Here is a 121896-nt window from a genome sequence, read left to right on the forward strand (position 1 = left end):
TGCGCAGAGGTGTGATGTCAACCCCATCCAGCACCTTTGGGATCAATAGGAAAGCCAACTGCAAGCCAGGGCTAAACACCCAATCAGTGCCCGACCTGACTGCTCTTCTGGCTGAATTTAAGTAAATCCCTGCAGCAATGCGCCAACATCTAGTATAAAGCCTTCCCAGAAGAGTGGAGGTTGTTATAGCAGCAAAGGTTGGAGCAACACCGTATTAATGTCTATAATTTTGAGATGTTGGATGTCAGGTGTCATACTTTCTACATACATACATCTCTCCACCTTGGCTGGGATGGGAATTGCCGGGACTGCCCTGTCTTGGTTCGCTTCCTATCTTGCAGATAGGACCTACCAGGTCACCTGGAAGGGGTCTGCCTCTGATTCTCATCCACTTGTTACGGGAGTGCCGCAGGGATCTGTACTGGGTCCTCTGCTGTTCTCCTTATACACCAGATCTCTTGGTTCAGTCATTAATTCACATGGTTTTTCCTATCATTGTTATGCAGATGACACACAACTCTTCTTTTCTTTCCCCCCCTCGGCCACACTGGTCAATGATAAGATCTCTTCCTGCCTGGCTGACATCTCCACCTGGATGGCCAGCCACCATCTGAAGCTCAACCTCAACAAAACTGAGCTGCTCTTCTTCCCGCACAAGACCTCCTTGCTTCGTGAACTCTCAATCACGGTTGATGGCACCACAGTGACTGCCTCTCACTCTGCCAAGAGCTTGGGGGTGGTCCTGGATGACCAACTGGACCTCAAGGAGCACATCAAGGCAACATCAAGGTCCTGCAGATTCCTCCTATACAACATCAGGAGGATTCGACCATACCTGACGACCCACTCCACCCAGCTGCTCGTCCAGGCTACGGTGACCTCTCGCCTTGATTACTGCAACTCTCTCCTTGCAAACCTGCCAGCTTGTGCCATACAGCCACTACAGATGATTCAGAATGCCGCTGCCCGGCTCATCTACAACCTTCCCAAATTCTCCCACGTCACTCCTCTGCTGCGATCGCTTCACTGGCTACCGGTCGCTGCCAGGATCCGATTCAAAGCCCTGACCCTTGCCTACACTGCCGCCAACAGGACAGCCCCCATCTACTTGCAGGACATGACTCAATTCTATGTGCCTGCTCGACCACTCCGCTCTGCAGCAGCAGGGCGTCTTGTAACCCCTCCCACCCGCCCAAAGGGATCACAGAGCTTCTCCACCCTAGCTCCCCAGTGGTGGAACGAACTCCCCGTCCCTCTCCGAACCTCCCCCTCACTATCCATCTTCCGCCGTGGCCTGAAGACTCATCTCTTCAGACTATACCTAGAATAACCACCACCATGCTGTGTGTATATATATATATATATATATATATATATACATATTAAAAAAAAAAAAAAAAAAAAAAAAACCCTTTTTTCCTTGTCACTTGTTACATGTTGCCCCATCCCTGCACTTCTTGGTAAATTGTATTTGTCCTAATACTCTAGCTTAATCTTCTGCCTAGTTTGGCTTTGCAGATGTTAGACCAGGATAGTGTTCATTGTTCTCAGCTAGAAATAGCTGTACAAAATAAGTAATTGTACCTTACTGAACCCGTGTTCAGCAGTTGTCTACGATCATGAAAATGCACTTCTTGTACGTCGCTTTGGATAAAAGCGTCTGCCAAATGAATGTAATGTAATGTAATGTACTTTTGGCCATGTAGTGTATCACTGTACTACTGGCGATAGTAGTGTTACTGCTGCCACCATTCCTACTATAACCAGTACAGCTCTGCATTTATCTACATACTGTAGCTCCAGACTACTGCTAAAGCAAATGTCCTCTTTAGTTCCCTCAATGTCTTCCATTTTTATGTGATTTGGTCAGTTACTGTATTTTACTGAGCCAAATAATATTTTTAAACCTTAAACTACTGTGAATCCAGTGCTGTCTGAGGCTATCTTGCCTGGTCTTTGTTCATTTAGCACTGTAACAATTGCATCTTATTTCATCACCAGAAGTGGGAATAGAGAGCAGGAGGAAGGTTCACCTCTACAGGCTGAAATGCAAACCTCAGTACAAAATACTACATTAATAAACTGAGCATGTCAAGCTTCACAGAGAAGAAGTAGTTCTATTGTCTGTAGTTTTCCTACCTATGCCACAAATTAAAGCAATTTTCAACACTTTTAACGTGACATATAATCCCAAATACAAGGACCCATAAAAATGTGACAATAGCCAATCAAAGGTTTCAAACACTTTAAAGTATCTCAAAAATGTATTTTCATGGATTATCAAGTCTTAATCGTTTTCTGAATCCCAGGACTTTCAAGGATCTTCAAGTGTTGGAACATTACATTCTGTTGAAGGGAAACCTAATCATACTTGGTAATAGGGGTGGGGGGAGATTATTTGCATTTGTATTTTGTTCAACCAAAAATTATTTGTATCTGCATTTTGATAAAAACTATAAGTGGGCGTGATTTTTACCATAATAATCACTGGCACTGTTATTGTTAAGATATTAAAGTAATAAAGTCATGGTTTTTATTACAATTTACAATTTCATCAATGATAATCCAGTTTAACAACAGGTAATTTTCTTGTTTAAGAAACAATGACCAACATGTTATGTAGCCATAACAGGCTTTTATAACACTGAGATTAACAAACAGTCAAATAAAGTCAAACATTGGCAAATATTTTTTAAAATAAATTTAAACATAGTCACTGTACACATAGTTATTCTGAACTGCATATATTATGAACTGCATGAACCCCAAAAACCTACCTGAGGGACACTGAAGGGACAACAGTTTATGATTGCCAGCTATATAACATATAGGTTATTGCTTTTTAAATAAAGTTTTTTAAAAAGCTAATTACCAATTGTTGCTAACTGTTAAAGTGGATTATTATTTATGTCATTATAAAACCCTGACTTTAATGCTTTACTATCTCAACAATAGCAGTGTCAGTGATTAACTGTAAAAATCAATTTATCGAGTTCACCGTAGGCCTATATTTGCATTTCCACGTCTTCGCTGTTTTGAGCCGTCATTAATTTAATTTTAACGGAAGTGAAAAGCCCATGGCAAGACCTATGGGATGCATCATATGTGTGATGGACTGTTCTAGGATATAATGGGTTATTATTATCTAGTGAAAAACGTGTTTTCAGCACACAAAAATGCCAGGTTACTCACACATACAAAGCACTGTCTATAAGCCATTACTTCAAATCTAGGCCTGCCATTAAAAGTATTGATATCAAAATTGTGCCAAGTTACATGAAACAATGCTCAGTTTTTGCTCAGCACACACCCTACACACATGTACCAGATCTACCCCCAAGATAAACACATAGATCTTTGACAAACATGCAAAAAGGCTTAGTTCATGAAAGATTAAAATTGCAGTAGCAGTGCAGTAGCAGACAGATCCTTAGCTATTGTCTGTACAATTGATTCAATATTACTTTAAAGAACTAGCCAATTATAAATAATTGGTCAGGTGTGGCATACTGTTTAGAGAACTAGGCTACAATCCAACAGTTGAAAACTCCTTTTGCACTTAACCTGAACTGCTACAGGAAAGAAAATATATGTAATCTGTTCTTGTAGGATGAGTAATTGATGGTCCAACCACTACAGGTGGCCTTTCATCCTTCCCAGATAGATAGAAAATAGGTCTCTGGGTTCATGTGATAAAAATGATTCCATCCTTTGTTTTATTAGAGAGACAAACTTATTATGTTATGAAACCTCCACTGTTTTGATTTGTTTTTTTTACCAAGCAAAAAATGATTGAGACTGTTGTGTGATCACTGATAATTATACTGTGAACAGCTGTAACAATAACACAACCAATGAACTTTAAAGAGGGAAATAATCAATTCTGGAATAGGAATTATGCACCTTGGCATAGAACAAATATGTTGAATTAGGAATAATTCCACTGGATGGTCACTCCACTGGATACTGGTCGCTGCCAGGATCAGGTTCAAAGTCCTGACTCTCACCTACACTACAGCCAACAGGATGGCCCCCTGCCTTGCACCCCCCCTGCCATCCGGGTAAAGGGTTCTCGCTTGTCCCTACCACCGAGCTTCTCCACCCTAGCTCCCCAGTGGTGGAACAAACTCCCTGTCCCCCTACAAACCACTCCCTCATTGCCCATCTTCCACCATGATCTGAAGACGCATCTCTTCAGACTATACCTGGACTAACTAACTATCACCACTGTGCAGATCGGTTCTATCAGTCAAATTCCCCTCTTTCATGCTGAACATGTACCTCTTGTGCCATTAATGTTACATGTACCTTCATCCAGCACGTATCGTGCCTTGTATCATTCTCTTGATGTTGTAGCTTGTAATGCCTCCTAGTTTGACTAAGCATAGGGTAGGTCAGAGTAATGTTCACTGTATGAACTAGGCTTAATGTGTTCATGGCTATGAATAACTGTACAAAATGAGTATTGTACCTTATCAAACCTGTGTTTTGTAGTTGTTCCAATGGCGTTCGGTATGCACTTATTGTACGTCACTTTGGATAAAAGCATCTGCCATATAATTGTAATGTAAATCAATGTAATGTTTGGTGCATATATATTGGCTAAAACTCAACTCTCCTTGTCTGTGACCACATCGAATATGGTAAATAATTTTTTCTTTGGGATTAAAATAGACTCCTGTGCCTGGAGAGAAGAATATTTGATGCACCCATTGTTGCTTTAATTTTAATGATTCTTTCTTCATAAGATGTATTTCTTGTAGCATTTCAATTTCATGGCCAACTGACTGCAGGTGAGCTAAGATTTCAAAGCTTTTTACAAGATGTTGGATTACATTTATGTTCCATGAAATTACCTTAATTACAGTTGATGTCATTTATGGCACATAATTGAACAAAAAATAAAAAACAATTCCAAACATTTCCATATTACTTATTGTTAAACACCTGTACTAAAATAAGGAAAAATACAGCAGGGAGAAACAAACAATACAAATTAAAATGCCACAAAATTGCAGGAGATTAATGATTACCAATCCCAAAATGAGAATCTGGTTTATCTCCAGTTCGTCATAGTCGGGTGTAAGCACCAAGGGGTAACTATGTGACATGAATGTCCTAACATTTCTGTTGTAATTGTAATATGCATTACATAAATTATTTTACCATACATTAATTACACAATGGTGTATAATAAAAATACAAATACTGTTGAATTATATTATAATTAATGTATCCTACCCTTACTTTTACCACAAAGTAATTATTTAAATGTTGTTCACAATATTTATATGTTTTTAATGTGAAATTCAGGAGCTGCTTCTGTTTTGCCTAGTGAATTTAGCATTAGTGCATTTGTTTAGCACAGAAGTGGATAGTCACCCCAGATCTCACAAGGGATGAAGGTTAAACTAATGTGATATGTGCTTGCCCTTTGAGTTACAGGAAAGGTATCCAAATATTTGCAAGTGCTTATTTTCTCCAGGTTTACAGTATGCAGTCAATATTTACCTGGCTTTCAGAGGTGCCAACATTCTCTCTTCAAAAAACAAACATTTCTACTTTAAAAACATAAAATCAATTGGATTCAATTTGTATTTTTAAAAGTGAGTACAATTTCACTGTCTTTTACCTCTGCAAGTTAAATAAAATTCTCTGTACACAGGAATAACTGTACGAATACCTAACAGGTGGGGAGGGGTGTGGGAGTGTCTCTGTCATGAGGTGGGTGAGGTAGCCATTTCCCTTTGGGTATAAATCATGCTCTTTCACAGTTATTTCTCTATGTCCTGTCTGACAGAGAGGCCCGTATGAGACACACTAAGTGTGCGCATATTGGTTGATTTTTTCTGATCTTCTCCCCTCAGTATGCTGGGGCTGCTGCTAATTGCCTGTGTGCTGCTGCATGCTGCAAAATCCAGACAGCCAGATGAACCGTAAGTGTAGCAGTGTGGTTTCTTTTGGCTGGTTCTGCTGGTGCACATTTCTCATTAACTTAAATTAAGGGATATTACATTATCACTTAATTAAGTTCACTGTTAATCAGAGTATGAATTGAATTTGTCTTTCTTTTATGTTTATGTTTAAGAGGACGGCGTGTAGCACAGTCAGTAAGGAACTGGGCTAATATCCGAAAGGTCGTAGTTTCAATTCCCGGGTAAGGACACTGCCGTTGTACCCTTGAGCAAGGTACTTAACCTGCACTGCTTCAGTATATATCCAGCTGTATAAATGGATACAATGTAAAATGCTATGTAAAAGTTGTGTAAGTCGCTCTGGATAAGAGCGTCTGCTAAATGCCTGTAATGTAATGTAATGTATTAGAGCATTATTCTTGATTGAAACCCAAGTTATACATAAGTGTTGCAGAAGAGGTAAGATTATTTGGATCAATATATCAGATATGTGTAAATCAGACGAGGAGCCAAAGCAAAATATTTTACTGCAGTTTTTTATTTTTTGAGAGAAAATGTGTTTTCTTCTTCCACTAATGCTCAGGATTTGACTTCTCAAATGTGTCTCTTTTATGGGTAAATATGTAATTCCATGAACTCCATCTTCATTACCATTTTTCTTTCCTTTAAAGAATGTATCTTGTGACAGTGACCTCCCAAACAACAGGGGGGAGCACAGAGACAATCTGTGCCCACATTGTCCTCCGGAAGGGACCACTCTCTTTTATGCTTACCCTGGAAATAGGTGCCAGTAGCACCACTCTCTTGGAGGAATTAGTCACGGCAGAGTTCCATCGCTGTGTGAAGTTCCAGGTTAGCTGATTTTACATTTTTCATTTCTATGGTTACCACCTCTTTGTTTAAACTTTTTTTGTAAGCTGCAGAAGAGATATGTAAAACTACAGAATATACCAGAACCTACAGAATATAATGTTCTAAAATGAATGCACACAGAATATAAAGTTCTAAAATAAATGTGTAGATATGGATCTCAAGTTTCTCTTGTGTGGTCTTGAGGGCTGTAGCAGAACATATGCTATTATTGCAGTACAGCACCACATGCCTGTCTCTAGGCACTCTGGTCAGCGCGATAGAAATTAACCTCATGGTTACAATTGTGGCACCGCACTGGGCATGACAGTGCAGGCCGGACGGCACAGAAATACACAGACCGCAGGTTTGGGGAAAAATAGCCCAACAGGGCCTTTTATTTAACAAAAATTAAGCACAAAAACAAAACCATACTCAACAACTAAAGTTTCTTGTCTAAATTAAATTAAAGTAAAGTAACTGAAATTAGGGGTAACGACGACTGGGAGACAGCTGAGGGGATCCCTCTTCAAAGCAGGAAGAGGGATGTGATCCTGCATCTCCACCGGATTCTGAAAGATAGGAAAAAGTTACAAACAGGTATTAACAGCTCTGCTGCAGCCCAAAAACTCCTCTCCTCAAGGGAAACAAAGGCCTCCTTTTAAACTCCCAGCCAATTTCCCTGGAGTGGCGGCAGCTGTGTCGCCTCATTGATTTCAGGTGCGTTGAGTGCAAAGGAGGGAGTTGGGGAATTTCCAGGTTGCCGCTCTCCAGGGTCCTGTGGCTGGGCTTCATAGAGTGGCGCTGTCCTGGGTCCTGAACAGCTGGCCTGGTGGCAGGTTTGAGCTGATGCATATAAGGCTGGGAGGGGCACTGCGGGGTCATGCCCCGATCCACGCCACACAATGTGCACCTTGATTCGCTGACTGTAGACTTCAAACTCTACAGTATAAATCCTGACTATGGTAGTTCCAACTGTGAATGCACCCCTCTGGAATGCTACATACATGGCAGAGTATCACCTAAGGGGAGGATTTCAGTCATTAGAACTGTGTAAGAGAAACTCCTCTGATTTAATAACAACACAGAGTTGGAACTGACTTCATGCTCTTGTGGGAGAGTGAATGGGTAACTGTGCTTTTCTGAACCGACAGGGGATATTGTAGTGATAACATGGTCTTGCACATTTCAATATAGGGCATTACAAAAAGTAAATGAATCAAAATAACGCGAAGGTTGTTGTTTTTAGCACTGTTATTTCACCTGTGAGTGAGTTCTTTTTTATTTAGTTAAAGGGGACACCTACAAAGAACATTGACAGCTTCTGGGGCAGCACCCAATGCATTGTACTCATGTTTATAGCTAAAGTTCATTTACAACAATAGCCCCTTGATTCTAAATTTGGAGTGCTTCAAAGATTAATCAGGGAAAATATATAGCCAGGATATAAGCAGGAAAAGTGTGGTCCAGGAATCTGGGGTAAATGGGTTAGGGAATGACCCTTTCATTACATTCCTCCTCTGTCAATTCCAGGTTCCTCCTGTTAACACTGAAACCGTGGCAACCATTCAAGCCTCTATCAAGGGGGAAGAAACATCTCTGTGCAAAAAGACCAAAATCCTGATCAAACCAAGCTCCTCCCTCACCATCATACAGACAGACAAGCCCATCTACAAACCAGGGCAAACCGGTAATTTTCAACCATCCACTTCCTGGATCATAGTTCATAAATGACTATTGAGAATGTAACAGCCATTAGCAGCCATACAAGTGGTCACCAGCAAATGAGTTAATTGATGCCTCTCTGCAGGAGTATGATTCATATGCGAAACAAAAAATATAACGATAGGATTTCAAGTTATATGATTCACAAAATACAGTATGATTGCTTTGTAGAGAGCTTGAGACAAGCAATATACTTTCGTATTTTGACTCCCAACTGCTGACCTTTTATTATTTTTATTGATCTTTTTTTTTTTTTTTTGCTGCAGTCAAGTTCCGTATTGTCTCTCTGGATTCCAGCTTCTTGCTTCATGAGGAAATGGTAAGAGATCATTATGTGTGTCAACAGAAAACACAGGGAGACACTGATGTTAATGTGTAAACAGTAAGTTCAGAATTTCTTGTATTTGTGATAACGTAAATGAATGTGTTATAAGCCTATTTAACCATATTGTATGAGAATGCCACAAGGGACATACCTGGCAGAAAGGATGAGCTCCTTTGTAGAGGTGAAACAAAGAGAGAAGCAAGCATTTGTGTCCAGTCTGTGACTGCTGTGACTGACTTTTCTTCTGTTTTCCTTTTCAGTACCAGACTGTTGAGTTGCAGGTATGGAACCCTGAATACAGGAACAATTTGCATGGGTTGCTCACTCCACATGGGAAATTATATATAAATTAGTTTGACTGTTCATCCATCACTATCTCTCCTTGAAAGTCTGTACCTTAATACTGTACCTCTGTCCTTCTTTTACAGGACCCTAATTCAAATCGCATTGCCCAGTGGTTGAACCAGTCAATCACCACTGGAATTCTGGACCTGTCCCACCCCACAACACTTGAGGCCAAGCAAGGCATCTACACCATCTCAGCCTGGACAAAGAGGGGCATTAAGACCACCCAGACATTTGAAATCATTGAATATGGTAACGATGTGTTTATGTTGTCACAGAGATGTTTTATGTTGAATCAGATGTAATGAGGATACTATCAGAATCTGTGTGTCTGATTCAGCAAAAAACCTTGTGCCTTTAAGGCCATGGTCCTTCTTATGAGAATTTTGTGTAAAATGCAAAACATGCAGAAATACTTGGACACCACTGAGGCATATGTTTGTTTGTTTTTGATTTTAGTTCTGCCAAAGTTTGAGGTTACAGTCCACCTCCCTCTTGTCATATTTGACAGAAAAACACCAGTAAATATTTGTGGGAAGTAAGTAAGAGAAGCTGTATCTGCTTAGACTAAGATGAAATTTTCTCTCATCTGTTGCAGTAGGAATGTGATCTTAGTCAATGGCTGTGTGTTTTTGACCAGGTACACCTATGGGAAGCCTGTCCTGGGTTCAGTGAAGGCAAAGGTGTGCCGCAAGATTCTGACTCGCTGGTCGCATTATGACCGTGCTGTTTGCATGGAATACACTATGAGGGTGAGGAAACAGTGATGGAGGTGCAGCACCACTGATTTCACCAAACAACCTGGTGGTCGGGGGTTCAAATGGTGCAATATCAGAGTGAAAACCCCTGTCAAAGCTGTTAACTGGCTCCAATAAAACATTCCAAACAGTAATGAAAACAAAAAAGTACATTAAGGCAACAGTGCATATATAATGCAGTCCATAAGTATTCGGACAGTGAAACTATTTTTTGTTGAATTTGAAGTGAAACAATGAATATGATGTTAAAATGCAAACTATTAGCTTTAATGAAGCAATCCTGTAACAAAGTTATTTATTTATTTTATTTTTTTGGAGGACTACACAACGTGCAGATGCCTGATTGACCAGAACAGTTGCTATTGTTCAGTAAGAGGGGAAATAATTATATCAACTGAAATCATCCATAGTACAGCTAGTTATCATTTGTTCAGATTACATGCCATGTGGCTACCTATTTAGCCAGTACTAGCATGGATAACCAACTAGTAACTTTTAACCTGGCTCTTACGATTATGCTTTGGATATTGCTGACCCCTACCATTGTTTAACCTAGACTGACAAGACTGGATGTGCAACAAACATCATCAATGCAACAAGCATTTTATCTGCCGATAGAATTTATCAAAGCCTTACTGTGGAGTGTGAAATGGAGGAAGATGGAACAGGTGGGAATGTTTGTGATTTTTTCTTTTACTATTCATTTTTATTTTGATCTAAAAGCATTCTCTCAGAGAAAAATCATCTTTCATCAAAATGAATCCCTAGCAACTGTCTGGATGAACAATCAATCAATTTCACAAAAGGAAATGAAACCTGTACTGGAATAACTATGAGAAGTACATTCTGTTTGAGTTGTTACTTGCAGTGAACAGAAATACTTTCAAGGAAGGAATTTGCTTCCCTTGATTTTTTGACATTTCAGCTTCTGTGTTTTTGTTTGTTTGTTTGTTTGTTTTTGTTTTTGTTCATTGGCCCAGGTGGTATTTGTATGTGATGAAGGATTTTTTAGACAAAAATGTAATAATATATATTTTTTAAAAACCAAAAGTAAACTTTTCCTTATTAATAAAATTGCAGAATAATTGCATCCTGCATACAAATGTATTGGCAGTGTTTTTAATAAATTATTTTAAAATAATGGCAGTGAAGGGCTGAGTTTTTGCGCAATAATTCAGGATTTTCTGTGCAATGATATTTTGGTGTCAGACAGCAACTGGACAATAACCATCTGGTTTTATTAGGTGTTGTTTTGAAAGGCTCTGGCAGTACAAAGTTCATCCCAGATGAAATTGAAATAGATTTTCAAGACACTCCTTCAACTTTCAAGCCTGGAATAAACTATGACGGAAAGGTAACCACCCTCTTTTTCCCAAGGTTCATTTTCGGAGGTGCGGTGATACCAAACAATGCCATAATAAGCTACGTTTTCTCTTATAAATTAAAAACTAATGATTTTTCCTTTGTTCCACTTTCAATTAGTCAATGCTTATGGCATTGAATTGGTGCAAAATATTCAGCTTGCATAATGGAACGATGACTACAAAATTTAGTTTCTTATTTTACTAGAAGTGTGCACAAACTGGCTTTCATAGTCATGATGTTGTTGTGACAGTGTATTGGTGTACATTTAGTGCAGTAATCTTTTGTAAGTAAACAATTAATATATTTTGTACCTGATAAGAAATTACAGCTTTAACTCGGCATGCCTTTATGGAGAATGTCTGGAAGGTTCCAATGTTTGCAGTGTAACAGGTTTAAACTATTCACTGAATAAATTGTATTTGTGTAGAATCCACAATGCGACTCTGAGAGTCACATTACTGATTTCACAGTAGAAATTACTGGCAGGAAAGCAATGAGTGGTACATGCCCACATGTGCAAGAGAAGTGTCATTACTGGGCTTTTGAGTTTGTTTCAGTTTGATGGCTGTTGCAGTAAAGCACTTGCTGAAATTCATTTGTCATACTTTTCAGATCATTGTGAAAGGTGCCCCCTCCTCTATTGCCAACAAGACCATCCTCCTCCATGGACCCGGGGCTGCTAATTGGACATTGACTTCTGACGATGAGGGTGTGGCCCACTTTTCACTAGATACCAGCTCTTGGTTGGATACAAGTGTCCGCCTACATGTAAGACCCCCTTCCCCTCCCTTTATTTTTGCCTTATATGTTTTTCCTGCTGTGTGATTGATGCCAGCTCAGTCACCCTCACACATTTCAGGGCTGAAGACAAGGTTGTGTGAGTGGGCCCACACAGTGACATAAATAAATTCCTATTCATAAACTGTAAAACACAAATGGACAAAATGACTGTGATATTTCCCATTGACTTTCCATGAACAGTGGTCTGAAGCCACGGAAGCACAGTTTTTGTACTGCCTTGTTGTAGGTGTTTTTTGTACTGTCACCTATCAAGCAATCACTGTGGGCATAATAAGTAAGCTCATTCATGAGACACAAAATCATACATAGCAACAAGGTTGCTCTTTCTCTTAGCTTAAGCGTTCTTAAAAATTTTGTGAATAGATTTTAAGAAGCTGTTTGCTGGGAGCTTTTAGTGCCCCTGAGGAGAAGTCTTAGTGGTAAGATAAAATGTTTTGTGAATACACCCTAGGAACCGAGCTTAAAGAACTAAGCCTGATCTTGGCCCGTGGCTCCAATTGCATATAAATCAGCCATATAATTATGAACTCTTTTAACTTGTTTTCAAAGTTGTTATATATTTCCTGGTGTCTGATGAGAGTATCAAATCATTTCTTTCTCTTTTATTGATGAAAGGACTGTTAAAATTTTTATGAACATGATACCTAAGTCAAATGTGCCCACCACACATTCAGTTAATGATCTTGTGTAACATTTTAATTGTTGAGCTAAAAACTGTATTGATGAGATTGCACCTCTTAAGGCCAAGTTATCTCTGGAAAGTAAAAAGCTCCTTGGAAAAAAAAAGTATAGTTGTACAACATCAAAAGCACAAAATGCGCTTGTTGTTACGTCCCCTCCTCTTTTCAATGTCCAATTTTGCAATGGATGGCAATGTTGAATCACGGTTCTAGTTACTGGCTTCATTTAGGCCAACCATTCCGCAAATACGGAATGTCCCTTATTTGGACAATAGAATAGGTGTTCCATATTTAGCTCATGGCTATGGGACACATTTTCATCCATATCTTTGAACGATTGCGGTTGTAGTAACCGCTGTTTTGAATGCAATTCAATAGTTAGCTAACTAGCTAGTTGGGATAATAAGCATGCTGTGAAACCATTCTGACCTAAAACCCAGACAAGTGACGGCAAACCGATCATGAAGCTAGCTGGCATTCAAATCCGGTTTCAGAGTCTTAGAAAGACGCCATGTCCATGTCACTGTGCGACCAAACTATTTTAAAAAGACGGGTGCCAGGGAGATGAATTTGATTGAGTTAAGATTTCATACAGTTTTCTTAAATAATGTAGTGACAAAATTGACCAAAACTGGTGCTAATTGAGAAGGAACTATTTTTTCTCGATAGAATCATTGTTTTCATAGAAATAATGACGAGAGGTTTTTGCTTCACAACGGTCAAATAGAACTACCAACCAGTTTTTTAATAACAACGGTCCAAATAGAACTACCAACAAGAGTTTTGCTTGACAACAGTAAAATAATATGCCCAAATGGCCATGGAAGAATATTTCAATTTCAGGTGATTAAGTCGATAAAAATCAATAAATATTAAAGTAACCATATATAGTCATTGTTGGTAACCTGTTGTGTAAGTGGAATAAACCCCTCCGGGCTGACCCGTTATTGAAAAATAATGTACTTCGGGGGTGGTTAAGCGACCTTGGTTTAGCTTTGGCCGCATCACCACCCTGTCCTACATTATTTTCCAATAACGGGACAGCCCATTGTGGTTTGTCTCTCGTCAGTCTGGTGTTTTCCCAAGTGCACAAAAAACGCTGTTATTAAACCTTTGTTGAAAAAGAGTTATCTACATTCTTCAGATATCAGCAATAAACTAATTACAAATGGCTAATTTGACAAGGCGCAGCATGGTGCAGTGGGTAGCACTGTTGCCTCACAAGGTGCAAGATGGAGGTTGGTTTGAATCCTAGCCATTTTTGTGTGGAGTTTGCTAAAATCATAAATAATCTTAGGATGTACACAGACTCAAATAAGCTTTCTATTCTTGTACTTCTTGATCTTAGTGCTGCATTTGCCACTGTTGATCACTTAATATTGTTGAATATTTTAGAAAAGTGGGTCTCAACTGGTTCATGTTCTCAACTGGTTCAGGACCTACCTACAGGACAGGAATTATTTTATTTCTATTGACATCTGTTTCTGAAAAAGTCAATATTCCATGCGGACTTCCGCAGGGTTCAATCCTAGGCCCTCTCCTATTTAACTATAACATGAATGATATATAAATTATTGAATGTCCCATAATTTTTTACAACTAAACAAAGATAAAACTGAGGTGATTATTTTTGGTAGTACAGCTAAAAAGGTTCATTTTGATCCTTTGTCTCTAAAGTATAAGGATCAAGCCAGAAATCTTTGTGTCATTGTGGATGCCAACCTTAATTTTAACAGTTATATCAATAGTGTCACAGGATCAACTTTTTATCACCCAAAAAAATCTGGTGCAACTTTTGTTACCAGTAGGTTGTACTACTCCAAAGGCCTCTTCTCTAGTCTTCCCCAGAAAACTATAGGATGACTCCAGCTCATCCAGAATGCTGCAGTGAGAATTATGACGGGATACTAGGGAAATTTATCACTTTACATCTGTGCTAAGATCGCTGCATTGGCTTCCTGTATCCAAAATAATTGATTTTAAGATTTTATTCCTTGTTTATACAGCATTGAATGGCCTGGCTCCACAGTATATTTCTGACCTGCTTGTGGGTTATGAACCAACCAGGTCTCTGAGGTCATCTGGCACTGCTCTTTTAGTAGTCCCTAGGGCAAAATCTAGATCAGCTGAAGCTGTTTTCTGCTATTATGTGCCCAGATGCTGGAACAGCCTTCCTGATTACTTAAGATGGTCTCCAACTCTTGCTGTTTTTAAGAGTGGGCTCAAATTATTCATTTTTTTCCATGAGCTTTCACTTGTGTGCTTCCTTTTCTCTGTATGGCTTATGTATTTTCTCACTTTTTTCTTTTTATTTCATATATATGTGCAGTATATACAAGAATGTGTTTGCTTATCTATATATACTTTATGCATTTTTTCACTTTGTTTTTTTCACTTTATTTTATATATGCATATATGCATGTTTGCATTTTGTGTAAAGCGCACTAGATTTACATGTGAATGAAATGTGAAATAGAAATAAAGTTGAAATTGAAATGTCCTCTTTTTCTTTCTGCCTCATTGAATACAGGCCCATTGTAAAGAGGGTGGACGCAGTATGTGCTCTGCAAGCCATTTTGTCTTTTTATTTTTTTCAAAAAGCATGAGCTTTCTGAGCATCCAGCATGCAAAAGAACCGCTTCCTTGTGATCAGGACGGCCAGGTCCTGGCACGCTACATCATCCGAGGGGAGGAGCTTAAGGAGAAGAAGAATCTAGACTTTTTCTACTTGGTGAGTTCTTCTCTGGCTTTTTAATTTTGGTGAGGCCTAATTATGGCATTCATTTACCCTCCTAATTTGCACTGCCAGATTCACATATACAGTTTTGCTTTCTGAACTTGAAGGAGTTCATCAGGCTGAAAGAGTTTAATTGGTTTAGCTTTGCAGACCTCCTCCAGATAGAAGATGTTTTGATATTGACATTACACAACTGCCCACCTCCAGTTCAGCTAACTCCAGCTTACCCCTCTCCTGTCACCCAGGTGTTGTCCAAAGGGAGCATTGTGCAGCACGGGCATTCAAAAGTGACGCTGAATGCAGAAGAAGGTGACATACTCTTGAGAAATGATTGCTCTTCTCAGCTGCATTATATTTCTAAGACGTTAAAAGAAGAACTTGGCCACTATGCCCCCATATCATGTTATGACGTGTAATACTGAGTCAGAGGCAAACATCTTACAGATAGAAACAGCCCATTTCATTTTTGTTCCAGTTAAGAGAGGGGAGTTGTCTTTCTCCCTGCAGCAGACTGAAGATCTGGCCCCTTATGCCCAGGTGGTGGTGTACACAGTGCTGCCTAATGGAGAGGTTGTGGCTGACAATTTCAACTTTCCCATCCAGTTGTGCTTCAAGAACAAGGTAAACTCCACCTGATTTCCAGTGAGAACCATCACACTCTTTAACAGGTCCACAGAAAGCATTCCATGGTTAGAACTCCCAGGACACTCTTGAAAAAGAGATGGAAACCTCAGTGCTACTCAGCTGGTAAAATAAAGGAAAAATAAATAAATTAAAATAAAAGAACATGAATATCCCAGAACAGCACACATTTTTATAAACCACACCATGAGATCAACCTTACTGTGTTTACCATTCACTATTTACTTAGACTCTAGGGAGAGAAAGGGACAAGGAGGCTGTGTAATAAAGTGAACAGTGTGGGTGGGCGATGTGTGTAACCCATATGGCTGCCAAGACTAAGTGATTTATTTCCCATCTTTTCCTTTTTTGCCCTTATTTTGAATAACCAATTGTGCCTTTCACTGTCTAGTGGTATCTGAAGCATCTGGTGCCCTTAAGATCAATGCTGAAGTGTATACACTCATGCAAGGCACAAATTGCAAGCCAGTTTTATACCCTGCAGTCCAGATAGGTGTGTTTCTAACCGGTAGAGGGGGCACCTGGAAACTCATGTAACCGCAAGCCAAGGGCTCTGCACAACTTAGATCTACCATACACCTGCCAGATTAAACCTGAGACTATAGGCCCCAGATTGAGCTTCTTTACAGCCTGAGCCACTCAGGAACCTACTTTCTCAACAGTGAGCAACCTTTCAAAGTGTGGTAACCTATCAGCAGGTTGTTTTGCTTACCATCTTTCACCAATTTGGTTTACCTTTACTGTGAGAGGAGGAAGCAACACAGGAAATGGTATTGTGTCTCACTCAGTAAGTGCTCTCCGAAGCTACAACCGCACAACATGGCAGAAAGGCCAGCAAGGTATACTGTATGGTTTTGTGTAATGTCCCTTCTTGCTTACTCTGTTTTTATTTTGTTTCAGGTGTCCCTCCAGTTCTCCTCCTCCCAGGAGCTCCCTGGGGAAAAGGCGTTCCTGCAGGTACAGGCCAAGCCAGGGTCACTGTGCTCCCTGAGGGCCATCGACCAGAGCGTCCTCCTGATGAGACCAGACAAGGAGCTGAGTGCACAGAAGGTTAGCAGAGACCCTGAGCAGCCCGACCCAATCACGCCATGGGTGGATACATTTCAGAAAGGAATGTGTACTTTGTGATTTTAACCTTGTGTGGGAGTGTTGATTTAGCTTGTGCAACAGAGACAGAGACAGTATTTTCATATGGTCAAGGGTACTATCCTGTCCTCACTTTCTCTTTCACCTATTTTTTTTAACTTTGTAACAGTGTTTTGTAATCCCATGTGGGATGGGCTACTTGAGTGGCATGCCACATAAATAAATAAATAAATAAATAAATAAATAAATAAATACTCATTATCACTCATTTTTTTCCTCGTATACACTGTCTCATCTTGATACTAAAAAGTAGTAGCTTACCATTTATAACATGTTTACATACATATTTAAAGCATTAACAAGCCCTCTGTGTACTTTGTAAAGATATGCTAGCAATGTTCAACCATGAGCTATGGAGAGCGTTTGCACAGAGGGCACATTTGCATCATGTGAGACGTTTTTTAATTGATTCATTTTTAAATGACTAAAAATCATTGGAAATGATTTGATATTATTTGGTCCTTTTTTGCCAAGCAGCTTATGGCTCTCTACCATTTTGATTATGCCCCCTCCATCCTCACATTCCCACTTAAATATTTCTATTTCTGAACTTTTTCAGGTCTATGAGAAGTTGCCTGTCCAAAAGTTGTTTGAATATCAACATATTATCCAGGACAGTGATCCCGCTCCATGCCTTCCCCCTCGCCCATCAGAAGCAGTTTGGTACCGTCTACTCCCAAATCCATTTTATGCTCAGGGCCAATATGATGAGGTCTACGACATCTTTAGGGTATGCATCTTGAATCATGCCACATATTGGCTTCCTAAGGACACTCATAGCTGAACTACAGTTTCATGGTGCTTTTGGTTTGGAATTTGAATGTATATACTACCTGCAGCTTTTTACTTAGTGGATCAAATTAAGTGGTATTGTATTGCTAAAACATCACATCCATAATTAAAAAAAACAAATTGTAATCTCAAGTTCCAAGCCACAAGGTTAGTGCTGCTCTCTACTGAAGAGTTCCCATTGTACAGATTGTATGGCTCCCTTGTGTGTGCATGTTGTATTCAGAGGTAAACTGATAATTGGTTTGACTTGTTGTGGCAAACTATGTGTCTGAGGTTGTTCAAAAAATTCCCCACCTATGTAGGTGGATAATACATGAAATGTAATCTGTGTAAATCACCTTAAATAAAGGTGCTGAGTAAATAATGTAAAATGCCATTCTATTAGAGTCTGCCTAGCAGACATGATTTTTGTCTGGGTCAATGTAGTGATGAACATTTCAACTTTTCATATTTTAAAGGAAGTTGGTGTTAAGGCCCTGACAAACTCTGTTCCATGCTTTCCCATGGGGGATGGCCGTTGGAAAATAATTGGTATGCCAGGTATAGGTCTGGTGACCTTTCCCTTGCTTTTTCTGCTGAAGTACTGTACAACTTAAAATCAAACTGCAAATCAAATGTATTTATCAGTTTTTCTTTACCTTGAATTCACCGGGGGACAAATTGAAACACCTAGTCTCACTATTGGACAACACTGATGTTATCCACTACTGCACATCACTCGGGAGTGTCCATGTAATGTCATAACAACAGGACGCTAAATTTCAAGGGATTACAAGAGAATAAATAAACTTCATCTGTATGTGAGCCCTCAGTTACACATGAAGATGGCTGTCCTGGACCATTAAACCAGAGAGGATTGCACCCCCATCATTAGGACCTTACTGGCTCTGCCTGTGTTAGAAGCCAAAAGTTTTTCTCAAGCGCCTGAAGTGGCATTTCCTGCTGGGGCAGTTGATTGCGTCACAGCTTTGGTCAAATTCAGACTGTGTCAGTGCCAGCTTAGTGTGTGACGCATAACTGGCCACTCAATGCTCTGGTTGATCAGGAGAATTCATTTTATCATTAATTGACAACTTTGTCAATTTAACAATACCCTGGCACAGTAGCTGAAACAAATAACAGTCAGTTGCTTACATGTGTTTTGGATGCAAGTGCTTGTGTGATGGTTTTCTGAATTAGAAGAGGGTGTTGCAACAATGACATTGGGCCACGTGTAATGTCTGTGTTCAATTTTCGTTCGATTTTTTTTGTTCATTTTTATAAGATTTTGATGCTTTTGTAGATGGTTATGGAACATATTACTGCATGGGGTATGCATGAAAAAAGGTCTTTTAATCATGCTTTCTTGCTTTAGTAATTAATATAGTTTTTGCTAAATGTATTATTTGCGTGTCCCTTATATTTGTTCTGAATGGTGAGATACTCTGATAGACAGATTTTGATTTATTTTGAGATCCTTATCTGTATGCTGTATCTTTGTGCCTGGACACTGACAAGGAATTGAGGAGCATAGCACCATAGGTAGTGACAGTTCCAGCTGTGGGCAATACAACACCAGAGACCATTCGCACGTTCTTCCCCGAGACCTGGATCTGGGAGCTGGTACCGGTGGGGTGTGTATCACTGACCAAGGGACCCATCCTAGAGAGCATTTAGCCACACAAAGGATAGATAGATACACCCTAGGATAAATATCTGACTATCCACCATTTACTCTTTATTTATTTATTTAAACTCTTCTTGTTATAGATCTGACTAACTACAGTATTACCAACAAGTGTTACAAAATAGTACCTTTTTCAATTATGAACATAAAACTGAAAATGTGATGATTTTGTATGTGTCACCTGATGCCCCACCAAAGCTATTTTTGCTTAAAATTTGGTATGCATTTGGTATGGTATGTATTTTCTCTCATAACAAATAAAACACACAATTTGCACATTTCACACACAAGATATGTTTATAAGTAGACTGATTTCATGTGAAGCCCAAAAATTGTACTATTAGATGCAATGAAGTGAAACCAGTAAAACGAAGCTCAGATTAATGACTCCAATTCTTCTTTCAATTAGAGTAGAAAAACTTGAAATGCAGTACTAGAAAAATGTCAGTGGAGATATAAAAGGACACTTGTGACAGTAATGGCCCAGGGAGATACTTAGTGGTGATTTTTGTTTTTGGGTGTCATACTGTAGGAGTAATTGATCCCAAAATAATCTGAACGCATTTTCTGAGACCACATCAGCCAGTCCACAGCACATAATTCTGCAAAGTTAACTGAAAGCATTGGGGGACATTCTGATTAGATTCCCTTGTGGTGTGAGATAATGTTATAATGAGAACATCCTCAGCCTAATAACTTGTTTATTGTTCTAAGCACGTTTTGTCAAAGTCAGAATGACAGACAGATAAATGTTCGAGGCATGTCATATACAATCTCACTAGTAACATCCCCTGGTAGTTTATGTTTTGTGTCCATCACATCTAAGAATGTTATTAATGTAAATAGTATGTTGGGAAAACGCACTCTAAATTTCTTTTGATAGCTGATTGATAAGTATCTTAGATTTAGCGCAATTTCACTAATTTTTAAGTCATCTGGATATTTCATGCTATTTACAATATCAGCTGATCTATATGCTGTAAGCTACAATAATGGATCATTTACTTAACAGGGTTGAAGGTAAGCGTGGTCTGTCTGTGCTGTAGTCTGCATTTCTTGATGGGCTGTGCCCCCTTCTCCTTCCCCCTTCTTACAGAGATTCAGGCAGAGTAACAGTGGAGCAGACCGTCCCAGACACTATTACCAAATGGGGAGCAAGCGGGTTCTGCACCTCTCCAGCAGGATTCGGCCTGGCCACCAGCACAAGCCTCACGGCCTTCCAGCCCTTCTTTGTGAGCCTGACACTACCGTACTCCGTCATCCGTGAAGAGGTGTTCCCACTGAAGGCCACGGTCTTCAACTACCTCTCCAAGTGCATCATGGTGAGACACTGCTCGCTGCACAGCCATGGCTATACCACGGTTTGCTGTGGTTCCGAACAAAAATCAGTAAAGAATGTCTCTATCTAAACAGTGAGTGGTTAAGTACTGAAAGCATATATATGTATTCCAATGTTGGTTAAATCTCATGTGATTGCTAATGATAGGGGTAATAAACCAAATAAGTCAATTGAGTATTTCTCACAGAAATTAAAGACAAATCATGTTACTTAGCAAAGACATATATTCATTTTTACACTAATATGTTCACTAGATGCGTAAAAACCGACAAGCATAATACCTGATACACAAAGTGGATTTAAAAAAAACATTATTTCAGCAAATTCAAATGTTCCATGTGGCCATCAGTGATTTTATAAGCCTCTGTAGAGAAGGAGGCATCATTATCTTGCAGTCTTAGAGAGTTGTGTCAGCCTCCATGTATTGATATTATATTATTATATTGAATCATATCATTAATTTGATTCAGGTTCCATATCACTTCCACCTTTCTGGTCTGTGGTGCCTGAAATGGGGGGGACTATGTATAAAACGTGCTGTGTCTGCATGGGTTTCTTCGGGGGACTCCGGTTTCCCACAGTCCAAAGACATGCTTGGTTAATTGGAGAGTCTGAATTGCCCCTGTGATTGAATGGTGTGTTTGCCCTATGACGGACTGGCAAACTGTCCAGGCTGTATTCTTGTCTCTCGCGCAATGCATGCTGGGATAGTTCAAGTACCCCCTGCGACCCTGACCAGAATGAGCAGGTATAGATAATGGACGGATGGATGAAACACAGTTTTGCAGTTTCAACAACTAAATCTAACTTGCCAATCTTAGTTTACCAAGTCAAATGAAACAAAGCAGGTACTGATAATGGATGGATGGATCTGTCAGCAGGCCAAGAACTGCCACTGGTGAAAAAGAGAGACAGTGGGGGAAATGTGGCTTAGATGGGCTAATGAACTGTTCCCATCATCAATTCCCCTTCTTACTGTAAGTGGTTTTCCTGTTTCTCAGGTGCATGTCAGCCTGAGAGAGTCGGCACAGTTCACAGGCCAGCCGTGCGACGGCTGCCAGTACAGGCGATGTCTCTGTGGCGAGGAGAGTGAGACCTTCACCTGGGTCGTCACGGCAACCACTTTGGGTCAGTCACAGTGCCCCCTCTGCATGGCAAATTATGGGCTCTACACTGGGCTTAGTGTTTACTTATGAAAATAATAATTAAAACATTCTTGGGTAAACAATATATTATCTCTAAAGCCAATATAATATTATTGTGTGTTGGATAGGTTTGGACTATAACTGAGAAGTACCCAGATTTTTTTTTTTCATTTTAGACCTCCTATCCTCTGGCAGCTTTTCATGAGGCTCTGTCTTTGCACTCTAAGGTCGAGTGAACATTACAGTGAGTGCAGAAGCCCTGAGCACTGAGGAGCTGTGTGGCAATGAGGTGGTCACCGTGCCTGAGAGGGGACAAATCGACACCGTTGTCCGTACACTGCTTGTGGAGGTGAGAAACCAGACGGCCATATATTTATTAAAGAACTGACAACCCATGGGTGTAATGTGTTCCCAAAAGAATAACACTATCTCCACTTTCCAGTAAGTCTAAAGGTTGTGAATGGCAACCAAAAGTAAAAAAAAAAAAAAATGATTGTGCTACTAAGTTAAATCAGTCAAATTAAATTGGTCACATTAATGGGGAGCCATGAGGTATCTTGTAGTAGTGGGTATAAAATATATAGAAAATGTGGTAATCATTAAAATAGGAATTATTACTAGCTATCAAGTAGCTATCAAGATAGCTATAGAACCTTCTTAGTTGCTTCCTTGCTAGCAAGCTGTGTCCATTACTGTGTCCATTAGCTTTTCAGCAAGAGAGACCAACTCTCAAGGCAAAACTGAAAAAAATAAATGAGATTGGATTACTTAAATAAAAATAATTAATTTAGCAAGCTGGTAAACTGCATCCACCAGTGTGCTAGATGACAGTAAACTAAACTAACACTAAACTAACCATCCATGTTCACATTCCTTCCTGATTCTCCCCATATTAGATCAACTAATTGTTTTTATAGAAATTCAATTGTACAATTAGTCACTGAAAGTTAAAACACAATTATTTTTATTTCAACATTTCAACTTTCACAATCATTTTCACTTCCAAATAATAGGTTTAGATGATCTGGGCTTCTTTGAGGTAAAATTGTATCTCGATATGATGCCATTGAATACTTTTAACATGGAGAACAAAACCTTAACAATGAAGCAGGTACTATTATAACCGATAGGAATGATCGAAAATAATTTGAAATGAGCCATGCTGAAAAAGCCGGAATGGTCTTTGTACTAAAACTTATTACAATCCACTTTTAAAGATGTATTTTGCTTTTTTAATATGAGTTTTACCTGCAAATGTTGTAAAGATTATTCAACAATATACATTTATATGTGAAAAATATTGCGGAGTGACATGAAAAGTGTATATTTACTATTTCATATTTTACCATGTTTGGAACTGTACAGCTATGTTATAGAGTACAGTATTATGTTGAGGTTTTAGACAGGGCATGTTTATGATGTGGGCTGATTCTCTGAATGTCCTGATCTCTCTCTTTTTCAGCCTGAGGGCACAGAACAGACCATCAGTCACAACGCACTGCTGTGTCCTCAAGGTCTCCCCTTTCCTCTCTCCTACAAATAGAAAAGCATCAATGCAAAAATGTAACAAATCAAGAACACATTTACATTTTTCATGTATATGAAAATTTAACATGATGATATAGTGTTTATATAAAAAAATAAGCATCAGTTAATAGTTTGGTGCATGCAATTTTAATTTATAGGAAGTGTTTTACTGTGAATTTAACTTAATGTAACTTTTTTCTTTTTTTCAAAAAAAATTAGAGGTAAATGAAAACGCCTTTTATTATTATTATTATTATTATTATTATTATTTAACAATTTTACTCTTCAATGGAATCATCCCCTTAATAAGGAATATTACCAGCTGTGTGGGATTGTTTCTCAGTACAGTACAGTGATGACAAAAAAGTTGTGTGTGGTTCTTGAATCTTCCTCCCTGTTGGTTGTCTCTCTGTCCAGACGGACCTGTGGAGAAGGCCGTTTCCCTGGAGCTGCCAGAGGTTTTTGTGGATGGTTCTGCCAAGGCTTCTGTCTCAGTCCTGGGTGAGTAAATTCTCTCCTCCTTCTGGATATTTTATATGTGAAATCAAGACCAACTTAATGTCCACATTCAGCTCTGTCTGACCAGTTCACTCAGAATTATGGGAGTAAAGGATTCCAGTCCTCCTATGTGTCTAGGAGGCAGTTCTGTGATATCGATAAAACTGCTGTTGATGAGTGTGGAAGCAAGTATGTTTTCTCGAATTCCTATTATTTTACTGCAAAAGAAAGTCATGAAATAAAATCATTACTGCTAAGAGAAGCTGGAATTTGAGGTTTAGTTGCTGCATGATTATTAGTTAGATCGGCAAATGTTTAGAATAGGAAATGGGGATTATTCTGATTTTCTTTTAGCTTTGAAAAGTAAGTAGACCTTGAATTGGAGAGAGAATGCTTATAGGCACCAAAGCTCTCTTTCCATGCTAGGTGATATACCTGCAGTTTAGTGGAACGCCACTTGCGTTCCAGTTGACAAAACTGTTTAAGAGCCCATGTATGTTCAGTATACCAAGGTGCAAGTCTCTTCTCAATAACTGTTTTACTTTATAATGGAGCAGCTACATCATGGGTTTTATGTAGTGCAAATGCCAATCCCTCGGCTAGATCATTGATAGACAAGGAGGAAGCTGAAACATCTAAATCAAAGTACTCCAAAATGGTTTTAATAAAGTTTGTAGCTGTGGTAGTAGTAATAGTGTGACCTAAGTACATCTTAGGTTCAGATGTTATGGGGTGAGCCAAGTGTATGTGGGTGGATTACAACATCAGGAGACTATGACCTTAACAGATATTGTGCTGCGCAGTTGAGTATTTCCTTAATATTTGAATTTAAAGCTGATTATATTTGCTCATGACTGACACCCATCCATGTGAAATAGAATGTTTCATCATACTTGAAGTGTAATTCCTTATTCACCATGTATGCAAAAGTATAAAATAATGCACCTCCACAGAATAATTTATTGTAACATTTGGTTTTGGTAATCATGTGACATCATGGCCATAACATTTTAATTACAAAATTGGTTTATGATAAGGGACTGCAGAGTGGCTAATTTGGTTTGTGGGTATGGGCACCATGCTCTGGTGCATAGATGAGCCCCACAGTCTTGGACTGTGGCCGGTAGACTTGGCGGGGGGGCAAAGCACTACAGCTGATTACATTGCCCAGTGTCAGGGTCTGGGCCCTGGTCTGGAATCAAGCAGCGGCCGCTGCGGTAAGCGCTCTTGGCTGTAACTACAAGACCAGGCTAGAGCTGGATGAACCCAGCTGTAGAGATGGCACAAAAATAGAAAATCTAAAAGGTTTTACTTGGCATAAAAGTAGTAATGAAGAAGGAAACAAACAAAAAAAAAGCCAACAAAGGTTCAGAAAGTCCATTAATAAATCCCAATACAAAGCCAAGGCAACTTGAGAAATAAGCAGCAAGCAACACATTGGCTTGAACTCATGCCAAGGCTGAGCAGGCTGAACACAATATAAGCACCTTATAAGCGCAGGTTATTCAAGCACATGAACAATTAGCAAGCCAAGATCAGAATGATCATTCCTGGTAGCTTACGACCTCATTAAACTCTGGTGGGGATGACTTCCCCTGGTGGACAGCAGGATAAAAAAACCCGACATAGGTGGGTTCAGTCGCTCTGCACTCATCTGGTGACCCCAGAAAAAAATAGGTTTCGATAATCAGTAAATTAATTCCACTAAACAAACAAAGTCTAAGGATCATAACAACAGAAGATTTAGTAGTTTAGTATGTAACATACAAGTTGTAATTTTGATTCCCAGGTTGGACTTTATTGTTGTGCTTTTGAGCAAGGTACTTAACCTGATTTGCTTAACCTAACCTGCTTCAGTAGACAGTGCAAAAACATGGTAACAGTAAAGTGAAATTTGTTATTTTTGCAATATACTTAAGTCATCTGGATTTGAGATCAAAAGATGAATATGAGACAAAATTACAGACAAGCGGCTTTTATTTCATGGTATTTACATACATGTTTTATCATTTTATAGAAACAGTTGTTTTTATGTAGAGTCCCCCCATTTAAGTTGTTTCTGTAAAATCATGAAACACATATTCTTGTAAATACCATGAAAAAAAATCACTCTGCTGTTACTGTTATTACTGTTATACTAACTGCATTATCCTGCTGTATAATAGTAAAAGGTGTTGGTGGTGAATCACACTCAAGTAGAATACCCTTTTGTCTGTAATCATTGTAGATTAGATGAAAATATGCCTTGGCTTTATTTAATAATATCGGGTGCCGCATGCCATTTTCGAAAAGTCTCATACTATTCACATTTAGTCACTGTGGATAACCCTTTCATTGACTTTGAATGGCCAAATTGAGTTTGAAATCATTATCAGTTTGTTGACTATTCTGTTGGGTATGTGACAAGCAAACCAAAGCTAAGGCTTTAAGATAGCTAGCTGTGTGTGTGTGTGTGTGTGTGCGTGTGTGCGTGTGTGTGTGTTTTTGTGGACATATGGATGTGTGTGTGTGTGTTTTTGTATGTGTGTGCGTGTGTGTTTGTTGTGGGTATGTGGATGTGGGTATGAGAGAGTGTGTATTGAGGTTGAAGCAGGATTGTTTGTTGGGCTTGATTTGAGTATATGTGTTTACCAGGTGTCTACCCCCTCTGACAGGTGACTTGATGGGGCGTGCCTTAGAGAATCTGGACAGACTGCTGGCTATGCCATTTGGCTGTGGAGAGCAGAACATGGTGCTTTTTGCCCCCAACATCTATATCCTCAGGTACCTGGAGATCACAGAGCAGCTGACACCAGAGATCAAGAGCAAAGCCATTACCTTCCTGGAGAGTGGTGAGAGGGGCAGGGTTGGGCAGTAGAGCAGATATCTCATTGGCTGACTAGTAGATAGGGGAGTGATCACCACGGAATCCAACTTATGAATTTCCTCTAATTTCTTTATCACCATCCAAACACATGAACATGCAAAGATGAAGCTTGATTGTTTATGTTCTCTGTAGCGGTGTAGAAAAGAGGGGTTCCAGCTTCTCTGTAATCACTGTTTCCTGCAGGATATCAGCGAGAGCTGAACTACAAGCACAATGACGGCTCCTATAGCGCCTTTGGACAGAGGGACTCTTCAGGGAACACCTGGTCAGTCTGAGTGTTCACTCTGCCTCCCTCCTCAGCTTCACACTGAGGAGGGAGGCCCATCACTGCAGTTCACCTGTGCACAGACACAGCAACCACCATTAGAGTATCTGCATGTGCAATTTTGTGTCATTAAAAAAATAATATCAACCTCACGCAAATGAAATGAGATTCACAAATATGTTTTGTGTTTTACAAAATAATTGATTCACCAGTATGTTTTTTCACTCACAAACAAAACTCTTCCAAAACAGATAAATATAATAATAAATGTTAATTTCTTGACACTCATAACTTCAAACAAATGTGCAAACTTATCCATAATTTTTTCTTCACTAAGTCTACTCTAGGCGACCAGATTTTAAGACATGCTTTTGCTGACAGCCACATTACTTAGACCAGTTACAGCACATACAAGCTCACTTCAATGAATGAAGAGCTAATAATAAAACACTGACAAATACACACACACACACACACACACACACACACACACATAATGTTACAGTAACAGCAGCAAGCCAGATGGAGTAAAGGTTTACACAAAGCTATATCCATAACATAGTTAAGAAGCACTAACTGGCTAGAATCCACACACAAAAGCACACACATATCTCCCATTCTAGCACAAGGATTTAGAGCTGACATCTGCTGTTCTGTATCTGTGTGTCCAGGCTCACTGCTTTTGTGATGAAGTCTTTTGGAGGTGCAACTCGATACATCTTTATTGACCCAAAATACATCACCAGTGCCAAAGTATGGCTCAACCATCAGCAACAAGAAGATGGCTGCATAAAGTCTGTGGGGAAACTTTTTGACAATGGAATGAAGGTGAGCTGAAAGTGAATACACAGGAATTTACACACGTGTGAGCGCAAACACACACACACACAATCACATATAATCATGTGCACACCTATAGTATCACACACACACACACACACAATTGCACAGCACACACAGTATCACACACGTATGCTCATTGGTATGGTGAAGAATGCTCTCTTACATATTTTAGCTCTCCCCCCGAATGTGAACATAATTATTCTTGCTGTCTTCAAGGATCTTTGAATATTTTTGCTTCTGCACTGTCACACTTACAGTAGCTTCTCTGCTTGTCTCCAGTACTCCCCAGGCATTGCAATGGTATGTTCTGTGTCTACTTACAGGGTGGAGTCAGTGATGAGGTGATGTTGACAGCCTATGTTACAGCTGCTCTCCTTGAGCTGGGCACTAACAGCACTGTGAGTACCCTCCAGCTAACCTGGACCGATGGGAGTCCATATTATCACCAATCTGTACCAGCTAAGAAACCGCCGTCTGCTTTGCAATTATTTGAGTTTTGCAAGTGCTCAAATTAGCTTGAGTAAGTGCATTGCATTTTCACCGGCTGGGTCAATCAGAATTGCCATCTTTAATGTAATATCTTTTTGTTCTTTTCATTCTCGTCTGATTATTTCAAAAGTGTCTTGTTTATATAACCAATTTGGATCAATAAACAGCACAAAATCATGACAAAACTAGAAACTTTGGTTGTTATGACTTCAAAATAATGGTACTGTATGTATACATTTGGGATTGCTATGTATAGCCAACTACATTGTTTATCCAGCTGGAGACATCTGAAAAGAAATTGCATTCAGAGCAGTTACACAACATCCTATCCTTAGCTGTGTTTTAAAATCTTGGAGAATCAACTGGCTGAATATGGAGTCACACTTAGCTCCATGGGAGTACTGTGGATTTGTTTTGCCATGTCGCTGAGTACTGAACAAAACCAAAACAAAACAAAAGCAACTGAATCCAACAAAAGCAACTTTAACCAGCAGTTCATGACTGAGTTGCTCAAGCCAAGATTTTATTAAACACATTCAGTGAAATATAGGTAAAACTGAATATGGTAATAAACATGCTGTACATACAAGTACATATTGTACTATTTTATCAGACTTCATATTCTTACACTTATTTATACATTTTAATATAGAGCTCCTCTCTTTTGTGTGTCAGGATCCCATGGTGAACAGGAGTCTGGCATGTCTGAGACAGGCCTCAGATCAGATCAGCAGCACCTACGCCACTGCCCTGCTCTCCTACACCTTCACCCTGGCTGGAGACAGTGTTATGAGGGCTCGTCTCATTGACCGTCTGGACAAAGTGGCCATAATCACAGGTATCTGCCCCTTACTCTCATGCTTGATAGTTTCCAGCACCACAGGTCCTGTTTCATTAGGACTGGAAGCTCTTCACTGTTTCACTGTCAGAGACAGGTGCACCTTGAAAACTGCAGCTTATTTCTAAAGTGTTCAGAGTTTTTCACAGGAAGGTTTTACCCTGATAATATTTAAATGACTTTACATAAGGAGTATACTATCAATCAATCAATCAATCTTTATTTGTTTAGCTCATTTTGTGCAACTGAATGCAATGCAATGTGCTTTAAATTGTAAAAAATCTGTAAAAAATCAATAAAAGTGACATAGGCAATAAGACAAATAAAAATCAGTAAAACAACAAAAGTATTTAAAACGTTGATGAATAAATAAATAAATCTTTTTTTTTGCTATAACATGTGACAGTATGTTTCTGAATACTTCTATGAATTCAAGGGGTGAAATGTGTGGGTAAATAGAAAGATGTGTTCTTACCTGTGCCTGCTTTTTAGAACAAGGCCGTCACTGGGAGAAAGCTGGGGCTTCTGGAAAAGACTCTCTAGCAGTGGAGATGACCTCCTACATGCTCCTAGCCCTCCTCTCTGGGCCTCCCCTTTCTGACTTTGACTTGGGCTACGCCACCTCCATTGTTCACTGGCTGACACACCAGCAGAACCCCCACGGCGGGTTCTCCTCCACACAGGTTCTCTATCGGTTTGCTCTTTGTTTCTCTTTAACTTTCTATTGTACATCTCTTTCTTCTTGTTTTGTAAGCTACCATCTCTCTTTCCATCCTTTTCCTTTTTTCCCTCTCTCCTCTCGTCCCTCTCTTTTCTCCTTCTCGCTCATTAGGACACAGTGGTGGCTCTGCAGGCTCTGACGCTGTACGCTACTGCCACCTTCAGTAAGGGAGGTGCCAGCACAGTGACGGTGACCTCTACTGGTGGATATAAAAGTCAGTTCCATGTGGATGAGCACAACAGACTGCTGTACCAGGAGGAGCAGCTGCAGGAGGTGCCTGGAGTCTACAACATTAAGGCCAACGGCGAGACTTGTGCATTTGTGCAGGTCAGCACTGGATTCTGTAGTAGCGGTAACTCTGCTATTATCACTACTGTGCCCACTGCCACCTGTGGTACTGGAGTGTGGGGGCAGATAAAGATCAGAGGTCTGGAAATCCTGATCTGTAAATGGCTTTTGGGTCCAGATCAATATTGCCATACATCAAACTCATGATTGAAAATCAGGAAACTGTTAATATGTGGTCTGTTTTGTTTCTGTAGTTACTGTGATACAAACATGTTCCAGTCATTTCTGTCCTCGTCAAATGTCTTTCTCTCTCTTTCAGATTACTCTGCAGTACAACATCCCCCCTCCCCCAGACTTCTCCTCTTTCACCATCAGTGCCAATGCGACAGGGGTCTGCAGCAGTGCAAACAAGACATCCCTGACAGTTTTTGTGCATGTTAGGTGGGGTTTGTTTCTGTTTTTACAGTGATCCTACCAGGTAGTGTGGGTTACAGGTACTGCAGTCTTTAATGCTTGACTTTAGACCATAAAGCCAGCTCCTGGCTGAACAGTGATATGGACAAAATGTATGTAATCTACTGTTGGAAAGCAACCAGTAATATTATGAGCAGTATATGCTGAAGCTTGCTCTATATAAAGATCTTTGGTTGGATGACACACCTCACACACTATTTGTATTAATAAAATATACCCGCTTTCATAACACAGAAAAAATTCATGGTTTGCTAATGCCTGAATGGCAGAATTTTATTATAATAAAAAACAGTATGATAAATAATATTTGCAGCTTCTTGGCATTTAAATAAATTATAACCTTATTATGTATGCATATCTCCTGTCCACAATATGGTGTTATTTAATGTTTTGATTAAGCTAAATATTGAAATAAAGGCTTAATAAAACATTAACTTCACATATATGGTTGTCACAATTGCTTTATTATCATTATTATTATTATTATTATTATTACTATTACTAATACTAATAATAATAATTATATGAATAGCAGTAATCATGTAATAATGAATCATAACAACAATTAGAACAATAAAATAATAATAATAAGAATATGAATAGTCGGAGTCATATGATAATCATAACAACAACGATATGAATCATAAGAATAATGAAAAAATAGTCATAATAATAAATTATTCTAAAATGAATACATTTCCAAGCTGTTGCCGGGTTTTCCAAAGTGAGAGAGAAAAGAAACAGCTCTATTTGTTCAACAGGTACAATGGTGGGCGAGAGGAAACCAACATGGTGATCATCAGTATCCGTCTCCTGTCAGGATTCCTCCTGGATAAAAGCTCACTCATACAGGTGAGCAAATTGTCCAGACATGGCAGAATATCTCCTTCAAAATAAAAGGAATATATATTTTAAGGGGCTATTTTCTTTGCAACACTTTGAAATATTGCTTGTTTACTTAGTGTGAGACATGAGAGAATATGTGTATGAATTCCTTTGGTGTTATTATGTATTATGTGTATTATGTGTCATTATTTGTTGTCATTGAGGGTGTTTATTTATCTGAAACTTCCATAGTCTACATAAATAGGCATAATTGCAGTTCTTCACCAATAAAAGCAAATCATTGTTCATGTGTTGGCTACTATTTGTGTGATTATACTATTCTTCTTAGTGAAGGCCAGCTGTTGCACAGATGCAGTTTATACCATTCCTGAGGATATTGTAGGGGTTAGAGTCACAGACAGTTTCAAGGTTAAATGAAGTTTTGAGGGGTATGTTTTTTCAGTTGTGCCTGGATGACAATCCTCATGTGCATGTCAGGAAATCTTTAGAGAAGAGGGCAAAAATACAAATTGACCTACGTTTAGGGTTTTATTATTTGGCCACAAAAAGAAGTATTCAATTATTAAAATAATAAATGTAATTTTATTAAATACTGTCCTTTAATATGTATCATTTCTGCAGCTGAAAGCTGATCCCAGTGTGAAGCGTGTTGAAAAGGAAGAAGGTCATGTGATCATCTATCTGGATGAGGTAAGAGTACAACCCCAAACAGTTCTACTGATACTGCCCTTTTTTGAAGGTTCTGTTAACATGTCCCAGGTAAGGCTGCTGGGTGGCTCATCCTGTTAAGGCACTCTTCTAATGGAACCATGTGCCTACCAGGCTAGTATTGAATGCAGACCACGTCACTGGTGACTGTAGCTGGCAGCTCATCAGGGTGATAAACGATTTGTGCTAGTGTCATCGAAGGAGGGGAGGGATTCAGTTGACCTTTCAGGTCTATAGAATTTAATCGCGCTCTAGTGAAACCCACTGGCTGAATGAAAGACCATAGTCTGCCTACTGAGTTGCAAATGAAGTTTCTTCCTCTGGCACATGTCTATGTGAGCCAAATTTACAAATTGCAAAGTGATAAGAAGTTGCGGCTGACATCACATGCTTCAGAGGAGAGCATGTTCTTGTCTGTGCTCCCCCTGATGAGTAGCTGAGGTTTTATCAGTGAGTGCTATGATTGGCCATTCCAAAGTGGAAGAAAAGGGTGAAATGCATAAAGAAAACATTCCCAGGGTGTACTTGTATTATCATCAAGGTACCCTGAATTATAATGCACTGCTTTGTAAATATGAATAATAATTACAGAACGTGTAACCTATAAAAGGTTCACTGTTGATGTAGGAAATCCAAAATAAGAAGAAACAAAATCTGAAAAAAATGGTTCAAACACAGTTTGGAATCATATTTGTCCCATTACACCAGAATGAAAGCATCTGCTGTGCAAATAAACAATATTTAAACATGTGAACAAACGAGGAATGCCAATCAAGTTTGTAACCGAGTTTCAAACGTATTCACACAAATTTTATATATATATAAAAATATATATTTTATATTTTTTAAATATATTTTTCTTTTTTTATATTTTTCTTTTTTTCTGAGTGAATCTGGGGGTTTACCAAAATGTGCTCAGTGTCATAACTACAATTTCAGATTGTAAGAAACCCAAATACACCAAATGGCACATTGAGGTCACCAACAGGAAGAAACCAAACTCATCATGTTGAAATCACCAACTGCAAGAAACCCCTCTGAAAAGCAAACAGCGGAAATATCTGAGTCTCGTGTAGTCTTACCTGGTGCTACTGGAATGGGATTAATTCAATTTATTTCATCCCGATTATCTGACTGCAAAATAGTGTTTTAACCTTTACTCACTGCTAACAGTTAAGCATAGATGGAGGAGACTGCTGTCCTCCAGCAGTGTTTCTCTTCATGGATCGCTATCTAACGCGGACATGTCTTTGGCTTGTGTAGCCACCATAAATACAATTGCGTATCCTGTTATAACACTAGTGTTTAGGTGAGTGACTACAGGGTGCTAATATCCTGGGTACCTGGGTGTATGTTAAGACCTTAAAACTGCTAGGTGTGCAGTGGTCAGAGTCAAAGAGGAATGCCAGGTTAAAATGAATGCAGTTGAATGAAATGAATGAGTGTTTAGTAAAAATGATAATATGCAATGGCGTAAAATGTGAGTGGTTTGGCTATACGTGTGATGCATAGGAGACCGTGTTAACGTCTGTACATATGTACAAGGAAAAACCCCAGGTGATCAAATAAAAACACAATCATGGCAACAGTACAACAATGAATCCTGCTTGTACCATCTCTGTAAGCATGTTTCCCATGACTTCGGCTTTCCAACAATACAAAACCTGATTACACAGTATTATGGAACACCTAAGTTTTTCATTATGCTGATCCAATTGGATGTTTTGCAATTGAGCATCATCTCTTAATCACTCTCGCTGACTCCCTGTCAGCACAGTAAACAGTCTTTTGGGGTCTGATAAGAGGAATACTTCTGTGAACTGCCCTACAAGATGGTGAGCTGCTGGTCGTTTTTTGCCTCCAAAAATCAGCCAACTGAGAAAATGTAGTTGCTGCATTGAAGGAAGGCACAGCTAGCACAGCTTATGTAGACAGATTGCAGGTGGCCATATGAATAGACAAGTTGAAAAATGTTGAACGATGATGTAGGAGAGACCACACCATTAACTCAAACTCTTTCCCTGGGCAAAGCTATGAAGGGTTATGCGTCTCCACAAGGGATGGCTGGCCCACAGTTGGCCCTTACTTTCTCCACATTCAATCAAGAGGTCTCAACTTAAGTCCCTCATGTCAGTAATTCTAAAAAAAAGTCTGTCATATCCCAGTAATTCATTTGACAAAATTAGGAAATTTATTGATCCAGGGCATTGGCATTGCATAACAATGTACGTACAGTATTACTGAAATTCCAAGTTTTTGCCTTCCCAATAGCTGAAGAAAATGGCGCCCATGTCATACTTTCTGGTCATTGTGGAGGACATACCAGTGAGGAACCTGAAGCCTGCAGTGGTCAAGGTTTATGACTACTATGATAAAAGTAAGATAACTTGCTCACTCTTCTGTATATCTCTCCAAATTATTCCAGAATTTCTCCATTTTCTATAAAGAAACCACTCAACTCAAAATTCATTAGTGTACCCTCAATGTTGCACTATGACAGAGGTGGGCAATAAGGTCCATAACTGTATCTGGCTTACTTTTGGACTTTTATACGTTTATACCCTCTCACACATTTTACCCACATTTCTTGATAAGCGCACAAATTATACCTAAAGACTGTTTTTTGTGTCCCTTTTTACTATGACCTATTCTACAAGTGAATCAGTGTTGGTGTACAGCCAATTAGCTCATTTAGCCAGGGTAACTGCAGAAGCAAAAACCTGCATACACACTGCACTATGGCATACATCAAAATGTTTACCATATAGTTCAAATATACCTCATTAAAGGTGTGCATGCACTATATTTTATGTTTTTTATAATGTCCAGCAAATATACAACACATATAATTAAAAGATTTCTATATTACTGGCATGTTGAATTTCAGCTGACTTTTTATTGATCATGTTTGAAGCAGCTCTCAATATTTGTGTTTTGTCATGCAGAAAGGTTTCTTTACTAATGCAAGGTTTTCCTTGTCAGGTGATGAAGCGGTGAGTGAGTACAGCTCCCCCTGTGCACAGAGTAAGTACTGCACTACCAGCGACCAACTTTCCATCAATGTTTCACTATGGCAAGCCCTTTAACATTTAATATCTTCGCTTGATTGTCCATAATTACAGTGTAGATATCCTTTACAAATGCATTTTGACTAGTCATAATTACAATGTGACCAGTCAGAATGATAATTCAGGATATCTGCAATTATAATCTGACTAGTAAGAACGACCTTCGGTGTGTATTTATTGCATGCCGCTTTGGATAAAAGTTTGCCGAAGAAAATATATCGTAAATGTAATGTCTTGCAAACCAAGTGTGATCAATTTTGGTTGAAGAAATAGCGTTGGCTGTTCGCGCAAAAATGTAAGAAAATGACATGAAGTGGAAAGCGATGGTGAAACAGTCGTCTTTTTGCAGACAGTAACTCATCTGTACTTATAGTTAACAGCTCCTTTTCACGTACGGCCCGCAGCATTGAAAACCCTAAGACGCTTGACTCTGGTTCTGGGGCCTCGTTTATAAAAATGTTCTTAGATTTATTCCGACAGTGTGCTTACGTTCGATTCATAAAAGATACTGAGCATAAAAAACCTTGCTTACAGAGGTTCTAAGAAGCCCATTTGTAACTTACCCACCTGTGATCTAGAAATATCAAATTAACTTAAAATTGACGGTACCTCAACGTGCCTTACAATCCGCGATTTCCCCTTATATAATGCTGGCACGAATGAGGGTTTAGTCAGGAATAACCATGGACCAAAAGTGAAAAGCAAACTTTTTGGAAGACGAGATCACGGCAAGGGTAGAGGAGATTGAAGACAGGCAACACGTATTATTCAGTGGACTAAATAGTGGGTTGACAAACAAAGCCAAGCAGGTAGCTTGGGGGTGTGTTGCTGCTGCAGTGAACAAGGTGGGGCAGCAAGACAGAACTGTGGCTGATCTGAAAAATAAATGGTCTGATCTTAAACTGCAAGGGGGAAAAATAGCCATAAATAACCAGCAGGAAAATCACTTGCATCATGTCTAGACTTTGCGTAGAGATAAGATCATTTCCACGTCAAAGTAAGGTTTTAGAAATAACTACTTATGGTTTTCTGCTTAAGTCATACTTAAGATCAAAATTGATCGTAAGTCTGTTTTATAAATGAGGCCCCTGGTCTAACATGCTGGTCCCTGTGTTAGTAGAACAAAGACTTTCTTGTAATAAGGGGCACGTTTTTGATACCTATAACTGCATTTTGACGAGTCAGAATTGTAATTGAAGATATCTATAAATGCATTTCGACTAGTCATAATATTAATTGATATCTCCAAAATAAGTGTCTCCTTTTAAGATATCCTAATTTTGTAGATATCTTAAAAGGACTTTTGACTAGTAGTAATTCAAATTCAAGATATTCAGTCATAAGATATCTACAGTTGTATTTTGACTAGGAATATCTTCAGATATTTAAAAGACTATTTAGATATCTTAAATCATGAGAAATCAAATATTTCTTTATTTGAAATTATGACTAGTCAGAACTAATGTGGCGATATCTCAAATCTGTGCTATGACTAGTCATAATTTAAATGGAGATATCTGGAAAACGTTTTAGGTAGTCAAAACTGAATTGTAGATATCTTTAATCAGAGGTTCCATACAACTTAATGGCAAAAGTAAATTCAATCTTACTAGTAAAACTCTAATTAAAGAGATACCTTAAATTAGCATTTTAACAAGTCAAGTTTTAAATAAGAGATCTTAAATTAGCGTTTTTACTAGTTATAAATGAATAACAGATATCTGCAATGTGATTCTGGTCACGCTATTACTGTAAATGTTAAAAGGCCTTGCCATAGTTCACTGCCTGAGCAAAATAATCTGCAAAGTCATATGCAATTGCTTTATGTCCCGAGTACTGTCGTCTGTAGCACTTCAAATGTCAGTGCTGCATCCACTGCTCTATATTGTGCATAAATACAGTTCCCTCCAAAAGTATGGGAACAGGAGAGTGAAATTTGTTATTTTTGCAATATACTTAAAGCATTTGGATTTGAGATCAAAAGATGAATCTGAGACAAAGGTACAGGCAACACAGCTTTTATTCATAGTATTTAAATCATATTTGTTTTATAATTTTACAGAAACAGTTGTTTTTATGTTGAGTCCCCTCATTTTCCAGCTATGCAAAAGTAAGGTGAACAGATGTCAGGTACCCAGGTGTTGCCTTTTGCATAAATTGGAGACATATAAAAGAGCAGTGAGTATCTAGTCTTAGTTTTATGATAATCCATGCAGAAGGAAAACACCTGAGCAAGTCAAACTGTCAGTCATCCATTAACTTACTTTTGCACAACTGAAAATGGGGGGACTTCACACAACAATACCTGTTTCCGTAAAATGGTAAAACATATATGCATGTAAATACCATGAACATAAATAGTAACACTCACTGTTCTTATTTTCTCCCTTCCTCCTTGCGCATGTGTATGGTTTTAAACTTGTGTTTTTGGTGTCTTTGTTTTTGCTGCTGAATTGTAAAGCACTTTGAGCTGCATTCTGTGCATGAAAGGTACAATATAAATAATGTTCATTCATTCATTCATGAAATTAAAGCTGTTTTTTATACTTTTATCTTTGTTTTTTATACTTATGCTTTGTTCTCAAATGGCTTAAGTATATAGAAATAATAACAAATTTCACTCAACCAGTCCCATACTTCTGAAGGGCACTGTATTTATACCACAACTTACATTAATACTTTATTTTGAATAGACAAGCATATGTATTGTTCCGCACAGTAAAAATGATTCTTAATTCAAGGTTCATGTTAATACACACATTACACATACTAGGATCAATGTTACTTCTCCAGAACTACTGGTTTGTTCAAATTTACAAATTTATGTAGTTTCAGAATATCTTTCCCGTTTTATTTTCATATTTTGAACAACCCGTCTTTTTTCCTATCTGCTGTACAAGAAATGTAGCACTACGCTGCCATGAAATGTCCTGTCAATGTAGGAACTATATTTTTGGTGAATGTACAAATGCCCAAATGTTATCATTTGCACTTGATAACCATTTTTTTGAATATTTGCAATTTAATATGATTTATGGTAAGTGCCATGGTCTAAGTGCAATGAACCACTCAGGCCATGTGGTTCTCGTGATATATAAGCACATTGTTGTGTTTATGTTGCAGGTGATGACTTAAACCAGCTGTGAAAGGTGGAGATTGGACCAGCCACATCACTCACATTACGCATCTCTTCAAATTCCTCTTATATTTAATTCTCATCATTTTAATTAAGTGGTAATGGAATATTACATTTAGAATGAACCTTTGAGGAAATCATCTGTTGTGTCAACAACTCATCACAATTTGCTTGGCTTCCAAACATTTGGGACATTATCCATTAATAAAATAGAAATGACATTTTAATGGCAGTCGCTGTGATCTGTAGTTAATGATTTGATTAATCAAGCAATCTTTTATTCACACGCTCAGGGCTGGTGTGGCAGAGACAAACACAAACTGGTGTTTTCCAAAGGAGCATTTGAACAGATTAGCCTGCTCACTATGTGGGGCTGGGCAGTGTGAGGATTTTCTGTGTTGGCTGGTGCTTGCTATGCTATATCATAGTCTACAGTGCTGCTCATGTAACTCTCTTTTTCTCAACCATAACACAAAGAACATATCAAGTCTTTCAGTTAACTTTACAGAGACATGAGAGGATTTGGCTAAATTAGATGATGGTTAAACCTGTTGCTGCCTCACATTCCTCCAGTACTGCACTGCTATTTAGCAGTATTCAGAATTCAGAATACATGTTTCAGTCAAGAAGAGGACCCTGTACAATCCTCAGCCAAGAGTCACTGATTCCGTGGGGTTTTTTTTAAAGTACCACATACACACGGAAAATACGGGTAATTCCAGCAAGCATTTCCACAAAGTTCCACAGTCAAATCCCTGGGATAAACAAATACATAAAAGGCACATTAACGAAAATAATATTTTCAAAGAGGAACATTTTTTACTTTCTCAGTTCATTCGATCAGAACAATGTCCACAAACTTTACTCTTCCCCATAAAATCCGTCCTCTGAAGGAACAGTCCTGGCAGTGATTGCAGGGAGGGGTAATGAGGATTTCTCTCTGACTTTTTTTGGGTGAAGTAGTTGCTTCTTTGTTGTGTACCTGTGCACATTTTTGTGTGTGTTCACCTGACACTATTATTAAAATTCACAACACAGTAAACCCAGTAATTCATGCTTTTCCCATTGGTGCCAGTTTTAAAAACTAAAATGGGAAATTGACTCCTTCCTGAGCTGTTTTCTTGCTTTGAAGGATTTTATTGTCCTTATTTCTAATATTCTGTAATGTTTGTGTTCTCCAGTAAAAAAAAAAATTATAATACAAATTCTATACGAAAGATTAAAAATTATTGATTACAGTCAAAATGATGTAAATTTCCTGTACTGTTTACAAATGGCACCATAGATCTCTTTCAAACATGTCCCCAAATGCACTGCCAGTTTATATTTCTGCTAGATCTTAGTTTTAAGTGTTAAAAAACATGTTTAAATAATTAATGAACAACAAACTCAAAAAAGAAAATACTGTTATTCAGATATCGGTCCTTGTTAGTAAAGGACAGTTGCCCAGATAAAATCTCTAAATTGGCATTTACAACAGGGCCTTGCATCAGGGCCACAAAACCACAAGTCAAAAGGTTTTAAATTACTGTTTTTCTTCCAGAACTCCCTTTTTGATCCAAGCAGAAAACAGGTTAAAAAAATCACAGATAAATGATAAAAAAGATATAAAACTGACTGAATATAAAGGCTGTATTTCCCAAAACCCGGAGTTTCCTGTACTGCTGGCCATAAATTATGGGGCCCCAGTCATTTGACAGTCTTGTCTCTGATTGTGGCACAGGAGTGTTCACTTTCAGTTCATAAATTGCGTGTAGCCTTCGGCTCCTGTAACTATGACGTCCATCCAGACCCTCATGGCTTCTGGGGAGGGTGCCACCATGTAGTAGAGTCGGTCGTGCGTCTTCACACAGAAGGTCAGAGAGGGGTTGGGACTCTGAAAGCAAAAAGAGAGGTGTGGCTTTTACCAGAGACTGTACTCAGACAAATGTTAGGAGCATTCAACTACGCAAAATGGACACGTTTTTAAGAATCTTACTTAAGAGTTTAAACCCTTTCCTGTTAACTGTGTTATTCACAAGTTGTGAAGAAACCCTCAACAATCACTGAAAACACTGAGGAAAAACTGCTGATATTGACTGAATTACCTATGCGCGCAGACAAAATTTACTGTAGGCACGATGTCAGTGTTCTGTTCAAATATTTTATTTACATAAACCCCCACAAAAACCTCCCTCACAGTGAGTTAGGGAACTAGCTAAGTGAACATAAGATGGATAAAGCAATGATAGCCATTCACTTTCCACAGGAGTCACATATAACCTTGGTTTGTATCATTAATTCACTTCCTCTTGGTTTTCTGGGCTTGTTTTTGTTTGGACAAAGTACCAGGCAGTTACCATTGCTTACTTCACTGTATTTGTTGTCATAAGCCATTTGACCACCCTTTTGTTGTTGTGTTCCTTATAAAGTTGATGGAATGCTCCATTCCATGCTTCATTCAAATTCAACTGAAAAAGAACCAGTTTGCCATTGTTGTCTGCATAGTTGAATGTACCTAAACTGGCTTCTTTCACGATCACAAAGCCATCCAAAAAAGCCAATGGCATTTGCATTCACCAAAGTGTAGCACAGTTATCAATGTTGTGCGGCAAGACCATACCCACTTATGACTGCATTCAGCAAGACCCTTCAACACGCATGCTTTTATCTGAGACTCTTCAACAGGCACAAATCTTCAGTCACAGTCCCAAAATACCAGCTCAATGCAACCAGACACAAAAAACTATATGCTAAATTTATATAAATGAGCGTATAAACTATACAATACTGCAGGCAAAACTGCAAAACAGAACCCTGAATGCACAGAGCTGAATTAAAGAAGTGTAAATGCTTTAATTAAGGATTTACAGTCAGAGGCATAATAAGACTTTTAAATTTAAAAGCAACAATTTAAAAAAACAACCAAAGCTTTTAATTAAGTAATAACACCAATTAGGACTTCTTCAGAAGCTGGTAAGGGCAAACACAAAAGCCACACGAGTTGATAAGCATTCAGGACAGACCTCTCTCTGAAACTGAGGAGGCAGGAGCTCAGAGAGTTTCTGGAGGAAATGGATAAGAGAGTCAAATGACACCACGCACAATCATACACACACTTCCTCACACACTGATACAAACTCGCACACACTTTAACTCACACAAACCTGCATGCACTCATACACAGACAATAACACATAAACATTAACAAACACATTTAAAATCACAAACACTCTAACTTGCATGCATCCAGGCAGAATATGTTTGTTGCCATTTAATCACTCCTTGTTTTTTTGCAGGAATTAACCACATGAGGCTGATAAGTATGAGAATCATGAGCAGTCCAAAATGTGAAACCTACATTTGTTATCACATCAAATTTAAATATGACTGCATGTGTCTACTTCTTGCCAAATACATGTGCACGAATCTCTCATCAAAGATTTCCTTTCATTGATGTCTGGACCCTGAGTTTGTCCAATAACCACAGGTATATGTAGACTGATGCAAGTCAATACAGTATGTCCTGCTAAACTATAACAAGGTGTATGAGCACTACATCCTCATAATATTGAAGTTGTGAGACCCTTAGGCTAGCACAGCACTGTTAGAGCACTAAGGAAAATTAAGAATGTGATCTTCAACAATAATACCCGGAGCAACACAGCTCTATAGTCAAGTTATTCTTACTGGCAGAAAGGACGTGCTCGCAAAATCATCTGCCCTATGATAGGTTCATATACACAGATCTATGTAATGGCTTAGAATGTAGGCAGAGGTAACTCCTTTGTACGCTTCCAGTCAGTGGTACATACATTGACCAATTTCAGGTTGAAAAATCCTTTCTTTGAGGTCAGCCAGGAACAGTACAGAAAAGACAAGGGGGCCAATGACATGGAGAGAAAGATGGAAAGAAAGATGTGAAAGATGAAACAGAAAGATAAAAGAAAATCTAAAGAAACCAAATACATGGAAAGTTTTATCCGCTTTACATGAATGATGTTAAATTAAAAAAAGTTCAAATATAAATTACCTTTACATTGTATTACAACATGTAAATGTTGGTTGTATTGCTATTAAAATGTTATTAAAAATAGTAAACAAACTATTTTATATATCGGAAATGTTTAAATGTACTAATATATAGCATGCATTTTAATATGCAAAATATATTAATATACATGTAAAATATAAAATATTTATATTGTCATATTTTTGCATATGCATATTCATGTTTTTGGGACATATGAAATGTATTTTATATACATAATGTCCATATACACTCCAAAATTACTCACACCCTTGATTAATATGAGCAAAACAAAAATGTTTTTTTAATTAAAAAACAATGCAGGTAAATCAGCTATATTGTATGTTCAAAATCTACGTTCAGACTACACTTCCATTCCAACAGAAAGGGTTTCCAGAAAAAAAAACCTCTATTGAGGGAAATCAAATAAATAATACATCTGTCTTAGCTAAACTTGGGACCTTTGAATTGAACTGGGTGTTATGGTCAGATGAGACCAAACATGAGTCCTGCGCACTAGTGGTGGGTTCAGAGCTTGAAGAAAGATCAGGGCTCAACAATAAACCTTACAGACTGCCCATTCCTTAATATTTGTACCAACTAATGTCTCAGTTGGTTTCACATAGGCTATTTACTCGCAATAGAAACAGCTATTTACTGAATTATAGTTAACATTTTTTTTTTTTAATGGTAGCGATCTGGCCAACTCATCTTTCTTTATTTATTGCTAGCAAGCTAACTCAGCAAATAAGAGAACCAGCTAACTAGAAATCAGCTGACTATATTATTACGGCTATAATTTTATCCTCGGTTAACCTGCAAGTGTTTTGTCTTGAAATTCAAAATCCCTAGGCAAAGGACAAGCCATCCATGATTTCCAACATTTCACATCTGTAGTTGGTCTACACCACAAATAAAGATGTAGCTCATCCATAATTTGGTGATGGCGATTGCTTTTCATATTTAAGAAAGGACTACATTTTCTTCTTACCAGTGCTTTAGAATGACTTTTTGACACTCTTTAATGCAACTAGTTGGTATAATCTCCTTAATAAAGTTATTTATTTTGGCAGCTGGGCCAATGGAAATATGCCTGGGGCAAGAAAAACACAGACCTACTGGCCCGACTGTGGAAAAGAACATTACACCCATGATGAAATATGGTGACGGATCTTTGATGTCATGGTGCTGATTTCATGGGGCATCCACTGGTCGAAGGTCCATGGAATTCCAAAGATTATGACTTCCAACAAGATCCCTCAGCCAGGAAGCTCAAACTTGGCCACAAATTGATATTTCAACATGACAATAATACCAAGCATACCTCAAAATGAACCAAGAAATGGTTTACTGACCACAAAATTATTGTTTTGCAATAGTCATCTCAGTCTCCAGAATTGAAAAGAGACATCCACAAGCACAAACAGAAGAATCCTGACTGAATGATCTGAGGGGTGTGAATCATTTTGGAGGGCACTGTACGTGTGTGTGTGTGTGTGTGTATAAAAATAACAGAATTTGAAAACCAATGAATAGAGTCATTATTCAAGGGTAAAAAGAGCACATTAAGTCTTGGTACCTTTGTTGCACTGCGCAGGTGGTCATAGTAAACTTCCTCGATAGCCTGGAAATAGATTACCCCTTTCAGCTTGGTCTCATGTTTATCTGGAAAGAGAGGGAGAGAAATTACATGCAAACCTTCACCAACGGAAAGACCCATTAATATATGAAATCCTATTGGGAATGTATGGACTTGTATGTATGAAAGCAGAAAGTAGTTACTTTAATACCAGGCACAAAGGACAGCAACAAGACCTATTCCAGGTCTGAAGCAGATGATGTATGGAGACAGATTTAAGCCATTTCATATTTTTAGAGTAACTATTTATAATTTATAAGTGCTTAATAACATTACATTTTTCAGCCAACTGTTAAAATCTACAGTTCCCTTTTAAAAGTAATGTAAATAAAAGGTTATTTATTGTATAAGAGACAGGCTGGTGAGCTAGAATGAGCTGAATGTTACAGATTCAAGTGAAAATACAAATGCATTTAATAAAAAGAGGTAACAAATTCCCTGTTTTCAGTAATAATTTTTTGAGTACATTTTCCATAGAACGAAATGTCTATAAACATCTAAAATGGAGTCACACTTCAAACTGATTTTTAATATTTCTTCTACTTGCTGCCTATTCTCTCTACTAAGCTTAATAAAAATGAGTAAATATCCTTTCAAAACTCTGTTTCACTGCAATCTGGGAAGCCAAGGTAGGAGTTCTATAATCACCATACTGCCACCATTTCTACTATAACCAGTGCAGCTCTGTATTTATCTACATAGTTCCAGACTACTGCTAAAGTGAATGTCCATTGTAGGTCCGTTTTAAAAAATAAAAAAAATATTTAAAATATTTTTCCCCATTGTTCATTCAGCACCTTAACCACTGCAGCTTATTTTCATCACCAGCAATAGGAATAGCAACAAGGAGGAAGGTTCACCTCTACAGGCTGAAATGCAAACCTCAGTACAAAATACTACATTAATAAACTGAGCATGTCAAGCTTCACAGAGAGGAAGTAGTTCTATTGCCAGAAGGATTCCTAGCTATGCCACAAATTTAAGCAAGTTTAATACTTATAAAGTGAAATAACCCCAAATTCAAGGACCCATAAAAATGTAACAAGCGAATAAAAGAATAAGGTAAAAAAAAATTACAACACAAGGGGTACATTAAAAGCAGAAAAAATGGGCAAGGCCATTGGCTATATTCAAAACTAACTTGATTGGTCACCTGATTTCTTTCTTGCACCATAGGGCATTCATTCATTGCGAGGTTTAATTAGCACAAACCCTGAAGCCAAGAGAATCATGCAAAAATGGCCCTACCTACGTAATAGGAGAACGTCCTCTTGAGGCGATCAAAGACGAACCAGCGCTTCTTCCACGACTTGATCTTCCCACCCATCTTTACTAGGTAACCCTTGCACATCTTCTCTGTCAGGATCACATGGTAGCAAGCGTCCACATTGTGTCCAGATGACTCAATGTGAGCACGTAGGTCAAATTCCTCCTTCCGGATGGGCAGGTAGCGTGTCATGGGACGGGCCTGGGGGGGTTCCACAGCATCCTGTTATGACCTTTCCGAACGTCCACATTTTACCATCCCTATCATAAGCTAGCAAGAAACTGCGCAAATCTGGCGAGAACTCTTTCTTGTTTATTACTAAATGATACGATAAGATAAGGCTGGGTGAAGAAGTTATACTCTACCTGTGTTTTTACTGGGTCAGCAAGCACAGAGTGGAAGCTGAAGACCCAACCAGTAAACTGTCATAAGTATTACTCATATATATTACTAAGTGCAAGTTGTCCGAATGGCTCACATTCAACACAGGCATGCCAGTGGAAGCAAGACTGGTGAATGGAGTGGACATAGTAAACCACTTAATCAAATGCAGGTCTGACTATGTGTTTCACTAAGTCTACTCCCTTTACCAGTCTACAACAGCATGCATGCGCAGTGTGTATACCATTCTAATGTGTGCCATTTCTGGTGTGAGAACAAAAAATGGGTACAAACTGAAGAAGGACATAGACTATGCACACTGGGTGTGGGTCTGACACTGACCTGAGAGAACTGCTTCTCCCTCATTTTCACCTCCTTCTCCACCAGACGCTCCCTGTGCACCGTCTCCTCCTGGAGGCGCTTCTCGGCCTCCTCCCGCCGCCTGCGCTCCTCCTCCAGCATCTGCTTGCGGGCATGTGCCTCCTTCTCCTGGTGGTGGGGGTAGGGGGGAGGTAGGGAGTGAGATGGCATGGAAGGGAGAGACAGAATGTGGAAGGGAGAGGGGAAGGGAATGAGAGTAACAGGGAAAAGAAGGGGAAAGGAAAGGGCAGGTTGCATCCCTTACAGTACATCTTATCCTATTCTACCCCTCCCCTCACTCCACACATACATACACTTACCAATATTGCTTTCAGTCACACATCAAATTATATATGCCAATTATTATGCTTTCTATGGCACTATATACATATACTGTATGAAAATCGCTTATTGTATTTAATAAAATGTACTCTGCAGCACATGCATAAATACAAAATAAACAAAATCCATTCATACTTCCAAAAATACAGCTAAATACAAAAGTATTGGGATGGTGGTGGCAAACTGGTTGTTTTACCTCTGTACTAATCAAATTTGTGTTTCAATGCAAACAATGACTATGAGCCAAAATTCACACTGTCTACATTTAATTCATGACTTTAAAAAAGTTTTTTAAAAGTTGCTGCTCCTGCCGTCACTGGTTAAATAAATACAGTTTCAGATGCAGCCATACAGGCCCAAGCCATCACACTGCCTCCACAATGATTGACTGATGAAGCAGTATTTTGAGGGTCCAGAGTACTCCTGCAATATTCTGCAATAGCTCCAATTCATTTTATCTTTTCTTTCATCCTCAAAATATCTTCCTTGATCGTGATACACCATTATCTGGCCCTCATCTGCAGTATTCTTGTCTTGCTTATAAAGCAGACTCTACAAATGCTTCTGAAATATATATCCCATGCCCAGACTCTCAAGGATTTCCATTTATAAATAATTAGAATAAATAATAGAGTAGACCATTGAAACAGCTGAGAGTCATATGTCCCAATACTTATGCTAACATGGAATAGGGGAATTTGACTCAATGAATGACATTGTTGTACAGAAATGTAGTTCAATCTCTGCTTAAAAAACATGAAATAAATGCAGACATTGTGAATTTTGCCTCAGTCATCATTTGCCTTAAAACAAAAATTAGATTTGTACAGAGGGAAAACAGCCCATATGGCTAAGTTCACATTAAAAGCCTTAAGAGTCAATTCCTATTTTTTGTCTGGATCCAGTAATTTTCCATTGACTGCTCACATTCATGTTTGTAAGTGACCGATATCTGACATATGTGTGAACAGACCTCCACCCTGAAAGAACCCACATGTGTGCATTAACAACAACCACATGCGTTCTCATATCTATTCAATGCATTTTTCACATTTTTCTCTTTATTTTATAAATGTGTATATGGAAGTGCGTTTGCTTTCCTGTGTATATTTTATGCATATGTTTTCACTTTTCTTTTTTTTTATGTATATATATATATATATATATATCCAAGCGTGCATTTTTGTATAAAGTAGGCAACTCAATAGTAGGCAAGTTAGCTGTTTTGGACATGGCCCATGATTCTTTGCTGTGGATATCGGATGACGCTTCATTAGCTGTTGAGGGTGAAAAGGCGGAGGAAGGCCAAAGGAGTGATGATGATAGTGATCTGCAACTGGGCAGGGAAGTCTGACATTAAAAAGACACATGAAATCCAACAGTTCTCACTGTGGTCACATGGCACATATGGATGTGGCTCAAACATAGCCTTTAACACAACTGTCCCAATGCTTTTGAATTTAACTGTGTGTTCTAAATACGCAAGCCACGTGAAGACAAACAATTCATATAGATATATTTAAAATTTCTTATTTTACCATTAAATTGACCACTTTTCATATTTGACATTCACGTACAGGTACACTGCACATACACAGTTAAAGGGGAAGTCTGGTCAAAACTCAAAACTTCATTTTCACTATGAACTGTTGACATCAGAGACCTATCGTGGGCTGCAATGGTACATACATCTTTTGTTTCTGTCTCAGTTTTCTTTCAATACTTATTGTCTGGCTTTCAAAAATATGAAACAGATACAGAAAAACTCAGTCGTTTGCATGTTAAAAGCATTTTTCTATATGAGGTGTCTCCAAGGGATTGCTGACATAAAAATACGGGGTAAAAAAGCTTTTGACAGAGTTCTGCTCTTCTGTGTTGATTCCGGTGAAAATCTCTACCCTGTGGTGACGGCACTAACTGCAGGCCGAGGGGTAAGGCTCTAGGTGGGTGGGTGTCCTCAATTTTGACTGGACTTGCCCTTTAAGAGCTGGCACAATTAAGTGTGAGTTATCCAGAGCAACCTACTGTCAGGTTCAGACTCACTCGACACTCGATCAGCCGGGCCTTCTCCAGCTGAGCCTCCTTCAGCATCCTCTCCATTTCCTCCAGCTTAAGGGCGTCCATCCCACTGGCGCTGCAACCACACAGAAGGGTTAGCGGGGTGCAGGACCCAAGCCTCCAGCTCCTGGCTGGGGAAACCAAGTGGGGCCAGGACCAGACTCTAGGGACCTGATCTGAGTCAAGCTGAGCTGTGCTGTGATAATCTGAGCAGTCTTTAGCCATGCTGTGTCTCTGAGTTCATAGTTTGGGTGTCCTGTGTCATCAAGTAATATAACTCATAGGAGAGACAACTCAGACACCCCAGGTTTGTATACAGAAGACCTTCGGTAGACCTTCATTATTCAAGGATGTTTCCTTTGATGTTTGTGGAGCAGAGAGTGGAGAGAGTGGACAGAGAGAAAACCGGTACATTCCTATGATTACACAAATTACATTGTCTGTTTCTCAAAGGTGATAATCTGAAAACTAGATATCCAACAGACGTCTGTACACATATGTAGCTGCACGTACATGTGTGCATGCTTGTGTCTGTCATTAAACAGCTTCACACCATCTTAGCATAAATCCTGTTAATTCTAAACAGATTCTATTATCTCTTTCTTACTGAAAGACCAGGTAGATATAATGTGAATATTATCAACCAGCCTTCACCGTGTAGTATAAAAACACTTCTTACCACGTTTTTGTTGTATTTTTTAAGAAACTACTTTATCAGGAATTTGCTGTGTGATTGACAACTGATATCAGAGTACAGACCCTGGTTCTTGTGATAACTCACCGGAAGTAAGGAACTACTATAATTTATAAGGAAGTGCAGTGACTCCAGTGACACTGTAAATATCTGCTACATATTTGCCTCTGAAGTGAAGAGCTGCTGTGGAACAGGGCGAACGTCGTGCTCTCACCTGGACATGTTGTCAGGGGAACAGGCAGAGTTGTTTCCGGTGGAAACGTTGGTGTCCATGCTGTCCGAGCTCTCCAGACTGAGGGTGTCGTAGGGTCGCTCCCCTGAAGGGGGTGGCTGGTGGTGCAGGATGGAGTGATGCACCATGGAAGGGCTGGTGGATGGGAAAGGGACATGAAGCTGGGTCTGGGAGCCGTGCAGCGCCTCCCACTGGCTCTGTGCCTCCACCGCGGCCTTCTGCTTGAGCTCTGCCAGCCGACGCCTCTGCTCATCAATGACCTGCTGACCTGTGGGGTCAATGGAGAGAGCGATGAGTCCACATACAGACAGCAATACTGAGGAAAACCTCTATATCAGGAGTGCAGGAAACAGGACACGCACGCACGCACGCACGCACGCACGCACGCACGCACGCACGCACGCACGCACGCACGCACGCACGCACGCACACACACACACCAAGCCTGATATCTGGGAAACTTTCACACACTTGCACACACATAGACACATGTACACATGCCCAGGTGCACATACTGGCATCTGGTATGAATGTATGCACACATAAATACACAAGTCTGCACAGACATACGTGCTACACAGCCAAACAGAAACACAGAGAAAGACACACTCACACTGGTACATACACATATACACACACTTTCACATGTACTTTCACACATACACATATACACACACTTTCACATGTACTTTCACACACACACATATATGCACAAACATACACACACACATGCATACACACATATACATACACGTGTACGCACACAAAAACACATACGCACACACACGCACACACATACATATTTTTACACGTAGGCTTCACAATAGAACCTCCTCTGAAACAGCCATATGCAGAAACGGACCTAAATACAGGAGTGAGCCATACCCACAAAGTAAAGGAAAACACACAAACCATCCTTGCAGCTACAATTTTCGACCATCACAAAATATAAGTAGTTTAACTGCATTTTACCAATCTTAGAAGAAAGCAAAAACTGTATTTTTTCAGAACTTCATTATAATATGACACATCTGATATATTATAGTCTCACATCTCAGAAGCTGGTCCACAGAAAACATACAATAAATCACATAAATCATTTAATAACATATTAATTTCTTTCCTCTTATGGTTTACAATTAGATTCATATGCTCAACATTTACCCTTCCATATGGACAGAAAAATGAAGTGAGATGTTGATGGACAGAAAAAGAGAGAAAGAGCAGTGTCCAGGATGTCAGAAATGCCCTGCTGTCTTCTTACCAAGAAACCAGGCTCTCTACTTATCTCATTATGCAGTGAAAACAAAAGGACACACCAAACCAGTTGTGAGCATCTACCTGTGGGGCTGCTGTTGCTGCGGCAACGCTCAAAAACTGGGGATGAGGACTCTGTGAGACAGAGCAGGGTGGCAGGGACAGAGATGGAGGACAGAAGTTAAAACGACAGGATAGAAAACAGAGAGAGAGGTCTACCTTTGAAGAGAGAATCAGTCTAGTGGCTTTCTATAACCTGCAGTAGATTTTTTCTTTTAAAGAACCACAAAAAAACATCATATATCTTCAATGAAAAGTGCCGAATTTCACATTAATCAAACTGTTTGACACTTTGTAGCACAGCAACTATGCGATTTACAAGACTGCTACACTTTTTATTTCTTAATTGACTGCAACATATATTAAAATTGCGTTGATTGTAATTTTTCCCTATATCAATTTCAGTAACTGCATCCTATTAAAGGAAAGCCATGCTACACTGTAACACTCAAACCTGTGTATGACTACATTTTGGAATTCCTGCACTGTAAAATGTTTAGTGTTAAGTCAACTGTTACATATGGTTCCTATTGGGCTCACATGTACTCTCTTGAGTTGAATTAACACTGGGCATTTTCTGTGTATCCAGACTATGTTATAGTATCCATCTGCAGTGCAGTATCATATGATGCTTTGATTTCTGCATGTTTTATATTTGGTTACACCTTCCATGCCCTGCAAAATGTTTTTCGACCAGTAAACAAGTTGAAGACAGCATAGATGCTGGATGCTCATGGACGGGGCACAGAGTAGGGAGTGCTGCATGATGGGATGGGAGGCCCAGAGAGAGGAGGAGAGGTAAGCCCGACCTTTCTGCTGCAGTGCCAGCTGCCTTTTGGTCTCAATGTCCTGCAGTGTGGCCGCCAGGTTTCGAGGCAGACTGCCTGTGTTGCTGTGGTTCATCAGAGGACTCTGGGTAACCACAGAACAAGAGAGGGTGACACAGAACGTTAGCATTACTCCCCACGGACAAATTGAGGTAATCGGCATGAAACCTCCACGTATTGCATTTTGTGGTAATCGCTAAAATAAAAACATCCCCTCTCTTCCTGTGGATGAAAGGAACCCAGACAGTATGTCCCTTTGTGCACTACAGGTATGGGTACACAAATGAGACATATTAGGAACTGGCTGACATTAGGGCTGCATGATATATCGAATCACGCTATTTAAAAGTGTAATAGGAATAACCACTGCCATGGGGTGCATAGGGAATATTTCATCTTTTTAAAAATCTTTAATTTTACCTGATGTGGTAGTAAACAACCAAATGTCAGAGGCCACGTCAAATGCTTCCGGGGGGAAAAAAAACACCACTGATATCTGCTGGGTGCTGATAAGTCAGCCAGTCAGCAACAAGGCCTGGCAGCTTCCATCTGATCAGTAACGTTTTTCATCCCGGAAGCATTTCACATGACGTTTAAAAACCGCAATTCAGTACATCGTACTTAGACCAGACCCAAGTGCCTTAAATCTCCTGAGAGGCCAAGAGTTTGCGGGTGGCAGGAGGGAGGGAAATAACTGTGCCAGCGGTGTGCCGTACCTTGGATGGCGTGTTGCGCCCCAGCGTCGCCGTGCTGAACTGAGGAGACGACCCGGCGCTGGCCTTGGAGCGGAGCCCTGTCTGCCCGCCGTCGCCGCTGTCCAGCCTGGAGCGGAACACCTGTGCGTGCGGTCGCAGGGGTCAGAGGTCAGGGGTCACAGCCCAAAGGCTATACGAAGACTTGTTCATTCAACTTCTGTTTATCATGCACCGTGAACCAATCAGGTCCATCACTGCACCAGTATACCACCACTTTTACCGGGGAAAAATGTCCGTCATCTCACAACCTGATCTTCCAGTCCAGCATCACAAACTTTTTAATGGATTCTAATGAATGACAAAGACCAAATTTTAAAACACAATTGTTCAGTTGATTACCCCCTCTGTGTTAAACCATTAAATTTTCTAGGCTAAATTAAATACACAAATTTAAAAACAGACGCTGTGAACATAACACGCGGCAATAACAAATCAAACACGGTTTAAAAGTCAGGGGAGATGTGAAAACACCATTTGTATGTGAGGCCTTTTCTAAAGAACTACACTGCCTGGGACGTGTCCTTATAACACCTGCACCATGGAAAGGAAAGTGATGGTCAGTCAGAAAAACAGAGCTGAGCTGGAGGAAAAGAATGAGGAAGAAAAGGAGAGCAGGCTCTCTCGTTACCTGCGCTGGCCGCCGGCCCGAGAGAGATTTAGCTGGGAGAGGGGGAGGGCAGGGCTGGCCAGCCTCCCCAGCAGCCATGACCTCATGGTACCAGCGCTCTAAATCCACAGCGGGGATCTGAGGCCTAGTCCAGTCAGGCTGCAATATGAGAGGAGTGGAGCATCCCAAAAGAGGAGGGCAGAGAGCATGATCGAACAGGAGGAAGGAAGCGAACAGCAAAGGGGCGGAGACAGAAGAAGAGAAAGAGGACAGAAACACAAGCTTGGTCAACAAGGATAATAAAAATGCACTTATTACAGTGAGGAATGGCAGATAATTCTCAGGATTCATCAAAATAATAACATACTGTAGTTTGTTATGCTTGTGCAGGATGCAGTTGTCTATCATGCATGTTTTCTTTCAGTAAAGGAAGCAGAGTACATTAAACTCAAAGACAAGTACAATATTACTGTTCCTATATGTCCAAATGTGCTAGGCCTGATGATGTGATCCAGTAACAGTAAATAAATCTACGACCTGATTTGCATTATACTATGCTGAGTAGCTGCTTCATACAAGTAATATAATTAATAATGTACTACAAATCATTAAAAATGATTTACCCACCCATGACAAATGGCAGCATTCACAGGTTAATCGTTTACCTTTTATATTATGTTTTATGCAAACATTTTAAAAACAATTGGATTCAAAAAGAGGCATGGATTCAACCAGCATTGATAACTTTCTATAAATGGACTTCATAAAAGGTATGTACTCCTTCATATGCAGTACATAGCACCTTCATAAGCACAATATTGACATTCAAAAATGATTTTGTCTTGTTAAATAAAAACAGACAGACTTGAAGTATTAGAGAATAATGTGGTTAACAAATGAGACCTATTAGATTGCCGGCTAGTGTGCAGCAGTAATGTTGTGAAGCAATGCATTGTGGGATAATAAAAATAAATCATGGTCAGTGGAAAACCAACCATTTGAGTGTAACAGCGCGCATCACTCAGAATTCAATACACTCACAACCCAGTGCTCAGAAACTACAGTGCACTTGAATACAGCACTCGCTGAATAAAACACACATTAAAGAAATATCTTTATTACTTGTACCACAGAGTGTTTTGTATGTTTCTGAAATCAAGAAAATTATTTGGCAATGGTGCAACGATTTTCTTCCTGTATACATCTGAGTTGAGGGTGATGCAAATTTCAGCAGGTGGACGAAACACAGAAGGCTCTCACAGGTAAGAGGAAGGGGATGATGGGAATGGGGGAAACACACCTCAACTGAGAGAGAAAGGGAGGAGCCATGTGGTGTGGTGTGGCAGGAGAAGGTGGAGTCTGCAACTACAGACTGGAATGATTGAACGGGAGAGGTGGGGGAAGGGTCGACCTTCGGCATCCCGAAGATCTGGTTTAATTGGCTGACAGTGACGTACTCCTTCCACAGAGAGAGAGGGAGGGAGAGAGAGAGAGAAAAAGAAAGAGAGAGGAAGAAAGAGAGAGGGGGGAGCAAGGATAGTGTAGGAACAGAAAGCAGAAGACAGCAGCAAGAGCAAGAGAAAGAGGGACATAATTGTTAACAGAAGGTGATTAGCTGCTGCAAATGAAGCTTGTTAAACCATGTTAATACCATGTTTGGTGGGAAATACAGTTAAAAAAATAATTAAGATGTTAATAATTCACTATCATAGAATGCAGCTATAAATACACTATATTCTGCTTCTATATTGTGCATATATACTTTATGAAAAAATCTGGAAAAATGAACTAGTCTAAGAATTAATAAACCAAAGTGATATACACCAGTTCTAGACCTCCCACCCTACACCGGGTTAACTTTAAGTTTAATAGTAGTACTTGACATCCAAATTGGCAAATCACTACAATATATTTTGATGTAAACGGGAATTTTTCCTGCAACAACAAACAGTTGTCAATATTCTTGCCTTGGTATAGAGAACTACATCAATACAAACCTGCAAATATTGATAAATACTGCTTTACTGTATGCAGTATTTATAGTGCCACAGCCCTCTCACACAGTACATGACCTAATACAGTAAAACCCCTGAGACAGGAATGCATCAGGAACTGTGATCATTCAGAACTCATTCAGAAATGTTTGGAATGTTGGAATGGTGATACTAAAATAAAGCTTTAAGTATTTGAATAATTTATTGATTTGAATAGTATAATTATTGAAACCTTTTCTAAAATTAGGTAACTGTTATATTGTGTCTCCAGTTAATAGACAACAATCAGACCAGCTGTAATGAGATAATGATGTCTGTCTATATTCTGCTTTCCAGTGAAACCTTTTGACATCTTCTGTGAGCCGTTTTATTTAAATCTTAATGTGACATTTTATAACAAACACTGTTGGAACAATTTTCCCAAATCATATTCTTTAGCAACACAGACTCCTTTGTCTAACTGTTACAGTATTTTCAGTGTTTATTGAGGAAAATAGCAACTGCTCCATTTTTTTCAGTGCTTGTCTTTTTGTATCAGCAGTAAAAAAAGGACATGGATAAGCAGTAATTAGTGTATGAATGCAACTTATGGTCTGACAAGCATTCCATGGACTGGTCCATCCATAACTCTTGAGGTTCACATCCCTGAGGTTTTACTGCACGTCAACTCACAGTTTTACTCTCTTTCAGAAGCAAAGTGGACAGCTGAGCAGCCGCAAGGCAATAGGCCCACAGGCCAAGGCCATGGCTCAATAAGCATGCGTGCATAGTCTAAAACTTTTAGAGGAGACATGTAGAGAAATGAGTGGCCAGAGACTAGAAGAGGAAGGAGAGAACAAAGACAGAGTGAAAGATAGATGGAGAGCTAGAGAAGAAGAAAGAATACATTGAAAGAGAACAAGAAGCAAAGAGAGAGAAAAGAAAAACAGAGAAAGAGAGGCAGGGTACCTCGCTGGGTGCAACTGGAGCTATGGCAAGCGAGAGGCAATGAGGAGCAGAGGTGGCCATGGGGTTGTCGGGGCAACCGTTCCCGCACAGCTTATAGACGTCAGAAAGCTTCAAGTACTCCTGAGAGCCAACGCCCAGCACAGCACAAATGGGACAAGAGGCCATCAGTTCATTCCCAAGCACAGCCCCACCATAGCCACAAGCGTTCACCACTCCAACCAGACACACAGAATCACACACACACCCCTCCCTCACATACATGCCTCAAACCCAGCCAGGACAGTTCACACCATGCACACACATACACACACACACACACGTGCACATATCACTCCAACAGACACACCGTTCCTACCAAATCTAGCCCCAAGGTAAGCACATAGACCATTGACAAACATGCAAACTGGCCTAGCTCATGAAAAACTGAAATTCATTTCAAAAGAAACTAAAAATGATCTGGAATATAAGACGAAGCAATACTAGTACCTTAAATTTGCTGGTACAGTGGCTAACTAACAGTAATGGCTGTTGAGGACAGATCCTTTGTTATTGTCTGTACAATTGATTCAATATTAACTTAAAGAACTAGCAAATTAGAATTAATTCATCATACTTTGTCTTTTGCAATTAATGATACAACACTAAAACAGGTGTGGCATACTGCCTAGAGAACTAGGCTAAAATCCAACAACTGGAAACTCCTAGCTGTACCTGTATAAATGTAAAAAATGTATAACCTTACTAATAAAACCTTAGTAAACTTGACTGATATCATCAAGTGTTTCTTCTAAACTTTCGAGAGGAGGCATTATATTGGTTTTAATCACAACTGGAAAGAAAAAAAAAACAATGTGGCACTTTTTCAAATTCCAAACATGTATCACAAGAAATACAGAGGAGAGGCAGTATCCATGTGTGACCAAACGTCAAACAAGCAAGCTTCATTCAACCACCATTCACTCAAAGTAAAACACACTTGAAGCACTCACTGTGACCAGTGCGTGTGAGTAAATCTCCATGGTTTTATCATAAACCTCTGAAAATGTACAGGTGCTGTACACAAGAAGCAGCCTAGGCTCTCAATCCTTAGGTGTCTCACCCCATGATCATTATTAACCTTTATTTAACCAGCTATGCCTAGAGATTGGTTTTCGGTTGCAACATGGGAAGTGTATTTTTGCAGGGAATGTGGCAGTTTTACATCCAAACAACTGTACTTGGGACAGATGTACAAGGTTTGGGAATGTTAACAGGGTACATGAGTTAACACCCCTAACTGAAAAGTTCCATGATAGATTTAATGACCACAGACAAGCAGGACCTCAGTTTCATATCTCATCCAATGGACAAAACCTTCTGCAGCACAGTGTCCCCATCATCACACTGAGGCACTGAATTGTACTTGGGCCAGTGGGAACAGCGTCTCCTATGGGCTCATCTGCACCAACCTGGCTTTCCTCGAAGGCCTACCATAAAAAAAAGCTAACCAAGTCCAACCCCACTTAGCATCAACTGTGTGATGTCATTAAGTCTATAGGGTGGTCATAAAGATTAATACAAGGCCATGCCAAACTGAATAGCAGTTCTACTTTCATGTTGCTTTAGTAATGCAGTAGTAATGCAGTAGCAGAGCAGGGTCATTCCAGAATGTAAGTCCTCTGGCTGCATGCACTGACTGTTAGTCTGATTACCTCTTCAGGGTTGATGGGATATATCTGAGGGGGGGAAGCATGTAAATAGGAAGCAGTGGGTCGGCAGAGGGAACTCTGGGTAAAGGAATCCTCTAGCAGGTCAGGCTCGCTGATGTGAAGAAGGTCCTGTTTTGAAGTTCACAAAGTCAGGGGCTGTCTGAATAAAACTTGTTCCTCCACTATGGAATAGTGGGCATCTCTCTCTCAATAATAAAAAGTATAGCCCACACTCTTCTCACATGGCACCTTTCTCTCATTTATAAAGACGGACCTTCATCAAGTCAGAATGGATTGCTCTCCGGCAAAATTGACTCCATCATATGAATACACATGATGACCGGGGTTTCTCAGGTTATGCCTTGCTACAAACAAACTGATCCATGCAGCTCTAACACGGGCCAACGAAGGTTAGATGAAGGTGACAGAATGTTATCTTAAGTTTCATTACTTGAGTGAAGTTCACGATAATCCTTTAAATTTATTTGCACAATTTTGTCAGTCCTTGCTTGTGAAATTTGCCAATGAGTGTAATCCCAGGTGTGGACCACAGGGAGCAACAGTGGAAAATTCCCTCACCTCCTTCATAGTGGTGGTGCTCTTGGGGAAGCCTCTCCCCCCAGTCAGGCTAAGGTATCTCTTCTCTAGGGCAGCCAGCCTCTCCTTCTCCTGTAACACAGGGGATATCAAGGTCAGTGAGGGTCCGGTAGAAATGAGGGGGCAGTGAGAAGAAAGTGAGACATCAATCAAAGGTGAGGGTGTGGGTTTTTGTGGCTTGACAAACTCAAGATAATGTGAGATTAATGACTCATGAATGTAGTGATGTAATGATTTATAGTCTTGTTTTTTGCCACTAATCAATAAAACAATGATGCAATTAAAAGCTAAAGAATATGATCGTGAGGACTGCCTTTTCAAATACGATAGAATAAAATACAATAAAGTATTGTGCAGAACAATAAAGCATTTCTTCTGCTTTCCTTAAGGGGAAATTCCATTGTTGACCAGGACAGTGAGTACAAGAAATCATAGCTTACACTAACACCTAATGCAGACCATTTTTGGATGGGATTGTACATGAAAACTCAAGAGAATGTGGGAGGTCCTTGGACTCACAGAAGATGTGACTGGACTGACATTAATGTTAAGTATAGGGGAGTGGGATGGTGTAGGGAGAGTCCAGGAGGGAAGCACCTTGTGAAGCAGCTGCAGGGTTAGGTTCCTGTCCTTGGCCAGTCTCTCACGCTCCTGGGCTGCCTGCAATCCTAGCTGATTGGCCTGGCTTTCCAGGGCTGCCACTTTCTCCTGAGCATCATGTCGGGATAAAATAATTTCAGGATCATTTCAGAATAAACACTCACATCCATGGATTTTTATAATGTGCTGCAGTGTACAATTCTGTAATTCTGAGTATTCGGCAGAAGTGGTCAAACTTTATTATTTACCCCACAGATAGTGTTAGAATATATTCAGTAAAAAGTACATTAAACTATGACTTTTTTTGCTCTTTTTTTTGATATTTTTATTGTTTGGATCACTTGGGTCAAGAAGTAACTGCTGAAAATTATAACAAAGAGATATTCGTGTTAGCATGTCACATTAAGCAAAAATGAAAATAAATCTTAGTATAACTCCAGTGAAAAAAAAAATCAAGTGAGGTAGCCAACTTGTTAGAATTATCAGTATAGTGACATTTCTTGACAATTCCCCAACCTATGCATATTTCCCAAGACTTTTTCCATGACTTTTCTTGGATGAAAATGCACTTGAGGGATTTTTGAAGGGGGCCGTTGGAAAGCCTGAAAGAGAGCCCAGCGCCGTGATAAGCGCACCTTCCGCTTGGACACGCTCCTGTGGTACTCGGCCCGCTCCTGCAGCAGCTGCTGGCTCATGGTCTCCCTCTCCTCCTCCAGACTGCTCTCTTTCTCCAGCTGCTGGAACTCCAGGTCCTCAAAGCGCTTAGTGGCAGACTCCAGGGCCTCCACCTCCTGCAAACAGCCCAGGACCGGGGGAGGCGGGTCACCACAGAGCCCCGCCTCCAACAACCACCCCCCACTCCCACAAACACCCAAGGAATATTGATGTGGGGGGTGCAAACAGCACAACCCCCTACATGCCCACCGCACTCAAAAAGAGACTGGTGTCACCCCAGACCACCATACAATCTTCTGTATAGAAAGAGTGGACAAACCCAGCCCATATCCATACCCACATCTGTGGGTGAAGAGGTAACTTACATCCACAAAAGTTCCTTCGTGAACCCTCTTTCAAAAAAACAGCTGCAGTCATTGTACTGTGCTAACCTACCAGACCTAACAAGCCATGATGAGTTGGACGGCTTGTTCTCATACGTGTATATATTCTTACATTATTCTGCTATATCTGTGTAGATGACTTGACTTTTGGACAGGTCCATGGGTTGGCCTCAAGGCCACTGATGAAATCCAACTGTCACGGGGGAGAAATTGTGACGTAGTCTGGACAACTGCACACAAGTAGGAAGGCTGATAGAGAACTATGAAGTATAACTGTGAAGGAATGCAAAAATAATTTATTAAACTCTGTGGTAACCGATAACTATTTATAAACACCAGAGGTCAGCACAGCTCCAACTTGAGAATGCAGACAAAACTTCTTAGAGAAGTAACAACCCAATCAGAAGCATGGCAGTAAAAAAAAAACCCCAGGAGTTTCTTTTAGCACTGAATTTGCACACTCTTTGAAGGGATGCAAAAATATTTTATTAAACTCTGTGGTAACCGACAACTATTTATAAACACTAGAGGTCAGCATAGCTCCAACTTGAGAATGCAGACAAAACATCTTAGAGAAGTAACAACCCGGTCAGAAGCATGGAAGTAAAAGAAAATACCCAGGAGTTTCTTTTAGCACTGAATATGCACATGCTTTCATCTTTCAGGTGAGTGGCCATAAATTTCAAAGTACTTTCAATCCAAAGAGTAAAAATAGAAGGAATAGAAAAAGGTACTAAATTGATTCAGTTAGCGACCAAGTTAATAGATTAGTAAATGGAGTTAGAAGGAGTAATGACAATCAACAAAAACAAGAGCAAATGGTAATGGTACATGCAGAGCTCAGAAACCTGCACTGTTATCTTAGTGCTTCTCCCATAATGAACCAATGTTCCCTGCACTTTGAGCTATCTTTACCCTTTGAGGCAGAGGTGAGAGAAGAAAGGGTGTGAAGAAATCCAGCAGCCTGATGCACTACATTTTGTTTGGTGATTTTGCTTTGACTTTAATGTGGTCACAGCAACCCAAACATAACTGGTTAAAAAATCAGTCATTTAAACAGAACCATGGGTTCCATGGCTGTGGTAATGCAACACTCAGAAGGAGCACTTCAGCTAATGCACTAGAGCTCTTTCTGTAGCCAGTTAACTTGAAAACAGAGATTATGATCTAGTTTTTATATTCCTTCCGGTTCAAACATTTGGGTTCACGATGGAAAAACTTTCTTTTTATTATGCTCTCAGTTCACACTCCAGGCAAAAAGGAATTATCGTACTGAGAAAGAATTTAAAACCACTGGGCATATTTAAAAATCCTGACTCAGAGGAAACCTTGACTCATCTGATTATTACCTTGTGCTAAAAGTTTAATAGTTCTTGGAGCTTTAAGACACCTCAGATCCAGTATATTTTAAACTAAATGTCATGACTGCTGTACAGTCATGATTCATATAAGTTTTGTGTAAAATAATCTTTGTGTGATTTGGGTCTTTTATTCTATGAAGCTGCTGCTGTATTAGGACCAGGTCTCAGTGGTACTAAGTCTATAAGATGGTATATAATTAGGAAGGGAATTGTGCATCAGGCTCCACCCAGACACTCACATCACAGGCAGCTGAGAAAGCCCAGTATGTGCAGTGCAGGGTGAGGCAGGCAGAAGAGCTATTTTCTGGGTGGAGACTGACCCTTTTGAGCTGTTCCTGTAACTGCTCCCTCAGGGATTCGGGGCAGTTGTGCAGCTGGCTCCTCAACTCATTGGACCCGTCCAGGAGCCGTGCCAGGGCCTCCCGCTCGCCCACCACCTTTGCTCTCTCCTATAAACACACACGCGCGCACACACACCCACACAAACACACACACACGCACACGCACACGCACACGCACACGCACACATAAACACAAACACACACATACCCACACACACATGCACAGACACACACATACATGTACACACATATACACACAAACAGCACACACCCACACACATCCATATAAACATGCACACACACACACACACACATACACACCAACCAGGGAGGAGGGGAAGAGGAGAAAAAAAATACAACTCAAATTCACACCATGCAGTAGTTTTGGTTAGAGAGGAGAGTCCAAACATGGAGGGGGCAGAGTGAGGGCTGAGGAGGAGTTTCTGATTGTCCATGGCTCCTAGGAAGATTTTAGAAGAACAATTAAACCCAGGGAGGTTTTTTGAATACGCATATCATAAATCAGCTTTGTAAGGAGGTTATGCCTGTGTGTCTAGAAATGTAGGTCCCATGCAAGCCTATACTCCTGGGATATATTTTCTAAGATTATTTGACTTTCTCTTGACTGTCTCTAAACTTACGACAAAAATCAATTCAACAAGAATGTTAAAAGATAATTGTGTTAATACTGACATTTAGACTATTGGCATGTTTAGATCCACCACCAGGCCAGAGCAGATCAGATCAGTACATACAGTACTGTCACTGCTTTTTGTATTCAAGTGTAAGAGACAACTTTTTTGTGTTTTAAATGTACATATATATATATATATATATATATATATATATATAGTAAAGTGTCTATGGGTTGGGTAAAAGCGCTATATAAATAAAATCTATTATTATTATTATTATTATTATTATTATTAACTGTTGTTGGATTTTCACAAATGAGTGCTGAGCAAAGTTTTCTCCTACCCCAAACAAACGTGCTTTGAGTATGCATATGTTTTCCCTTTTCAGCATCTTGAGAATTCCTGTAATCCAATTTTGAAATTCAGTTTTGTAATCTAGTTTATTAAAGATATTTTCTCATTTGGCAAATACAGACAATTTACAACAGCAATCATCTTTTCAAAATACCAGACACCACTTCATTTCAATTAACTCAATTTCATAAGTATTATATGAAATTAAATGAAACAACAGGCTTCAATTTTGTTCTAAAACAAACCAGTTTATCCACAGGGGCTGTTATGAATTTCATTATTTTAAAACCTACTACAAAACAAACATCAGATTTATGGGAGGCACGTGCCTCAGGGGGAGAGATAATTTAAAATATGTTGAGATCTCAGTGACACAGACAGGTGTGGGAAATATTCTGTGTACATGGCAGGAACCCATGGCGCCACAGGGTGCTGCCCGTTAACGGGGACGGTCTTAAGATCCGATGAGAGGGCCAGTAACAATAGCCACATTGTTACTGGATGACAGCCGGCCGTATCTGCATAGCTGCATTGGTTTCAGTACCATATATGTAACATCGTATGGTTTCTACTACAGTAAGTATTCAGTCATAAGGACAAAATGCAGTATAAAATGATGTAAGCTAGGCCGTCTAAATGTCAATTTGGCGGTAGGACAGGGGTTGGCAACCAAAAATGCGAGAAGAGCCATTGTGTCAGAAATCCATTTCAACAAAAATCTCAAGACCATGGGAACATCAATGTAGGATTTTAACACAGGCTGGACATCTGTCTCTTTCATAGGTTATAATGTGCTATTATGCTATGCCTTGAATGCCGTTATAAGGTAATTATGCCTATTGTGAAGGTAAAGGTAATGCTTATGCTTAAGCAATCTACAGCTCAAACAAGAACGAATATCTATATACTTCAACTGTTGAACAGATGAGCTGATCGCGCAATTCAGCAATCCTTTCATGGCGACCGATGGGGCTTGTGGTGGAGCGAAACCTTTTTGAAGCTCTGACAAGAGCAGGCTTCCAGGGATTATATGTTCTTAGCGACTATCAACCCACATATAACCAGTTTTAAGCATCAAACAAAGACAGCATTTATTGGGAAACACAAGGGAAGGTCATGACAAAACAATATGCTAAAATCTATACAACACAAAGAGATATGGCACGCAGACACAAAAAGTTATTAAGAATTTAACTAACATAAAAACACTCCAAATACAACAGGACACACATTTCCTATCTCTGACAGTCTTTGCAGATAACGGCATCTTAGAGGTGTTCCAATACTTTGCTAAAACATCCGCGAATATAGTTGGCATCACTGACTGGCTTTCCGTGCTTGATCATGTCTTGAGATGCCACAAAATTAGCAGCAACAGTGTTATCTGAAGACTTACTCTGCTCTGCTTTAAACTAGCTCACTTAATGTCGCTTTCCTTGCAGGTCCGACGGGATACGTTTTAGTGAAAGTAAAACGTTTTTTGCAAAATGTCTTTCAATATTTGGCATCTTGTTTGGCATCTACAAATTAAGCACACTGGGAAGCCAGCTAGACTGGATATGAATGCAAACAAGTCCATTCATCCTTGAATTCTCATCTGTAATCTTGCTCTTTTTTTTTGCCATTTCACCAGATTTTTTGTTTGGCTTTCCATACCTACCATCTGACAACAGTGTTGGGAATAACAGTTCCGCTTGAAGGGATTGTTTCTATGATTACTGCCGCAAAGCACACAGTTCTCTATGGCGGTAAGGTCATCAGGAACCAGTACCCACTGCAAATGTGTGAAAATGTAAACATGAAAAACGACGCATTGAGAGCAGTGTCTTCTACTGTTGAGGATGATGGTAAGTGATGAGAGGATCTTTTTACTACGCTGTATTTACTATTACTTTATTCCGTTTTTTTCATTTCTAATTTGGCCTTGGAGCAGCAAAGGGACGGTCAAAGAGCCGCATGCGGCTCGCGATCCGCAAGCTGCCAACCCCCAAAGTAGGAGAACGCACTACTTATGGAAAGTTATTTTCATGAGGCATCAATTTAACTGTCAGTCTTATATTCAGATCCGCAGCAAATAAAGGCATCCAAATACCAAACTGACACTGAACCAAAGGCTACTATGCAGCGCTGTGTATTAACCCTCTAATCTTAGCCAGTGGCAGCTGCTGAGCTGAAAATTGACAGTGTGGAAACTTTCCCTTAAACTGATTATTGGTTTCAACCTGTTTTCAGTCATTTTCCTCGATTGACAATACAGCTGTTAACTCACAAAATACTCATTAGCACCATATAAATCCTATTCTACTCAATTAGGCTATTAGGTAAGTAATAAAATCATTTTTATTTGCATATCGAAACCTGAAGAACAGTTTGCGTTAGATAGCCCTTATTGCAGGTTGTGCTGAAAGTCAACGTGGTGATTAACAGTGATGTATCCTTCTTCATTAAGTGTATTTATTGATTAAAACTTAAAGTTTTTTTTCCGCCCCATCTATTTTCAGATTACCAGCCGCCACCAATTGAGCCCTGGCCTACAAAGCACCACAGCGGTCAAACCCAGTTCCACAGTGGAAACTCAGCATCTTACCCGTATACAGTACCAAGCTCAGGCTACCCTCTCCGTGGAAAAATAAGGAGAGGTCACCAGGCCAGAGAGAGGACCCTCACAGTGAGAAGAGTCGAGGGTTAAAGAATTAGTAAAAGCTGGTTAGTAAAGCCAAGAATAGAATCCCAAGTAAGGCAGAAATGGACAAACAGAAAGACGTAAAGGGACTATGAAACTACTGAACAGCTCACAAAAAGCCACCTATGTACACCACCTATGACAGCCACCTTCACCTAATACACCACCACTCACCTCGTATTTGGAAGACAAATCCAAAAGATAAAAGCGGACAGATAGAAAGCTTTGTTCATGGCCCACAGCACATGGTCAGAACAGACAGAGATTTGAAAGAGGGGTATGTTCACTGGGGTTTTATAAGGACAATCTGCAGTAGTTTCACCCAGATATCAAAAAAATCTAACACAGCAAAATCAGCATAGTAAACTGGGCTTTACTGTGCAAGGACACTTCATGGACCAGACCGCTGTTAAACCACTCTGCGACCAGTAGTAACCAAGCAAATACAGAGCAGCTGTTTAAAAGGAATTAAGACCAACTACAACACATTAAGGACAGCAGAACAAAACTCAACTTCCAGAAATTTTCTCAGAAGCAGATTCAACACACAAAACTGAACTGCACACTTTAAGTAAATATTATAATTACAGCATAATTAGCATTTGATAATTTGCATTTTAATATATTAACTATTTCACTCCATCTTCTGCTTCGCCACACAGAGACAACTCGCAATATCATATTTTTTTGTGTGCAGAAAAGAGATGACTGCTTTCTTTTAGAAAGCCCATTTAACTTGTAAGAGTATTGCCTCTTTTTGGTCTTGCAAAGTGCTACCTTAATGAGACTTCAAATTATAGATAGGAATACACATCAACTCATAGCTCTGGACTGAACAGAGTTCATGAACTGAAAAAAATACATTTCGATTATACATAACATATTTACAGACATTCATAAATATGGTGTTTCCACTAAAGCAACACCAATGACCTTTCTTTTAATATTTCTTTACCTGGAGAAAAGTGTGAGAAAACCTGGAAAACGTGTTGGCAGTATCCATGCCTGGAGGTCAGCTGAAACACAACTGTGCAAAGGGCCAAGTCTGGTGTGTCGGACAGAGTGTATGACTGAGAGCATTAGTGAGATTGTTATAGAGTCTGTGTGTAAGGTCTGTGTGTGTGTGTGTGTGTGTGTGTGAGTGTATGTTAATGTGCAATCTTGTGTACGTTGTCTTATCCGTGATATTACTAGAGATCGTGTATGAAATGTGTGTGTGTGTATATACATGTTAATGTGCATCCATATGTATGTTGTCTCCATCCCTGATACGGTGTTCTCCAGCTTAGTAAGCCTATAAAAACGTTTTTGGCGTGTGTCAGTCACCTTGTCTTTCTTCCTCTGGATGGCGCTCTCCAGCTCTCTGAGCTTGTCCTGCAGCTGTGCGATGATTTCCATCTCTGCCTCCATCTGCTCCAGCTCGGCCTGCCTCTCTCCCTGCAGCAGTGCCCGCTCCATCTCAGCCTGTGGTGCGGACACACACTGATCAATGCCATGCCCACACTTACTTACATGGCACACGTTGGCCACTGCGATAGCTGCTTTCCCCAAAGCAATGAGCTTTGCATAAGGGTACAACAGTTTGGTTCAACACAAGATTCAAACCCAAGGTGGAACTCGTGAGTGAGGCTCAATTAACCTAAAAATAGAACTATCGCTGTGTAATCAACAATTTTCCGCTTTGAAATAATCAGTGTTTTTGTATGAAGAGCAATATTTTCTACCGGTATGGTAGTAACTCTACCAGTTGCGAAGTTTTCAAATCCATTTTTCCAACACAACAACCGTGTGCAGTTCCGAGCACTTGACCACCACCAAGCCAGTCCTGTATTTCTCATGATTCAAATACTTGAATTACTTTGCTTCGCCCAGTTCTGCTCTGTTTTCCTGGTGTTGACTCACCTCCTGCCGTGACTCCTGTATCTGCTGTTCCAGCTCTGTGACACGGGTTTTCAGTTCATCGACACGGGCCAGGATTCTGACCCTCTCCTCCTCCAGGTAGCCCAGCTCCTGTTGCCCGGCGACAGGGCCAGCTGAGTCCTCGTGCTGCCGAGAGGGAAGTTATACTCAGGAGAGAAAACTCAATTTCCACATGTATCATCCCTTATGATGAGGCAGCTTATGCTGAATAATTATAGGGTATACACTTTTAATGCAACATCCGTAATATTCCACATACGAGAGTGTATCAATTATTGCTACCCTAATTTGATGCTATATTAAATATATTCTTCATTTGCATAAAGTGCACAAATTAGAGAATATAAGTAATACATTTTCAAATACAGTAGGCCTATATGCCACACACTTATATACTGGAAAATACTGAAAAATATATTTCTTAAGAAATAGACTTAATATTTTGCCATACTTTATTTATTTAAAGTATGGCGATCACTGCATCACAGTCTGTGATCACAGCATCACGGTCTAAGATCACTGCATCACGGTCTAAGATCACTCCATCACGGTCTGTGATCACTGCATCACGGTCTGTGATCACTGCATCACGGTCTGTGATCACTGCATCACGGTCTGTGAGCAGTGCATATTCGACAAAGCTCACCTCCTGATGCGTGCTCTCTGTGCTGCTGCACTCCTCCTTAAGGTTCTCCTCATCGCTCTCCCTCTGCCTCTGGGGCCCACGGAGGGACACGCCAGCCCCCGCCGTCTCTGCAGCTGGCCTCCGGCCGCCGCCCTCCCCACGGCCCGTCCCGGGGAAGCCCAGGCGGCCAGCCTCTCCCCCACCGGGCATGTCCCCCTTGTTGTACTCCGCACACAGACTCAGGATGGTCTCCAGTCTCTGTCGCTCCTGAGACACACAGTGAGGATAACAGGCAGATATACGTGAATGCCTTAGGGGGTCCACATTGAGAATCAGTCACAGGCTGCAACAAAAATCTATCTGATTCCAGTGGGAGGCAACCTGATTTCAACAAGTCAGATTTGAGCAGGAAGTAATCAGACAGCAGCGATAAGTCGTGGCATTAGGGACAGGAAGCCAGCGGTGGCAGGCCCCATCCTTAAATGATTTCTTCCCTTAATGTCTCAGGGGCTACCGGGGGAACAGTGTTTCAGAGCTTCACGCACCAACAGACGAGACTAAGTAAACAGGACTGACAAAGAGGAAGAAAAGCTCCCCAAACTGATGCCTCCCGCAGATGCCCTTCTAGCCTGAGGGACTTGGCGGAGGAAGTGTGGAAATGCCTGGCTCTCTCTGAGCGCTGTCTTCTCAACACGGAGCCCACCTTCAAAGCCTCGCATCACAGCCTCAACAGACATCTAGTCACAAATCTCAACTAAACAGAAACTAACTACCCTTATGGTGTTTTCGAAATAACTTCAACTCTCAAGGGAGCTTCTCTGACATCACATAACTTTAATGACTGTTCTGGGGGGAGGGGTGGGGGGTTGGGGGTTATGTACAAATGGCCAGCAGGACCTTTGACACTAGCAGACTGCACATTGGTCCTCGGCAGCAGACTTGCTGAAAGCCCCAGAACAACTGAAATAACAACATGCATCCTTTTGTTCTAGTTTGTCTACCATTAACCACCCCTTCCCACACACATACACAGACACACAAACAGGAGTAGCAGATGTTTGCCTGACCACCCTAAATCAAAGTAACCCCCCACCACAGCAATTACACCCCACACAAATATTTCATCGACCTCTGCTGACCTTTCACCCCTGTAAGACAGCTACAGTCCCCCACTGACTGCATGTCCCTGATGAGAAAGTCTCATGTGTCAAAGTCTCTGGTTGCAAAATATTGGGATTAATATTATTTTTGAATACAAAACACTTCTTATGTTAGGAAATATAGTCAATACTGCCAATATACCATATAAATGTAGTTTTATGCACAGATATATTTAGAATATGTTATATAACCATCACAATATGCAAAAGCTATAATAACAGACAAATTTCACAATGTACATCTATTTCCACATATATTTACACAGTTTATTTCCTCTATGAACATTTAGCCTGTGATTCCTTCGGCACTCTTGTGTGTGAGATCTTGTGAATGAGATGAAGACGAGTGAAAGGCAGTGCAAAGCAATGCAAACTGTGTACAGTGTGTTTGTACAGTGCTGCCGCTGTGTGTGGCTCTGTGCCCCTCCCATTAACCAGCCCTGTAATCACACTCACCGTATTACTGTGAGCCACCGTATACATCAGAGCAGATAACAAGGCCCCTGACACCGCTCAGACATGCACACGCGCACGCACACACTTACTCACTCCTGCACAGTGCCCTCCTAAATTTTGCCATCCTAATAAAGACAAGCAAAAAAGGCTGTATAAGTAACCAATGCAGGTATGCTTAATGTTCTATGCTTAAAAAAAGAGAGGCTAGGTGTTAAAATTATTGTCATCCCTGTGTGCAGTACTATCACATATCCTCCATTTGCAAAGGTTAAAACTACTCTTGTCTTCTGTGGTGTTTCATGAGATTGGTGAGCATGTTTGTTGGCATACCGGATGTTTGGCCATTCCTCCACATAATCAGTCTGTTGCACATTGTGACGAGCTCTAACCGCGCTTGCCCCCTGGGCTGATGCAAAATTACATGTCTGAAATCAGAGACAACCACACTCGCCGCACTTTCGAACCCTCCACTCTCTCCCCAGACACATCCGCATGCAGACAGCATGCATGCATCACCGTCCAAACTCACACGATTTCACTCTTAGCTTCTCAAGTTTAATCACAGGGCACAGTCAGTGCTGCTTTGTAGTTGAGCCATCCCCCCCCCCCCATCCCCATAAGACAGTAGTTCCTATGCTGTTCTATGCTTCCACTACAGACACTAGAGAACACACTACAGAAGACTACTCAACACACCACAGCAAACCAAACTTAACACAGTTCAGGCTAACAGTATCCTATTCAACGTTCTATAGCAAACTAATACAGTCCTACTGAGCACCCAACAACAAATATAAACCTACTCAATACAACACACACTAACCTACACAACACATCGCAGGAAATTAATACTGACTCACTCAACACACCACAGCAGAATAATATTGAATAACTCAACATTCTGCAGAAAACCAAAACTGTTCTATTCAATACATTACAGAACTTCAACACTGATGAACTCAAAGAACCCCTAACACAAACAAAAAAAAGTTAAAAAGAGAAAGGGTTATATTGAAAGCCACACACTCACATGCATTTTGGCTCTCCTGAAAGGAAAAATGAATGTCCACACCAGAGAAAGGTCACTTGCTCTATGTGCTGTACACTGAAGCAGCCACACACAGAAACCAAATGAAGAACCACAGCCATGAGACATGTCCCGCCCCCCACTTTGCTTCTTGGTCTCCACCCCACCCCCTGGTCTCGTCACACCGATGACACAATTCAAGAGAGAAAGTAAGGCAAATAAGCAAACATGCCTTATCTCCAGCACTTCATAATAAACTCCACACACCTTGCTGAATTATTTACAACTTCCTGCATTCCTTCCATATTCATTGGTCTCTTATGAAGTAAAAAGCATGAGTCTGCTTTGGTCTTGTTTTTAGTTCAAACTGCTTTTCCCACCAAAACAAAACGCACAAGATATTGGCAAATGTGCAATCCACAAACTAGAAAACAAATTTCGTTATTTTCAAAAAACAGGAAGACATATTCACATGTATTTACAAGGTCACTATAAATGACCTTGTACAAAGTACACCATATAGTCCACCTACTGTATATTATAGTGCTTACATCTCCATACAAAAGTGGCAATAATGGATCTTCTGAAATATCATAAATACACTTTGATTATGTTTAAAAAACAGACAGTGCTAAAAGCCCAAACGCGTTGCACCAATTATCACTGGCTCATTGGCCTGCCATCATTCCTGCTACCGCTGATGTTCCCTCCAGCATTAACATAGAAAGGAAGCAAACGCAAATCAAAGAGAATAAAAACATATATAGCCCTGTGGTTATCACACAAGAGAGCCTGCCCTGGCCAGTCGGTGGCCTGCAGCCTGTCAGTGCTGTGCCTGCTGTTGATAAAGTGCGCTGCCCTGCAGGGCTGGGGCACATGCTTCAGAGTGCAGTGCACTGCGTGGCATGTCCGTGCTCTCCCAGGCCAACAGAGCAGGAGGCAGCGATGATGATACAGGCCTACGCATAGCGTAAGGCATCCCACATTCAGAGAAAAGAAAACAGTCAAGGATAAAAACTGGTTAAAAAGGAGCTGAGAATAAGACCTTGTAATGCTGAGAGACAAGAGGAGTGCTACTGCTGTTTCCATAGTAACAAGACTGAATTGCTAGAACACAATAGGAAAATGGTAATATTTTATCAATCTCATTAAGGCTTCATAATGCCTGCATCAGCTCTCAGTAATGGCTATATGCCCTGATTTGAGCAACAAATAACAATTATTAAGGGTGTATAACGACTGACAACTTATAATAGTAAAACTTATGAAGCATGTAATGGTAAACATTACGATACAACTGACATAATATCATCTATTGCACGTGCTATGAAAACCAGCAGTAATTAACTGGTTTTGTAGTTTATATGTGTTTAAAGGGCACTTTAACACATAAGGTTTGTTTCTTTAATTGAACCTAATAGATTAATTGTGTTTTTCAGTTGGTCCGGTTTGCTTTCAAAAAGGAAAAAGCGAATGGTCCAGAACTTGTAAACAAAGCCACGGTTGTAAATGTAGTTCAAATACTGGTCAAACAGCTGGCAGATACAATATAAAACCCTCGCAATTGCTGCCTGTACTATATCTTACATCACCGACCTCCATCAGGTTATGTTCATGTTGGTCTTGACTTGGTTGTCATACCACACATATTTGTCCTTAACATCTGAAGAGCTACCACGTTGTGGACTTTGATGTAGTGTTGATGCAGTTTTTCACTTTCACACAACACTGCTTAGAATTTTGTTGGAATCCATTCTGCTTCATTTTATTCATGGTCCCGGAACTGTCCTGAGAAACCAAAGAAAATGTTGACCATCCGAAATTTTAAAAGTTGAAATGGGGGGTGGGGGGGGCTATGTATAAAAACCGCTGCAATTTCTACATAGTGACACCAAAATGTATAAGACTACCATTTAACAGCCAAGAATCTGCACTTTAACGACACGTGAACTGTTTGATTACAAGTCTAAAAATGTTAAATACACAAAAAATATCTTTGTCTCAAACATTACAGAGCGCACCATATGACAGCTGCATAAATAAAATTCATAGTGAAAAGTACCATGGCAAACACAAACAACATTCCTAGCAATGAAGCGGTTTTGGTGCTTGCATTACTGTAGTAGGCTATGCTAATTTTTAGAATACTTTTGAGCTGCTCAGATTTAAAAACAGCCGTCTCGGCATCACTGTTCAACGCATCATTCAGGCTACTCGCATGATCACATTTGCATCCCCGCTTCCTCCAGTGTCCTCATGAGGGCAGACCTAACCTGACCTACGCCTAGGCTACTCAAGGACAGAAGTTTTGGGTTTGCTCTTTGTTAGCCTCCCTCTCCGGAGACTGCGTGTCAGCAAGTGTGTGCATCTCGTAGACCCCCCTCCGCTCCTCCCCACAGAAAAAACAAAGTATAGAAAACATCGGAGAAAACCTGTGGTTTTCTGGATTCTGCATTTTTATGCCTGAAAAAAATGCAAAAATTAATTGTGCTCTATAAACACAGATATTCCAAGATCTTTTTTTAAGATTACAATGGATGATGATAAAATAATTACTCCTGTTTCTTCGAGCCAGTCGTCTTTCGGTGTCTGACATTTGTGTTGTTTATTGATCATAATATTTACACAGCCGTTGGTAGCATTGTGAGATTCATCATTTGAAAGAAGAATTAAAAATGAGACACCACGCTCTAACCAGCTTGCTTTCCATGAGTAAACCCCTTAAAGCTCACTTGAAATCAAGGGCTTTTTGTAAGAATCCCTGTCTTAAATAAATTATCTCCAAAACTATACGCAGTACATACATGGTTCAAAGTTTGAAATAAAGTACCAAAATTTGTACCAAAATGATGAAATCCCCTGATCCTAAGGGAGCCTCTCTCAGTAAGCATACATATATAAATATGTATACAGTAAGCATACATATAATAAAGATAATTTTGTGTAAAATTTTGTGTAAGCAGTAAAATCCTGGTTCAAATGGTGTTCTCAACAGAAATGAAAAGTTTGCTTGGAAGCGGCCCGAGACCACCTCTTTGAGTCGAACCAGAGCGCTGTTTCGTCCACACTACTAGGGCTCGATTAACGATCCGAACCAAGGGGGTAAATACCCCGGGGTTCAATTCAAATGGACTAAATATGGTTGGTGTGAAAGAAACATAATATTATGAGGCATTATGAGCTAGTTAAAAGGGCAAAGCGTAGTTCTAGGTGAACACTGGTTAAAATAAGACAGGAACAATAACATGTCTGTCCAGACACATTGCTTATTTTTGTATGTTTGAGACAGTATTGCAACAGGGTGACGCAAGACTGACTCTACTATGCCAGCTCAAGAAAATAGCAGAAACTGAATGTTTTACATTCCACTGATGTTAATCTGTTACAGCCATGGTCAAGAGACTCCTCAGTCCACGGGTTTAATGAGTAACTATGCTGCCAGTTCAAGTAGAGGGGAGGGCGAGGTATATTAGCTAAGAAACCCTAGGTGTGATCACTTCCTCTCCAGTCCGTCCCTGTAGTTCAGACTTTCCTGGAGGGGTGTGGCCAATCAGAGGTCCAAGGTCCTTAGGCCACACCCCCAGGAAATGACACTCCTAGTCTGAACTGGCACTAAGGTCTGTGTAATATCTCTGCCTTTGTCCTTTCACTTTCTGTCCAATGAGTAATTCATTCACCAGTAATGCTTCTCCCATCTGACCTCTCCCTCTCTTTCCTAATGACTGCTATGGTCATTAATGATTTTAACCTGGCCATAGCAGAACTTTAACACTTGGTTAAATACCTGTGTCATGTGTAGTTAAAACACCAGCAAAGAACGCCTAAAGGGAAGCCTATACACAGAATGCTTTATTGCCACTTGGCAATGTGCCGACTGTGACCTCTTTGGCTTTATGGAGTGGGCAACTCAGTGATACACAGCTTGTTACTTGTGTTTCTCCCTCTTTAACAACTGGCTCTGAAAGACCCTGTGTCTTCCGCTTCACTGTGCTTTCTAATTCCGAAAGACTTCGTAAACAAATGTTTAATTCATCTTCTAATCCCCGAGACCTTGTTCTCTAATCTCAGGAGGGCAAGTACAGCGGAAAACAGAAACACTTCTGAGAAGTCAGAACACAGCCTTTAAACATATCTAGCAAGATGTGAGAGAAGCCCTCCAGCATCCTAACCTTGTGAGCCTGTGTGAACACTGTGCTTCTGCATCTACATCTGCACAAACACCTACCAGCTATATCTGCTTCCCTGAGCCTTCTCACAAAGTTAAGGTAAACATTCCCTATGTGACAATTTGTCCTTTTTAGTAGATGCTCTTTGAAGCTTTAAGCTGTAAGCAAAATTGCATTGCAATACTTACATTTTTAACACACTTAAAATGTCATTGGCTTGAATCCTCAATAGTGTTTTGTCATCATAATGATACCTCATAACCAAATGAGGATCGCAACAGAATGTACAGGTATTTTCATTCCTGTAAAATTGTGTGTCAGTGAGTGTGCCAGAAAATTCTGCGTGAATGAGAAAATGTCCCTCACAGACCTGGCTGACAGTGAAATGAATGACTGCGAAGTCAACTGTCTCCTGAAACAACCCACAGACACAATAGCTAAAGGAAAGAACAACACAACCATACAATACAACCGTCCTGTAGGTTCTTAAGAAAAATAACACATTTTGTCTGAAGCAACGAGTAAAGCACAGGCAACGGATTATGCAACATATGCAACAAATTAAGTTCTGTCTCACTGACACTGCTACTGACCGGTGAAAAACCCGGAGGTGAGGCCAAGCATTTGAATATTAACCCACCCTTGGGAGCAAATCCTCCAATTTTCCCTCCAGAGCAAATCACAATATGATGCTGACATACAGCACATAACTGAAGGCACAAGAGAACCTCCCTTTCTCCCTTAAAATTCTGGGCTCATACGCGAACCGGGCCACAGACAGGGGCCAGACGACCTCTGGCCTTTTGCACTAATGTTCCGAAGCCTGGCTTTTCAGTGGGCCATCTCGGCGAAGGTTTGCTGGGAACCGGGTGTGTATGCAAAGGAAACAAGAATGAAGGAATTTCACATACTGGAAAGCCCATGGGAGCATGCTTGGGACCTCTGAATTCTCTGTGAGAAATTTCTCTATTCGGTTTTCTCATACTCGGGGCGGTCAGCTGTTCTGTTTCATGAGGCCTTTTCATTAATACTTTTCAAAAGAGATGTATTCAGTTTAGTGCTATTTTCTCCCTTAACACTGACCACTGCTGGCACCGGATATCTGTAAAATGCAAGTTTAAGAGGGTGACAGACCTCTGTGAAAGTGTATCTGCACGTCACCATTAGTCAGTTGCAAAAAAACTGAATGTATCAGAGTTACACATATTTTCATGTGCAACAACTTCAACTAAAGTTCAGATAAAGGCAGTGAGATGAGGGGTGAGGTTAAACACCACCAAAGGCTTTCCATTGATCAATATTTTATATTTGCTACAATGACAGGAAGTATAGCACTTTTTATTTAATTCAAAGTTCTCGATAATATTAAGTCTTCAGAAGGTTGCAAGATTAAAATACACTGGAATGGCATCTCCTACTCAGCATTCCCGAAAGACATGTCAATATGTAACATTACAATTACACAGGCACCAAATCACCTAATATATATATATATAATTCATAAATGTCTAAATGCATTGTTTTTATTTCAGATGTCATTCAATATCCCTTATTACCTGTAAGTGTTAATGCCAAGTACTGACATTTTTAATGTAAGCAATTCTATTCAGGTTCATTGCAAAATATATATATATATATTTATAAATGATTTATCAATTTTTACAGTACATTCTATTCTAGTGTGGTCTATCATATTTGTATATTATATTAACCTGCTCTGGATAAAACAAATATGGATATCCCACAAATCTGCCAAATCTCTATAGTAACCATCCCCAGGACAACAAGAACCTTACGAATACAATAACACCATAAAAAAAGGGTTTATAAGGGTATGAGAGCCAGCAGGAGAAGTCCATGCGATACTAATAGCATGCAAAATGTTTGACACGTGTTAATATTAGAATCTCCCCTGGTTACCTTCTGGAGGTCAGCCAGGTTGTTCAGGGAAGCTGGCCTCTTCAGGACCAGGCTTTGGAAGTGAACCGCAGCCTTGTCCCTGGATTGTCCCACCCTGCGCTGCACTGTCCCCATCCTGTCAGACAGACAGTCCTCGGCAAGAACTCAGTTCCATTCGTCTCAGACTGACCTCTGTTCCACACGGTCTCTTTACAGCACCTTCTATTTTAATTTATCATCATTTTATAGTGCTTCAGCACAAGCCTTTCCCTGTGCCTGTGCTGTTTCCAGCTTACTAACATATTCCCTTTGAGCTAGGAGTTCTTATGCCTAGAGGGGAGGGGCTTTGACAACAAGGGGTGGAGTCACTGCTAACAAAATAGGGTGTAACATTTCTAATAGGGTGGGGTAGTTAACTGGCTCTCAAGCAAGCAAATCTTCCTGATGCTTACAAGAAAGTAAAGTATATCAGTATATGGTAAAGTATGCTGTACTTAATTAATAACTCAAAATAAAGTTTTTTAAATATGTCCCAACATATATAAAATACATTTTTATATACAGTAAATACATAAAAATATTCTGGCCACTTCTGGATATGACTTTTTTTTTAATTTTCATGCTGCTTAATACCACATTAAATTACAAAAATGGCACACACTAAAAAAATTATCATTTTATGTGAAGTTGGGTCTATACATTCTATGAAACTGATTTTTCATTTTAACATATATAATGCTAATTTTATTCAAGAGAAAAAAAGGTGGCCTCCTGCCAAAAAATAGGACCCCTGGTGATACAGCCCCCTCTAGTGTACATGTACTGAACGTGCAGCGAAGGGAAGTTCCACCCAGCTACAGTCACAAAGGCTGGTAAGGCTGACTTTCAGATGATCACCACTGGCCTGATGCAGCTGGACTCGCACTTTGAATATTAACAGGCTATTAAAAGCACTTTTCGTCCATGCCAGTTAGCCAGTCAGAAAAACGGCAAAAATGAAGCATCTTAATCTGAACCCAGATGAAGGATTAACTGCTCTGTGGTGGTATGACTGCATGCAGACTACGTGGGCCTGTCCGGGTAAGACAGAAGCAGGGAAGAGCGGCACAGCGTGCGGTGTTGACAGCATGGCAGGCAGAGGCAGAAATCGGTGAGTTTTGCTCGTACTCATCTTCCATCCCGCAACAGCTTCTCACAACTGAGTGGAAGTAAAATCATTCGATGACCTGGATTACACGTTTGAGATTGAATGCATGAGGAAGCAAAAGAGTTCTCTCCCTTTACTCTCTCTCTCTCTTTGTCTCTATTTCTCTCTCTCTCATTATCTCGGTGTAGTCTATAGCTATGAAGGATCTCACTGAAGAGATAAGTGTAATCTGGCCCAAGCTGTCAATTCAACACCCACACACCACCCTCTAATCCATAAATGTATGACTTAGGCACACACGCATGTACGCGCACACATATACACACACGCGCGCGCGTGCGTGCACACACACACACACACAGCCAAGAGCAGATGCCATCAGTCAGTGCAGAGTCAAACAACGGCAACAGAAGTACACATATATAAAAATCCTTAAAGGATCATGTATGGAGGCTCAAAGGGCCTTTCTTTAATCAGGTAGCTCAAATGCAGGGCTCTGCTTGCTTCTGTACACATACACTTACCCCCCTTGCAGGTGCAAGATGACGGCATTCAAACTAAAAAAATGTATGTCTACGGCAGGGCTCTTGGGAGAATGTTAGGAGAGGTAGAGCCTGTGTCCAAAACATTTGATAGACCAATCAATTCCTAGGCGTAGGTCTTGTGGAAAGCAATTTGTGCACCAGCACAGGTACTAATTTTGGGTAATTTTGAGACTCAGACAGCAGCTCTGACATAAGAATGATGTCACAGGGCAGAATGGCGGCCGGGTGTGTCATGCGCCATGGCGGGAGAAGACAGACAGCAGACTGAGCACAGGTCACTGAAAAGGGGAGGATCGGCAGGGAAACTGAGGAAAAGCTGACCCGTGAGGCAGTTGTGTAATAACCATACCTGGGGTCTCAAACAATCAGGGAAAGCTGTCTGAAATAATGCCTAATGTTTAGCTGTTGTGTTTAGGTGGGTATTGTCCTGGTCTGCTCCAAGAGCACCAAGCACCAAGCACCAACAGGACGAGCATGTCTGACCCAAAAGGGCAACTTGTGTCATTCCCATCTCCTACCAGTTATACTGACAACCAGTGACACCCGCTTTATAACAGCTATATTGGCCCCTGTTTTATACCAACCATTTTACAGCATCCCAGTCATCTTTAACACAGATTTCATGAGTCATCCCCAAAACTTATACAGCGATGCACAGTGTCTCCGCACTGGCCTTAACACCGTGTGTAATCCATTAGTAAATCTTTCACCAACTAGCCTCCATTCCTGAGGAACCCATTGTCAACGCCGATCAGTCATTTGTTTTAATGCAGGTATTTATAAATACCTAGTCAAGACCAACTCTTATTTGTTCACCATTTGGCCCTCGAGTTGCCATGTGAGCCAGGGGTACTGCATAAGCTTATTTTTAATGTATTGTGTTCAACTGCTGATTTTTCATCCCACAGCTTCTCCTGTCAGTGATAATGTGTACTGAACTGAAGGACATACACTGTGTAAATCTGTACACTCTCCGTCATGCATACATGCATCTTATATGTCTGCCATGACCCTGAGTCTTCTATCTGTGTCCTGCCAAGTATTCTGACCTATAAGCACATGCAAACAAATTCATACACACATACACACAACACATATCACAAAAACCATACTGACTAATGCATGTCACAACACAAATCCAATGGCACACAATTCTCACATATGCATACTGTACATGCACACAAACACACACGCGCACGCGCACACACACTTGCACGCGCAAGTACACGCGCAAATCACATAAAAACACTTATGACATGCATACACACACAAACATGCACACACACACACATAAACTCACATAAATGCACACTTGCACACAACGCCTACACCCCAGAACATTCAGCAAATCCTCTCCAGGCTCCTGCTTCCAAACATCCAGAAATAAACCCAGAGCAAATAAATCTTCTCTCCGTGCGCGTCTGTCAGCCTGTCAGCCGAACACAATACCGGGAGGCACGGCTCTCCCATAATGCATCAGCCCTCCTTCCCCGTTTCTATTTCCCGCGGAACAAAGCGGCGACCGCGGCGCGGCGCAGCGCGGTGAGGAAAACCTACAGCTCCTTATTTCCCGGCCGACGCGCAGGGGGAGGTCTGGCCGAACGCTTCTCTCTCCGGAGACGTGTAATCTGCGAGCGAGCGCCTCGCTTACAGCTGCGCGCGTCCGCGGCGTGCGGTACGGAAACCCTGATGTCACCTGGTGTCTCCGGGGGGAGAGAGAGAGAGAGCCGCGAGGCGGGCAGGAGGCGAAGGACCGGCGCGGGGCTCGCTGTCTGACGCGACTCCGCCAGACTCACCGCACGCCGCGCACCGGGCGACGCCTGCCAACACCTGCCGAGCGCATCGCCCCAGCAACCGTGCAAAACTCCAAGCCTGGCGGCAGGTGGGAAATGGAAGGAATCCGTTGAATTATTTATCATTTTTGAGCCAAGCTCTGCCAAGACATAAAACAGGGCTTACCTGTAAACTGAATCTTTGAGCACATCAGGTACAGTCCATATGTATATGAATATGTGTATGTGTCACATACAGTAATGTTCCCTCCTTCATTCCCGGAAAGAGAAAGAGAGAAAGAGAGGATGACGGAGAAAGAGGCCTGCTTGTCTGGCGTGTTTGTGTGTTTTCTGCTCTGGCCCGGCGGGAAGCACACAAACAAACAGCCTCCAGCGCTTCCCGGCTCCTGAAATAGCTGTGAGCCAACGGCGCGGGGCGACAGACAGCTGCCGGGCGGAGCTCCAATCAGGAGGGAGCTTCGGGCGACCGAGTCGGGCTCTCGCTCGGGCCGCTGTGTAAATATAGCGGCCCGGGCAGACCCGCTTTCCGCCCGGTAACCCCCCCCCCCCCGACTCCCTCTGGAATCCGCACCGGCGTCTGGCTCAGCGCCGGCTTTCGCGCCGGCAAGCCGATACGGGATTAGAGCGCCAGAGCGGATTCGGCCCGGATTGGTACCGACCCGGAGGCCCTCTACGGGGAGAGCGGTTGGGGGCCAGCATCAGGAAGAGGGGTCTGAGTGTGTCTGAGGAAAGCGGCAACCAAGACGTGCCCGTCACCCAGCACACTCGCAATATTTTCGAATTTAATGAATTTTATTATATTTGCTCTCCCATGGAAAAGGCAAAGTGGAAGGGACCACCAATTTTAAGGAAGCTGACGAGCTTCTCTGGCCAGCACACTGTGGTGAAAAGACCATCTAGGATTTGTGAGTGTGCAGGTCTGAGCTCTGTATGCGCGTGAGCTCTGATTTCGCCTCGTTGGGCTGAAGGAAAGTTTTTTTTTTTTTAAAGCGGCCCACAGCAGCCAGCGGGCTGCTCCATTTAGCTGAGAGACAGGATACACCACACGTTGAATTCCCCAACCGGGGATAAGGAATAGCAAATACAGTACACTATGTCACCATGGAAACCCAGCGCCTTCCGACACAGTGAAATTGCTGCGAGAGATCCCTATTTCTGGAGCCGATATTCTGATAGTTGCGCCTGAAGGTGACGAGATTCTCTCTCAGCTCTTGCTGAATCTTGCTCAAAGTGCTCTGGATGTGTCTCCATTATGAACAGTAATGCGGCAAAACACAGAACATTCATAGTTGGCACGGCAACATGGACAGCACTCCCAGTAAGGACCCAGACGCTGAAGCCTGGATGGGGAAAAACACAGCTGACAGCCTCCTGTGCAACCACCTCATGATTGAAATTTGACTGCGTTTCCAGTAGCTTAAAAGCCCAAAAGTAGATAGTGCACCATTTTAAAACGGTCTCTGGTTTAAATTCTACTCATTCCGCTAAGTTTCCAGTTGCTTAAAAAGGTAATAAATTAAGGTGGTTCAATGTGACAGACTGCCACTTTGCATTCTACAGCCCATCTGAACACACACTAAAATTCCACAGCACAGCTACATGTAGGCCTACCTCAGCTTCATCTTGCCACATGGGAAAGCCTACATCGAAGGACTTTGTCAGCGAAACATTTGTGCACGGTGCAAATCTTAAACAGACACACTCAAAGCAACAAACAGATCGCACCAGCTAAGACTGTGCAGAGGGCTTCGGTAATCTCATCCCATTCAGTGTGTCTTCCAACAATAAAATAAATAAAAAGAAAGATAATAACATCCTTCCGAAGTTCCTTATTCATACTGAAAATGCTATAATGACATGGTAAAGGTAAGCATGCTTTCTGAAGCCAAAGGCTAGCCGCAATGTGTCACTGCGGATTGAGGGCTTAAAATAGAAAGAAATTCCAAAAAACTAAATTTGCCCTCTCGATAACCCCTCCCTAACCAAGCAGTGAATTATGGGAAACGGGCAGCTGTGGTTCCTGGCTTCCCTTGATCGGGCAGATAAGGACTCAGAAGCCCAATGCTGGACACTCACCAGTCTCTCCATCTCCTGCTCCCTTAGCCGCTCCTCGCGTTGCCGCCGGTGATACTCCAGCAGCTCGTCCTCGTTGTCGCTGATCTCCGTGATGCTGTTCTTGCGCTCCCGCATGCCGGGGTGGGGGTGTCTGGGCTCCCCGGAGCCTCCCGGCAACTTCCTGTGGCCCCGGGGGCTGGCGAGGGGGGAGGAGCTGGACAGGGAGCCCAGGCTGTAGGCGGGGGAGAGGGCGTTCCCGTAGCCGGCCTTTCGCCCGCCCCCGCCGTCCGCCAGCAGCCCCGAGGTGGGGGAGGGGCTGCGGGCTCGAACCCCCCTGGCCCCGAACGGCTCGTCCAGCGGGGAGCCGGCCCTGCGCCGGAGCCGCGGGCTCTCGGGGACCGGTTTGCCCGGGGGTCTGTCCGCTGCCCGCGAGGCGGGGGGCGGGGTCCCGGGGAGGGCGCCCGGGAGCACGGGCACGCCCCTGCGGGACATGGAAGGGCTGAGGGGGGGCAGCTCCCGCATGCTGCTGCCCCCCTCCTGGCTCCTGCGGGCCAGGCGGGGGCTCTCCGGGGGCTGCAGCGAGCGCGGGGGCTGCTGGGGGAGACCCCCGCCCTGGACGATGTGGACGATGGGGTCCAGGGGGGGCTGGAAGGCTCGGGGGGTCTGGGAGAGCTGTCTGGAGGGGCTGGAGGCCAGGGAGCGGTCGACGGGGCCAGGGTCTCGGAAGGGGCTGGACGGGCGATCCTGGAGGCCCGCTTTCACTCTGGGACTGGAGTGCAACGGGGAAGAGGACGTGGTAGGAAATTTGGGGGTATGCCTGGGGCTCCGAGAGGACGCCGTGTCCCCTGCGGGAACAGAAACTGAGACCAACGGCACCCCCTGGGGAGGCCTGGGACTGTCCGAGCCCCTCCCCCCAGCTCCGTCCTGACCGGTTCCCCGACAACCCTGGGCGGGGCTCGGGGGTGTTTCCAGGAGCCCCTTCCTCTGAACTCGGGGGCTTTCTGGAACTTTCTGTCCGCCGTTGCCGGTCGCGTAGCTGGGCAGCGCAGTCCGTGGCTGGGCCGCGGGCGGCTGGGTGGCGTGGTTGTAGCTGGAGGATCGGGTGGGCACCGGGGGCAGCGATAGGCCCTGGTCCGGGCAGCTGGCGGGAGAGGGGCTGGTGTAGCTGCCACTGCTGGCCGCCGACGGGGACGACAGAGGGGAGAAGGGCGGGGAGGCGTTCTCATAGCTGGAGCCGACGGACATGGCCCCCGGGCTAGTGGGCGGGGTCAGCAGGTACCCACCGCCTCCGTTCACCACGGGGGAGCCCGGGGATTGAGAGACGGGGTGTCCCGTGGGTTTCCTAGATTCTAAGGAGGATGAGGGCTGGGAGTCGTCCATCACCAGGGAGTCCATGATGTCCTGCAGGTCCTTCTCTATGGAGCTGACCAGGGCGCTGTGCTCAGGGCGGGGGGCTCTGCTGTAGGGAGCTGGGTGTGTCTCTGCCAGCCCTGTCTGGTGGTTCCCATTGACCAGGCTATCTGAGTCTGTGGAAGAGAGGCATAGGTTATCACACACACATACACATGCACTATACACGATCGCAGACACGCATACACATGTACTAGTCACACACACATACACATGTGCACACACAGAATCACAGGTACGCATACATATGTACAATTCTGCACACAAAGAAATATGTAATTGCACACTCATGCATGCAGTCACACGTGCAAAAGCACGATCACAGAAACACATATGCATACGCAAAATTCCACATGCATGCAAAAAGAAATCGAAAAGCACATATGCATGATCACACATACATGGACACACAGTCACACATGCAACCACGCATGATTACAGGCACATGCATGTGATCAATTATGTGGACACACATGTACAACACACACACAGTCCCACATAAAATCAAACATGTGCACAATTATACACACATACACATACACAAAAGTACACACACAAACACACACCCCTGATAACGGACAGTTATGGACAAATATTCACACACAGAGACATACACATATGCACGCTAAAATAGTCACACAAAATCATTCACATGAATTAATACAGACACACACAAATGCACAGTTACATACACACGCACACACACAGGCACACATGCACCCAGGGGAGCTAACAGTGCACTGCTCAGAGCAAGGTCAAACATGCTACACGTTGTACACACATAAAAAACAAAAGCATTGGTCTATTTTGAGCTACAGCCTACCAGAAGAAAAATTTTACTACATCTTACTGGAAAATTCAACAAAATATTTGGTTCTACTTCCATACGAAGCATTTTCTCTAATGACTGATCCCATAAGCTCCTGCAAGAGTAAAGACCAACAGTCATTTTTTGCTTGTTTTTCAGTTGTGCTATAATCCTGGGCTAATCTGCGGACGCTGCTAAAATTAAATCCGCAGCCCGCCTTCCAATTATATCCAGTACAATTTCCCATTCGGAAATGCTGGGCAGCACATAATGGCTGAGCGGGACGTGGGGCCAGAGGCATGGGAGAGAAGGCCTTGAGCAGATAAGGGTGAGAATCAAAGCAATAGTTCAGCCGAATTACGGCATGACTCACACCAACGCAAAACAGTACGATATCAGTGAGTTTGATCTTAATGTCTGACCCCTTACTCTGAGACACAAGACTCCAACTGACAGCGAGAGACCAACGATATCAGCCCTGCTTCGTCAGTAAGGATTTAATCAATAAACCAACTAATAAATTGGTGAATCAATACATCAATCTACCAAGCAAGGAAACAGGTTTATCTGAAGAAACATTTGAAATAATGTGTTATCTGAAGATGATCGTATAGTGCGAACACTGTCACACGACTACACCAATAATATTGTTATCATTTACTGAATCATTAAAATCCTTCAACATATCGATAGTTTCGCACGGACAGTAATCGATCAGTCTTATCTGACGTGCTGTCAAAAACAATGTGCCACAGGGGTCCAGGATAATCATACAAAGCAATCAATGAGACTGCTGCCATCGATTAAACCCTTCAGATCACGCAACACATCCAGTTTCAAGATAAAAATCAATGGCCACGAGGGAAGCTTTGGGCCAGGGTCTAGGAATGCAAGAGTTGCATTTTTAAGTTCACAGTCAAAGTACCAGCACTAAATGCCATGTTTTGAGGAGTTCCAAGAAGTGCCACATCTATGCAAAAAAACACCAACGATCAGCAAAACAAGGATGTGTCCACGTGTTCTACAGAGGACAGCATTTAAATACTAGGTTATCCGAGACTATTCGAAACAGTATTAGCCACCATCTTTTGTATCAAACGCTGAATTACTATATGCTTTATAGGCATAATGTAACAATAAACAAACCGAGGTGCGTCAAGTGATTAAAACTGTAAGATTTATAAAATAAAAATCTCACAACCTTGAAAACTGTGCCCCAGTTACAAAACGGGATTCACAAATAATTCATACGCTGCTCAGAAAAGAACTAGGCTAACGTGCATCCCTTTCCAGTGGACCAACATCATTCTCGGTTCTATTTCATTATTATTCGGTTTTTTGTAACAGAGTGCTGTCACTATGATTGAGAGACACATTAGTAACATCATTATAACCAGTATGAGTGTTCGGAGTCGGTGACAAACACGTTGTATTTCAAAGATTCAAACCGTGTTCGGTTTAAATAAGCTATTGTCATTTACAATGACACGGTCTTGTAGGCAATTGGTTAATTTTATAGCATGTTTAGGCAACATACGGCGTGTAGCTGGCTCTGTGACATGCATCTGTAATGTACATTTGCAGCGTAATTTACAAACGAAAAAAAAAACGGAAAACGTTACCAACAAAAACAATAAAACAACTGTACGGATGATGTGCCAATCACACTGTTTTGATTTAGCCACAACGAAAAGCGCGAATTTAATCGGTACTTACGGACGGGGATAAGCTTTTGAGAAAGCCGGTATGAAATGGCTTACGCGCCAGCTCTGAGGGAGACGCCTGAATTTAGCATTCCGACCTCAATGACCGGCTGAGTCGTACCCAGCACTTGGCACCTCCAGGCGCGGCTCAACAGTGCTGCCACCGTGGACGTCCAGCTGCTCTCCGTGTGCCAGGCACCGCTGCCCGCTCACACATCCCCCTCCCTCCTCTGTCCACGGTGCTGGTTTGACTGACCGTGAGCTTCTTGGAGGCGGGAACAATTTCTGTATTCCCGGTTTCTTTTAAAGAGCCCTGCGATATAAGCTAGGCTACATTTTCCTCCTTTGTCACTATGCACTGTTGAAGGCTGAAGCGTCCATGTCATTTCGAAAAATAAAACCGAAAAACTCCAGAGAACGGACAATAAGATACACTCTTAAATGTATTATCATTTTACGGTAAAACAAAAAGATCTGGATTATTCGTATCTTGGCGCTCGTTTGCGCAATTTTTTTGAACAAACATACAGTATACGCGCACACGCCCAAATCTACTGATATACCGAATGCAGTCCCAGCGTGTGCAAACGGAACAAACAGTTGTCCAGCGCCTTCTTACCAAAGCATTCACTGTGACACACAGAAAGCATACGTGCGAATTATTATTATTTCAGACGGAACATGTTTTGTGTCCTGGCCCTGGGATACTGTAACCAAGGCTGCACCAAAGTTGATATTTACCAGAAGCGTACACAGGGAAAATAAATTAAGATTTGCGATTACCCAGGCATGGTGAAGAAACAGTGACAGAGAAAACGAGCATGTGAACCCGATGAAAGGCGAAATACGAGATAGCAAGTGAGTGTTAAAAATAGGGACGATGAAGACACTTGTCAAATAAAAACTGACTCCGCGTGGCCTACAAAACTGTTGTGGGACATGAAGAAGAGGGGTTCTGTTAACGCTCCCAGATTCTAGCACTTCCCAGCGCACATATATTTGCAATAAATCAAACATTTAGCTCTTGAGTGTGAGCTAAAGGGTCGGGTTTTGCCAATAAAAAGACTCTTATATGACATAAAACAGTAAGGCTAATATAAATTAATATAATTTTTTTTGTTATTTTATTTGAAGCCATTTCATGCACTTTGGATGTTGTGATCTTGAGTGTGCTTGTTAATCGTATGTGAAGGTTGACATGACATTGAATGTGGAATTTATGGGGTTCAGGATACAAATGACAATGAGATCGGAGCTAACAGCAGAGACACAGTGCATCCATATGAGAGATACTCCCACTGAAGTGGAATCCAGACTACCATAGTGGAGGAAGAAAGATGCGCTTAAGAGGATAGAAAAAATGTAACCCCTGTTAGGTAATGCTTGAAAGCCAGCCATTGCTTTGCAAAACAATCAGCTATATCCAGATCATTTTTTCAAAACAGAAAAAATGACAAGAGCCCAAAATAAATGAATATTCAACAAACATTAACACTGGCAAATAACATCAGGGTTCATGCCAGCCACCCAGCCAGCTGTCTGACTGCTAGTCTGCAAAGCTGTTGAAAAACACAACTCACCCTGAATAGTTCTTCAACGCATGCAATTTAACCACCTAACTTGGTAAACTTGCTTTTGTAAAGGGACATGAGGTATAGACCACTTGTGTACTACGGTAATCAACTGTAAAATGTTACAGGAGTTCTTCTGATGATGCAGTTGACTGCCCACTATGTGCTCTTGTACATGTGCATTCCCTCCCAGATTCTAGCACAGCACATGATAAGGATAAACACAGGGGGAACCCAAAGTTATGTCAGCCACACACACGTATTTCACCCAATATACACTTTGTCTTTGATCATTAATCACAATGTACAGGTTTCCTATAACAGACCCTTGCCGTCAGCTAGTCTGGACCATGCTATGTCTGCACTCTACTGGATCATATTCTCTCTCTACATAAAAACAAGCCTTATAACTGCACACACCAGGCACTCATGCTGCAGGCAATTCTGTAATTAAACAGTATGTCATATAGTTAGGTGCTCATGTTTTCTTTATCCTCAAGCTAATAGTATTGGGTTTGTGCGTGTGTGTGTGTGTGTGTGTGTGTGTGTGTGTGTTGGGAGGGAGGGGGGGTTTGGAGTGTAAACTATACCAAGGCCATACAGGTTGTAACCACCACACTGACAAAAAAAAACCCTGCTGGACTTTCAGACAGAGCATATTCTAATATTCTATTCTCAGAGATATTCTAACAATTTGAATATTATAAGGTACCTGAGTGGTGTATGTATAAATATGTGCTGTACCTGTATAAAGCCCATATTATAAGGTACCTGTGTGGTGTACATGTACATATGTGCTGTACCTGTATGGAGCCTGTGTTTGCCGCTGGTACCCTGGTCGCCTCCTGCCATCATGCTTTTCATCCTGAGAGCCTCTTCGGGGTGGTTGAAGCGAAAAAAGGTAGACTGGCCAAAGCAGAGCATGCACCCTGTGCACAGAGAGGAGGGCTGTTAGGTTTGCTGGGACACGTGCATGTGAAACACAAGGGACCACAAAGGCTCATCCAGCAGAGGAAATAAAAGCAGAAAATACAAAGAATCATCTCTTCTCTCCTCCATCCCAACATTGCATGTGTGCGTGTGTGTGTTTGTATGTGAGCTACAGTATGTGAACCTTGCCATTTTACAATTTTTATGTGAAGTGGACCATCCATGAAATAGTACAGAGGAAAAACCTAAAAAAAAGTAATAAAAAACATTCCCTGGAGATATGCTCTTATCTACCTCCTCATACACATCAGCCTATGCTGGAACAGTGCCCCTCCAGGCTCCTTTTTCCCTAAAAAGCTCCGTCTGACAGCCTCTGAGAGCTGAGGGACGGGGAGGAGGAGACGCTGGGCCTTTCTGCAGGATGCCTGGGTGATGTGTATTCTGCTGGGAATGCAGTGACACCCTGAGGTCAGCGACCCTCACCGGTGATTGACAGGGCCCACACAGTAATACATCCCACACTGCAAACACGAAGCATCCCATATCTAACCACACTGGGCACCGTGGCTACCGCCACTGACCTCAGAGCCCACAAGGAAACACACATCAGTGCGCAAGCACATATGACATGTACGCAAGCTAAATACACAACCTGCTAGGTTATCTGCATATATATTATTAATTTGATCTTATTATAGCACTTTTACAGCTGTAATTGTATACGTGCCTTGAACACCTGACTTAGCAAATCTACGAAATCAGGTAATTTCCCTCTTTATTGGCTGAGAGAACAAACACTCCATTAAAGGAAATTAATTTTTCTCGCTTACTGTTGTGCACAAAAGAAAAATGATTCATTCAGTTTTTTTAACCATATTAACATTTGACTTCACAAGGTAACATAACAACATGACAATTAATGGCAACATAGTAACTGTGCAAGTCATTTATTTCTGTTAATATGTGTTGGGGGGCCTCAATACCTGAATTCAGTGAATTCAAAAGGAACTGACTCCAACCCTGCATGCACCTGAAAAATGACACCACAGAGAAACTAAGGCTGTACATACATGTGGGGAAGAGAGGTTCTAGGGTGCGGGTGAGTCTAGGGTGCATTTCCTCTGGGACACAGTGGTTGTGTATATTCCTCACTCGTGACCCCTGAGTCAGGCGCGAATGTCATACTTTTGTTAGTACGTGCTGAAGGGGCTCACTTCCAGAACAGTGAATTCAAATGGACTTGAGCCCAACCCTTGCTCTGGCACAGCAAACAGAAACATGCACCTGTCATTTTACTGGACACAGTGGGTGTGTGTATTCCTCAAGCGGGAGTACGGCACACAGGCCAAGCCATCCTTCATTACACTGTCTGCCCTGCTAAAGGAGGCGTGGCCGAGTCAGCTGGGCTCAGTGGGGAGAGAAGAGAAACCAGAGACTACTTCAGGCACCCTGTGTCTGACTGTGAACTCAGCTTAAACCTGCCAGCAGTGCTTGCTTCTGTTTCAGTGGTCATTCAAATCATGATTTAAATCAAAAACGGAAACCATCTGAAGAATGTAAATTTACATTAAACTGTAATCACTTAGCAGATGCTCTTATCCAGAGTGGCACACATTAGTGGAGAACATCAGTGTTACTCTCCAGTGCAGCATCACAAAAATGGCACAGGGGCCCATTTAAAATGTCAAATGCCAACCTAACAAATAACAATTTTTACTGTAACATAATTAAGTACCACAGATAACAAATCTTTGCACAGCTATACCTATAGCATTATCCAAAAGGAAATGCAAAGAAAGAAAGACCTGACAGATCAGAGTCCATTTTCATGCAATCAGTAAGGATGTTTGCTGGAATATTAAAAAATGTGGTCCGTGACATGTATTTTTAGGATGAGTCATAAAACCCATACGAGTTATTCAACAAATGGTACATTGTAATTAAAAGGCTAGTTTTTACAGCTTCCTGAATGCGCAAATGATGGAAGCAATCTCATCCCTGACTCCTGAAGAGCGTGCCATCTCACACGCACACACAGTCTCTGGCTTTGGGAAAGGTCGCATGGAAAATTCTCAGCCAGATCAGCCATGTTGTGAAAACAAAGTGCCAGATGCCCTTTTCTTCTGCTCAGAGGAAGAGCATGATTACATCATGGATCCTGGCTGGAGACAGTGTGTACAGAACACATGGCCCGGCACGGCTGCATCACTGGGCAACACCGCAGCTGCCACCACTGCCGCCACTGCTGCTGCTAGCAAGCAGAAGTTAAAATTTTCACGTCTCTGACAAAGAATCCATTTTCCAACTCAACAATAGAGCTACTACAACGGACAATTTCTTAAATGCCAAGATGACACCATTTGGGTTCGTAAGGCATGTAGGTATTTTTTGTTAGCTCTTCTTATTAAATGTGTGGCTATAACGGTTTAGGCAGGGAAAACCACATGCAAAACGCAATCTACAAAGTCACCACAAATTGCAGACCTGAAGTGTTTTCACACACGTGACTGCACACCAGTAACACCAGTAACATTATAACAGGGGACGCCAGTTCAGATTCTTGGGCAGGTATGCACGCAGGTTTTTGTTTACATCAAAAACTCTGCCCAAATTAGCTAGTTAGGTGTACAATTACTTAACTGTATACTCCAACGCCAGTTCACTAGAACACAGTGAAATATTTTATACAGAGATACAAAAACAGTTGTCATTCATGAGCTTGTCAAGAAATTTAGCTAGTGTCAGACCATGTAAATGATTAGGTTAATTACATAATTAAGAGAAGTTGGTATAAAATTAGAAATAGATATACCCCTACTTGCTGTCCCCTGTATTACAGTATAACAAGGCTTCATCAAAAGAGGCGGAGTTATAACCCACATTTGACGGCTGCCATTTGAGAAATTAAAATGTTGAAACTTTCGCTGAACAACAGTGAAGAGAGTGAACAGAGTGTTTGGAGAGGGCTGAAGTATGAACCATTTGGATGGGATAAATGGACAGGTCTCCTTTTAATAGGACTCCAAATAACTTGTATGACTATGATTGTCAATTCAGTTGAGTGGTCAGTTTCAGAGGATGGCCTCTGCTGTACAGATGCGAGGCACACAGTGAGAATATGCAATGGAGGGGTGGATACTGAAGCGGTGTGAGATGGTTGTGGTTGAGTACTATTGACCAACCACACCTGCAAAAATCCTCATAAATTCCTGCATACTGTCATATTGCTTTGTACTTGTGTTGACTCTTTATCAGTCACGCCCTTGTGAGAAGCTTGTTGTAGGTCAGTCTGTGACAATGATTGACATCATTATGACTGAAACCACACAACCTTATTGTTTTCTCAACACTCCTGACCTCATTCCTAGTACAGAGTCTTCACTGCATATTCACTTTAAAGTATCTGAAAATAGAAATTTAAGTATGTGAAATTGATTACTTGCAATTGATTGTTTCCAGCAAGTATTAGCCAGGATTAAGTTAGGTGGCTTGAATCATTGCTTAAAATAGGAGCTACACAAGATCATGATCCAGCAGAATAAGTATCTGTGGTTCATTAGCAAAGCCTGACCCTGGAATTTTGGCCAACACATCAGTGTCAGTATGAATCTAGTTAGTCTCATAAATATTGATCCTGACATGGGAAGATATTGAAATAAGATATTATGCATTTACTCCTCTCTGATGGGATATACTGGTTCTTTAGCACTATCAACATTAAGTCTGTAATGCGCTTGGTTGTGCTAGAAGAACCTTTTATATTTTATTTTACCAAACAATCCCTAAAGTGGAGCACAGCTATCGCATGCCAGTGGACCAAGCACATGGTTGATTTCCCGAACACAGCCAAAGGGACACCTCCACATCGATGAGAGATTTTCTCCCAGCCAATCGGGATCCCTTAATTCCTGCCATCACTCTGCTTCCCAGCCATCCCTTTAATTTGTTTACATGGCATAACTCACTGTAATGGACTGTCACCAGCTTGGAGGCACTGGACTGACCATGGATTCACGGGTGGAAGGTGTTAACAGTCGTCCACAGACAACACGTAGTATCCTAACACTAACACATCCCTAAAAGCAGCCTTGTCTTGTAACTGAGTCATGGGGATAATTCATTTGCAGCAATAAATCACATCCTACATGTCCACTTCACAAGGACTTGAGAGTTGCACAGAAATGCCATAAATCTAAATCCCAGAGTGAATCCCATGCAACATTGCCCTCCAAGAACAAAGACCAATTCAGAGTCATAAAAATATAATTTTATAAACAACAGTTCAGTTGTAGATGTGGCAATTGTTACAGTATATTTAGCATTTACTGACAGTGCAGATACAACCACTTTGTCCTGTTTACTTGCCTGTGTCTCTTTTTCATGCAGCTTCCCTCAGGCATTCATCTCAATGGTATGATGGCACACTTTTCATTGAATCAGTGCTACTGTTTTCATGCAACAGCCTCAATAAGAGTCACATATTAATGGCCCACAACCATAGCCTATTAACCTGGAGCTGAAAAACCTAGATCTGTCCGCTTCCAAGCAGGCTGGTTAGGCATCAGCAGATATCCCATGGCTGTGATGCGATTATCATCCATCTGGCTTTTGTCTCCACAGGTTAGCTAAGACCAGAGGCTATCTCTGATCAGCCTTGTCCCACCGTGCTTCTTCCCGGCCGTCACCCCATCCTACCCAGGCCTGGCAGTTCAGCCTTAGCCAGGCCAAGCAAACTCACCCCCACAGGGATCATAATATCCTGCCTACCACCTTCCCCCACTGCAGTGACACAAACCAATTTTGAGCACTCCACCCTGTCTCCCAGTCTCTTTGGTCTTCAGATACCATCACTGAAGGGAAATGTGCTGACTCAGGAAGATGATGGTGAGATTGAGTCAGACGAAAGGGTGCAGGGTGCCAGAGGATTGTGGGGGGGGGGGGGGGTGTATCTATTTATTTATCCCCTTGGTATTTTTTTTCCTTCAATTACAAAGACACTTGAATAGTTTGCCTGGACAGGGGATTGGCAACAGAACATTTTTTTGTGGGTGGCCAGTTTGAAAAAGTCCTGCTGCTTCCTCTGTACCACGAAGGAAGAATATCCTGTGTTGCCACCACTTGAGAAAATAAGCTGTCTAGTCATATAAACTATAACTGAATGTCTACCCAAAAAATTAAACAAATAATAAACATGCTAACAACACAGCACATATTAAAAACATATACTACCATATACCCTACATCAGTTGTTGCCACTATAATAAAAAAAAAAATTTTAACTCAAACAATACATATATCAACACAGGAGAGCAATTATCATGCAGGGTACATTTAAAATGAGAATTTTTGATATGGACAGAATACAGCGAATGTTCAAATACAGAAAATTCACTCACAAACACCTGTTTGTATGCTCTTGTACTCAGTTACAAGCCTTGTGAGTACCATGTGTCGTGGTACAAACACATCCCATATTGTGACTTAAAAAAAAAAACCATTAAGTGGACCCTTGCATTTTATGGGTCCTGCCCTCTATGCTCATACACCTTCCTTTCACAGGAACCTAAATTCCCAACTGAGATTTCTATCACCATATTACATTAAATTAATATTTTTCACTTTGCATGCTTTCAGTATATTGCTGTTCTACCATATTCTTAACCATGTAAAAACCCTCATCACCTGCGTGGCATCCGTTCAAGTGCAGCAGATTATTTGAAGTGACATGGTAGCCTATATCTCGACGTGTGTATCAAATGATATGTTATTCAAATTTAGATAACATTTTATGTTAAAGAATCGTTCCCCTCGCTCGCTGCATCCCATTCGCTGAGCGGGGACCTCGGCTCCATTCGGCAGGAAGGACCCCCGCTCAATCAGCCCCCAGCTGTTTATGGCGGGACGTCAGCCAGCGCGTGAATGAAATATGACACCGGGCCCATTTCATAATTAAAATTCATGAGCTCGTTTACGAGAGGACAAGCTTAAGCAGGGGAAAGACAAAAGAGTTCAGCAGGGAACATCAGTCGGGAGTCAACCTCTGGAGAGATGGGGCCGGCCCCAAACACTCTCAGCGCATTGGCTCCGGTGATAATTAGTTAATTCGTTGGCCGGTAAGAGTGGTTTTGTGTTAAAAAGCTTGGACGTCTCCTCCTGCACATCCATGGCTGTACAAGTAACATTTGAAGTCAGAGTGAGAGGCCTTTTTATTAATGAAAATTGAAAGAGCATGCATTTCAATTCACTGTATACATGGCTCAGCTACAAGCAATGACTACTGGCATAAATTACAGGCATTTACAACACACATACCCAAAAATAAGCATTCACAAAAGCAGCACATACATACACACACACACACACAAAGAATCGACTAACTAAAAGATACACAGTAGATACACAACCAACAAAATGAAAATTCAGGCCATATATTTTTTGAACAATCTCTACCTAGCGAGTTACTTCAGTAAATGAATAGGTTTCAGGATCAAATCCCAGGTGGTGCACGGCCATAGCACCCTTGAGCAATGTACTTAACCTGATTGCTCCTACAAATATCCAGCTATATAACTGGATGGAATGTAAAAATGTAAGCAGTGCAAGTTACCCCAAATACAGGAAGCTGACAAGTGACCGAACAATGCAATGTATTGATTGCCTCACTTAATAATATGCAGGAGAGCTAGAGGGGACAAAGGTTGGCTGCAACACCTTAAATCACTCTAATCAGAGCAAAGCTAGACCCTGCTCACCTCTGTTCTGTATGCCGTGTTGTTAGCTGGAAGGATGGAGGTAATGTTCTGTTCTATAACACACTGGCCAAACACACTTCTAAGTGAAAACTCAATGATTGTAAATGTCCGTGTCTGTATCTGAGGTTCATTTATTTATTTTTTTTTTTTGGTTTGTAGCAGGTGGGTTATCATCCCATATCTGGGGCAGCAGAGGCAGACAGAAGCTGTTATATGAGTCTCAGAGTGCAGGCGAGAAAAAAAGCCCCCAGCATTATACCCATGAGTTAGAGGCACCCTCTAAAGCAGGAAACCTCTAAAACAAAAGGATGCCTAAAGGTATGCAGGCAGTTGCCTGGGCGTCTCTGTGTTTTACTGCTAGGAGAGAGGCCTGACAGAGAAGAAGCCCGTTTAATTACCCCGCCCTCCTGACGGCAGTGTCTATCCAACAGAGAAACCTTGATGTTGCCAGGAGATTCTGCGGTGCACGAGCCATCCTTTCAGCATTTCCTGCTCCTAGTGCTCCTGACGCTCAGCCCCTGGGGTAATCTGCTGACGTTACATCCTTAAGACCGCATTCACAATTACATTTACATATAGGCACCCAGAGGGACTTTCATAAATAAAACTGTGTTCACTGAATGCCTTCACTAAAAGCACAATATAAAAGCACCTTTCAACTGACACAAAAGGATTGATGCATTCTTCGGTGCAAGTTGATATTGCCTCAACAGGTTTTGTATGGCACAAGAAAGGCTTCTAAATATAGGTGATATTTTTCTTAGAATGCCTTGTGTCTAGATCATATTTTATTAAAGTTTAAAATAAGAAAAGAAATGCATATGCTTACCTGACACCAACTTTATACAGAAGACAATGTAAATACTTATAAATGTATGCAACTTAAGTATAATGTTGTGTGTGCAATTTGAATTGATATGGCTAAGCTTCAGAGTCTCAGACTTCATACAATACAAACATTAAGCCCCCGGACTACAAAAGGATCTTTTAAAACATTTCATGTAACTTTGATTTGACTGTGCTTGGGAAGAGCTGCTGGCTGTGTCTTTTCTTAGTGTGTTTAATATTTTGTGGTTCAGCCCCGCCTTGTCTTTTACTGATAGTGCAGGAAATGGGGATAGGCAGAGATAATAGTGCTGGCATCCACATCCCATAAGGCATTTTTGTCAGCTTCCTGTTAATCTGTTATCTGAACCCCCCTTATTAAAGATGGTGGATAATCCTATGGACTCAATAACTTGAAATAATACACAAGACAAAAATGTGCCATCCAATTTTTGTTTTAGAATATATGTTTATAAATTTAGTAATATGTTGGGTAAAACAATTTATGGTTAAACTCAAATCACAAAAATATTTGTGAAATAGGCCTACTGCCTATTTTGAAAGCACAAGTAAACTTAGTAGCACATGTAACTAGGAAATTGTCAGTGTTCTCAAAATATTGATTTGTTTTGGCCATGTCCACACACACACAAACAATCCTTACTAATTAGTGTCAGAAATCAATCAAGCAAGCAATATACATGTGATCTGTTCTATGGACAAATAAATACATCAAACACCATTGTAGAATGAAAATAATGATAAGACTGACACTGTAAATTTTACTCAAAGCAGTAATAGCCTGCATCCAGTCAGAATTCCTAGAAGCCTAAACAGAATTCACCAATTGACAACCATATTCACTTTTCTCAACCTACACGTAGGCTATTACAACCTTTTCTGGAGTTATTACGTGCCATCCAGAAAGAGAACCTTTCTACAACTGCAATGTTTATATGCGGATGCATATCAATGTTTGAACACAAACACGCCGTTGACCGGAAAAAATATTTACAGCTAGAAAAACACTTTCACGAGACAGATGTTCACAGATACGACCCTAAAACAGATGGCAGCCTTCAAATACGGAGCGCAGATGTAGCTGCAAACACTCTCCAGACTCACGGAGAGAGGACTGAACTTAGAACTTCTATTGGCAATTTTTTCAGCATAGTCAGGGTGTAAGGAAATATTCTATAATCATTACAATGGCAACACAGTCTACTTTTAAAGTCCTGCCGTGATTCATGAATGGACCAACGAAAAGCTGACAAGACCTTCACAAATATAAGGCTAACATACGAGCAACTGAGAAGAAAATATAGTAACACATACAGACTATCTGACATAGCAGCAGAGCTTGGTCACACCGTGCTGGCCAAGAATAGATGTGTACGGATACGGTTAGCCTATGACAGTGCAGCTGAAAAAGGAACAGTGACTGATTTGTCATGGTTAGGGCGATATCTAGCAAAATCCACCCATTGGTAGATGGAGAGGGTGACGATTAACAAATGTGACTGTTACTTTCTGGGACTTAACACGATTGTATGGATTTGTGTTTGTTTCCTATTTGTTCACAACTCCGCACAAAAATTGCATATTTTTAAAACAACCAGTGCCATGACAACATAAGCATATTTAATATTCATTTCTATGGGCAAATAAGTAAATATTAGTCATGTGCTTTCCTCGCAGCACAAAAGATATCAGGAAACTTCTGATCTGACAGCCATATACCGCGCGTGCAGTTGCTATTCGACATCTCCGACAGTATATCAGTTGAACTTAGGCTGTGAATGTGAACCTGAGAGAAGAGCAATATGCATAAGATCCCGCACGACGTCCATACTCTCATTCTGTTTGTCAGTCTTGTTCTCTCGATATTCAACCAAGGGACTTTTCGAAGTAGCAAAATGTAGGCTACCCCGAATCACTTTCCAAAAAGCCGTTGCATTGTCTTGTATCTGTATTTTCAGAAATGTATGTAGGCTAAAGCTAAATTTGTGTCCATTGATCGTCGTTGAGCTGGTCGGACAACGAAACTCGGAATAGACCTACCGGGACAATTACTTCGCTTACTGTACATTTAACTTATGCAGTGTGCGCGCTGGTTGCGGAGCAGCCTACTGTGAAGGGCAGACTGCTTCTTTGTGTTCACTGTGGCTTTTATTGGGCTATCGCTATAAGCAGCCAAATGTTTCTAATCTAGGAAATCAAATGATAGGCCTACAGAAATGGTAAATAGCATAAAGACACTTACTTTCAAATCCAAGGAGTTCGAGTCGTAGAGTCCTTCGCTATCATTGTATCCGTGCTTTCAATGTCGAGAGCGTCGTCTGTTTTCCTTATTAGAGACTAATTGTTGCGGGTTGGTGTGTGCCGGCTGTGCGTGCCCTGCAGATGTCTTTGTGATGATAATAACGCTATTCACTATTCTCCCACGAACTAGCCTACTGCTGTTGCACAAAAGCGAGCAGATGTCCACCTGGCTAATTGTAATAGGCTACACCCCTCAAAACACCATTCAACCGCAAAATACAGCTCTGGCTCTCCGATTATGCTGGGGTAGCCTAAATATCCACACGATAGCAACCAATAAAAATACGCTACGAACAGCCCAGAATGTATTTACATTACTAACTGTTCTCTCATTCACGATTAGTCTGAGAAATACGTATCCTTATTCACCCTAAGTTCAATGTAAATATATAGGCTACAAGTAACCTCGCCTCATTGATTTGCCATGTTACAATCACGACACCGACTATTTAAGAAATCAGTTTCGACAAACCTTTGAGGGCAAGTAGCCAAGGCTACATGTGTCTGCTGTAAACACAAGTGGGCTAGTCTAGTTCAGAAAGACAGCGAACACGCGGTTGGAGCCCAGGTAAAGAAATAGCCTAGGCGGTCTCACAAGTCACTTGAAAGGCTACTGATTTTTCGGCAGGAGAACGAGACAGATTGGAGTTCGAGCTGGGAAGACAGCCGCGGCCGGTTCCGGGGACAGGGCTGCCATGTAGTCTACCACCTCTCGCGTTATGGAAAGCGCAATCGAACTGTGAAGGGGGGGGGGGTCTCTCTTAGTCAGATTGCGTTTTAGGTCGCTTCCATCAAATATGCTTCTCCATGTTCAGTGTCATACTGTATCCCACCGACAACACCGGCATCTGTAGGCTTTCCGCTACTATACAGTAATCTTTCGCACAGGCTCGAAGACTCTGTTAGCTCTAGGTTCTTAAGAGTTGTCTAATTAAAATCGAATGTTAGCCAAAACAGCCTACATGTTTCCTAACAAACTACGTAGGCCTACTAAGTATTGACAGAAATATTTTCACTGTATACTGTGCATTTACTATATAATGTGTTTTGTGTTTACTCACTTTCCCTTTGTGCAGATTTTCTCTTCACCATAAGAAACGCATGTTCAGTTGGATTCCGTTCAGATAAATAACTTGGCCAGTCAAGAAATTTTCCAGTTTTTGGCTTTGAAAAACTTCTTTGTTGCCTTTGCAGTATGTTTGGAATCATTGTTTTGCTGTAGGATGGAGCACCATCCAATGAGTTGGGAGGCATTTCGTTGAACTTGAGCATATAAGACGCTTCTGTACGCTTCAGAATTAATTCTGCTGCTGCTAGCAGCACTTACATCATCAAAGAAGACAAGTGAACCAATACCTGTGACAGCCATACATTCCCAAACCATAACACAACACCCCCACCACCATGTTTCACATCTTGGGCAGTTCCTTTTGACTGCTACACTTCGCTCTGCCACTGCCATTCCGATACAAGAGAATCTTGGTTTTATCACACAAAAAAAGTCATTTTTAAGGTAGGGGCTTGGGCATCAAACTTGTTTCTGTCACACGTCGTGAGTACTTGACCACAATATGCCTGCTTCAGTCAGCATTTTCAAACATTTCAAGCAGCTGTATCAACCAAAATGCTCAAATCTGAGTGAAATATTTATACTCTGCACTGAGGTTACACCAAATATGTTGGTGGAACAATTCTCTGGTGTGAATTGGTGCAATTTCTGTTCCCTTGAGATTATTGATTATTGATTAGATGTCAAGGTTGCTCAAATCTAACAGGTAAGTAAGTAAGTAAATCTATACTGGAGGTCCAGCACCCTTCAGGTGCTACACAAGAGAGACAGTTGTAGTACTAGTTATGGAACACGTATGCTGTACATGTGTGTCAAGGTCAGTCGGAGCTGTTCTACTAAAAATTATGAACACATTACAGATCCGCCTCGATTTGATGCCTAGTCTAAATTTTTTGTGCTTGGTGCACTCCATTCAAATTAAAACAGATCTATCTGCTAGTTGTATGATTTTCTAAGAAAAACCCTTGGTGCCCTTGAAACCTTCTTTTACAATTTTGGGGTGTTTTTAGTTCATCTTTATTAAAAAGGCTATGGAACACCTTAAATAGCCTGAGGAAATAGTGCCCCAGCAAGAGGAGCCTCCAACTTCTTTTTTGTTTGTACGCGTCAGAGAGGGGAGGCCGAAGTGGTTGGTGCCCCTCGAACCAGCTGCTGCATCACATCTAAAATCGGCCCTCAGCTCCAGTGGCCGTTAACCTCAGGGGTAGCAACAGCAAGATGGGGATATTTTTGTGAGGGGAAATAAAAATAGCAGAGCGGGCTGCTCAGATTTCAGAGAGAATCCAGGTTCAAGAGCAGGGAAGATGGGCCATTTCCTGGATGGGGCTTAGGTTACACTGTGGGCATGTACAGCTTTGCTTTATCCCTTATGAAACATCATATATGTCCAAATATAAAAGGAAGGGTATGAGCAATATGTTCTGAATATGTATTGAATACATACACTGAACATATTTCAATTCAATCAACCACATATAGTACCTCCCGTTTGATGGTTCCAGTCTATTTAAGAATGCATTCCAGGTCGCCATTGGGAACCAGCATATGCACTGATGTCCTCCAGACAGTTTGAGGGATGTTGATGACATTTTCAACCCAAAACTAGTGATATATGTTATCACAAGGAAGATGCCCCCATGCCCTTCAAGCCAGTTAAATTTTGTAAATTTTTCCTTTCTTTTTTAAAATATTCATTTGTTACTTTTTTTCTCTGCCCTTTTAAATATATCAACAAATATGTCATATGTTACTACAATTATTCTACATATGTGGTAATTTGTACAGGGAATTATTAGTCTTTATGCATGCGCACCTAACATTGTGTAATGGGAGGGTATTTATATTTGTCCCGGTGCGAACCTTGCATTTGTTTTTTGACTCTGCGAAAGACATTGTAGATGCTGAAATGACAGTCTCCCTGCTAACAGTGCCTTTTGCTCGAAGCTCAGTGTGCATTCCTTATTTCAGGCTAGTCCCTGAGAAATTGTCCAGGGAAGGAGTCCTTCCCTGTACGTCTGATATATGTTCTATTGGACATTGCAAGTCCAGACCTGTTGTCCCCAAACATGGTCCTTACTGAGCTGTGAAACGCCTCTTTGTCTTAATTGGTGTACACCCCAGAGACACTAAGACAGCGACCTGACATCATTGTTAAATATTAGCAGACTACATGTGGAGTCACATTGACCGGTGGTACCTCCCTATTTTACAATCCTGTCAGATGATTGTAGAGTACTGTTTCTCTCTATAGTACCATGCACACACCGTCATATGTAAATACACCAACTCAATTGTGTACACCCTCTGTGGAACAGTAAAGTCTTGCTTTGATAAGTGGCTTTGTTGCAGTTATGGATGCATTATCTGATCTCTCACTGGAGTCTTATCTCTTTTTTTAGCACATATCAGGGGCTCTGATATACTTATTAAGAGGAATGGGTAATATAACTGACTTTATTAAGGCATACCACTCACTATACACATACTCATATGGCAGAGGAAAGCCATGTCGAACAGTTACTGTAAAGTTTTAATGTAGAATATCTTCTATAATATATTCAGATATTAAATAATTTAAAGCATAATTTTTAAATTCATGCAATTTTTATGTATACTGTGGATATGGCCATTGTATTCTGGAAATGAAATTAAACTCCAAATTGTGACATAGCTACAATGTAACTGAGAATGGGTTTAAGGGGATTTTGCTGTAGCATGATTATTCTGAGCATGCTCACTTTTGCCATCTGACTGGCTATTAAAACAGTTTGTCGTATTTAATGGACAAAGAGCTGATGCTCTGCTCTCTGTTTTTCTTTGCAGTGTTTAATATGTTAAACCTTTAAAAGAAGAACCCTCTTCCTGGTTCACTGGGGTAAGTGTAATTAGATTTATGATCCTTGCCTTGCCCCTGATATATAATGTAATTCCATTGAAGATTTAGTATGGCTCCATTTGAATTTGAATGTAGAGCTATCTCAGTCAGCCACCCCAAAAATACTCAATGTGATGTCCAAACAATGCACCCAAGAGGCATCGCCATGATGCTTTAAAATTGCAAAAGGTCTGAAATCTCAAAGACTTTACCTCAGGATAGAAAACAATATTGAATGGGTTACAAGACACTATTCCAGACCAGTCAGTATTAGTGTGTCTCTGTCGTTCTGAGCTGAGCTGAGCTGATTTTCTTGCAAATTCATATGGATGTTGCAAGAGCTTGAAGTTATTCATCTATCAACATTGTCTGATGAATATTCATTTATGGGACATTGTGCAATGGCTTTAAATGGCAGCTTAGCGTTGATCCTGAGGTAGTTCTATACAACAGCATTGCTTTGGGCTGATTGGCATTATTGCAATGGGAAGCGATGAGTATGTGGTAATTCCCAAATTACATACACTAATGCATATATTCTACCGTGTGAAGTAAGAATAACATTGCCTTTCAGTCAAAAAGGTATTTAGGAATTTTTCCATTTGCATTGACACAAAGTATTACTGGTTATATTATAGTGTCTGAAACGTACAATGTACTTTTTGTGATTGATTTATAAATATGCATGCCTTATATTCTGGATTTCATGTCTAACTGCATATTGAGGTGCTACTTCTCTTACAGGGTGAACTGGCCCTGTACCCTTCACTTGACTCCCTCACTGCCTGTGATGTGCCATGCAATAGCAGAGCATCGGACAGACCATTAATGACAGGAACAGTCATGGAGTCATGCAGGCTATCCCAGGGTATCTATTTTCTGATACTGACCTGCAGGCTTAGATAGCTCCAACTGCACTGATATATTAAATTTCATTATGAACAAGAATATCTGACAAATCAAAATGTCTCAAGAAGATATGTACGAAGATGCATTAAACATGGATGGTTCATACTTGAAAATACAGCCATAACGAGGGAAATTTTTAGACATTTGCAAATGCATGCACATGCTGTCGTTGTTTTTTTAAGTTTAACTTAATTATATTTAACATTTCATTTCAGAGAATGTATTAATCTGTGGTGACAAAAATACACAAAATAAATATAAAAGCAATCTAAATTTATGCCACATGTAGAAAAATATGTGCATTTCACATTTTTGGAAAGCAGCATCCCACATTGACATCTCTTTGTCACATGATTTTTGTTAGGGTAGGGAGCAGGCAGGGCAGGGTTCTAGGTTCTGTACCTTGTGACAGCCGGACCGGTTTGGTGACAGGGACACCGTCGATGGAGCAGAGGTGCCCACAGGGGTGAAGGCTGATGACCCCGCCCCGGTTCTCAATGTAGCAGTGCTGAGCCACGACGCCGGGGCCCTGCATGCTAATGTCAGTGTTGCCATGGCCCAGAGTGGTCCTTCCTGGAACAAAAAGCCATGCCCACCACAGCATGAGAAATAGGAGTCAAGCCTCCCATCCCTGCTGCAATGCAAACACCACCTTCAGCTCGGACTCCTCGTGACCTAAAATCACATGCTAAATGTGGTCCCCAGCTTGACTAATTAAAATCCTGTGGAGACTTCAAAGCCCAAAGAAAGCTCTTGGTTTCGTTATTTGATACATGCTACTGTAATCCCCGAAGGAACCTCTCTTAACTGTTTCCCTCTGGGGAGGGTCAATCTAGGTAAAATGTTTGGTCAGACAAGTGCCTATAAATCTTCCTTGGGGGGCTATTAGAGTTGTGGCACGCAAGGCATGTCTAACTACATCTAACCCTGGACGGACAATGTTCTTCATGCAATTTCAAGTTGTTGCTGGCACCTCCATACATGTTACAGCAGCAAATATTTCTTGTTTAAAAGGTAAAATATCTCAGAAGAACAGTTACCTTTTGTGGTTTTGTTTTAGGAAGCAGAGAATATCAACCCAGCTGCCCAATCATGTGTTTTCAGCATGGGCGGAACTGACTATGTGAGACTATGTAACAGTTAAGCAGTGAAGGTCAATCTGTCAAGGTGCATCCACCATGCTTTACAAGAGTGGGGCAAAAAAACAGAGGGACATGACTACCCCTGTCTGCCCCCAATGCTATTTCTCATGCAGCCTGAAACCCAAGATTACAGAAGGCAAATAGGTCTTGGAATGCCACCGCAGGAAGTGCCGAAGCCTTTTCATCCAAGGGACCTCAGAATTGCCCTTTGCCTCCCATACATACACAAACACACACGTGCGTGTCTGCAAGCACACACGCATGCACAACTACAAATTAAGTCTTTGTCATACCTACCTGCCTGAAAAAGTAACCTCCTTAAATGCCCAAAAATATAATTGAACCTACAGACACAAATGTGTGTGTGTATGTGTGTGTCTGTGTGAGAGACAGACAGAGGAAGAGACAAAGAGAGAGGGAGAGAGAGAGTGTGTGTGCTGGGCAGGTGACGGTTGTGATAGCTGCCTTGGGGGGATTGGGGTTGCCAGATATCATAAAGCCCTGCTGCTGTGTCTTGTGCAGAAATAGGGGTGGTGACAAGGTCAGGTCACAGCCTTTTTCACTCACAGTGCAGGGTTCAGGGACTGCACTGTGTCAGGGCTGTTGTAGCTCACAGACACGGGAGGCCTGTGTTTTCTAAGAATGGCCACACCCCCACAGTGCAGGGCCACAGCCCAGATCCAGCTCCGCTGCAGACAGATGATGTCATTCTCTTACTTTGTATTCAGTGCTTCCAGAACTGACGTACTCCTGCATGCATATTTATTTATTTAACTTTTTTTTTTACTTGATGTCATTGCCCTCTATTTGTCATTCTTAGGCTGATGAGATATGGCAGCATGCGGTCAAAAGCACGAAGCTCATGGCCAGCAGAAGCACTTTCAATTAACTTCTTTGTTCTAAAACATTTTTCGCTCGTACAAAGTGCTTTTATTGTTTATTTGTGCTTTTTGTGTTCATGTTTTATTAAAAATAAAAAAACTCTGGACTTGTGCAACATAAAGCTCATGATAATCACAGCAATAATCAATGAGGACAATGCCAGTCTTAGTTTAATGGATTTATCAAATCCATTTATTTATGGCATTAAAGGGTCTCAAAACCAGCATATGAAACTACACTATGGTCCCTAATTCACCCTTGGATTCACATTCTCTGGCATATTCAGCCCTGAAAAATATTGATTGTGCATGTACTATATTTAGAAGCAATTTATTTTGGCAATTTACCACATGTAAATAATATATGTAGTTCACTGTTGCCTTTTTAGAGATGTGTTGGGACTTTAGAGGGAGCTGAGGACTGATTAATCTGCCTGAAATGCACTTCTGTGTGACCTTTATGTTGCTCACCTTCAGGGAGGGGTAGCAGGGTGATGGCTGTGCTGAGACGGCCACTTCCCAGGCTGACCAGATGGGGGCGCTCTGCTTGGACCTTCAGCCCCTTCCCTGTCTCGATCAGATCCAGTGGGGTGCTCTGTGACGGGGAAGGAAATCAGGCTCATCACATCACACTTCACCAAATGGAGTGCCAAGACGCTCCTTTAGATGAAAAAGTAACCACATTGCCCTCCAAAGAAAATACATGGAAATCAATGGGAAGACTTCATCATCATCAGACTTGCGTGATGCGTTACAAACACACAAACCCTTCCCCCTCCCCCATAAAAATTGCAGATATGATCCGAAAAGTTAAATTCTCACAAAAATGGCCTTTTATCTGTTTTCAGTCACATGCAGCCGCATGTTACCAGTGTCAAAATGAAAAGTACTAGCACAATCAAGCAGGATGGAAAAAATCCACAGAAGAAGAGACCCAGTGAATACTTTGCAATGAGAGATTCCAGGGGTGGAGGAGCCCCAAAGAAGCAGTTTATTATTGAGATTCATTTAGGCAGAAGCCATTCATTTTGCGCATGTAGTAAATGACCACAGCTCTCTCAGTGCACCAACACAATGGCCATTACATGGCCCATTTCCCCCTGTTTCAGCCTCTGCTCCTCACACGGACTCACGTGGGTCGCCGGCCCCAGGGGCCAGTTTGCATTTCGTGGGATCTGTTGCCCTGGAGGTGAGCTCTAGCTCAAGTGTGCCCCCTACCCCTATCCCACAGCAGTGTGGTTGTGACAGATCATCACAGGGGGGAGGTCCTCATTGCAGAGGAATGTGGAATGTGCACACAGGAAGACCCAGTGTGCTGAGTGTATGTGTGTGTGTGTCTGGATGAGCAGCCATGCATGTGTTTCTGCTTGTGCATGAACAAGGGAATCAGAAACTTTAAATTTCTCTCCAATGTAATATTTGGTTGAAACTTAAGAGAATGAAATTCATTTCTCGTCCTTTTTTCTTCACAGTTGTTATGCATTCACATTATATTAATTTCGCCTACCAGATTCCTTTATCGCAAGCAGCTTACATACCTTACATTTTTCATAGACTACCCATTTATGCAGCCGGATATTTACTGGAGTGCCCAGGGGTATCTGTGGGATTTGAACCTGCAGCCTGGGTCACAAGCTCAGTTCCCTTATTACCATACTGCACGGTCACCCTGTTCCGATGTTCAGTTCTGCACTCTGATGCACACTATCTGTACATGCATTACACTAGTTATTCATACAAGCAGAGGGGCAGCGGGCACCATATGATTATTACAGTTGCTTTTTGGCTGTTTTTATCGCAGGAGATATGTTAAAACCAACACAAAGGACTTGTTCCTTCCATAACTCACAAGCTTCCATAAGTTGCCTTTCTGAAGAACTGGCAAATCGTTAAAGCATCCTCTCCAATGGTTGACTGCCCATTAGCAAGGGACAAATAGGATTACAGGTATCCCTTTAGTCTAATCAGATACAGTAGGAACTGTAGAACTAAGAGGATTGAATTTAGCATTAAGGCCCCCATTACATGAATGGTGGCAACTGAGAAGCTATCGGTAGATCCATAAAATGACCTTTCACCTCTGACTTTGAAGCAAGATCAAAGATATCAGATTTACCAATGCAGTCCATGTGCTATGTTTTTGATGTCTTCTCTCCAAATCTTTCCCTCAGATTGCTCACCAGCTGCTCAATCAAGTTTTCACTACCGTGCAAAAAAGACTACATTGAAAGTCATTTGTCATCTAGGCAACATTAAGAGTTTGGTGTTGTCATTGAGGTTCTTGAAAAGAAGATATGTAGGAAACAATAGTGACAGTGCTTCCATTTTAACACATCATCGGTTATAACATAAGGACATGAGTTGAAAGTACAGCAAGTGAAAAATTATACGTATGTCAAAATGCAGAGCTGTTATTTCAAGCCATGAAAATTTACTGTGAAAAAATATAATATATACTACCAGTAATATATACCTATTTATATATTTTGTAATAATATAAATAATATTTAGTAAGGGAACACACATACACACATATTACCTATACATTCTACATATGTGTGTAGAATGTCACTATAAATAAGTCCACAGAGAGAACAAGTTTAAATTTAATTTATCACATGCTTGGGACTTTTCCCATTCCAGTGGATGTCTTTACCACAGTCGCTCTTCCTCCTGTTTGCATATTGACCTGTCCTCTGCCCAGATGTGGGAAGGTGCAGGAGATTCTGCCGCTCAGGAATTCAAGGTGATAACCTTTGACCCCTTGTAACATCTTGTCACACCCTGCTGTGGATAGGCCCGATATGAGAATATAGAATTGCGATTTTGAAATAATCAATCTATGGTATAGCAGATATTATTCTTATTTCATATTATACTTTCTTTGAGGTGAGTTGCAGACTGAGTCAGCCCACAGAAACATTGCAGTGTAGCATTGAGGCTAACTCCATGCATTTAGTGATTTACTGCTTATCTTCAGTAGGCATCTGTTGCATTGCAGTGTACTGTTGTGTGGCGAATCAATGGCTTCATCATTGTTTCAGATCCTCTTTTCCTTGAATTGTTGAAGCACGTTTTTTGAACTTCTGACATTTTCTGAGTTTCCCATTTCTGCAGTGGGATTGTTGTCCCTTGTCTGCATTCAATGAATATTTGTCCCCAACATTTATTTACACATTTAGCATTATCTTTGAATCTTAGCATACGATTTGGCAAATTCATTTTTGTGATCCCCGCACTTGCTAAACTGTGTTTGTGGAAAATAAAATCTAACACTCGCCTTTATCTTTTTGTCAGAATTCAGTAAAAAATAATCCAGGCACTTGTAGTGCATTGTGAAATGCTAAACTTGGAGATAATTCCGTATTTGTGGATTTTGTGAGTTCCATTGTTGGAGAGTCACTGGAGGACCTTGAAATGTACAAATTGCTGACACAACTGACAAGAGAGTAAATGGGATTTGAGAATCAATTCAATAGAAATGAATGCCTTGAAATACCTAGCTGTTTAGACAACTCAATAGTCAATACCATAATGTAACTCATAATGTAAGGAGTGGGAAGCATCACCACTGGTGTATAAAAGCTGCACAGGTCAACGCTCTAGAAGACTCACCTGCAACACCTGGTGGGTCTGTCGTCCACGCTCTGGCAGGTTCCTGTTCATGTCTGCAGCGTTGTCAATCAAATTCTCTGATGCATGAAGATCCTGAAGGAGACAAAGCACCCCTGGATAAACAGGTCTTCTCAAGAGTCATGTTGGTGTCAAAACTGCAAATAATTTGACGTCACTATTCTCAGTTCAATGGTATATATGAGCTCATAAAACACACACCTTTAACATCTTAGGATTAATGGCTAATGAAATATTGACCTATGACCATGTTTCAATTATTTCCCAGACTGTCATCAGTGATAATTAAATTTACACTCATTAAACATAACCCCATAAACCATTATTTTGCTTGACAGTTGCCTTTCTGCAGTACTGTATCAGTGATGTAAGTGACGTTGGATGTTAATTGTGTAACTAGTAATAACGACTCCTTAAACTGGAAAAAATATATACATTTGTAAAGGAGATAAACAAGCAGCTTTCTGAATGATTGCACTCAAATATTTACAGGGAGAGCTTGAATCCCTGTTTGCAAGCCACCTGGATTTGTGTAAAAGTGCAAAGAGGAAGATCATCTGTGCTCATTGGACCCGTTTTACCTCCATGTGGTATCCACCAACACAACTGTCCACAATAACCCTTTTCTATCCATTGCATCACTAACCACAGCACCTGGAAATGTGCTTCCTGTAGGATATTGCCAGCTAAATGGCTAATTTAAGGTACCACTGATAACATTGAGATCATTCAGCATCCTTGATAACATTTTGAATGTCAAGACAGATTTCCATGGACAATGATGACCTGAGTTTGTTGTGTGCGTCAGCAATTTGGTGTATTGGAAAACAGAGCATCTGCATGAGTCATGCTGAGTCAGCATGCAGCGCGCGCACACACACACACACACACACACACTGGCCACTGTGTATGCTGTTGAAATACATATTCTCCTATCCTTGTGGACGGCATTGATCCCACATTCACCCCTAGCATCGGACACATTTGTGTACACTACAAAAGCTACATGTAACCCTTGTTGAGTATCTTCTTACTTTTTATCATTACATTACATTTATTTGGCAGATGCTTTTATCCAAAGCGACGTACAATAAGTGCATACCAAAGGTCATTGGAGCAGCTACAAAACACAGGTTGGATAAGGTACAATACTCATTTTGTACTGTTATTCATGGCCATGAACACAACAAGTCCAGTTCACACAGTAAACATTGCTGACCTAACCTATGCTAAGTCAAACTTCATATTGAGCTTCTTTTTTGTTTTTGTCTTTATATTTTTACTTCATTTTGCTTACCTTAGTCATCTAATTCCTTTATTCTTAGCCCTTTTTGCCTTTCTTTGCTTTGACTGTTTTAATTCATGTATTTTGTGAAGTACCTCGTTGGAAAGGTCCTCTTCAAAGACAATATTTTATTACACAGAGAGTGCAATATATATGTGAAGACACTGCAGTGTTTAATGGGATGATGGGATCACAAAGTATTGCAAAATTTGAATATGATCAAAGAATAAAATATATTCACTCTGTGACTATTACATCCTTGAAGACTTTATTAGATACCACATTTCAATGCAGTAGACTGGATAAAAGTGAAAAATATTAGTGAAATATAAATATGCTGTATATTAGCCAAAATGTCCCTACCCACTCATGAAAAACAGTCAGGAACAACCCGGTTATTTAAAATATTATCCAAAGTCTCCAATATGAATGTTCTATAAAATAAATTGTCTGGCATTGACGTGGTCTGCTTTACTGAGCCGTCTGGGTTTCAGTCCATCTGCAGCAGAGCGCAGATGATAGAGTGACTCACAGCAATGCTCCACACTCTTATAACCCGAGAGCCCCAAGATGGAGAGCCATAACTCTGTATAAATCAAGACCACACTGCCTTGCATTCAGCAACCGTGTCCTGAAAGGCCGCATTCATAATGTTTTCTGGAAAACATTTGGTTGCATGTACCAATGATTTTATTTATCAGGCTTGTGAGGACTGGTCACTGTCTGAAGGCATGTAGTCGCATTCAACAGAACACCTTCCTGGATTTGAATCTGTGTACACTGGTGGGCCACCTAAATAATGAGGTGGAACAACAGTGAACGAGCATCCCAAGGTGGCCATCCCAACAGCCGCTAGAGTTGTGAAATCAAGAAATCCTTTCCCATAACACCCGTCTGCAAGCCCAGACTCCCCCCACCCCCAGATTCCAGAGAAATATGTGATTCAAAGACCGGAAATCTCTGCTGTTCAGCACCAGTGTTTCAAGAGTATGCACACAATGAACCGTGGCGCATGATTGCAAGTCCTAGCATGAGGGGGACACAGGGCTAGTAACCGTCCGCCATTCCCTGTCAATGTGCCTGATTATTCCTGAAGTCACCTTGTCCCCCCTGGTGTTGCTAACAGTGGCAGAAATAGACATGGTAGGGTGGTTACAGTGACCCTTCCCTTTTTAGACAAAATCTCACAAATGCATTAGGCCAAATACCTCTCTGTGGGTGGTGCTAAGAGCTATATTGCAGGTGAAGACATACAGTATATCATTTGGCTAAGAGGCTAAGAATGATCTTATGCATGAAAAAAGGGGGGAAAAAAGCTTATTTCTCTTCTTCTAATTATTATTATTATTATTATTATTATTGTTATTGTTATTATTATTAGCCAATGGGTTTGAAACTCTGTTGTTATTTTAATATTCCTGTGGCTACATTTTTGTATGTTTCAGTGTCTACAAAGCAGTCCAATCTGCTTAGTATACACACAGCAAAATGTTCAGTGAAAATCTGCTCCGGCAGAGTACTTTTAACTTCAGTAAAGTACACATGATCCCTACTGGACTCATATAAACTCTGTTAGAGTTGATTTAATGCTGAATTTTACATTGTAACTGTTAGCCGCGCTACATGCTGATCACCTTCACAAATGTTACAAAGCACTGCCTGTGAAACAACACCATCTACTGAAACTTAGACTAAGGTCCTTTGTGCAGAATTACAACTGAAGTATAAAAGTCACATGTTATCAATTCAACAACGAGAACCAACCATACTGTAGTGCAGTCTTTGGATTAATTCAGACAAGCTTGTGATTGCCACACATGATTTCCCCCACCCATATTTGGGGTTCATGAAGCAGTGTCATCTGGACAAAAACCAAAACTTAATTGCCAAGACGGACCTCCTGTCTATGCAACAAACCCCCTCCCTCCTCCCCATTTTCAGAAGTAGTGGTTGAGAGTCAGGAAGAGGCGTTTCTATAAAGAAAGACACAAAGTCGACCCACAAACAAGCATACTGGATAGGAGTGTCACAGTTTTTCTGAGGATTTTTTTTCACAAAACATTTTTTATCGTTGTTTCAACACTTCGGGCAGTGAAGCAAACATACGGCAATTAAAAGAAGACAAAGCAATAAAAACACACTTTTCATGGTTCTCAAAATACATATAATGATGGGAGGGTGACTAATCCCAACCACCACCAATAAGCAACACCCACACGGGTGATGCAAAGGACCTGCCACAGCACACAATGCCTCTCTTGTTGGATGACTCTGAAAGTAAATCTGCACTTACTGTTGGAAACTGCAGTGCTCAGTTCACGCCACACGGTTTAACTACCACTTTCTTCTGTCTTACACTGTGGAAAGCCAGTATCTGGGCCATGTAAGAGCGGGGAGACATCGCCATCGCTGGGGAAACTGAAAAGCTATCTGGGCCCGCAAGACCCCTGCGCTTCTCCTCCGCAGTCTTGACGATCAGCTGCCGGTGACAGCGCAAAGCCCAGGGCTTCCCTGTCATTAAGCTAACGATCCCAGGTCCCACCCACCCGCTGAAAGACAAAAGTCAAGCGCGATCAAAGGCTTTCCCCCCTCGCTCGTCATCGGCCCCAACGTCCATTGAGATGCACAGGTTAGGCCATTTATTACAGGATGGGGGGAACAAAGAGAAGCGTTCAATTAGAGAGTGATGGAGGAGAGACTGTTGGGCTGCAAATAACAGGGACTGTAGAAACCATCTGCTCTCTGGTCTGTCTAACAACCGCGGTCTGATTACGTCATGTGAAACATTGTCCCATTGAATAATATGCTACTAATGTATGTATTTCATCCAGAAAATTTTTTTTTGAACGTGGTATTCTTGGTTTGAAATACCGTAACTTGTTAATCTTGAAAGGTTTTCAGTTGCTCTTATTTGCAAAGTAGGCTGTCCTCATGGGTCTAACTTATTGGGGGGATGTCAGCTCTTTAGGGAATGTCATTCATCACTACTCTTACGAATGGCAATGGCACTGGAAGCCAAGCAACTCCCTCCTCCCCTATATACACAAGCACACACTTTTGAAATGATAACTACACCTTTGGTTGACTGCGCAAGCATGAAACAGGTGCCATGTTGACACAGACATTCTGAGGGGCAGGAAAATCAAACAGTAAAGATTTTCGGTGAGCAGAGCCCTGCCGGGTTATTCCTGTTTATGAGCTGTGCAGTGGAAAGGTCTATTTTACGGTGGAGGAGTGGAAGAGGAGAGGCCCCGCTCGGTGTGAGCCTCTGGGAGGAGTCTCATCTGGGCACTTCCTGCCCAGACGGCACATTGTGACTGGAACAAAAGGTGTTTTCCCATTTGGATTTTTTTTTAAATATTTTTTTGGGCAGTGTGGGCCAAGGCGTCATGCTGGTGATGGTGATGACGTGGTGTTGCTATTTATAAACAGCTGTTACACAGCAGCTCATGTGTCTTCCTGACTTGTGTCTGTGTGAGTCCGGTTTGAGAAGCACAGTGTGATAAGCTTCTCAAACATACATAGCTCAGGAGGTAAGAGCGTTTGTCTGGCAGTCGGAGGGTTGCCGGTTCGACCCCCCGCCCTGGGTGTGTCGAAGTGTCCCTGAGCAAGACACCTAACCCCTAATTGCTCCCAACGAGCTGATTGGTACCTTGCATGGCAGCCTTTTACCGTTGGTGAATGGGTGAATGAGAGGCATCAATTGTAAAGCGCTTTGGATAAAAGCGCTATATAAATGTAGTCTATTTACCATTTACCATAAGCTCATTGGCTGACATCACATACTTTGGTTGCGAGCACATGCTGTTCTGCCAGCTCCCAAATCACAATGGTGGTTGCAATGGACACTGCAGCAGTAGCCTGATTGGGCAGTCCAAATTGGTCAGAAAACGAAAAAAGGTGGAGTCTTCCTATTTAAAGACCCTACGCAGTCAAAAAAAATCATTTTTTTTATAGTTAATAATACAAAAAGAAACAAAGAGAAATTAATATTAAGCATAATCTATTCCTTTGAGAACTTCCTTTGTAGACCACTTCTTAGTGGGCTGCCAATCAGAAATGAACATGAAGTAAATATTCATATAGAAAGGACACGCCATGTCCGACCTCCAGCTCTGCTGTTTAGAAATGACATCGTTAACAGAGTTCTGATTTTTTTTTTAAATTCTGAATTTAGATTTTAAAATATTCTGGCAGTTATTTTGTGAGTTTTCAGCTGATAAACTGACAATACTCTGAAGGCAATGAGCTGAAATCTAATGGGTGGCCATCCATTTTCAATTAATGAATGCCTGAACAATTGGCTGGAATGTTCTAGGACCAAGTGTGCAAACTTATTAAGAGAGAGAAACAAAAACGCATCCAGTTAATTATTATGGAAGCATTACATGACAAAGAAACAGGGCGGCTTTCTGGAACAAACTGTGAGAAAACAGAGAGAGAGAGAGCATGGGGGAGCAGAGAAGGAGGGAATATGGAACAGATGACTAACAAACAAAAAGAGACATTAACAAAGGGGTGGGTCACAGGATGTTTGTATGTGAGCTCCCTACGAGGCCTCGAAAGCAGGGATGTTTCCCGTGGGCTGAGGCCTAGGCTAGGACCCGCCTCCCTGGGCAGTGAAAATAGCCACTCTCCCAGCCTTGTTGGGAAAAAAACTTCTGTTCTTTGTCAGCCCTCCAGGAAATGGGTCCAAGTGATCCTGACAGGTTGACAAAACTCCAAAGGAGACTAAAACCACAAACAAACTGGCTGCCGGCCGGACAGAGACCCAAAGCACAATGATCTCTTCATTCGCTGAATGGAAATTACAAGCCTTCCTATGGTTCTTAGGTCATGGATCAACATGATTCTGACTAATCGGGAATCACAACAGAACTGTCTTTGGGGGATTTTTGGTCCACCCACGTTGCTTTCGCACATGCAGATGGACTGAAAAACCAAGCACTGACTTTTACTCCGCATCAAATCGGTTGTAGCTATGGAACAAGTGACTGCATCTAGCTTCCACAGAAAGATACATTGCACAAAGAGCTTCTCTTCTGGGATAAACAAACCCATAGCCAATTTGGTTGGTATCTATAGAGACCTTGGAGGATCATAGTCAAAGTAGGAATGTAAACAATATTCACACTGCATAGTGGTTCACATTTACATTTGACATTTATGCATGTAGCATGGGCGGAGTGTGGCACAGTGGGTAAGGAACTGCGCTTGTAACCGAAAGGTCGCAGGTTCGATTCCCGGGTAAGGACACTGCCGTTGTACCCTTGAGCAAGGTACTTAACCTGCATTGCTTCAGTATATATCCAGCTGTATAAATGGATACAATGTAAAGTGCTATGTAAAAAGTTGTGTAAGTCGCTCTGGATAAGAGCGTCTGCTAAATGCCTGTAATGTAATGTAATGTAGCAGACACCTTCGCCCAGAGTGACTTACAAGGATTACATTTTTAGATATAATCCATACAGCTGGATATTTAATGAAACAATTCAGGTTAAGCAGCTTGCTCAAGGATACAGCTGCGTCAATCTTTGAGTTCCAAGCCCAGCTCCCTGACCAATGAGCCCAGTTCCCTAACCAAAAGCCATTCTAAGTTTTACCGGATGAAGCTGATCATCGTGAGACAGGTTGTGGATTCCATTCAGTATGCTCACCTCAGCCTCAAGCATTATGAGAACTTGAATGAGGCTGAAGGCACAAGTATCCCCAACAAAAACGCACTCTCTCCCCTTGAGAGTGTAATGCACACTTGAGAAATAATAACGATAATTTAAATTGCACAATTTCTTTGGCACTAGCAGTGAATTTCCCTGGTCAGTGAGTTGACAGAAGATGTTTTACAGTTCACAGTATTTGTGATCCTTTTTTGTTTGGCACCCATTCAAATATTCCGCTGCTGCGGGGAAAACAACCACATTCTTGAAAATCTAATCATTAACCAAAGTGGTCTTATTAATGCATGGCTGCTTCAGGTGCTTTCGGTAAGTCCAACCAGAAATCAACCAGAAGTATCTACAAAGTGCTAAGAACTCAGTACTGTGCCGCTCAGAAACCAGTAACTGATGTCCTTTTCTTGGTTTCAACTGAGTAAAGGTGCCTCCGCTGACCTCCAAGCATTTTTTAAAAACACACAGCTCCAGCCATCGGAAAAATCACTGTCTTGCTAGTTCCCCAGTTTACTGCATTAAACATGAGCAGAGAGATGTTCAGCCAGCTATTGTAAAATGCTCAGTTCTCAGGCTTGAAATCCACTCTGTGGGATGAGTCATTCTTTCTTTGGCCCCAATTCTATGCAGTATTGGACAATGGAACAGCCGCTGGCAACACATTGTACGAGAACATGTGGATGATGTGTGTCGAGGGGTTGGGGTGAGTGGGGAGATGCCATGAGCACAATATTCCAGCAGCAAGTTTTGCTCAAATGTTCCGTTGTCTTTGGCCGTTCCTTTCCCAAAGACGCAGAACTCAACAGGAATTCCAGCCCACGGCAGCACAAAGAACTCTTTTCAGCGGCAGTAATCCCAGCAGAGGAGTGTGGGGGTGGAGGGGGGGGTCTGGGCTCTTACCCAGAATCCTCCTCTCCTCCACTGAGGGCAAATCTGCTACCCACAAAATACTTTGACACATAGCCTGCACTGCAAAAGACCAACCACTGCTCCACACAGTCCGAAACACCACACAGATCTTCATTCACCCTGAACCTATCGCAGCTCCTGAGAGAATAACCTGGAACGTTCATCAACCCTGCATACTAAAGCCATTGACCCCATTGCAAAAATAACATAACCCACTTGTGAAATCATGTTCAGAACACAACATGCTGAAATTTAATGCTTACATGTATTTATAAAATAAAAGTAGGATATAAAATAATAACATTGATTTTGATGTTGAGTTTTATCTATAAAAGCCTCGTATTCCAGTAGTACTGTTCTATAAATGAATTTTAACCTCACCGCCATATCAAAATGTATTTAATGAAAATTTTAATAAATTTTGTTAAGTTAATGTTTTGGTCCCAAACAAGCCTATTTTTTTCTTATGTTCGACATCAATGGCAATGGCAATACAGTATATTAAATATTGATGTCTTGCCATAATCACTTTCCCATTCATGTCCAGTTTAACTGATGTTGTTTAACAGTAACTGAAAGGTAGTATAAAGTCACATGCAGGGACAAGTGTGTATCTATTACTCACCCCATGCAAAAGGGTAAAAAAAACATCAGTCAAACCTTACACCCGTGATAAAACACCTCAGCCACAAGCACCTCAGCAAAAACCTCCTTATCTTTTGCCTTGTTCTCTTTGTCTTTCCCATTACCTCTCTGATGATGTGAATCTTGGTTTTCAGAAAGGAGGCCAGGAGCAGTCTCACACTGGGGTCCAGCTGGGCAGGACAGAGGGGTGTGCCCATCGTATGTGTCAATCTGTTCCAGGTAAGAGCACGGCACCCATGGCTGGTATAGCCAGCAATGACAGCTGGAAGCCTGCTGTTTCCCTTGGTGTAGAGCAGAATCCAAATGGAAAAGAAATGGTTCACTCTACTGGCATTAGAGCGACTCCTGTATGAGTCAAGTAGCCAATCTGAGCATCCCTTTCAGTGTCAGCTGACCCTGGGTGAAGATGCCAGGCGGTTACCAAAAGTCCCTCTTCTTCTTTGGTGCACGACTGCAAGTGAAGAGGCAGAGACCAAAGGTCTGTGCTTAAATCTGAGGACCAAAACATTAATCTCCAGCCTCTTTCACAATCCCAGACGCTGAGACTGAGAGAACGCCAAGTTTTTTTAGAAGCGCTACAGCCAAAATCAGCCAAGCAGCAAGTGGAGGCGGGGAAGGCAACAGACAGCCCCCACTTCAGTTCCCCTGCTCACTTTTCACACTCTCTGATAGCAGTGCCCTGGTGACCCATGGCCAATAGTCACCGGTTTTTCTCTTTTCCTCTCTGTCGCTGTTCTTCTGTCACCTTTCCAGGACAACTACCAAATATGGAGATTGTTCAGAAGCTGGGTCACCTGACAGTGCCTTCAGAACTCTTACTGTGAGGACTGGCCGCCAGATCTTAAGTATTCTTACAGAGAGAGGTTGGGTTGTCTGCAATCTTTTTTCTGCAATGTGAATGTGTGTGTGTGTGTGTGTGTGTGTATGCTTGGAGGAAGCAGTGGAAACTCAGCCCAATGACCTCCTTTCTCCTGAAGATTAGTCTTCATCTCTCTGTTTCATCTATTGATCATAAATCTGTCTATCTGTGCCTCTATCTCTCTTTCACTGTCTGTCTGTTATGGTGTGCAATGGAAGCTTTGTCCATTGTGTCTACATCAATGGCCAGTGGATAACTTTGACTTTGAAGGAGAGCTTTGGTGCACCGCCATGCCTTCTGTAAATGGTAAAGATTATGTCAGCACCTCACGCCGCCAGTCATGAATATGCTGCTATGACAACACATCTGGAAACAACACCAGTCTGTCTAGACTGATACGGGTACCAGTTCAGCTGCAGACGACAGAAGTACTCCTCAGCTGACTGATATCCAGCTGTGATTCAACTGCAGCAGAAGCAAAGCTAAGGTACCCCAAACATCTTTGGCATGGAGTAAAGGAAAAGGAAATCATTTAGCATCAAACACTGGGACTATGCCCCAGTGATTTCTAGTGAAGAAACACAGTACAAGTGGCATAATGAAAGATGCAGTAACCAAGAACCTGGGAGTGTGCCATCCACTGAGGCACTTGCACTTATTGCAATGAATCAACCCTGAACTGCACCAGTGTCCCATGTGTCCAATGATGAGACACATAATTGGACACATCATCACCCAAAGGACGGAGGGTCTCAGTCATTTTATCAGCCTCATTACCACCCAACAGTGACTCTGCTGGCTGACTGGGCATGGTCTGCCTGCATCGGCTGCTCTAGCTCCTTCCTGTGCCATTGCTGAGGCAGGTCAGATACTCAGCCGGCTGCACGTCTGGGACATTAAAGCAATGGGAAGAACAGAAAGCAGGCTGTAACCGCATGTTCCCTCTTTCACTGTCACTCCTCTGCTATTTCTTTCAGCACTTTCCACTTTAAGCTGGCGAAGATATAACTTCTGCTGGAAACAGTACACAGGCTCTGTTCTAAAAAAAAAAAAAAAAGAATTGCCAATGCACACTACAGGGTGCACAACCAAATCATAATGGTTTCAGCAATCGTTAGGCTTGTTTTAGGATATTTCAGGGCACACCAATGTAAAAAGGCAGTGTGGATTGACTGTGGCTGGCAATCCCGAAGGAAGGAGCGACTGGTCCTTGTCCTCAACCTTGAGGGTTTCAGTCATTGGGTTTGACCTCATATCACAGCACAAGAGAGAATCCTCTGGTTATTCCACACTCCACAAACCAAGCATCGCAAACAAGGAGGAGATAAGCATACTGGTGTAGGAAATGGTTAATTAAACAGGAAGCGAGTGCGAGCTTGCAGAATGTGGGATTTTTAGAGCCACTGAGGGAGGCAGCCCAGTATTCTGTGTGATGGTCTGTTATGCAGGAAACTGGGGAAGATCTGGGGTGGAGGGGAAAGTGGGACCCCTGGCACAGGAGTGAAAGGCCGAGTGTCTCCAGAGCCGTCCCCTCAGCTTTTGGAATAAAGGACGAGCCTGCAGGGAACAAAGGTCCCATTATGAAGGCTGAGGTCACCGGGACGCTTATTTGCAGCTGGGCCTCGAAAGTTCATCTGATCACGTAGCACACCCCTTTCTCTCCCTCTCCCCCTCTCTCCCTCTCTCCCTCTCCCTCTCTATCCCTCTCTCTCTCAGTAGCGCTCTGTGTTCTGGGGTGTACTGGGGGACTAACATTCAGGGAGAGAGTTACAGGTGTATCCCTCTCTGTATCCCTCTCCCGGGCCCATCCCTGAATACCAGCCCATCTGAGACATGTCAACACAAAGACGTACACTAATACTGCAATATAAGGAGCATAAGACTCAATATCAAAGCATATGAATTCTGTAATTTTAAGTATGCTTTGTGAAATAGTTTTTTTAACAATATTTGCTTCTATGTATACAAAATAAGGGTTTAGATTTGTTTCTGAATACACATATATTCCCGCTGTGTATATGAGTTTAAGAGATTATGTGTAAGAGGCTGAACCTGTGTCCATATGCTACCATAATGTCCAGGGCTAAAGCATTTGGCCTGCTTTTGAGGCTGAAGATTCTTTCCTTAGCAAAAAAGAAAGAGTGCAAAAAGAACATTGCACCAAAAATAAGAAGATAACGAAAGACTAAACAGAAATGATATAGCAAAAACAGAGGTTTCTGTCCAAAGAGGGCCCAAAAACATGATAATCATCAAAAGCACCCCACCACTGTGGTATCTTCTCCAGTGGAAACCAGACAGTGATGAATCTGACAGTCTGTAGGTAATGTCTGCGGTTTGTTTCGATCTGCCTCCATACACTGAGATATAGCATGTAGTGAATGCCTTTATTGACAGATGGCATGCTTGGCTTGGCAGAGAGGAATGACTATTCCAAATATGACAGGTCAAAAAATAAATTACTGTAGACTGTCGACTCAAGATTGAATCTTCAAATTGCATAGAAATGCATAATTAATCTTTGCCTCATCCTGTCAGACATAAACTGATTTCATTCCTGTCCATCACAACAAAGACAGCTCACGCATGCTTACAGCTGCCAGAAGGCAGGCCTTTGTTTGACATTTAAAAGTCTGACCAGCCGATGGTGCTGTTTGACACAAAAAAGCTAATCCAGTGTGCAAATGCACCAGTTGAAATGAAAGAACAGTGAAAGGAACATTACCTGCCGATATGTCTCTAATCTTTGGTGGAAAGAGAGGGTGCATGACTACCAGTTGCCATTGATGACAGAAGAAACAAACGGTAGATATCCCACAGGAGAGAGAAGAAAGGGGTGTTCTCAGGTCACTCAAAGTCCAGCAAATCTTTTCTCGGATAATTCCACTCTGCGGATAGTGCAAGAGTTCAGAGTGGAGGCAAGCAGATGTGACTCAAATCCAGAGCCAGTTCTCTCGTCCTCTCTAACCCTCTGCCCTCTCTCACTTCCTTTCTAGTTCTCCTCTCCTATCCACTCCTCTCGCTCTCTCCCCTCTCTCATTCTCTATCTCCCTCCCTCCCCTCTCTCATTCTCTCTCTCACGCTTTTGCTCACTCTGTCTCTCTCTCTCTCTCTCCCCCACAAGACAGTCTTTATTCCCAGCTGAAGAGGTCTTCAGTTGTTCTGAAGCACACAGCTCTAAACCTGCTCTAAACCTGTGCCAGCAGATGATTTTTCCTTTAGACAAAGAAGGAAAAAATGAATGTATATTATCTGCAGAGGCTGAACTATCTGCAGAAGACTTCCTGGAAGAGTGCCATCACCCCTGGTCCATCCCTCAGGATGACTTGCATGTGCTGTTAGTATGGTTTTACTGCTGTTTA

At 41.3% G+C, this 121896-nt stretch overlaps 2 protein-coding genes and 1 long non-coding RNA gene across 25 annotated transcripts; 2 read left to right on the forward strand and 1 right to left on the reverse strand.

Annotated features, from left to right (window-relative positions):
- Positions 1-5770: 5770 nt before the first annotated feature.
- LOC135262555 (alpha-2-macroglobulin-like) lies at positions 5771-39024 on the forward strand. The gene is made up of 37 exons (XM_064349568.1): positions 5771-5936; positions 6089-6157; positions 6587-6767; positions 8298-8454; positions 8756-8808; positions 9075-9095; positions 9243-9411; positions 9619-9697; positions 9800-9911; positions 10474-10585; positions 11162-11271; positions 11895-12050; positions 15294-15494; positions 15746-15809; positions 15976-16121; positions 17043-17192; positions 17848-18018; positions 18539-18673; positions 19602-19693; positions 20843-21068; positions 22087-22213; positions 22458-22579; positions 23693-23744; positions 24175-24258; positions 26910-27086; positions 27305-27386; positions 28058-28214; positions 28553-28627; positions 29394-29556; positions 30049-30239; positions 30389-30604; positions 30885-31006; positions 31801-31891; positions 32507-32575; positions 34865-34970; positions 35576-35617; positions 38785-39024. The coding sequence occupies exons 1-37, from the start codon at positions 5869-5871 to the stop codon at positions 38805-38807; spliced, it is 4371 nt and encodes a 1456-aa protein (XP_064205638.1). The 5' UTR covers positions 5771-5868; the 3' UTR covers positions 38808-39024.
- phldb1a (pleckstrin homology-like domain, family B, member 1a) lies at positions 38839-121514 on the reverse strand. Of its 23 annotated transcripts, none has more exons than XM_064350899.1 (27): positions 121260-121514; positions 109150-109242; positions 106006-106129; positions 103914-104084; positions 88633-88758; positions 82359-83863; positions 68111-68356; positions 67447-67590; positions 66871-67008; positions 61852-61980; positions 59748-59903; positions 59110-59220; positions 58495-58584; positions 57919-58044; positions 54586-54744; positions 53307-53444; positions 52640-52759; positions 51906-52008; positions 51121-51171; positions 49762-50047; positions 48821-48929; positions 46436-46582; positions 45694-45913; positions 44386-44471; positions 42592-42621; positions 41803-41841; positions 38839-40673 (listed from the first exon to the last, which is right to left on the reverse strand). In XM_064350899.1, the coding sequence occupies exons 2-27, from the start codon at positions 109198-109200 to the stop codon at positions 40533-40535; spliced, it is 4746 nt and encodes a 1581-aa protein (XP_064206969.1). In that variant the 5' UTR covers positions 109201-109242; positions 121260-121514; the 3' UTR covers positions 38839-40532. The 23 variants fall into 23 exon arrangements, 20 of the variants coding, with proteins under 20 accessions (XP_064206969.1, XP_064206959.1, XP_064206957.1 ...); XM_064350889.1 differs by lacking the exon at positions 121260-121514 and adding an exon at positions 117780-118186 and having other exon boundaries at positions 48839-48929; XM_064350887.1 differs by lacking the exon at positions 121260-121514 and adding an exon at positions 117780-118186.
- LOC135263194 (uncharacterized) lies at positions 102485-103992 on the forward strand. Its single transcript, XR_010332409.1, has 3 exons — positions 102485-102602; positions 103347-103470; positions 103876-103992. It is a non-coding gene; the product is annotated as an uncharacterized LOC135263194 (long non-coding RNA).
- Positions 121515-121896: the final 382 nt, after the last annotated feature.

This window comes from Anguilla rostrata, chromosome 9 (assembly GCF_018555375.3).
Source record: "Anguilla rostrata isolate EN2019 chromosome 9, ASM1855537v3, whole genome shotgun sequence".
Taxonomy (NCBI): domain Eukaryota; kingdom Metazoa; phylum Chordata; class Actinopteri; order Anguilliformes; family Anguillidae; genus Anguilla; species Anguilla rostrata.

What these genes read in the sequence shown, in the direction of transcription:
- LOC135262555 (XM_064349568.1), top strand. Translation starts at nt 5,869, where the DNA reads ATGCTGGGGCTGCTGCTAATTGCCTGTGTGCTGCTGCATGCTGCAAAA. An exon ending in GACGCTGAATGCAGAAGAAG is followed by an intron (nt 15,810 to 15,975) that starts GTGACATACTCT and finishes TTTTTGTTCCAG; the next exon opens with TTAAGAGAGGGGAGTTGTCT. An exon ending in GCGGGTTCTCCTCCACACAG is followed by an intron (nt 30,240 to 30,388) that starts GTTCTCTATCGG and finishes CTCGCTCATTAG; the next exon opens with GACACAGTGGTGGCTCTGCA.
- phldb1a (XM_064350887.1), bottom strand. Translation starts at nt 117,872, where the DNA reads ATGGGCACACCCCTCTGTCCTGCCCAGCTGGACCCCAGTGTGAGACTG. An exon ending in ACCGGTCCGGCTGTCACAAG is followed by an intron (nt 88,759 to 103,913) that starts GTACAGAACCTA and finishes CTCTGTGCACAG; the next exon opens with GGTGCATGCTCTGCTTTGGC. An exon ending in CGGGCCGGCGGCCAGCGCAG is followed by an intron (nt 52,760 to 53,306) that starts GTAACGAGAGAG and finishes CCGCACGCACAG; the next exon opens with GTGTTCCGCTCCAGGCTGGA.